Below are 114419 nucleotides of genomic sequence, written 5' to 3' on the forward strand. Positions count from 1 at the left end.
CTGGTTATCTTGTATCCACCCCAGGACTGGGAGCATGTTAAGCACTTCACACGTACCACAACTGTGGCCTCGGCTACAGCCTGGCCTCCTCAGGAGCCTCTACCCTCTTCCCCTGTCCCAGAACGGCCCGAGGCCACCTCCTCCGGGAAGCCTTCCCCGGTTCCTCTGGCCGCCTGCCCAAGCTGGCATCCCCCGGCCTCCGGCCGGATCGGACAGACATGTGGCTGTGCCCCAGGGTGACTCTTCCGTGTGCAGGGTGGGCTGCGGTCCAGCTCTGCATGAGCAAGGACCTGGCGCTCGGCATGGCGGGGGAGGGTTGGGGAGGGAACGGAGGCCGTCCACGTCTCCCCCCTCCCCCGACCCCCACCCAGCCCCTGGAACCAGAGTGGCCGGGCGCTCTGCTGAGTCCACGGGCGCCGGTGCCCGCTCCTGCCAGCCGATTTATTTATTATTTTGATTGCGTTCGAGCCCGGAGGTGACTCCTGCAGTTTTATCACAGCCAAATCTACCCGATGAAACCCACAGAGCAATAAAGTCCGGCAGCAGCCACAGAGTGCCAGGAGGGAAACGCCCACCTGTCCTCCACTTCCCGGGTCAACGGACCCTGGATAACGGGGGCTCGTGGATAATCCAAAATCTACCCAGGCCCGGAGACTCTCACCCTCCTCCTTTAACCTAATAATAATTGCGGTTGTTGTTAATCACCTACTATGGGCCAATCGGGGGGAAGCCGCATGATCATCAGGTAGAACAAGGTTCCTCTTCCATACAGACCTCACAGTCTAAAGGGAGGGAGGATAGGTATTGAATCACTATCTTACAGATGAGGAAACTGAGGCCCAGAGAAGGGATGTGGCTTGCCCAAGATTGCACAGCAGGCAAGCGGCAGAACCAGGATTAGATCCTAGGTCCATGCTCTTTCCGCTTAGGCCACGCTCCTTCTGCCTCTGGTCCCCAGAGCTGCTTCCAAGGAGCAGGAGAAAAGATGGCTAGGAACGTTTTCCCTTCCTACTTCCACTCAGGAAGCCCACTCTGGGTCCCCGATTGCCCAGGGGCTGGGAGGTGAAGCTGCCTTTAATAACTGTGGTATTGGTTAAGTGCTTACTGTGTTCCAGGCACTGTACTAAGCGCTAGTGTGGATACAGTCAAATGGGGTTAGACGGAGTCCCTGTCCCACCTGGGGCTCACAGTCTTAATCCCCATTTTACAGATGAGGTCACTGAGGCCCAGAGAAGTGAAGCAATTTGCCCAAGGTCACCCAGCAGACAAGTGGCAGAACGGGGATTAGAACCCACCACCTTCTGACTCCCGGACCCGTGTTCTATCCGCTCTGTCCTGCTTTAGAAACCAATCATCCTGCTCCAGGGAGGGGCCGTTCTCAGGGACCCTCGGGGCCATCTCCCAGAGGGAGGTGAAGAAACAGGGAGCCCAGGGCAGAAACACTTGGGATGGAATGAAGGGAGACAGAGAGACGGACATTGAGAGACAACAACAACAACAAAATAAACTGAGTAAAGCTGAGATTGAGAAAACGGTGAAAGAAGGATAGTGAGAGTCGCCGATCGGCAGAGAGAGAGAAAAAGAGACAGATAGATGAGAAAATCAAAGACACATTGGAGAGAGAGAGACGGACAGAAATTAGCAGCATGGCCGAGTGGAAAGAGCCCGAGTCTGGGCGTCTGAGGTCCTGGGTTCTAACCCTCTCTCTGAAATTTAGCGCTTGGGCACATCCCTTAGCTTTTCTGTGCCTCAGTTCCCTCATCTGCAAAATGGGGATTCCATAGTTGTTCCCCCTTCTACTCGGAACGTGAGCCCTTTGTAAGACCTGATTAGCTTGTGTCTACCCCAGCCTTAACACAGCGCTTGATGTGTATTAACCTTTAACTATTATTACTATTATTATTATTAAAAAGAGAGGCACAGAAAGGGAGACAGAGACAGAAACGGAGACAAGGAAGAGAGAGACAGAAAAGAAGCTGAGAGCAAGATAGGAGACACGAAGAGACGGAGAAAGGCACTGAAGGGGACCGGAGAAATAGAGATAAAGAAAGCAAGACAGGGGAGAGAGACGACAAGACAAGAGAGACAGGGACAGAGAGATGCCGAGAGAGAAAAAAGGCGGAGGGATTTCCCCGCGGGCGGTTTTCTCCTCCACCGCTCTTCCTTTTCTCGCCCCCCGCTTCCCCTCCGCCCCCCTCTCTCTTTGATTCGTTCATTCATTCAAGGGTATTTAATTAGAGAAGCAGCGTTGGCTTAGTGGAAAGAACCCGGACTTGGGAGTCAGAGGAGATGGGTTCTAATCCCGCCTCCGCCACTTGCCTGCTGTGTGATTTTGGGGAAGTCGCTTCACTTCTCTGGGTCTCGGTTCCCTCATCTGGAAAATGGGGATGAAGACTGTGTGCCCCGCGTGGGGCAACCTGATGACCTTGCGTCTCCCCCAGCGCTTAGAACAGTGCTTGGCACATAGTAAACGCTTAACAAATACCAACCTTATTATTATTATTGAGCGCTTACTATGTGCCGAGCACTGTACTAAGCGCTTGGAATGTACAACTGGGCAACAGATAGAGACCCTCCCCGCCCAACAACGGGCTCCCGGTCTAAACGGGTCTTCCCGCATCTTGGCTTTGTGGCAGGAGCCCGGGCTTGGGACTCAGAGGTCGTGGGTTCGAATCCCGGCTCCGCCTCTTATCAGCTGTGCGACTTTGGGGGAGTCACTTCACTTCTCTGGGCCTCAGTGACCTCATCTGTAAAATGGGGATGAAGAGTGGGAGCCCCACGTGGGACCACCTGATGCCCTTGGATCCTCTCCAGAGCTTAGAACGGTGCTTTGCACGTAGTAAGCGCTTAACAGACGCCATCGATATTCCTCTCTGGGCCTCAGTGACCTCATCTGTCGAATGGGGGTGGAGACTGGGAGCCCCTCGTGGGCCCACCCGATGACCTTAGATCCTCTCCCGCGCTTAGTACGGTGCTTTGCACGTAGTAAGCGCTTAACAGACGCCATCGATATTCTTCTCTGGGCCTCAGTGACCCCATCTGTCAAACGGGGGTGAAGACTGGGAGCTCCACGTGGGACCACCCGATCACCTTAGATCCTCTCCCGCGCTTAGAACGGTGGCTTGCACGTAGTAAGCGCTTAACAGATGCCATCCATAGCCATCAATATTCTCCTCTGGGCCTCAGTCCCCTCATCTGTCAAATGGGGGTGAAGACCGGGAGCCCCACGCGGGACCACCCGATGACCTTGGATCCTCTCCAGCGCTTCGAACGGTGCTTTGCACCTAGTCAGCGCTTAACGAATACCACAGCGGTTAGCCTCCCCTCCGCCTCCTTTCCCCCTCCGCCCGAGGTCTCCCCCGGCCCGCCGCAGGCTCCCGGGCGGGCCGGCGGCCGGGCCCGGTGGCGATTGGCGGCCGGGGCTGGGAGCGGATCCTGCCCCCCGGGGGGGGGGGGGGGGGGGGGTGGGGGGGGGGGGGCGGGGGGGGGGGGGGGGGCCCCGGCGGGGGAGGGAGGGGGGCGCGGCTTAAAGGGGCCGCAGCCCGGCCGGCCGGCCTCCGGGGCTCGTCCGCCTCGAGGGCCGCTCCCACCGCGCTCCCGCCCGCCTTGGGGGGTTTCCGTGCGTGCTGGAGGAGCCCCGGGTCGGGACGCGGAGAAAGAGAGACGGAGAGACGACCCCCTCCCCTCGCCCCCTCCCCGACCCCCCGGCCTGGAAATAGTTTATTTCCCAGGGCGGTCCCGGACCGCAGAAGGGACGCCCCCGGACCCCCGTCCGCCGGCATGGAGGGGGCTGGAAAGGGATTTTGGGTCTGCGCGCTCCTCTGCCTCGTCCCCCGGGTGAGTGTGCAAGATCCCCCCCCCCCCATCCTCGCGCCCCCTCCCCTCAAATCTGCCCCCCCCCCTCCCCCGCTTGTTCTTCCCCCGGGGGTCTGGAGCCGATGCGGGGGCGAGGGGACAGGCAGGCCGGGGGTGGGACTCGGGGGGACGTTAGGCTGCAAGAAACTTCATGGAGTCGGGAGCGCTGCCCGGGCGGGTGGGAGTCGGGGAGTCCCGGGGGGCGGCCCGGAGGAGGGGGCAGATGCGCGGGCCGTGGCTGGGTCGGGAGGGGGGCGAGGGGCCCCGCAGGCTCACCCCAATTCCCCTCGATTCCGCACGGTCGGAAGCCGAGGGGCGGCCGGTGGGCCGAACTGGGCAGAGGGGAGGACCCCGCCGCCGGGCCCCCCTAGATGTCACCCCACCCGTCCCCCTGGACCCCGCGCCACCCTCTGAAACAGGTGGGAGTCCGGGCTCCCCATAAAGACCCTCGCCCCCCATCGGGACCAAACCGCCACGCGATCTCAGGGAAGTTCTACCTTCGGTCTAACCCCATTCCCTCCTGTTGCACCGCGTAGTGCGGGGCCGCACTTCCTGTGCGACAGACAAGCCACTGGTCCGGGGAAACCTCCTCTGCCTCCCTCTTTCCTCCCTCCCTCCCTTGTTCAACGTGGGGCGCTTTGGGGAGGGGACGGGGAGGGGGGCGAGGATGAAGCTGAGCTGGGGAAGGGGTCGCATCTAGGACCCCTTTTGGTCTCCCCCTCCCCCTATCTGTCTCCCCCCCCCACCCTCGGCTGTAGGGAGAGTCCGAGCCCGAGAGCCGGGTTAGCTCTGCCACTCGTCAGCTGTGTGACTGTGGGCAAGTCGCTTCGCTTCTCTGTGCCTCAGTCACCTCATCTGTCAAACGGGGATTAACTGGAATTGTGAGCCTCAGACGACCCGATGACCCCGTATCTCCCCCAGCGCTTAGAACAGCGCTCTGCACGTAGTAAGCGCTTAACGAATGCCAACGTTGTTATTAAGGGGAGGGGGCGGATTGGGGGAATCGGGACGTGGGGCCTGGTGCCTTGGCGAGCCCTAGAGCGGAGTTACCCCTACCTCTTAACCAGCGTCATTCAATCGTATTGATCGAGCGCTTACTATGTGCAGAGCACTGTACTAGGCGTTTGGAATGTACAATTCTGCAACTGATGGAGACGATCCCTGCCCAACAACGGGCTCACCACCCCTCCCCCTAGGTCAGACGAGAACCCCAACCCCCTCCTCCAGCTCTTGAAAGGCCTTCAGAGGCTTCCCCCCCCCCCACCTCCCCCGGCCCCCGTCACCCCATCCCGTGTCTTCCACACTGAGGTCTGGAAGTTCTTCTTTGCATCCAACCGCATGATCTCATGCTGCAGTTTACCCCAAGGCGTCTAAGACACGGAACCTGCCATAGCGACCCTCGGGGTACCTAAACGTGGAGATTGGGAACTCCCCAATCAATCAATCAATCGATCGATGCCGATTGGAAACCCCCCAATCAGTTAATCAATCGATGCCATTTATCGTCTAGATTTTAAGCTTGTTGTGGGCAGGGAATGTGTCTGTTCTACTCCCCCATCCGAGTACAGTGCTCTGCACACAGTAAATGCTTACTCTGATTGATTGAGCACTTACTATGTGCAGAGCATTCTACTAAGCGCTTGGGAGAGGATAATCGTGGCTCAGGGGAAAGAGCCTGGGCTTCGGAGTCAGAGGTCACGGGTTCGACTCCCGGCTCTGCCCCTTGTCAGCTGTGTGACTGGGGCGAGTCACTTCACTTCTCTGTGCCTCAGTTAGCTCATCTATAAAATGGGAATTGAGACGGTGAGCCTCACGTGGGACGACCTGATGACCCTGTATCTCCCCCAGCGCTTAGAACAGTGCTCTGCACGTAGTAAGCGCTTAACAAATACCAACATTATTATTATTATTATTATAGATGCCTCTAGATGCCTCCTCCCCACCTCCAGCCATGAATTTGCAGACACCCTCCCCCACCCCCGGATGTTCACGTGGTGAGGCGAGACCCCCGAGAGGAAACCTGGCAGCTCAGAGACCCCCAACGTTTCATTCACCCAGCACCTGGCAACAGGCAGCGGGCACCAGCCAAATCTCGGCTCGGCTGGTGCCAGTTCGGAGGAGGAGGGCACGGCTTGGGCGCCTGGCACGCGGTGAGGGGGGGAGACGCGAAGCGACCGTTTGCATCGACAGAGAGCGTGCCAACTCCCAGTGACCCAATCCGTGGATTATCCGTGGAGAGAGTTGGCCGCGGGGATGTAATTCAGAGGTAGTCCGCGTGCCTTGCTGTTTGAGGTCCTGGGTTCGATCCCCGGCACCTCCAGCTTAGGTTTTCCGGTACTTTACACATAGTAAGCGCTTAACAAACGCCACCGCTATTCCCCGCTGTTGTTCGTGTCTGCCGTCTCTTGCTCCCGCCAGAGATGCGGAAGTGGGTGAAAACCCGAAGCCATCGGGGTTCCTGCTCGGAAAGCAGCCCGGGTGGGAGACTTGGTCTGGGAGAAAATGGAAACAATCGACTGAAACCCTTACTGTGGCTTATCTGTGCCTCTCCATTATCTGGGATTTTTCTTTCCCATTGGCACTGATAATTGAGAGTGGGTGGCGGTAGCAGGAGGATCCACTGGGGGCCCAGGGTGGGAGCCTAGGTGAGTTATTCCTGTCGTCCTCCGATCAATCAATTAATCACTGGTATTTATTGAGTACTTACCGTGTGCGGAGCGCCGTACGAAGTGCTCAGAAGAGTACAGTATAACAGAGTTCCTTGTCCACAGCGAGTGTATGGTCTAGAGGGGCCTCGGCGCTGCCCAGCCACCAGCTCGTTTACCATTTGCGTGTCCGCCAACCTCTTCCCCACTTCCCCCGGCCTGGGAACCTCCTTCCTTTCTGAAGGCACCAGAGAGCATTTTGAGTTGGAAGGGGTGCAGATGGGGAAGAAGAGAGGCTGAGCAGCCCCGGACCCCGCACCCTCCATCCTCGTGCTGATGAGCCCCCATTGCCTGCGCTCCCAGCAGGCGCTGGCTCAAGGGGCCTGTTACACCCAGGAGGACCCTTGACCCTCTGTCATCCCAACTGGGGGAGGGTCAGGGAAGGGAGACGGAAGCTGCCCGTTTGGGAGAACTGGCCCGGAGGCAGGGGAATGAATGAGTTGGCTTCTGGAGGGCGATGCCTGCAGCTCTGAGGGGCCAGCCCATTGGCGTGGGTGACGGTGCCCCATGCCGTGTGCCTTGTGCCATGTGCCAACTGCAGGGAGACCTCAGTTCTCCGTTCCTTTCCTCTCCCCGGAGGAGGGGGCTTTGCTCTTCTCTAATGTAAGGAATGCCGTGTGACCCTGTGCCTCTCCCTCACCCTCTCTGAGCCTTTTGGAGCCCCCTCTCCGCGGCTGAGGGTGGGCACGAGAATGACTGTGACTCCGGGGTACCTGCCCGGGGGGAAACATGTGACCCTGCGGGCAGGCAGACGGCTCGCAGGGCTTCAGTGGGGCTGAAGGCTCAGTGGGTGAGAATCATAATAATATTGGTATTTGTTAAGCGCTTACTATGTGCTGAGCACTGTTCTAAGCACTGGGGTAGATACAGGGTAATCGGGTCCCACGCGGGGCTCACAGTCTTTATCCCCATTTTCCAGATGAGGTAACCGAGGCACAGAGAAGTTAAGTGACTTGCCCAAAGTCACACAGCTGACAAGTGGCGGAGCCGGGATTAGAACCCATGACCTCAGACTCTTAAGCCCGTGCTCTTTCCACACTCTGTGGCAAGACTGTTGGCCTGGGAGTCAGGGGACCCGGGTTCTAATCCCGGCTCCAATCCCCGTCGGATGGGTGACCTTCAACTTCTTTGGGCCTCACCTTGTTCATCTGTAAAATGGGGACTCAACATCTCTTTCTTAGACTGTGATCCCCACGTGGGATGAGGATTGGGCCCAACCTGATGATCCTGTGTATCCCCCCGCTCTTAGTACAGTGCTTGGTGTAGAATGGGAAGCGGCGTGTCTTAGTGGCTAGAGCACGAGCCTGGGAGTTAGAAGGATCTGGGTTCTAATCCTGCCCCCGCCTCATGTCTGCTATGTGTCATTGGGTAAGTCGCTTAACTTCTCTGAGCCTCAGTTACCTCATTGGTAAAATGGGGATTGAGAATGTGAGTCCCATGTGGGACAGGGACTGGGTCTGACCTGATTAACTTGAATCCGCCCTACTGCTTAGAACAGTGCTTGGCACACAGGAAGCGCGTAAATAAAATAATAATAGTGATAATGATTATTATTACAGTAAGCCGCTAACCAATACCACAGTGATGATGATGTTGATATCCTGAGCTGGGAGGGCACGGGTGTTGGGGAGTGTGGCCGGGCCCGCAGTCAGGGTGAATCTCTTCAGGCATGCGTGGCCTCGTGCGCACAGGTGTGCGCGCACACTCTCACGTGGCCCCGTCCCCCCCGTCCCCGCGTCCCTCCAGCCCACGTCCCCGACACCTTGGAGCCGGGAGACGAGGTGGCCGGCAAGGTGGGGCCGCAACCTCCTGCCCTTGATATGGGGGACGGGGGAGGTCCCGGCCGAGGTGAGCTGGGCCAACCCTCCCCCCCGCCTCCACCACCATGGCCCACCACGTTCCAGAGCAGTCCCTCGTCCTGCCGGCGAACTGCTTCCTTCCAGTCTAGCCTGCTTCCCTCCTGCTGCGAGCCCTGCCCATCTCCAGCCCTTAGAGGATAGCAGATGGGATGGTGGCAGGGTGCCCCTCGGTTTGGGGGAGATGGGAGGGGCCTGAAGGGGACATACAGTCCATCCTCCTGCCTCCAGGAAGGACTGTCCCCGCCCCCGCCTTCTGCCCTACCCACGGTGGAGAATGAACTGGCTTTGGTTCAGAAGGAAGGGAGGTACGTGGAGGGTGTGTCCAAGTTGGACTTCGAGCCGTGTTTGCGTTGGGGAGATTCACATCAAGGCCCAGGGTGTTGGGTAGGGGGCGGGGGGTCAGAGGGGCAGGGGAGGGATGGGGGGGACTCTGCAGGGACAGTGGGGCAGAGACCCCCCAGGCTGGAGCCTTTCCAGCCTCTTGGATGCTCTTGGTTTGGCTGAAGACACTGGGGGAGGGGGGTCTGGGCTTCAACCCAGTTGAAGACCCCTCTGCTTGAGCCCGGGGGCATCGACCCCATCGCCCCCACAGCCGGAACTACTGCTGAAACTCCGGCGGTGGGGCCGAGGACGTTCCAATCCCATGGGTCTGGAGGTGCTGGTGCGTCAATAGAGGAAGGTTTTCCACGGTGACCAGAGGCCATCTCCTGGCCCGGACAACAGGCCGACGCTTCCTCCTCGGCACCCCTGCCCCTCCCTTCACCCTCTCCTGCCTGGCCCCGGACGTACGGCCCTTCGACCCCTGCTGGCTGGGCCTTTAAGGAGGAAACGCCTGGGCTGCCATACCTTCCTGGTCGTGCCCAACACTGGAGTGGGGGGCTGGGGGAGGCAGAGCTTGATGTGGGCCCTCCCTGTGCCCCCCCAGGGGGCTTGAGGCGCTCAGATGTTAGTGGATGTGGGCCCGGTACCTTGGGTTGGGGGGAAGGAACGAGAGCAGAACCGACCCTCTCCCACCAAGGACCCCCTTGGGTGTTGGGAGGCGGCTTGTTTCAGAGGCTGGAACATGGGCCCGGTAGTCTGGAGACCCAGTCTCCAACCCCAGTTCTGCCCCCCCACCACCGGCCTGCTGTGCGGCCCCAGGCAGGTCGCTCAATTTCTCTGGGCCTCATCTCCTCCGTGCCATGGGGAGAAAAGCCCTGAGCGGCCCCGCCTCCTGAGATGGGGGAAGAGCAGAAGGGATCGGGAATGGGCCAACACTTTGGGGAATTGCTCTGCCCCCCGCCCCGGCCGCAGCCGCCCACTGCCGTGTTCTCCGGTGGGGTGGGGGAGGCAGCTAGGGCTGGCGTAGCCTGTTGGGGCCATGATGGTGAAGACCCACCGCCCTTCTGTTCTTGGGAGAACAGGGAGGGGATGTGGAGTGCGAGGGAGGTGTCTCACGAGCAGCCTGCCCAAAGTTTCTTAAATCCCCCCTGGAGCACTTCTGGTCTCCGCCCTGCCCTGCCTCTCCCTTCTCTGGCTCTTCACATACCCAACCCTAAGGTGCCAGGCTTTGGACACGGGGCCGCCCCCCAGCCCAGCCCCGGCCCCTCGCGTGCCTAGGTCGGGAAGGGCTGGGGTCACGGGGAGTCCACGGTCCCCAGGAGGGTTAAGCAAATGAGGAAACTGTGATTGGGGGATTTGGGTCAGAAGAGAGAGAGAGAGAGAGAGAAAAAAAATGAGGGGAGGGGTTTCTGGGGCCAGATCCCGGGTGAGTCTTGGGTGCCGAGATGTTCTCTGGCTTTGTTGGATGACTTTGGGAAGGTTGCCTCAACGCCCTGAGCCTCGGCTCCTCCCCGCTCCTCTCTTGCACCAGCTGCCACCCAAAACATTGCGGTCTGATGGGGACCCGGTCACTAGGTGCCCGGGCCCCTGCTGAGCCACCCCCCACCACCCCCGGCCCCTGCCCCGAGCTGCCGTCAACGGGCCGGAAGAGCGGAGCTCACTCCGCATTGTTGACAAAACACTGGGCAAGCAGTTTCCAAGGCCGGTGCTCTCCGAGGCAGCGGCGGCGGGTGGGAGGGCACCTGAGGGAGGGCGGACCGACCTGATGGAGCGGGATGGGGAGGGAGGTGCCCAGGGGTCTGCTCTGCCCCCCGACCCAAACCAGCCCTTGAGGAGCAAGGCAGGGCCAGAGCCCTTCCTCCTCCCTCCCGGACCCCAGCCCGTCCCCAGCCTCCCACCATCCAACCAGTCACTGGCAGCAAGTGGGATTGAAGCCACGGACTGCAAGGGGTGGGGAAGTGAGGAGTTTAAACAAGAGAAAGGATTTCCTGACAGTTAGAGTATTTGAATCTGCAGGAAGCCCCAGGTTGTGGTGGGAAGGGTGCAGAAGTTTAGTTCTGGGTACTCTGCACGGGCAGGACGAGAGACCAGCCTGTCCCGAGTGGATGAGGCTTATCCTGGCCAGGAAGCAGGGGGTTTCACTCTATGACCCCTCAAGGTCCCTCCCATGGATGTCTGTGTCCTTTCACTCCCCCTGAGACTGGCAGCCCCCCGAGAGCAGGGAGCAGGATTGGGTGTCCTCCACCCGTGTCCCTCCCCCAGCTTTCAGCACAGCACAGACCCTTTACCCCACCCGTTCAGTCAGAGCTTTGATGCCCCAGTGAACATTCATTCATTAATTCATTCAATCATATTTACTGAGCACTTACCTTGTGCAAAGCACTGTACTAAGCGCATGGGAGAGGACAGTACAACGACAAAGAGACACATTCTCTGCCACAGCAAGTTCACAGTCTAGAGGTTGCAGACTCCCCTTCTCTAAGCTCGTAGTGGGCGGAAAATGTGTCTATTATGGTATCGTTATGATAATAAGGATAATAATTATGATGCTTGTTTAGCACTTACTGTGTGCCAAGCACTAGTGTAAGTGCTGGGGTAGATAATAGTAATAATAATCATAACAATTATGGCATTTGTTAAGTGCTCACTGAGTGCCAGGCACTGTTCTAAGCACTGGGGAAGATACGAGGAAATCGGGTTGGACACGGTCCCTGTCCCACATAGGGCTCTCAATCTTAATCCCTATTTAACAGATGAGGAAACTGAGGCCCAGAGAAGTTAAGTGATTTGCCTAAGGTCACACAGCAGACATTTGGCAGAGAGGATTAGAACTCAAGTCCCTCTGACTCCCAGGCCTGCGCTCTATCCACTAAGCCGTGCTCTGGACAAAGTGAGCACTCAGTAAATACAACTGACTGACTCTGCAGCCCCGGGCAGGGGAAGGCACCGGGCACCAGATACCTCGGAGCTCTCGGAGCGGGGAGAGACAGGAGGCAGGGAGTTCAGCGAGGAGGCCGATGCCGTAGTCGATAAGGCCTCCGGGGCAGGAAGGGGAGAGCGCTGACCGGGATGGGGACTTTCAGGGCCGGATTCGGCAACGGGAGCAGAGGCCGGCAGGACGGCCAGGGAGACACACTCAAAGTCGGGGAGTGAGAGACACGGAGGGGAAGGGCAGGAGACGGAGAGCGAGAGATGATGGAGAAGGACGGTGATCGTGAGGGGCCGGGATGTCAGTTGGCCCCCGGGCAGGGACTCCCCTCTAGTCTGTAAGTTCGTTGTGGACAGGGAGTGTGTCCGTTTATTGTTAAACGTGGTCTCTCCCAAGTGCTTAGTACAGTGCTCTGCTCACAGTAGGGGCTCGATAAATATGACGGAAGGAATGAATGACTGTTCCCGCATCTGTCGAGGATGGAGCGGGGCAGACCTGAGCATCCCGGAGAGCAGCCCCCATCCCTAGGTGGATCCCCTGGTGACAGTGGTCCCCAGGGGAAGCAGCGGGGAACAGCTCCTCCCTCCCCGGGTCGCGACCAGCACAGAGTAGGGCCTCCTGGGGGACTGTTGACATTTCCTGAGCGCCCGCCGGAAGCGCTCCTCCCGCTTCAAGCCCCGAGTCGAATGGAGGCCGGGGCCCTCGGTGACCAGTCGGGCACTCTGTGGTCCTCTGTGGCCATCGTGGCCATGGCCAGAGGGCCACCAGTGGACAGTGCATCTCAGGACAGCAGTGAGACTCACCTTTTCCTCTTGGTGACATCCCCGGTGGGTTGGTCTTGAAGAAGGGAAGGGTTTGGAGCCCCTGTAGGCCGGGGGGGGGGTCTCTTCCCCCTACCCACCTGGAACTGGCAGGTGTCTGCATTCCTGGGAGTAGAAATTGGGGGAAGGTGATCTTCTTAGAGCCACAACATTCATTCAATCGTATTTCATTCGATCGTATTTACTGAGCACTTACTGTGCGTGTGGAGCACTGAACTAAGCACTTACACCCTGGGAGTGGGGTGGTGGGAGGGGGAAGTGGGGATGGGGGCGAAGGAGAGTGACCTGGGAAAGGTGTAAAAGGTGGAAGTCAGTGTGGTATAATGGAAGAGCACTGGACTGGAAGCTGGAGGACATGGATTCAAGTCCGAGCTCGGCCGCCGCCCGCTGGGTGACCCCGGGCGAGTCGCTCAACCTTTCTGTACTTCAGTTTTCTCCTCTGCCTTTCTACCTACCTCACAGGGTTGTTGTGAGGGGAAAAACGAGATCAGTAATGGGAGAACGCTTTGGGAAAAAAGCGCTGTACTAAGCCAAGGATGAGTTGGAGTTGGCAGGAGCGGGAGGAGAGAGAGCCAGTGGCGGGGGTGGGCAGAGAACGCGTCTGTTTATTGTTATATTGTACTCTGTCTCGAGCGCTTAGTACAGCGCTCTGCACACAGTAAGTGCTCAATAAATGCAAATGAATGAATGAACGAGAGACCCCCAGACATTCTGGGAAGGTGGACGCAGGCCTTGCCGGGCCCCGTCTGAGCCCTTGATGGGATTTCGATCTTATCTCTGCCCCTGAGAGTTCCTGGGGATGGCATCAATTAATCAATCCGTCCATAGTATCTATTGAGCACTTAGTGTGTGCAGCACAATCTACTAAGCGCTTGGGAGAGTACAATGCAATAGAATTGGTAAACACAATCCCTGCCTACAAAGGGTTTACAGTCTATAGGGGGAGGCAGTTAGACTGTAAGCCCCATGTGGGACAGGGACTGTGTCCAATCTGATGATTTTGTGTCTATCCCAGTCCTTAGAACAGTGCTTGACCCAAAGTCAGCACTTAATCACTGCCGTTATTTTTACTGAGCGGCAACATGGCCTAGTGGAAAGAATCGCGGACCTGGGTTCGAATGCTGACTCCGCCACTTGCCTGCTGCGCGATGCTGGCCCCAGTTCCCTCATCTGCAAAATGGGGATTCCATTCCTGGGCTCCCTCCTACATAGACTGTGAGCCCCATGTAAGACCTGATTATCTTCTATCTATCCCAGTGTTTAGTACAGTGCTTGGCACATAATAAGCGCTGAGCAAATACCACAACTATTATTATGATCTTTGATAATATTGCAATAAATTACAAATAGGCAAAGTGGCAGAGTGTAAGGATAGGAACATAAGGGCTGTGGGACTGAGGATGGGGTGAATATCAAGTGGAGTCGGAGGTCGTGGGTTCTAATCCCGGCTCCGCTACTCGTCGGGCTTTGGGCAAGTCACTTAACTTCTCCAGGCCTCAGTTACGTCATCTGTAAAATGGGGATTAAGAGTGTGAGCCCCACGTGGGACAACCTGATTACCTTGTATCTTCCCCAGCGCTTAGAACAGTGCTTGGCACATAGTAAGTGCTTAACAAATACCGTCATTATTATCGCAGATCCAAATGCCTAGGTGATACGGAAGGGAGGGCGGTTAGAAGAAACCAGGATTTAATCTGGGAAAGACTTTTAGAGGCGATGTGACTTTAGGAGGACTTTGAAAGTCAGTCGTATTTATTGAGTGCTTACCGTGTGCCGAGCATTATACTGAGCACTTGGGAGAGGATGATACAACAGTATAACAGACACGTTCCCTGCCCGCGACGAGCTTCTAGACTAGAGGGCAGGAGAGTGGTGATGTGTCAGATACAAAGAGTTTCTTGCCAGAGGGAGGATGCGGGCCAGGCGTTGGCGGTGAGATAGATGGGATCGAGGTACGGCGAATAGGTTGGCGCTGAGGAGTGAAGTTTGCCGGTTGCGTTGTAGTAAATCAGTGAGGTAAAATAGGAGGGGGCGAGCTGAAGGAGTGAGTTAACGTCGATGGTGAGGAGTTTCTGTTTGATGTGGAGGTGGATGAGCAGCCCCTGGAGGTTCTTGGGGAGCGGGGAGATGTTTTTTAGAAAAACGAGCTGAGCAGCCGAGTGAAGCGAGGACTGGAACAGGAGGCAGGGAGCTCAGCGAGGAGGCCGATGCCGTAGTCGAGGTGGGATAAGTGCTTGGATCGGCGTAGCGGCGGCTTGGATGGAGAGGGAAGTGTGGATTCTAAAGATGTCGTGAAGGTAGAATCATCTCCGCCCCCACTCGTCCGTGTCGGCGCCTCCCTTCCTCCTTTCTTCCTCCCTCCCTCCTCCGGTCTCCTGCATTTAGGCAATTCGGTGGGTTAAGCTGGAAAAGAGGGCCCTCGCCCCCGGGGAAAGGGCAAAGGGCTCGATCGCCTCCTCCTCCTTGTAGTGAAATGGGGGTGAAAGGAGTCCGCCTAGTTCAGCTGAGCTGGAAATCGGGGTAGACCACCCCTTAGCCCCCCCGGCCTCCAAATCCCCTTCTGGATCAGCCACTGCCAGACTCCCAGAAATCAGGCCGCACGGGCGCCACGGTCACCGGGGAGGTCAGGTGCCCGGCGTGGGTTTTGAACTCGGCCCACCTGCGGGAGGCCAGCCCGACTCTCAGCCTCCGAGGTGGGGCCGTGTACACGTCCAGTCAACCACCCATCGATCGCTCCTCCCCCAGACTTGCATAGGGACGGGAGGCAAGACGGTGGCCGCCCGAGAAGAGCCCCTCCCTCCGCGCTGGCTGTGTAGGTGGGCGTCATTCAGTCGGTCAATTGTATTTATTGAGCTCTTACTGTGTGCAGAGCACTGTACCGAGCGGTTGGGAGAGGACAGTAGAACAATAAACAGACACGTTCCCTGCCCGCAAGGAGTTTACGGTCTAGAGGGGGTGGGGAGCCAGAGCAGCCCGTGAGTTGAGTACATCGATAACCTTTGGGCTGAGCCCTGGTCCAAGTGCGACTCTGTGTTTCTGCGCGTCTCTGCATGTCTAGCACACGGAGATGTCGTTGCTGCCCCTGGAAGAGTGCCGTGCCATGAAGATGATGGAGCTGGAGCGGGAGAAGTGCCTGGAGGACCCCGACAACCACACCGCAGGTAAGGCCGGCCAGGCGGGCACAGAACAGAAAGTTTATCCTGAATCCCGGAGCCTGGCAGCACGGACTGAGCCCTCCCTCAGGGCTGAGGGACTAGGCGCAGGATTTGGCAGATTGGGATTGGGGTGGGGCGGGAGGGGGGGCTGTTTTAAGCATCCTGCATCACCCCTGCCCCCCTCACCCTCCACACCCCCCCCCCCATTTGCCCAGCGGGAGGGGAGGGGGACGGGATCTTGGTGGAGTTGGGCTTGTGAAACGGGGATGTGAGGTGGGCAGAAAACACAGACACTCTCCCCCTCCCCCCTCCGCCAATTAGCTTGTGGTTGCTGACCTAACGGACAGAGTCCGGGCCTGGGAGTCCCAAGGACCCGGGTTCTAATCCCAGATCTGCCACCTGTCTGCTGTGTCACCACGGGCAAGTCACTTGACTTTTCTAGGCCTCACTTACCCCCTCTAGACTGTTAGCTCACTGTGGGCAGTGAATGCGTCTGTTACGTTGTTAGACTGTACTCTCCCAAGCGCTTAGAACAGTGCTCCGCACACAGTGAGCACTGAATAGATCTGACCGACCGACCGATCGACTAGGGGAAAGAGTAGGTGCCGGAAGGGAGGCGGAAAGGGAGCCGGTGAATGTCCACGCGTGTACGTGCGCGTGTGTGAGCGTCCATCTCCGCGGGCGTCAGCACCGCCCCGCCTCCCCCGCAACCATCGCTTCTTGCCGAGCCGGGGAATCTGTCCCCGCCATCGCTGTACTCGGGGTCGGGGGTGGTCCCCACTAGCTGGATCGGGGCTTGGGGAGAGGGGTGGTCCTGCTCCTCTGATCTAAGGGGATCCTGAGGAAGTGGTCTCTGGTTCCCCCCCCAGCTACCCCCCATCCCCCAGGGGCCGTTCTGGGGACAGAGCCGCTGTGGAGGAGAGGCCGGGGAGGGGTGACCTCCAGACACGAAACCCTGAGAAGGCAGAGCACGGCCAGAGGCCCCGAGGGAGTGATTCTCCGGCACGGGCCTCGTCGTCCCCGGAGCACGGAGGAGCGGGCAGTGGGGGATCGGAGAGGTTGAGGGGCTTTCCCGAGGACACAAAGCACTGCGGGGGCCAGGCTCTGTGGGGTCTGGGGACCAGCCCTGTGCTTTCCTGCCAGGAGCCTGGGCCGCCGGGGGGACGTCTGGGCGGACGCTGGGAGATCCTGGTACTGGGAGTGAACGGAGCTGAGCCTCCGCCCTCCCCTGTCCCTGTGCACCTTCCTCCTCCTGGTGGGATGGGGCAGAAGGAAGGAATTCTGGGAAATGCCCCAGAGGCGGCCGCCCCCAAATCCAGCCAAAGCTGGGGTCAAGAGGTAAAAGGTCATGGGCCCCCTCTGGCAGAGAAGCGGCGTGGCTCAGTGGAAAGAGCACGGGCTCGGGAGTCAGAGCTCATGGGTTCGAATCCCGGCTCTGCCGCCTGTCAGCTGTGTGACCGTGGGCAGGTGGCTTCACTTCTCTGTGCCTCAATTACCTCATCTGTAAAAGGGGGATTAAGACTGTGAGCCTCATGTGGGACAACCTGATTACCCCGTATCTACCCCAGTGCTGAGAACAGTGCTCTGTACCTAGTAAGCGCTTAACAAATACCAACATTATTATTATTATTATTATTATTAAGCTCATTGTGGGCAGGGAATGTGTCTGTTTACTGTTCTATTGTCCTCTTCCAAGCACTTAGTACAGTGCTTTGCACACAGTAAGTGCTCAATAAATATGATGGGCTGATTGACTGACAGGCGGTGGGGAGGGAAGGGGAATCCCGGTACCAGTTTGTCCAGCAGCCGTGGGGTTATCTGTGCCAGTCTCTCCCTCTCCAGGGGGCTGTGAGAGGATGTGGGACAACATTACCTGCTGGCCGGCGGCTGAGGTGGGCCAGGTGGTGGTCCTGCCCTGCCCGCTCATCCTGACCGTCTTCTCCAACCGGCACGGTGAGTGACGGCACCCTTCCTCCCCCGCCCCCCCGTCTCCCCTCTCCCCGCCCCCCCTCCTCCACCCGCTTCCCTCCCTCGACCGCTCTTCTCCAGTCCGACCCCAGCAGACCTCCGCTCGGCCTCTCAATCAATCAGTCACACGTATTGAGCACTTAGTGTGTGCAGAGCACTGTACCAAGAGCTTGGGTGAGTACCACGTGACAGAGCCGTGGCCATTTTCCATGCCCACAAGTAGCTTACCAGTCGAGAGGGGAATCTTACGGTCTACGGTCTCTCTCCACCTCCATCTCCAACCCTTCCCTCATGCCTCTCATCCTGCCTGGCGCTGGCCCGATGCTCCTATCTGCCAGACCCTCCCCCTGCCTCTCCTACCAAACCTCTTACAAAGTCCCCTCTTCCAGGGCTTTCCTGATAGACACACCACCCCCCAACATCCTACCCCGCTCCCTCCGACAGACAAACCAACAGTGAGCTCGTGTGCACACGTGCCCACACATACAAACACACGCATACACCCCGACCCCTTCCCCCCTCAGCACCATCGTAATCCTAAAGTGGTTGAGCCTCAAGTAGATAATGACTTCAGCCAGGGCAGACGGGCCTCAGTTCCTCCCTCATTCATTCAATTGTATTTACTGAGCGCTTACTGTGTGCGGAGCACTGTACTAAGCGCTAAGGTGGCCAGCCACATTGCCCAGTGGCTGGCTTTCATCCCTCCCCCACCAATGGTCAGGAAGCTTTTCCTGGTGTCTAACCACACGTCCTCTCGCTGCATCTCCTGTCTGTTAGAGGTGGGGCAAGCAAGGAAGACAGGGAAGGTTCCGCAGGGAGGGGATGTGCAAACAGGTGCTGGTGGGGCTCAGTACATCAGAGGATTCCAAAATGCTTTTCCCGTCCCTGAGGGCAGGGTCCTTTCCTCCCTCAGGACCCTCCACAGCCGCAGCCCAGGACCAACCCCCTCTCCCCCCGGCCCGACCTCGTCCTGCCCCCACCGGGGTGCATAGAAACATGGGGGCGGAGGGGAGGGGGCGGCCTTGTGAAAGGGACTCTGTGTCCTGTCCTGTCCCAGGACGGGCCGTGGAGGGTTTGTTAGTCCTGTTGCCCCGGTGACCGTCGGGGCCTTTGTGAGTGGCCACAGGAGTGTTTACCTACCATCCCATCGCCGGACAATGTGGGACCCCCCTCCCCATCCGCCCCCGGCCAGCTCACCCCACCCCCACGGCTCAGAGCCCCCAGCCCCCGGGACACAAGCTGGCTTTCATACTCCCTCCCCGGCCTGAAGGCCCACCCAGGGCTTCCCCCCCTCTCCAACAGGGTCCGCAGTCTCCCTGTCCTCACCCTCCTGGCTCAACCGGGAGCCTCTGGCCCAGCTTCCCCACGACAGGGGCCCCTGAGACCGACGGTCCGGGTCTGAGAGACCCCCATCTCTCTGGGGCAGCAGGAGGAGAAGAGAGGGAAGCGAGACTGAGGAAGAGCCCCAAGAAGGGCTGACCGGGAGCATATGGGAAGGCAGGAGAAGGGCTGCCTTCCATCACGGGAGCCTCTGCGGTCTGGCCCGGACCCAGGAAACGTAGCCGGGGCCAGAGCTGGTCGCCGTGATGGATTCAGAGCCGGGAATCAGAGCCGGGACCAGAGTCGGGACCCAAAGCCGGAACCCAGAGCTGAGGGGCTACAGCTCCTTTGGGCACCAAGGCACAAGTCAGGGGTGGATGGGACCCAATCTAACCAGTTAGTCTTCCTGGCTCCCTGTTCAACTGGCAGCTTGTGGAAGGCAGCCATCATTGCTATAACTTTGGTCAGCACCCAGTACAGCACTCCGCACACGGTGGACAACCAGTACGGTGCCCCGCACACAGCGGGCTCCCAGTACAGTGCCCTGGACATAATGGGCACAGAATACAATGCTCTGCACCCAGTAGGTGCCCAGTACAGGGTTCCACACACAGAAGGGCACCCACCCAATAGAGCACTCTGCACCCAAGAGGAAGGGCATTCCGGACTCGGGAGATTATCGCTAAGGAAAGCTGCTGCAGGGTTGCTCTCCCCACCTCCCAAACCTTACTGAAGGCACATCTCCTCCAAGAGGCCTTCCCCGATTACACCTTCATCTCCACTTCTCTCACTCCCTTCTGTATCGCCCCGATTTGCTCCTTTCATTCGCCCCTCCCTCAGTCCCACGGCACTTATGTCCATATCTGTAATTTATTTATTTACATTAACGTCTGTCTCCCCCTCTAGACTTGTAAGCACACTGTGGGCAGGGAATGTGTCTGTTGTATTGTCGTATTGTCCTCTCCCAAGCGCTTAACGCAGTGCTCTGCACCCAGTAAGCGCTCAGTAAATACAGTTGATTGAAGAGGCCCATCCAGAGCCAAAGTTGGACTACCAACTCACAGCGACTCCTGCTTCCCTCTCTTCCCCTGCCCCTTCATGTCTGGATGTTTAGTAACACTGGGAGCCGCAGAGGGTGGGAGCGCGATGGAGGAGAAGGGGATCGGTCCAGCCGGGGTAAACAGGGTTGGGAAAGGTTAAAGATCCCACGCAAGATGGCCGCCCGCCCAGGCCTCTCCCCGCCAGGCTGCGGCGGGGGGTGGGGGCGGGGTGCAGATGAGCGGCTGGTGGCCGAGGAGGCGGCGGCCGTCCGATCATCCATTTAATTCGATCGCGTCCGTCCCGTCGCCCGGTCTTCCCGCCGTCAGATCCCCAGCGAGCCCCGGCCAGTTAGAAATCCGCCAGATCGATCGGAGGCTAATCCACTTAGCCCCCCCGCCCCCAGGAAAGTGCCAGGTCGCTGGGATGGGGACAGGCTAGTGGCCAGCTCCTAGGATTCATGAGGCCGGATGGGACCCTTAGCGGCCAGGGCCCTGGAGGGGTGTCCCCGGAAGCCCCCTCCCCACGCTAAGGGCCGCCCTTAGCCCTCTGAACCCCGACCGCGGCTCGGTGACCATCTCTCCTGATGCCCCCTCTCTTCCAGCAGGCAGCAACGTGACCCGAAACTGCAGTAGCCACGGGTGGTCCGAGCTGACCCCGGCCCTGTACACCACCGCCTGCGGCTATGAGATCCTCCCCGTGGAGGAGGTTGGTAAAGTTTCCGGAGCCTGACTTTTCCCCTTGACGGCGGCGTCGGGGCTCTCCAGAGATCATCTGGTCCATCCCCCTGCCTCGGGGAAGAGCAGACTCCGGCCGACTCTCCTGGTCAGGTCTCCCGGGGAAGAGTGGGTCCTCCAGGACGGTGAGAGTTGGGAAAGGAAGGCCTCGGTCGTTCAATCAATCGATCGTGTTATATTGAGTGTTTACTGTGTGCAGAGCACCGTACGAAGCACTTGGGAGATGACGTTACGCCGGAGTTGGTAGACCCGTTCCCTGACCATAATGAGCTTACGGTTTAAAGGGAAGCCTACGGTCTAGAGGGGGCCCAGAGCTACACAGGAAAACCGTCAGGACAATTGAGGCCATGAAACTGATGGGGAGCATGCAGGTTAAGGGGACCCTTCTCCCCCAGGCAGCCAGATGGATGAGGCGGACATCATTGGAGGCCTAAGTGATCCAGACTGTCTGCCTCTCCGGCCCCTCCGGGGGACAGGGGATGGGACCCAGTGCCTCCTGTTGTCATTTCCCACCTCCCTCCCTCACAGCGGGCTGGGCTGGGGGACGGACTAAACTTCTATTCCTCTGCACTCCCTCTCTTTCTCTCTCCCTTCCTTCCTCTTTCCCTCTCTCTCCCCTCCTTCTTCCCTTCTGCCTCCTTTCCTCTCTCTCCAACCTTTCCTCACTCCCTCTCTCTCCCTCTCTTCTATCTTCCATCTCTCTCCCTCCCTTCCTCCTTCCTCTCTCCCCTTCCCTCTCTTTCCTTTCTCTCCCTCTACTTTCTTCTCTCTTCCGCCCCTCCTCCTTCCTTCTCTCTCCTTCTTCCCTCCCTTCCTTTCTTCCCCTCTCCCTCCCTTCCCCTTTCGGTTCCTCCTTCCTGTCCCTCCCTTTCCCCTTCCCTCTCTCTCTTTCCCTCCCTCCCCTCCTCCTTCCCTCCCTCCCTCCTTCTGTCCCTCTCTCTGGATCCGGGACGTCTGGATCGGACAGGTCACGTCCTCCTGGGTGGGGGTGACGGGAAGGGGTCAGGTGAAACCAGGGAGGCAGCCCCCTGCCCTCCAGGAGCACCCCCGACGACCCCCTGCTTGACCGGCCCTTTCTCCTGTGCTCCTCGATGCAGAAAGGATTCTACCTAGCGGTGAAGATGGGGTACACCATTGGCTACAGTTTGTCCCTCATCACCCTCACCGCTGCCACAACCATTCTCTGCCTGTTCAGGTAGGACTGTCTTTGGGGGAAGGATGGTGGAGAGGGTGGGGGGCTCCCTCGCCCAGGCACTGAGTGGCCCCAGCAGGGGGACACCCCCCCCCCCCAGTCTCCCTCCAGGACCCGCCAGTGCCCAGGATGGAGAGGGGAGCAAGAGGGTGTGGGACACTGATGGGGGAGCTGGGCTCAGGGCCCGGGAGGTCCTGTGGGCCTCCTCTGCTGGGGATGGGGGCGCTGGGAAGATTCCCGGGACGGTGAGGGGCGCTGGGATCTGGGGAGTGTCTCGGACCGCGCTGGGGAAAAGCGGGTACGGGGCAGCAGGGGAGGCTTCCAGGAGGAGGAGGAGGAGGCCTGGAGCTGGGCATTGCAGGACAAGAAAATTGCCCTGATTCCCCCCACTCCCCAAGTCCCCCTGGAATCACTAGGCTCCTGTCAGTTGGCATTAAGGGGTGATGGGATCCCTGCCCAGCCCACCAGGTCTTGACCGTTGCTCAGTAATCTCAGAGAGCTCACTCTGTGCTAAGCACCGTGCCAAGTGCAGGGGCGCATGCAGGAGAATACCATCTGACAGATCCTTGTCCCCCACAAGCCTCCCTTTCTGTGGAGAGTGGGGATTTTCTTCCCTTGGTACGGAAGGGGAGAAGCAGCCTGGCCTAGTGGATGTAGCCTGGGCCCAGGAGTCAGAGGGACCTGGGTTCTGATCCTGATTCCGCCAGTCTGCCGTGTGACTCTGGGCAAGTCACTTCTCTGGGCCTCAGTTCCCTCGTCTGTAAACTGTGAGCTCGATGTGGAACTCGGACCGTGTCCAACCTGATTAACGCGTATCTACCCGTCTCCGCAGGAAGCTGCGCTGTACGCGGAACTTCATCCACACGCACCTGTTCGCCTCCTTCATCATGCGCGCCATCGCGGTGTTCCTCAAGGACTTCGTGCTGTACGAGAACGAGGACGTGGATCCCTGCACCCCTGGCTCGGTGAGATGCGGGGGGCGCCGCCGTGGGCCGCCAAGGGATAGAAGAGAGATGGGGGTGGGTGGGTTGACCGTATTTACGGGCACAGCAGCCCCCGCTCCTCAGATGCCGGCAGCACACCCCACAGTCTCGATTTTCCCCCCGTTCGGGGTGCGGGAAGACCAGAGGTCCCTTGCCGAGAGTTACTCACCCCAGGGCCAGTAGAAATCATCAGGGACGGAGCCTGTGAGCTCACTGAGGACAGGGAATGTGTCTCTTTGTCGTTATATTGTACTCTCCCAAGCGCTTAGTTCAGTGCTTTGCACACAGTAAGTGCTCACTAAATACGATCGAATGAATTAATGAATTACCAGAGCCAGGCAGCCTTGCCTCCCTTAGGGGAGGAAGGGCGGGGGTGGCCGCGAGGGGCCTGGGGGGAGCAGAATGGTCATCGGAGTCCCGGCGGCCGCAGGGAAGAGACATGTGAACCTGCTGCTTCTTTCCTCCAGCCTCCTTTTCGTCTCGGCCTCTTCTCTGCTCTCTCGCTGTTTCTGCCTGCCTGTCTCTTAAGTTTCCCTCCATCTGTCTCTATCTACGTCTCTATCTCTCTGCTCCAGTGTCTCTATCTCTGTCATTCTGTCCATCTCCCTACCCAGCTATGTATCTGCCCCTGTAACTGTCTGTCTTTCTCTCGATCAATTAACTATATTTATTGAGCACTTATTGTGTGCACAGCACTGCTTGGGGGAGTACGACATAACAGAATTGGCGGACACGTTCCCTGCTCACGGTGAACTTACAGTCTACTTCTGTCTTGAGGTTTCAGAATCTCTCGGTGTGTCCAGCTCTGATCCCTCCTTCACTCTCTCTGTGCCCGTGCCTCCCTGTTTCTGGGTGAATTTCTGGTTCCCCTATCTCTCTGGATGTCTCTGTGCCTCTCTGCCTCCCCACCGCCCAGTTCCGGTTTCCTTTCTCCAAAAGCTCCAGTTGGACGGGGAGCCGGGGAGAAACGCCGAGTTGGGGCGGAGGGGGCGGAGGCCGGAGAGGGGGAAGAGTAGAGGGAGGGTCACACTCGGCCCTGCAGGACCTGGACTTGATTTCCAAGTGCCTCTCGTCTCAGCCGGCCCGGGACCAGCAGAGCTTCAGGAGGCTCGGCCGCTGCTGGGAGCCCCGGTTTGATTGCTGCTGCTAATCGGACACCTCCACCCCACTGCGACCCAGAGGTCACTCAGTCCATCCCCCTGCCTCCAGATGGGTAGGCGCCCCCAACCTCCTCGACAGCCCTGGAGTCGCAGGGCCCTGGTGCCGGATCGCTTGGCCCTGGGGGCCCCCGGGACAGCAAGGGGGGCCACGGGATCATCTCGTCCCTCGTCCTGCCTCTCCCGAAACCGTCCGGGTCCCATTTCGAAGGGCGAGGACCTCCTACCTCGGACCTGCGGGGACCCGAGGCTCGTCTCCGAGGGTCCACTCAGAGGGTCATCTCCGGGGTGCTCAGTCCCAGCCTTGTCCGTCGGAGAAGGATGGGGTCTCTTAGTCGGTGGCGGAAGAAGAATCAGCAGTTCCTCTGCGGGAACCCGGCCTCCATCCTGGAAAGACAAATCTCGGCGTAAACACGACAGCGTTGGGCTCGGTCCTGCTGCCGGACGCCGGCCCATCGTCCTCACCAGCCCGTCGGCCACGCCGGCTCTGTCCTCCCCGGAGCCAGTCGTGACCGGCACAGTGGGGACTGGGAAGGGGAGGCTGTTGTGCAAGATCCGTGACCCGGCCTCTCTGGAGCTCCTGAGCTGCCCACCAGGTGTCCCTCAATCAGTCAATCGATGGCGTCTATTGAGCACTTACTATGTGCAGAGCACTGTATTATGAGCTTGAGAGAGTACGCTGCAACAGAATCGGTTTACACATTCCCTGACGTCAAGGAACCTACCGTTACCGTTTCTATTGCTACTATTGTAATTCCGAGCCAGGGACTCTACTAAGCGCCGGGCACTGTACTAAGCGCCGGCACTGTACGATTACTACCTCTCTACTGCTATCGCTATTATCACAGTGTGCCTCAGTCAGCAGGATATGTCGGAGGTGTTCCTGGAAACTTGTCTCTCTCTGCCGGTGGGATCCGGGTCCCATTCCGGTGGTGTTCCCGGAACCACATCTTCCGCTTCTGGTGGGATCTGGAGCCTGGGCCGGTGGTGTTCCTGGATCCTCACCTCTCTCTCCCGGGGAAATCCAGGGCCCCGGTCATTGGTGTTTCTGGAATCTCGTCCCTCGTTCTCTGCCAGCAGGAGTCCTAGGGGACCCTCCCGGGGTGCCAGGGGCTGGGATCGAGTGGGACAAAGAACCCGGCCAGGCGCCCGCCTCTGGCAGGGGGTGAGGGAAAGAGAGGGTGGACCCTGCCGTCCCCTGCCCGGACCACAGACCTGTCGCCTGGGCCCGTGCACCTGTCCTGCTGGCCAGGAGGCTGCCCTGGGCCGGACACCGCCCCTCGACTGCCCCTCAAGGTCCGTTTCCTCTCCCTCAGGTGGGCTGCAAGGCTGTGATAGTCTTCTTCCAGTACTGTGTCATGGCCAACTACCTGTGGCTGCTGGTGGAGAGCCTGTACTTGCACATGCTGCTGGCCATCTCCTTCTTCTCCGAGAGGAAATACTTCTGGTGGTACATTATGATCGGCTGGGGTAAGCCGCGCTGGGACCTGGGCTGGCTCTACACGGAGGGCCGCACCAGGCCGCGACAGGTTGCGACAGGAAGAGGCGGGTCGCTGTCCCGCCGGTGACTGTAGGTGGCAAGGGGGCTGCCTCTCTGGTGCCCACTGACAAGTTTGCTCTGTCTCTGTGCCTCTCCCTGCCGGCCCCGGTCTCTGGATCTCCGCCTGCCGGCCTCTGCGTGTCTGTGTCTCCCCTGGGGCAGGTGTCCCCGGCGTGTTCATCTCGGTGTGGACGATCACCAAGACCTACTTTGATGATTTCGGGTAAGAAGGTCACACCCTGGCGGCCCAGGTCAGGTCTACCTGGGAGTGGGCAGGCCCAGCCTCTAGCACGATGGCCAGGGGCCTGTGGAGGCCTCAAGAAACTCCTCACCATTGGATTTAAAGCTCTCAATCAACTTGCCCCCTCCTCCTCACCTCTCTGCTCTCCTACTACAACCCAGCCCGCACACTTCGCTCCTTTAATGCCATCCTTCTCACTGTCCCACAGTCGCATCTATCTCACCGCCGACCTCTTGCCCGTGTTCTGCCTCTGTCCTGAAATGCCCTCCCTCCTCCTATCTGACAATTACTCTCTCTCACTTCAAAGCCTTATCTGAAGACCCCTCTCTTCCACGAGGCCTTCCCCGACTAATTCCTCCTTTCTTCCTCTCCCACTCCCTCCTGCGTCTCCTCGACTTGCTCACCTTATTCATCCCCCTTGCCAGCCTCAGGGCGCTTCTGTACATATCTGTCATTTATTCATTTATATTCATGTCTGTTTCCCTCTCTAGACCCAGCTCAGCGTGGGCAGGGAATGTGTGTTTTTACTGTTATACTGTACTCTCCTAAGCACTTAGTGTAGTGTTCTGCACACAGTAACTGCTCAATAAAAACGACTGATTGATTGACAAGAACCACCGCAGCGATAATAGTGGTGCCTCCAAGTGCTCACTCTGTGCCCAGCACTGTGCTGAATCCTGGGGTGGACCTATGAGAATCCAGGTAGACTCCTTCCCTGTCCCCCAAGGCCTCCGTCGTCTGAGATCCATCAATCGATCACTCACTTCTTGTGCAGAGCACTGTACTAAGCGCCTGGGAGAGTACATCACAACAGTATAACAAACACATTCCCTGCCCACAGTGAGCTTGCAGTCTAGAGGAGGAGATAGACATTACTATAAATAAATCACAGATATATACAGAAGCGCCGTGATGACGACGACGATGGTATTTGCTAAGCGCTTATTACGTGCCAAACACTGTTCTGCGGTGTTGCGGGGTGGGTGAATAAGGGGAGCGAGTCAGGGTGATGCAGAAGGGAGTGGGAGAAGGGGAAACGAGGGCTTAGTCAGGGAAGGCCTCTCGGAGGAGATGTGCTTTCGATAAAGCTTTGAAGGAGGGGAAGGAAATTGTTTGCGGGATATGAAAAAGGGAGGGCGTTCCGGATCGGGGGCAGGACGTGGGTGAGAGGTCGGCCGTGAGATAGATGAGATGGAGGTACAGTGATTAGGTTGACATTAAAGGAACAAAGTGTGAGGGTAGGGTGGTAGTAGGAAAGTAACGAAGTAGGAGGGGGCAAGGTGATTAAGTGCTTTAAAGCCGCTTGTAAGGAGTTTCTGTTTCATGCAGAGGTGGATGGGTGACTACCGGAGGTTTTTGAGGAGTGAGGAAAACACGGACTGAACGTTTTGGTAAAAAAAAATGATGCCGACAGCAGACCCAAGTTTGGATTGGGGTGGGGAGACGGGAGGGAGGGAGGTCAACGAGGAGGCTGATAAAGTAATCAAGGTGGGATAGGATAAATGCTTAGATTAATATGGCAGCAGATCGGACGGAGAGGAAAGGGCAGATTTTAGCGGTCGTGAAGGTGGAGCCGACAGGATTTAGCGACAGGTTATGTGGGTTGAATGAGAGACAGGAGTCCAGGATAACGCCAAGGAAATGGAGGGAGGAAGAGTGCCAGTTCATTCATTCATTTATTAAGAGAAGCAGCGTGGCTCAGTGGGAAGAGCACGGGCTTGGGAGTCAGAGGTTGTGGGTTCGAATCCCAGCTCTGCCACTTGTCAGCTGGGTGACTGTGGGCGAGTCACTTCACTTCTCTGTGCCTCAGTTACCTCCTCTGGAAAATGGGGATTAAGACTGTGAGCCTCACGTGGGACAACCTGATTACCCTGTATCTACCCCAGCGCTTAGAACAGTGCTCCGCACATAGTAGGCGCTTAACAGATACCAACGTTATCATTATTAATTCATTCATATTGACTGAGTGCTTACCGTGTGCAAAGCACTGTTCTTGACAGAGTTCAGTACAACTATAAAGGACACATTCCCTGCCCACGGTGAGTTCATAGTCTAGAGGGGGAGACAGACAATGTGACGAAATAAACAAATAAATTACAGCTGTGTACACTGGTGCTGTGGAGCTGGGTAATCTCATCCCCCTTTTACAGACGGGGAACCCAAGGCCCCGAGTTGGCTAAGTAGATGTCAAAAAGGGCAGACTCCTGTCTCCCAGGGCCCTGGGCGCTTTTGACTAGGCCACACTGTCCCGCTGGGCTGGGTGGCCCGAATTCCTCGCTGGGTCTCAGGCACAGAGCTGCAAAGACACGTGAGAAGGAGCATGGTCTACTGGACAGAACACCGACCTGGGAGTCAGAGGACCTGGGTAATAATATCAGCTCCGCCACTGGTCCGCTGTGTGATGTTGGGCAAATCACCCCTCTTCTTTGGGCCTCGGTTCCCTCATCTGTATAATAGGGATGAAAAGTGTGAGCCCTATGTGGGACAGAGACGGTGTCCGACCCGATTATCTACCCCAGTGCTTAGTACCATGACTGGCACAGAATAAGTGCTTAAAAAATGCCATTATTGTTATTATTATTATTGTTATTACGGACTCTCCCCGCCGCCCAACCCTGCTGCTGTACGGCTGCCCTCTGCCCCCACCCCCCACATCTCATTGCCCCCTTCCTCAACCCCCAAATCTGAGCCTAATCCAGCCCAACCCACAATCGTGGAGGAGGCAATGTGGTTCAGGGGAAAGAGGCCAGCATCACCCCTGCTCCCCAGTGCCCCAGTGGGGACCGGTGATGCGGTTGGGGACCTTGCCGTGTGTCACCCTAGAGGCATAATAACTCTTCCCCTCTTCAAAACCTCAGTGAAGGCCCATCTCCTCCAAGAGGTTCCCCCTGACTAAGCCCGCCTTTCTTCTTCCTTCACTCCCTTCTGCATCGGCCTGACCCGCTCCCTTTATTCGTCCCCCCCTTCCAGGCCCACAGCACTTACATCCATATCTGTAATTTATTGATTTCTATTAATGTCCATCTCTCCTTCTAGACCGTAAACTCATCGTGGACAGGGAATATGTCCATTTATTGTTATACCGTACCGTCCCTAGCACTTAGTGTAGCGCTCTGCACACGGTAAGCGCTTACTAAATACGATTGACTGACTGACCCCAGAAACAGATGGGTGGGGGGGTGCTTAGCCCAGCTGGGAGGAAAGCAACCCTATCCCTGAGCCCGGGGCCCTGGCCGAGAACGTTGAGGGGTTGACCGCCCCCCTCGTCGGACCGTTCCAGGTGCTGGGACGTGATCAGCTCGCAGTACTGGTGGATCATCAAAGTCCCCATTGTGACGTCCATCCTGGTGAGCCGTGCCCCTCCAGACCCCCAGCAGGTCTCCCCACCAGCCAGGGGCCTCCAGAGTGTGATTCAATCGTATTTATTGAGCGCTTACATTGTGCAGAGCACTGTACTGAGCGCTTGGAAAGTCATGCCGGGGCTATGTGGGTGCTGGGTCCCATCCAGCTTCGGCTGGGTCAGGACAGCTGCTAGCCGGTCCAGGAGGCGGCCCATGTTGGCCGTGGGAAGCCTGGGTGGGAGGGAGGGGAGAGGAACCGGCGGGCTGGGGGAGGCTGGACCCTGAGCACACACGGGAGCTGAATGTCCGTTTCTTGTCATCCGCCCCCTCCCTGCCAGGTGAGCTTCACCCTCTTCATCTGCATCATCCGCATCCTCGTCCAGAAGTTGCATCCGCCGGACGTCGGGCGCAGCGAAACCAACCAGTATACGTGAGTCCCAGGGCCTCCCCGCCCCCAGACTCGGCTCTTCCCCCACACCCCTGCCCTGCACTCGGCCCTGCCCCCGGGCCCTGGTCCCGCCCCTCCATATCCTGCCCCCGGACATGGCTGCACACCCCATCCCCGGACACGGCCCTACCCCTGGCCCTGCGCCCACCTCCCGGCCGCAACCACGGTGCTGGCCCCAGTCCTCGTCCCGCCCCAAGCCTCTTGGTGGCCACCTGGATGCCCGGTACCCCCCCTTTTGACACTCTTCTGCCCCATGACCAACCATCCCCTTGCCCCGTCCCGCCGGGCAGGCGCCTGGCCAAGTCGACGCTCCTCCTCATCCCGCTGTTCGGAGCCCACTACATCACCTTCGCCTTCTTCCCCGACAATTTCAAAATGGAGGTGAAGGTCATCTTCGAGCTGCTCCTGGGCTCCTTCCAGGTAAGCCCCTCCCCCTGCCCGATCCTGCTCCCTGGCTAGCTGGGTGCCCTGTCCTCTCCCTGAAGTGCTCCCAGCCTGTTTGTCCTGCAGGGTGGGGGGAGTAGCGGGTCATTCGGAGAGGTCGAGCTCTGTGTTCCTGCAGCCCCTCACTGGGGGTTCTCAGCTGGTCCCCCCACTCCTGGTCCTGTGATCAGTGGGGCTGGGGCTAACAGGAAGCAGCTCTGGGGGGGCGATGGAGTTGGTCAGCCCAGGCTCAGGGAAGAAGCCGGGGATTTCCCAAGAGGGTCGGGAGACGGGGAAAGACCGGGCCCGGGGTTGTTCAGTATCGATTTCCTGTCTCCCAGGGCTTCGTGGTGGCCATTCTCTACTGCTTCCTTAACGGAGAGGTAAGAAACCCTGTCTCCTCCTATTTCCGGGTGAACAGGCCCACCTGCCCATTGCCCTCCCCGTTACCCACACTCAATTAGTCAATCGTATTTACTGAATGCTTACCGTATGCAGAGCACTGTACTAAGCACTTGGGAGAGTACAATATAGCAACATAGCAGACACATTCCCTGCCCACAACAAGCTTACGCTCAGGGAGAGGAGAGGTTCATTCATTCATTTGTTCGGTAAGCGTATTTATTGAGCGCTTACTGTGTGCAGGGCACCGTACTAAGTGCTTGGGAGAGTACGCTACAAGAATTAACAGACACATTCCCTGCCCACAGTGATCTTACAGTCCACAGACATTAATGCCCAGCTCATTCAGAATAGCAGATGATGCAACCTGGAATGACGGCTTTGGACCCTCTAGACCTCCAAGAAAGGGACCGCAATTTAAGAGGAGTAGCATGGCACACCGGATAGAGCACAGGAGTCAGAGGTCATGGGTTCTAATCCTGGCTCTGCCGCTTGTCTGCTATGTGGCCTTGGGCAAGTCACTTCACTTCTCTGCGCCTCAGTTACCTCATCGGTGAAATGGAGATTGAGACGGTGAGCCCCACGTGGGACAGGGACTCGACCCGACCTGATTTGCTTGTATCCACCCCATTGTTTGATACAGGGCCTGGCACTTAACAGACACCCCAACTATTATTAATTATTATTACCTTGAGCCGGGGGATCCTCAGAGAGGTTGGGGTGGATTGTGGGGGCCACAGTCTAGGGGAGAGAAAAAGCACATTGCAGATAATCCATAGAGTGGAAAATCCAGCGTTAATTAATTGTAGCATTTATTAAGCCTTTACCAATGCGCCGAGCTCCTGTGCTCAGCCCTGGGGGAAATACAAGATGATCAGATCAGACACAGTCCCCATCCTGGTCGATACAGGAACAGACAGATACAGACAATGGATAATCCATTCTGCGGGTGAGCAGGAGGGAATCGCCACCTGGGTACTGAGTCCTCATGCATCCCGCCCCCACCCCCGCCCCGTCCCCCAGGTCCAGGCCGAGCTCAAGCGGAAGTGGCGTCGATGGCGACTGGAGCATTTCTTGGGCTCGGATCCCAAGTACCACCAGCCGTCGCTGGCCAGCAACGGCACCAACTACAGCACGCAGATCTCCATGCTCGCCAAGTCCAGCCCCCACGCCCAGCGCTCCGCCAGCTTCCAGGCTGAGCTCTCGCTCGTCTGACGGGCAGCGCGGGGACCTCGGGACCGCCACGCCACCCCCGGTCCTCCCCTACCGGGCAGGCCCCCGTTCCGTCTTAATCCTGGATCAACAGCCCCAGCCCTGCCCCTGTTAGACAGTGGAAGATGTTCTTGACCGGAGCGGGGTTGCGGCCTAAGCCAAGGGGCAGCGTTGGGGAGACTCGGCTGCGCCCCCGGATAAAACACGCACGGATGATCCGTGGCACGGATAATACAGGAACAACCACAATCTGGACAATGCACGATGCAGGTAATCCACAGTGCAGCTCAGCCACAGTGCGGATAATCCAAAGTGCAGATCATTCACAGCACGCAACACCCGCAGCGAGGATAATTCACAGTGCAGACCAGCTAGAGTATGGATAGTCCAACAGGCGAAAGTCCAAGACACAGATAATCCACAGTGCAGATCAGCCAGAGTATGGAAAATCTACCACGCGGATCAGCCACACCGTGAACAGTATACCGGGCAGATAATACAATGTGTAGATAATCGACAGCATAGATCAGCTGCAGCACGGATAATCCGTAGCACAGATCAACCACAGTGCGGATAATACAGAGTGCTGATCAGCCAAACCGTGGTGACGGAAAAATCCACAGTGGGGGTAATCCCCGGCACAGATCGGCCACAGCGCAGTTAATTCACGGGTCAACCAGCAGAAGCTGACCGGGATGTCCGGGGGACCGGGCCTGAGAAACGGGCTCTGGAGAAATCTGTAGGGCAGTGGGGGAAGGGGATTCCTCCAGTGGCCAGGACCATGGAGACCCAGGGTCAGGAGACGGGCCGGGAAGGCAGGACAGGGCGGTGGTCAACAGAAGGGACGCGCCGTCTCCTGGCCCACAGAGATAGTGGGATCTGTCAGTCCTTTCCCGGATGCTGGGAGAAGAGAGCAGCAAACTTGCGGTCTATGTAGGTAGCGAGCAAGAGGTTTAATTTATTTATTGTGCGGCGATATTTATTATCGTGTAGGGAGAAGGCATGGGGGAGAGCTCAGAGGAGGGGGAGAGGAAGCCGGGAGGGAGGCGCAGGTCTGATCCAGATGCAAGGAGAACAAGGGGAGCCCCCCCAGCAGGGGTAGAAAGAGACCCCCAGCCCACGGAGGTCTGTGGGGGCCACGGCTGCTGGCTGCTGCTTGCTGACCCTTCCCATCCTCCCCGCCAAGACTTCCTCCGAAGACCCCCCATCACCACCCCAGAGATGCACAGGAGGAGAAATGGGGTGACTGGAGTTCGTTTCTTGGCAAGAGGGGGATTTGGGGTGGTTTTGGGGGGGGGGGGGCGGGATCCTCTCCAATCTGATGGGGTCCTGCTTTAACCCTGGTTTCTCTAGTGGGAAGGGGAGGTGAGGGGAAGGGAGGCGGGAATCCTTCCTCCTCTGGTCTCTCCGTCTGGGCTTGTAAGAGTCGGTCTCTCCCAGGTTGGCGGGGATGGGGATCCCCCTGACCGCGGTCTGTCTGGGCTGGGGGACTGTTCTGCCCCAGACGGAGGGAGTCCTCTCGTGTGGGACCTCAGCTCCTGCAGGGTGAAGAGTTGGTGGGGCAGAGGGAATCGTGCCGCAACAGAATCACACTCATATCTGCCCCGCGTGGGGAGATAGAACTGTCTTGGCCCACACCCCAAACCAGAAGCCCTTCTTCTTGTACCCCAGCCCCCATTCACGTATATAAACGCACAGGGGAGCGCTCCCCTGTTGAGGAGGAGGCTCTGTTTCTGCCCAGCTGAGGAGAGGTTACGGCCGACCCCAAGATGGACCTCCTCCCCCTTCTTAGAAGCCTCGAGGTCCAGGGGATGCGGGGGGCATCCTGGACACCGCGGCTGCGAGAGACGGATGTATATAGCCTCTGTATGCAGAGATTAAAAGCCGAGCAAATGTATGGCTTTGGCGTGTCCACCGGGGACTGGGCTGGGCGCCGGTACTGACCTCTCGCTGCCCTTGAGGAGCTTCCAGTTCAAGTCGCACGGGCAGATCCGGACACAAAGGCATAAATAAGAAGGTGCGCAGAGCCTGTGCTGACCCCTGAGGGAGAGACAGAGGGACAGTGCAGGAGGCACCCCCTTCTAGGCTGTGAACTCGCTGTGGGCAGGGAGTGTCACTTTATTGTTGCATTGTACTTTCCCCAGGTGCTTAGTACAGCGCTCTGCACACAGTAAGTGCTTAATGAATACGACTGAATGAATGAATGACATTCATGGACCGCCACTCGGAAGGGGAGGCAGGGCGAGCGCTCATTCACTCATTCAGTCGTATTTATTGAGCGCTTACTGTGTGCAGAGCACTGTACTAAGTGCTGGGCAGAGGACAATATAACAATAAACAGACACATTCCCTGACCACATGGAGCTAACAGTCTAGAGGGGGAGACAGACGAGAATATAAATGTGACCGATATAATAAATAAATGACAGATAAACACACAGACTCTGCTGGATACTGGGACGGGAGGAGGAGGAGACGTGGTCCCCGCCTTTGGGGGGCTGTCGCTGTGATGTGGAGACAGGACACACACAAACACACAAGCTGGAGTGCCTGGAGTCTAGTGGGAAAAATCTGGGCAGCTACCTGGATGTGGAGATGGGGACTGTGCGGTCAAGAAATCGTGGTGGAGGGTGGGGGTCTCACAAAACAGTAGTCAGCCAGGAACTCACCTCTCTAAACTCTGAATCTCTGGGGTCCCCAAGCCTGGCTGGGGGGAGGTGAGGTGGGGGGAGAGGTGGGGACAGGAGCCGCCCGCCCTAGGCTCCTGTGGGACCTCTGGAAAGTGGCTCAACCTCTCTGGGCCCAGGAATCCAGGCCCCCCCCCCAACGTCCACCTTCCACCTCCGCTCCCTGCTCTGCTCCTTTCGGGATCCAAAGATCCAGAATCCTAAAAGATCCCAATCCCGAGAGGGCCAGGAGGCCTCCCAAGGGTTAAACCGGGCTGGTCCTCTCTCCCCGCCAGACCACCCCTGCTGCTGTCCCCACTCTTGCTCAAAGGCAGAGACCACTTAGTTTCCCTCTTGAGGAGCAAATGCCTTCCCACTTCTCTGACCTAGTTCTCAAAGCCCCGGAGAAGTGGCCATGAGGAGGGCAGGGGAGAGGAGGGAAGGGCAAGGGAAAACGGGGAGGGGGAAGAGAGGAGGGGAGAAGGGTGAAGGGACGGGAGAAAAAAGTCGAGGGAGAAAAGGGAGGGGAGGGAAGGGGCAAGACCCACCGAGATGGCTGAAGATGAGTGGGGGCGGGCTGGGCCCTGCGTCTTCAGGAAAATTATTTCTAGTCCCATCCCTTCTCCCCTCCACTTCTCCTCCTCCTGGAAGTCATCCTAGATTCACTCTTGCCTTCCCAGCTCCGGGATCTAGGCTCACCCCATTAGGCACAGGATTTGGGCACCTCTTCTCTCAGAGAGATGTTGGTCTCTGGGCGGTAGTGGTGGGAAGAGAGACACCAACATGGACGCAGAGAGACCCCACGTTAGAGGACAGAGGGAGATAGATAGAGCTCCGAGACGGAGTTCGTGAAACGCTGAGGCGATGCGGAGGGTGCCGGTGGGGCGCGGATAGAGCTGGGCCGGGTTGGGGGGGGGGGGCTCTGAACCCCAGCAGTGGGTGCCCCCCAACCCCCAGGGCCAGGGCAGCAGAGCGGCAGGTCAGCAGGGAGGGGTCTTTGGGTCAATCGTTCTCGAGAACCGATTTCGAATGGCACGGGGGCGATGGCTTTCCCGCCCCAGGCGCTGGCTCAATTCCCCCTTCTTCCGACCCCGGCCCCTCACACCTTCCGCTTTGTCTCTATCTGTTGCCGACTTGTTCATCCCAAGCGCTTAGTACAGTGCTCTGCACATAGTAAGCGCTCAATAAATACTATTGAATGAATGAATGAATGAATTCACCCACCTCCACTGTCCATCGTAATTGTGGTGTTTGTTAAGCGTTTACTATGTGTCAGGCACTGTATTAAGTGCTGGAGGGCAGAAATACAAGCAAGTCAGGTTGGACGCAGTCCCTGTCCCACATGGGGCGCATAGGGAAGCAGCGTGGCTCAGTGGAAAGAGCCTGGGCTTTGGAGTCAGAGCTCATGAGTTCGAATCCCAGCTCTGCCACCTGTCAGCTGTGTGACCGTGGGCAAGTCACTTCACTTCTCTGTGCCTCAGTTACCTCATCTGTAAAATGAGGATGAAGACTGTGAGCCCCACGTGGGACCACCTGATTCCCCTGTGTCTACCCCAGCGCTTAGAACAGTGCTCTGCACATAGTAAGCGCTTTACAAATACCAACATTATTAGTCCTAATCCCCATTTTACTGAGGAACAGAGAGATCAAGTGGCTTACCCAAGGTCACACGGCAGACAGGTGGCGGGGTGAGGATTAGAACTCAGGATCTTCTGAGTCCCAAACCTATGCTCAATCCTCTAGGCCATGCTGTTTTTCCACCTTCCCTCCTTCTCCCTCCTCTTCTTAATTCCACCCCTTCTATCCCTTTGCCTCCCCCATGCCTCACCCCTCTTCCAACCTTTCTCCTCCTGCGACTCCGTGACCGCCCCCCGACTCCCTCTTCACCCTTCCACCGTTTCCCCGCGTCCACCTGCTCGATGCCCTCTCACGGCTTCTCCCTCGACTTCCCACCTCTGTCGGATGGCCCATCTCGGCTCCCGCCTGCAATGACTCCGGGAGTGAACGGATGGAAGAGAACTCCCGCACCGGGCCTAATGAAACAACATCCTGTGCACCCGCTTTCGGTCCCCCCGGGTAGGGGTCGGAAGGGCGGGGGTCGTGGGGGGTGTCTCCGAACCACTCCCCAGCCAGGACAGGAAACGGCTCTTCCCCCGAACACCCCTAGCTCCCCTTCCAGCTCCGCCCCACCCTTTCCTCATTATTCTCACCTCCGTTGGGGACAGGGGCCTGGGTGGGGATGGGGAGGAGGCCGGGAACCGGCCTGGAGCCTGACAGGTGCCAGGGGAAGGTGCCCGGGGTTCCCCGGGAGAGCTGTGGAAGCGGGGTCCCGACAGATAAACGGGCCACCCGGATCCCGCCCCCATGCCTCTTTCCCCAGGCCCCACCTTTGACGGTCGTGACACAGGGCCCACGGGGTCAGGGGAGCGAGAATGAAAGGTGAACCCCGGCTTCTGGTCCCCGCTCTGTGTCACTCGGCCTCACCCTCTCTGGGTATCCATTTCTTCTTCTGTACCATCGGGGGGAAAAGAGCACCGCCTTCCCTCCCTCTTAAACAGAGGGCAGGGTCTGTGCCTGATCTGATTCTCCTGCCCCAGCGCTCAGCACAGGGCTGGTCACGGAGCCCCCAGGGGACGGTGGTTGATGCCAGGGCGACGGTCTACCGTTCCCCCATGCGGGGGTCCACACTCTGACCTCCTTCCCTAGGGGCCAGGGGCTTGGGGTGGAAGGTTGGGGGTGCGGCTGGGGGAGGGGGCTTGGGCGGGGAGTATGAAGAGCAGGAAAAAGGCAGGAGAGACCCAGACCTCGAAGCTGCGACTGGTCAGACCTGGGGGCCCGTCCGGCTAGAGAGCGGGCATACCCGGCCCTCGGCCCTCAGCCTACAGACCGGACGTTCCAGTGAAGAGCGCTAATTGCGCCTCTGGATAATTAATTAGAGAAAGATTCTCTGGAGCGCAGGGCCTGGTGGGGGCAGCTCGGTCACACAGGGAAACACAGCTGCTGCCTCGCCGGCCGGCCAGCTGGGTGACCTCGGGGACGGTCCCGGGCTCCATGGAGTCAACTCATCCGGTCTTCCGCCTCCGGGAGGAGGACAGAGGGAGAACGTCCCCCTTGGCCCCCGGGAACCCTACGGTCTCACCCCTTTCGCCCGTCCTGGCCGAAATCGAGACAGAAGTGAACTGGCGGCAGTGACGCGCCTTCCTGGATTTGGCGCAGGGGGTGGCCGATCGCCAACTCCCTCCCGTGCCCCTCAGGAGACTCCCCGGCCTCCCAACTCCCCCAACCATTTCTCAATCCTTTCTCCTCCAAGGAGCCCTCCCAGACCAGCTCCTCCTGACTCCAAGCCCTACCGGGACTCCAGCGGCCAACGGGCCCGGGTTCCCAAGGGGCTTCTTCGGTCTTTATGAGTTTTCCCTGTCACTTGTATTTAATCCTCTCTGTGTGTGTTGCCTCGCAGCGACCCCCTGACCCGGGGCAGCCCCTCCTCCAGTGCCCACCACAGAGTGGCTTGAGGGCTAGCAGTGTGTCTCCTCACTCCCAATCCCCAGTGCCCAACTCAGACGGGGGATGGACCATCCGACTTCCCCATCCCGTGTTTCTGTGTGACCTCACTGGACCCAATGCTATTGGCTACTTCCCACCAAGGGCCCACACAAGCCCCTCCTCAGAGTATATCCTGGGCCATCCCTAAGAGTCCAGCACCCCCTCCCCAGCCTCTAGCCCGGGCCACCCCCCACAAGGACCCACCATCCCCTCCCCAGCCTCCAGCCTGGGCTACCTGCCACCAAAGACTCACTACCCTTCCCCAGCCTCTGGCTCGGGCCAGAGGCCTCATCAATCGCCGGCCAAGCCTGGCCCAGCCTGGACTTTGGACTGCGGAATTAAAAATAGTCCCACTGACGACTGGTGGCTGGGAACCACAGCTGCAAACAGTGCATCCCCTGTCCCTATCCAGTCCTCCTCCTCCGGCTCTGCCTCCTGCTCCGCCCAGCTCCGCCCCACAGGGAGCCCGGCACCAGGCCTGGGGCCCGGACACCGAGTCTGGGCTCCCTTGGCTACCTCTGGAGCAAATGAGTAGCCAGTGTGGGCAACGGCCTTCCCCCCACCCGCCCGAGCCGGGCCCCTGTGGTTTCTGGAATTACGGAGGGCGGGGCGGGGCGGGGCAGGGCACGGGGGAGGAGAGCGTCTTCGCCCTTCGATCCTTGCTAGGTCACTAGAAAAGAGTTGGGAAGGAGAGGGGAGAACCAGAGCGGTCAGATTGTCTGGGCTCCACTGCAGGAAAGTCAGGGACGGAGAGGACCCTGAGAGTCGGGGATGGTGGATGGTCCGCGCTTGGTCACCGGGGGAGAGTCGGGGATGGAAAAGGGAGGGTCAAGGGTGTTGGATGGATCGTTCCTAACCACGAAGACAGGTCCGGGACAGAAATCGGCACACAGTTCCTCCCAGAGTCCTGGTGTCGTCGGCTAGAGGTAAGGAGAGGGACAGCATTGGTGTCAAGGTGGGTCCGAGGGGAAGGATGAGGGGCCCTGGGTAGGTCCGGGAGGGAAGCAGGCCTAGGTTTGGCGCCCCGGATCACTGACTTCCCGTTGGGGGTTTGGCAGCCCCAGTCTTGGGACGTGCCCTGCCCGCCCTCCCCGCCCCCCTTGGCCTGTTCCCCTTCCGCCCGTCCTCGGGTCCCGGGTCTCCCGTGGCCCCCTTGGCCTCTAGTGACCCCGGAGCCTGGATCGCATTAGGCCGCTTCCGCCCGGCCCGGCCCGGCCCGCTGCGGCCGGGGCCTGGAGTACAGCCACCCCTACTGGGCCTTCTAGGTCGGAAAACCCCCAGAACAGGCCCGTCGGTCACGCTGGAATCAGCTATTCGGACACGTCAGAAGCAGCCACTTGGATGCCCCAGAACCGGCCACCCGGGCAGCTCAGGACCAGCCACTCGCTACCCCAGGACCGGTCGCCGAGCTGGCGCCGGCCATGGGAGGACTGGCCGGGCCCCTGCCGATCTCCAGAGGCCGCTCGGGAAACAGAAAATCTCTGGAGCCTCGGAAGGGCAGGGAAGAGGGCTCGGCCCCGTGTCATCGCTGCACCCCTGGCCCCCGAACCCCGGCTTGAGGATCGAGGCCCAGCGGGACCCAGAGACAGAGCGGGGCTGGGACCCGGGCCGCCGGTTTTTGATAAATGCGTGGCTCAGTGGAGGGAGCCCGGGCTTAGGAGTCAGAGATCACGGGTTCGAATCCCGACTCTGCCACTTGCCAGCTGTGTGACTGTGGGCGAGTCACTTCCCTTCTCTGTGCCTCAGTTACCTCCTCTGTAAAATGGGGATTAAGACTGTGAGCCCCACGTGGGACAACCTGATTCCCCTGGGTCTCCCCCAGCGCTTAGAACGGTGCTCTGCACATAGTAAGCGCTTAACAAATACCAACATTATTATTATTATAGTCCCGGGTCGACACGGGCAAGTCACTGACCCTCTCCGAGCCTCAGTTTCCTCCTCTGTTCAATGGAGACGGGATCCCGGACCTCCTTTCCTCTTAGCCCGTGAGCCCGGTGGGGGATGTGGACTGCGTCCTACCTGATTCTCCTATCCTGGATGCCGCCCTCAGCGCAGTGCTTAGCACAGAGTAGATGCTGCATTTTTGGTCTGCCTCTTCCAGCCTCTATTAGCGTGGCTCAGTGGAACGAGCACGGGCTTGGGAGTCAGAGGTCACGGGTTCGAATCCCCGCTCTGCCCCTTGGCAGCTGTGTGCCTGTGGGCGAGTCACTTCACTTCTCCGGGCCTCAGTTCCCTCATCTGTCAAATGGGGATGAAGCCTGTGAGCCTCACGGGGGACAACTTGTTTACCCTGTATCTCCCCCAGCGCTTAGAACAGCGCTCTGCACATAATAAGCGCTTAACAAATACCAACATTATTATTATTGTGGTATCTATCGATAAATGGTATGAAGTGTTTAATGATGTTGGTATTTGTTAAGCGCTTACTATGTGCAGGGCACTGTTCTAAGCACTGGGGGAGATACATCAGGTTGTCCCACGTGAGGCTCACGGTTAAGTGCTTACTATGTGCAGAACATTATACTACTTGGGAGAGTACAATATAATCGATACAGTATAATATAATCTCCCCCAATTAGACTGTAAAAAATGGTGGCATTTGTTAAGCGCTTACTATGTGCAAAGCACTGTTCTAAGCGCTGGTGGATACAAGGAGATCAGGTTGTCCCACGTGGGGCTCACACTTTTAATCCCCATTTTCCAGATGAGGGAACTGAGGCACAGAGAAGTGAAGTGACTCGCCCAAAGTCACACAGCCGGCAAGCGGCAGAGCGGGGATGGGAACCCATGAACTCTGACTCCCAAGCCCGGGCTCTTTCCACTGTGCCACGCTGTGCGCCCGTCAAAGGGCAGGGACCGTCTCCATCTGTTACCGATTTGTCCATTCCAAGCGCTTAGTCCAGTGCTCTGCACATAGTAAGCGCTCAACAAATACTATTGAATGAATGAACGAATATAACGGAATTAGCCGACACGTTCCTTACCCTTAACGTGGGCTAGTGGCCAGAACCCGAGCCCGGGAGTCACGGGGACCTGGGTTCTTTTCATTCATTCAATAGTATTTATTGAGCGCTTACTATGTGCGGAGCGCTGTACTAAGCGCTCGGGTTCTCCGCCACTTGTCTGCTGTGCGACCTTGGGCAAGTCGCTTCCCTTCTTGCTTCAGTTCCCCCTACTCCCTCCCTCTCCTCCTCCCCTTTCCCCTCCCCACAGCACTTGTGCGTATTTGTATATATTATTTCTCTATTTATTTTGTTAATGATGTGTATATATCTATGATTCTATTTATCTTGATGGTATTGACGCCTGACTACTTGTTTTGTTTTGCCGTCTGTCTCCCCCGTTTAGGCCGTGAGCCCGCCGTTGAGCAGGGACTGTCTCTGTCTGTCGCCAAATTGTCCATTCCAAGCGCTCGGTACAGTGCTCCGCACATAGTAAGCGCTCAATAAATACGATTGAATGAAATGAATTTCTCTGTGCCTCGGTTCCCTCATCTGTAATATAATAATAATGATAATGGTATCTGTTTAGTGCTTACTATGTGCAAAGCACTGTTCTTAGTGCTGGGGGGGGGGGATACAAGGTGATCAGGTGGTCCCACGTGGGACTCACAGTCTTAATGCCCATTTTCCAGACGAGGGAACTGAGGCACAGAGAAGTGAAGTGACCTGTCCAAAGTCACACAGCTGACAAGCGGCGGAGCCGGGATTGGAACCCATGACCTCTGACTTCCAAGCCCGGGTTCTTTCCACTGAGCCACGAATACGGAGATCAAGACTGCGATCCCCATGTGGGACATGGACTGTGTCCAACCTGATTACCTTGTATCTACCCCAGGGCTTAGTACAGTGTCTGGCACATAGAGAGAAGCAGCGTAGCTCAGTGGAAAGAGCCCGGGCATGGGAATCAGAGGTCATGGGTTCGAATTCCGCATCTGCCACTTGTCAGCTGGGTGACTGTGGGCGAGTCACTTCACTTCTCTGTGCCTCAGTTACCTCATCTGTAAAATGGGGATTAAGACTGTGAGCCTCACGTGGGACAACCTGATGACCCTGTATCTACCCCAGCGCTTAGAACAGTGCTCTGCACATAGTAAGCGCTTAACAGATACCAACATTATTGCATAGTAAGCCCTTAACAAATGACTGTGAGCAAAGTCACTTCACTTCTCTGTGCCTCAGTTACCTCATCGTAAAATGGGGATTAAGACTGTGAGCCTCACGTGGGACAACCTGATGACCCTGGATCTCCCCCAGCGCTTAGAACAGTGCTCTGCACATAATAAGCGCTTAACACATACCAACATTATTAACAAATACCATTAAAAAGCCAAAGAAACTAATTTGTAGTCAATCACTGACAAAGTAACGTACAGATCACCCCTTAACAAATAGCATTATTAATTATTAGACATTGAGCCTTCTGGGGGACAGGGACCGAGTCCAACCTAATCCCGGCTCTGCCGCTTGTCAGCTGTATGACTGTGGGCGAGTCACTTCACTTCTCTGGGCCTCAGTGACCTCATCTGCCAAATGGGGATGAAGACTGGGAGCCTCACGTGGGACGACCTGATGACCCATATCTCCCTCAGAGCTTAGAACAGTGCTCTGCACATAGGAAGCGCTTAACCAATACCAACATCATTATTATTGAATTAAGTTGAATTTACCCCAGCAGTTGGTTCCATTTCAGTCGGAATGGGGGGGACGCTGGCGCCGCCCCGTGGACACCTGGGGGAACAACGGCCGGAGACAGAGAGGCCTCCTCGCTCATGATAATAATAATAATAACAGTGTTGGTATCTGTTAAGCGCTTACTACGTGCAGAGCACTGTTCTAAGCGCTGGGGGAGATACAGGGGAATGAGGTCGTCCCACGTGAGGCTCACAGTCTTCATCCCCATCTGGCAGATGAGGTCACTGAGGCCCCGAGAAGTGAAGCGACTTGCTCCAAGTGGCTGACAGGTGGCGGAGCCGGGATTAGAACCCGTGACCTCTGACTCCTAAGGCCGGGCTCTTTCCACTGAGCCACGCTGCTTCTCTCCCAGCCCCCGGCCCCCCCCCCCCACGTCCGCCCGGGACCCCTCCCGGGACCCTCGGGCCGGCGGCCACCGGGAGAGGAGGGGATGTGAGGCAGTGTGGCCCAGTGACCCCCCTGCGCTCTTCCCCACCGAACCCCTTCCTCCCATCCCCTTCCCTCTTCCCTGCTCACGTCCCATCCCAGTTCTCCTGTCCCATCGCCACCCCTCATCCCCCCCACTCCCCGCCCAGGAGCCACCTCAGGCAAGTCACTCACCCTCTCTGGTCTTGGTCCTTCTCCTCTGTGAAATAGAGTAAGCTCCCTGGGTGGGACAGGGACTCTGTCCAATAAGATAATAATGTTGGTATTGGTTTAGCGCTTACTCTGTGCCGAGCACCGTTCTAAGCGCCGGGGGGAGATACAGGGTCATCAGGTTGTCCCATGTGAGGCTCCCGGCCTTCATCCCCATTTGACAGATGAGGGAACTGAGGCCCAGAGAAGTGACTCGCCCACAGTCACACAGCTGACAAGTGGCAGAGCGGGGATTCGAACTCACGGCCTCTGACTCCCAGGCCCGGGCTCTTTCCACTGAGCCTGTGTGCACCTCAATAATACAAGTTCTGATTGTGGTGTAATGTGCTGCCAGCTGTTTTGCTGTCTGTCTCCCCCTTTTAATTATTCATTCAGTGGTATTTATTGAGCGCTTACTATGTACAGAGCACCGTTCTAGGTGCTTGGAACGGACAATGCGGGATCAGAGACCATCCTTGCCCGACAACGGGCTCACGGTCTAAACGGGGGAGAAGGCAAAACGAATAGTCCTCGATTGTGAGCCTGCTCCTGGGCAGGGATTGTCTCTGTTGCCGAATTGGACATTCCAAGCGCTTAGTACAGTGCTCTGCACAAAGTAAGCGCTCAATACGATTGAATGAATACTATGTGCGAAGCACTCGGTGGTACAGGTTGTACAGACTCCCTGTCCCACGCGGGGATCGGAGAAGCGGCATGGCTCAGCGGAAAGAGCACGGGCTTTGGAGTCAGAGGTCATGGGTTCGAATCCCCGCTCTGCCCCTCGTCAGCTGGGTGACTGTGGGCGAGTCGCTTCGCTTCTCTGGGCCTCGGTTCCCTCCTCTATAAAATGGGGGTGAAGACTGTGAGCCCCACGTGGGGCAACCTGATCCCCGTGTCTACCCCAGCGCCTAGAACAGTGCTCTGCACATAGTAAGCGCTTAACAAATACCAACATTTTTATTAAACTAGGTAGGGGAACAGGAATTTCATTTCCATTTTACAAATGTTTAAACTGAGGCCTAGAGAAATAAAGCGACTTGCTCAAGGTGATTCAGGAAAGTGGCCCGATGAAAAAAGCACGGGCCTGGGAGTCAGAGGACCTGGGTGCTAATCCTGCCTCTGCCAAATGCTTGATGCGGGGCTTTGGGCAAATCACTTCTCCACGCCTCAGTTCTCCTCTTCTCCCTAATTACAGGGAAGCAGCGTGGCTTAATGGATAGAGCACCGGCCTGGGAGTCGGGAGGTTATGGATTCTAATCCCAGCTCCGCCACTTGTCTGCTGTGGGACCTTGGGCAAGCCACTTCACTTCTCTAGGCCTCGGTTACCTCGTCCGTAAAATGGGGATTGAGACCGCGGGCCCCACGTGGGACGGGGACCGCGACCGTCCTGATTTTATTTCCCCCCCCCCCCCCCGGCACGTGTCATCATTATTATTATAAGACGGTGAGCTCGCGGTGGGACAGGGACTGTGTCCAACCTAATTAACTTCTATCTACCCCAGCACTTAGAAGTGTTGGCCACCGAATAAATGCTTAAGAAATACCGTTAAAAAAAAAAGAGGCGAAGCCCCCGATTATCCGGCCGACGTTACGGGCGGAGGGAAGCCAGAGGGCATCTCCAGGGTCGGGAGGGGCCGCCCTCGGCGAGATCCTGGAGCATCGTAGACCCCCTGGCCCTGAAGTATTGCTCCCTGCGCCATAAACCTGCTGGCCTGCAACAAGGGGGAAGGATGAGGTACATGAGGAATACCCAACTAGCTACTGAGAGAACAGTTTTCTTTGGAATTGAGCACCTACAGTGTGTAGGGCGGTGTACTCACCACCCACTACCCGTGGGGTCCTCCACTAGGCACCTACTGGGTACAGAGCACTGTACCGGTGGAGTGTTGGGCATCTGCTCTGGGCAGAACCCTGTATGCAGAGCCCTGTCTTGCTCACCCGCCGCGTACAGAGTGCTGTCCCGAGTGCCCACCGTAAGCACAGCGCCGTCCTGGGCGCGCGCGGCGTGCAGCACGCTGTCCCGAGCGCCCACGTTGTGCAGAGTGCGGTCCTGAGAGCCCACCGTGTGCAGAGTGCCGTCCTGAGGGTGGCTGGGGAAAAGGAAACCACACGTGGTGGCGAGGGGCTGGAGTGCAGTCCTGCGACCGCCCGCTCTGACCCGCCACCGCTGCTGCCCCTGGCCCCCGGCCCCCGGCCCAGCTGACCCCCCCACTAACGGGCGAGACACGGCAGGCGTTTATGATTTATTCTCTCCTGGTCCGGACGGCCAGGCAGGCCTTCGGCCGGGTCCGGGAGAGGCTTTCTCGACCGCGGCGTGGGCTCCCGTGACAGCGGAAAGCGTACCCCTCGGGTCCACCGCCTCTCCGCCAGCGGGAACACCGGGACGGAACCGCTCAGGCCCCATCAGTGCCCCTGGGCGGGGCCCGACGGGATCGGGCCCGAGGGTTTTGGCTGGGATCAAATTGCTCCCGTCTTCCTCTTGAAATACAGACGATGGCTTCTTTCCCACAATCGCCCATCCTGAAGGAGCACCCCGAGACGTCCGGGATATCGGGGGGGTGGGACGACTGCCTCCAGTGACTAGCTTGGAGGGGGGCAAGCCACTCGTCTCCCCGGTGGCCGGCTCGGCGGCGGGGGCAGGCTACCTGCCTCCAATGTCTAGCTTGGCAGGGGATGGGCCACCTGCCTTGAGCGGCTAGCTTGGAGAGGGTTGGACCACCTGCCTCCAGCGGCCAGCTTGGCAGGAAGCAGTTCTGGTCTCACCCGGCAGCACCGCAGAAAGCCTGCAGCGGTTTGGCCTCGTGCACCCTCATCGGGCGCCCCAGCCCACCCCGACGTGCCCGGGCCGGACCACGGGACCCAGGGTCGCTTTCCCTGGCAATGGGCTCTGGCACCGCAGCTCCAGCTGGCTATTTCCACTGTGACCCGCTCGGCCCCATTCACCCACACCGACTCTCTCGGTGGGGCCCCCGGGGCCTTCGTTCAAGGAGGGCCGGGACAAACCGCCGAAGTGAGCGGGGGGGGGGGGAGAGAAACGCCAACGGCCGGTGGGGACCGGAGTCCCCCCGGCCCACAGGAGGGTCCAGGCTCACGGCAGTACCCCGCTCGGAGGAGGAGGACCATGGCGGGGGGGACCCCGCGTGGGCCCCCGGGCTTCCTGGACACCCCGACCCAGCCGGTCCCCACCGGCTCTTCGCTGGTTCTCCTGGGCCGAAGCTCTCACCGCTTAACCCCACCGCCGAGGGACCGTGCCGCGCCAGGCGGTCCTCTAATTTAGAAAATCCAGAGGGCGGGGTCGACCGGATCCGGCCGGCCCCCCTGCCCTCTCCCCGCGACGGGGGCCGGGGGGGAGGCACCAGGTCTGCCCGACTGCCGGGCCCCCCACCCCCTCTTGGCCACCCGGGTTTTTGCCGGCCCAGCCGGGTCCGCCCTGCGGCGGGCCGGGCGACCGGGAGTCGCCTCACTGCCACCTAACTGGGAGGCGGCGGGGCAGGCACCTGAGCCTGGGGGAGGGCCCGGGGGACCCCAAGTCCCGGCGGTTACACAAGGGGACTCTCGTCGGGATTTCTGAACCCAAAGTGAAACGGGGCATCCCTCCCTCCACGCAGGCCCCCGGGGTCAGAGGTCTCCCGGACAGAACACGCCACGAACACGCAAGGCACCACGTCCACGCGCACGCACGGGGATCGATTCCAAGTGCATCCTGCAGCACCGCCAACACCGGCCACCTTCCCCTTCCCTCCCGCGCTCCCCGGCTGGTCCCCCGGTGGCCCGTCGGCCCAATCCGCCGGCCGAGGGTCCCGGGCGGGCCACGGGGAGCCGGACGAGGCCCCCCTCTGATCGCCGGCGCACGCGAGCCTCCTTGTGACTGTGGCTGAGCAGTTAGGAGTGCTAACGCGGACGGGCCTCACTCCCAAACGACCTCCCTTCGCCCCTTCCTCTTCCTCCTCCTCCTCTTCCGGGCCACCGCAAGGACCGGTCTCGACGGGGAAGCGAGAGCTTCGCCACTTGAGAACATTTGGGTCAGGCGAAGAGGAGAAGGATCGAGAGGGGAGGGGACGCAGAGGAAGGGAAGGGAGAGGAAGGTAGAAGAAGAAGAATCAGGAGGGGTTGCGGCCTGCTGGAAAGAGCACGGGACTGGGAGCCGGGGGACTGGGTTCTAATCCCGCCTCCGCCGCCTAACCGCTGCGTGGCCGTGGACCCTGCGCCTCAATTTCCTCATCTGAAAAGCGGGGGTAAAATATGCACACTCCGCTTAGAATGCGAGCCCCGTGTAGGGCGGGGGCTGTGTTCGAGCTGATTGTCTTGAATCTACCCCAGTGCCCAGCAAAATGCTTGGCACCTAGTGAGCACTTAATAAATACCATCGTTATGAATATCATTCAGAGGGAGAGGGGACAGGAGGAACGGGAGGGCAGGGGAAGGAGGCACTGTTTAACTGATCCTTTCAAAATAAAAACAGCTCAGGATTTAGTCCGCTGAAACTGAGAAAACGGGATCTCCCGCATCGAAACTCAGCTCGGAGGCCCAATCTGAATGTCGGCAGCTGAAACATCGCCCTTGGGGGAGAGTAAGTTTGGGGGTGTTTATGTAGGGCAAGTGTGCACGTATTTTTAAATGGCCACCCGCCTACCGTTCTCTTTTTTACCGTGGCTCTATCGGCCACTGCCCTGAATCACCACAAAGTGGCATAAATTCCATCTTCTGGAAAGATGAGACGCGGCGAGGAAGTGTTTCCGATCCCCAATTCCTCCCTGCGAGAGTGCTGATGTGGGGGTGCCGACCCTTCAATTCCTGAAAAATCATCATAATAAGCATGATGATACCCTGCATTTGCCAGACTGCTTTTAACTTCCCAAGCTCTTTCCTGGCACTGTGCCCTCGTGACATCCCCGGGAGAGGGAGAGCACAGATTATTCTCCCAATCTGGCAGAGGGGGAAGCGGGGGCCCAGAGAGGTGGCGTGACTCGGCCACGATCGCGCAGCAGGCTGGGGGCGGGGCTGGGATTAGAACGCGGGACCTCTGCCTCTCACTGCACCCTCTGTCCTTCTTAACCACCGGGCCGACCGACCATCCGCGGGTGGCGGGTGCGGGGGGAGACGTGGCGAGAGCCGGGAGGGCTCTCGTCACACCGCTCCTGCCAGAGCCTCCCGGCGGATGACCCGGGGGGGGGGGGGGGGCCTCACCGGTCTCTCCCCGCGGGGAGACGGGGAGGGAGACGGGACGGCCGGTTCCAGGGGCGGGCCGCGCCGCGTCAGACCCCGCAGTCCGGCTGCCTGTCCCGCTGCTGCCGCCGGGCCAGGGTCTGGTACGAGGAGAGGAAGGCCACGCCGCTGTGGAAGAGGATCTGCCACCCGTTGCGGCGCCCGTACAGGGAGACGTTGCACAGGCAGACGCAGGCCAGCGCCAGCGCTGCCTTGGGCATCCGGGCTGGACTGTAGAATAGGTACAGGTGACACTGCGGCGGCACCAGCACAGAGACAGAGAGAGAGAAAGAGTCCGGCGGCGGCTCCTGGGGTCCGCCCCGCCTCAGGGCCGCCTGGGACACCCCCCAACCTGAGGCCCGATCCCTCCCCGGCTGCGGCCCCCTTCCCCCCCCGCCCCCAGCCAAAGTGGGGCACGGGTTTCGGCTGGACTCCCGGCCCCCGGGGCCCCGCTCTTCCAGCCTCCGGGGTTTCCATCTCTACCTGGGCTATGCAGGCTCCAAAGGAGATGAGAAATGCCAGAGCGTTTCCAATCCCCTCGCAATCCTCCTGGTCGGGAAAGCACGGGGTGGGGCGGGAAGGAAAGAGAGAGAACGCAAAGTTCAGTCAGAGGGGCCGCGCCTCTCGGCCCATCCCTGACTTAAATACCACGGGTGGTATAGCGTGGGTCTGGGAGTCGAAAGGACCCGGGTTCTAATCTCGGCTCCTCCGTGTCTCTGCTCTGTGACCTGGGGCGAGTCACGTCGCTCCTCTGGGCTTCAGTTACCTCTTCTGTAAAGTGGGGATTACGACCGTGAGCCCCCCACATGGGACAAGGACTGTTGTCCAACTCGATTACCCGTATCTACTCCGGTGCTTAGTACGGTGCCTGGCACATAGTAAGCGCTTAACAACTACTACTAGTATTATTTTTGGTGGTTTTCCTGCTCTGGGAACTGCTGCCCTCTCTTCCTCTTTGCTGCTCTTAGTTCTCCCTTCTCTCACTCTTCCCCCCACTCCCTAGGCTAATCCTCTCTTTCTTACAGCGAAGAGCCTCTGGAGCACCTGGAGACACCCACCCATCTGACTCCTCCGTCAGCAGGCGAGATGCCCGTTCCGGGGGGGCGTCTCGCAAAGCAGTGGGGCGCACAGCGATCGGTGACCCGTCTCAACCGTGGAGGCGCAGCGGTCACTCGGGCCTGACAGGCCGACAGGCGGGAGACCCCACTCCCCGGAGAGAGCGGCTCCAACAAGGGGACCCCCGACCCGGACCTTCCGCCGGCCCCCTGCCCGTCCGGCCCGAGGGAGGAGGGGGGGTTGGTTACCTGGAGGGAATTCTCCGCCAGGTGGACCCCGCGAATGAGATTCAGAGCTGCACACATGATGTTGAGGACTAGAGACAGGATCCCCAGGGCCGACACGGGCTTCATCCGGATACTGGCCGCTGCGAGAGAAAACACCCGACTTCGGGGGCACCGGTCCTCCTCCCCGAGATGCCCCCAGGGCCTTGAGGCGCGGGAAGGGCGCCACCCACCCGGGCCCCGGGGGACGAGGCCTGTGCTGAGCAAAGAGCAGGTGGGCCCACGTGCCCACGGGACAAACGGTAACAAATCCCCGGCAGCCAGCGCCCGGTTTGACGGAACCGCCCTTCGGAAGGGCCAGGCACCACCTCCCCCACTGGGCCCCAAGTGCCCCGAGGGGGCAGTGACCCCGGCGCCGGCCTCTGCTGCGTTTAGAGAAGCAGCGTGGTTCAGCAGAAAGAGCGCGGGCTTAGGAGTCAGAGGTCACGGGTTCTAATCCCGGCTCGGCCACCTGGCAGCTGGGTGACTTTGGGCAAGTCATTTCTCGGCGCCTCAGTTACTTCATCTGTAAAATGGGGATCAAGACCGTGAGCCTCATGTGGGACAACCCGATTACCCTGTATCTATCCCAGTGCTTACAACGGCGCTCGGCACATAGTAAGAGCGTAACAAATACCGACATTATCATTATTCTCCCAAGGGCTTGCCACTGCACTCTGCCTATGGGAAGCACTCACTAAATACCACCGATCGACAGTCGGTAAGACGACGACGTCCCTTTCTCCCTGCCCTCTCTGGAGGCGATCACAATCCGGAAGCAAGCGAGACCCTTGAGCGATTCCGAGATTTCCCCATTTACCCGCTTTTAGCCCGGAGGCAGGGGGCTGGCCAGCTCGCCTGAGCCGCAGGACCAGGAAAAGCCTCGAGAGGTTGAAACCTCCTGCGTAGGGCGGATCTGTATTTTAAAGGGGGACGTTTGGAAGGACGGGCTTCTCCCAGGTTGGATACAATAATAGTAATAACTGTGATACTTGTAAAGCGCTTACTATGTGCCAAGTACTGTGCTAAGCACCGGGGTAGATACAAGGTCATCAGGTTGGCCAGAGTCCTTGTCCCTCATGGGACTCTCAATCTTGATTCCCATTTTACAGATGAGGAGAGTGAGGCACAGAGAAGTGAAGTGACTTCCCCGAAGTCACAAGCAGACACGTGGCAGTGCCAGAATTAGAACTCACGACCTCTGCCTCCCAGGCCCGGGCTCCTTCACCAGGCCACGCTGCACGACGGGAACCGATCCCCGCAGCCCATTCCATCCCCGCCACAGACGTTCCCTCAGAAACCCGGGGAGACTCCGAGCTGCCTGGGACGGGCCCTGAAGTCGGGGGCCGGGTTCTAAGAGGAGACTTGTTCGATCAGAAGCAGCAAGTGCTGTGAAATGGGTCAGCGGCGTAACCCAAGCCGCTGGGGGGCCCTGGGAGCTCCCGCCAGAAGGGGAGGGATGGAGACGGGGCTAACTTCGGGCACGTTAAATTACGGGTTAGGTCCAGATCAGAGACGGCGCCCGGGTGTCTTCTTCTTGTTGTTTTAGTTCTCGGCACAGGCGACCACGGATTTGGTCTTGGGGATTTCTGTCCAGGGAATACAGATTTGCGGGTCTCTTTTCTGGAGGGAGGGGAACCTGGGGGGGCTCCCACCTACTCTGAGGGAAACACGCCGCAGCTCCCCGAAGCCGCAGGGGTGCTGGCTCAACACCCAAGCCACTGCGGTCCCCTGTGCCTCCTGGGGGTGCCATGAAGCCAGGCGCTGGAGGCCGTTCATTCCCTTCGGGGAGAACTTTGGGGTGCACTAGCCAGAGTTGTTTGGGAGGGGCTGGTACAGAAGGCATCAAGGGCCCCCCGTCTCTGAGACGCGAGGCTCCGGAAGGTTCCCAGGTCGGGCCGGGACGGGGGGCACAACTGTGGAATCGCGGGGCCTCGGCCCCCCGGCGGGACCCCGATTGAGCCCCAAGGGGTTGTGAGCCTCTCGGTCCCAACTGCTCCTCAGCGGAGGTTTGGTGGGTGGGTGATCTGGACTGCAAGTCCCACGTGAGACAGGCACTGGATCTGACCTGATTATCTTATAGCTACAGTGATTAGTGATCTTAGTACAGTGCTTGGCACACAGTAAGTGCTTAATAACTACCGCTACCAGAACGATCGCTTATGGAGGTGGGGCGTTCTGGGAGAGAGGTGTCCATGGCGTCGCCGCGCGTCGGAGACAACTCGGTGGCATAAGATCCAATAACTACCATTATGGAGTCAGACTGCGGGGCCTGGGAGTCAGAAGGGCCTGGGTTCTAATCCTGGCTCTGCCACTTGTCTCCTGTGTGACCTTGGGCAAGTCGATTCACTTCTCTGTGCCTCGGTTACCTCATCTGTAAAATGGGGGATTAAGGCCGTGAGCCCCACATGGCTCAGGGACCGTGTCCAACTGATTAGCCTGCATCCACCCCAGCGCTTAGAACGGTGGCGGGGACAGAGTAAGCGCTTAACAAATACCAAAGGAAAAGAAAAGACCGGAGGCCGAGTCCCGTATTCGGAACAGAGAAGCAGCGTGGCTCAATGGAAAGAGTCCAGGGTTGGGAGTCAGAGTTCATGGGTTCGAATCCCAGCTCTGCCACTTGTCAGCTGGGTGACTGCGGGCGAGTCACTTCACTTCTCTGTGCCTCAGTGACCTCATCCGTAAAATGGCGATTAAGACTGTGAGCCTCACGTGGGACGACCCGATTACCCTGTATCTACCCCAGCGCCTAGAACAGTGCTCTGCACATAGGAAGCGCTTAACAAATACCAACATAACATAATAGATCGTAAACCCTTTGAGGACAGGGATCGTGTCTATCCGCTCCATTGCACTGCGCTCTCCCAGGCGCTTAGTACTGGACCCTGCACACAGTAAGCCCTCGGTAAATACTATTTCGAAGTCTCGAGGCGTGCAGCTCCTTGACAGGCCCCACGGGTCGAAAACGTTCGTCCCGGGGCATCGGCTCGCAAATGCCCCTTGGCGGCTCAGCCGCTCAGGAGGGCCGGCCCGGCTCGGCCCTTCCCTCGGCTTTGACGAGCGGGAACTTGGCCATAATCCCTTTCACGCTGCTCGGGCAACTGTTTGCCAGAAAACAACGCCATCGCTAGACTGCAAGCTCCCCTTCTAAACTGTGAGCTCCTTGTGGGCAGGGAACGTGTCTACCGACGCTGCCGTACTGTACTCTCCCAAGTGCTCTGCACACGGAAAGAGCTCAATAAATACCACTGATTGATTCACTGATTGCAGGCTCCTTGGGGGCGGGGGGTTTGTCTTCCAACTCTACGGTACTCTCCCAAGTGCTCCGAACAGTGCTCTGCACCCAGTGGGCACTCAGTACATCCCGCTGATGGCCCAGTCGACGGACGGAACCGTGGTGGAGCCTTTGTGAAATCGCTGACGGCCTCTGGTCGGACCCTTGGAAATGCCGACGGCCCCTCGTTCTCCGGAAAGCCCCTCGGGAAAAAGGGAGTTCGGTGTGGGTTTTGGCCACGTACCAGGCTCCTCCGGCCGCCGGCAGTGACCACTCGCGGCTCCATTCATCATCTCCGGGCCATCCAGGGCCAGGACCACTGGCGGCTTGAGGTCCAGTTCTTCCTGAATTTTCTCCAAGGTGTCCGTCAGGTGAGAAGAGGGCGCGCAGTTAAACCGCCACTTCACTTTCTGGATCACGCCGTCTGCAACGCACAGATCGGTTGTGAGGCACGCGGAGCACGTAACTGCACCTCTAGAGCCGGCCTGGGACGAGCACCGACATTTCCCTTTTCCCCCGCTGCACAATCCTGCCCTGTCAAGGGCTCCAGATTCACTAGGCTCTAGCGCTCCTCGATTCTATTCTAGTATTTACTGAGCACTTACTAGGTGCAGAGCACTGTACTAAGCGCTTGGAATGTACAAATCGGTAACAGATGGAGACGGTCCCTGCCCTTTGACGGGCGCACAGTCTAATCGGGGGAGACGGACAGACAAGAACAATAGCAAAAGGCCCCAGAACCGCCGGTTCAAGCAGCGTGAGAGAACCAGCGTGGCCTACTGGATTGAACCCGGGCCTGGGCGTCAGAAGGACCTGGGTTCTAATCCCGGCTCCCCCACTCGTCTGCCGTGTGACCTTGGGCAAGCCGCTTCACGTCTCTGAGCCTCAGTTCCCTCATCTGTAAATAGGGATCAAGACCGCGAGTCCTATGTGGGACAGGGACCGTGTCCAACCCGATTATCTTGGATCTGTCCCAGGGCTTAGAACAGTGCCTGACGCATAGTAAGCGCTTAATAAATACTACAGTTATCAGAGAAGCAGCGTGGCTCAGTGGAAAGAGCACGGGCTTGGGAGTCAGAGGTCAGGGGTTCGAATCCCGGCTCTGCCACTTGTCAGCTGTGTGACTGTGGGCAAGTCACTTCGCTTCTCTGTGCCTCAGTTTCCTCATCTGTAAAATGGGGGTTAAGACTGTGAGCCTCACGTGCGGTAACCTGGTGACCCTGTATCTACCCCAGCGCTCAGAACAGTGCTGTGCTCATAGTAAGCGCTTCACAAATACCAACATTATTATTCAATTCATTCATTCATTCAATAGTATTTATTGAGGGCTTACTATGTGCAGAGCACTGTACTAAGCGCTTGGAATGGACAAATCGGCAACAGATACAGACAATCCCCAATGATGGGCTTACAGTCTAATTACTACTAGGTCCCAAGACTGTTAGGCTCCAGAGCCAGCGGGCTCAATATCCACTAGGTCCCAGGCCAACAGTCACCAAATTCAATATCAAGCGCTTAGTACGGTGCTCTGCACATAGTAAGCACTCAGTAAAACTATTGAATGAATATCCACAAGGTCCTGGGACTGTTGGGCTCCAGGTCTACTAAGCTCTATTTCCACTAGGTGCATTCGATAGTATTTATTGAATAGTATTAGTATTAGTGATAGTATTCATTAGGTCTCAGGGATGCTGGGCCCCAGATCGTCTAGATTCCCACGGTGCTAGGCCCTGGAACCTCTAGGGTCCAGAGCTGCTGGGCTCCAGGCACACACTCACATCCAGAAGGAACGGTTTTCACACGAATAACAAAAATAGGAGCCGATAAGAACTAATAATCTGACAGGCGCTCATAATCATCCTCGTGGCACTGATCAAGTGCTTACTATGTGCTAGATGCCGGGGCGGATTCACGGTTATGAGACTGGGCACAGTCTTTATCCCTCACTGGGCCTCCCAGGCTGTCTTATCCTGGACTGGGGAGGAAAGAGAGGCCCAGAGAGGTTGAACGACTTGCCCAGGGTCACCCAGCAGGCTCGTGGCTGAGCCAGAGAGGTTCCCCAGCAGATGCCAACTCCGGTTTCCTAGCGATTCCGACATTGGACGTGTTGGGGAGGCAGCAGTGCATTCTAGGACCCCTCCAGAATGCAGATGGGTGGTAACAGTTATAAGTTTGGGCCCTGCTGTTTCCTACATCCTGCAGGGTGAGGGTGACGAACAGGGAGCAATAGGACTATCTGTGATAGAAACGGTCTCAAAGAGTGGCTTCTAGTCTTCCCCCAAAACAACCAAGCCCACCTACTTTCTGTGCCTCGTTCTCGTCCCTCCTCCCTGCCTGGAACTCGCTCTGCTGTCCTCTCCCATGCACTAGGTGCGGCGCTCGGCACACGGGAAGCACTCAGGCGTGGAGGCTGTCAGATCCCCCGGGTACCGAGCCCAAAGCCCGCTGGCTCTGGTTACTCCTCCGCCCACTCCCGGCACCCCCTGCCAGCGAGTGGCGGGCAGCCTGGCCGTCCCACGGGGGAGCAGGGACACGCACCGAACTCCCGGAAGGCGTACGGTCGAGAGGCCAAGCCGATGCTGACGGTGTCGTACGCGGCTGTGAACTCCCAGCGCAGTTCCTCCAGGAAGCAGAAGGCCATCGCCGCCGGGTACTGGCTGGAGCAGATCCCCAGGCAGGCCACGTCCCCACAGGAGTGAAAACTGGGAAAGAGAGATAGAGATAGAGAGAGAGAGATTGTGTGTTTGTGTTTTAAGGGTCAGGCTCTAGACCGAAGTGCCTTGTGGGCAGGGAATGTGTCTGTTACTTTGCTATATTGGACATATTGCTATATTGGACTCTCACAAGTACTTAGTACGGTGCTCTGTAGACAGTAAGTGCTCAATAAATACACCTGACTGACTGACTGGAGACATTCACTTCAACAGTTCAACAGGAACACGTGTTTGATCTCGGCAAGATTCTTCTCCACGGTGTCTAATCCATTTTATTTTGGAGGTTTGGAGGGTCTGTTTTCTTGAGGCAAATCCTGATGATGATGATGATGATGATAATGATGATGATGCTATTAATTAAGCTCTTACTGGGTGCCAAGCCCCACGCTGGGCACTGGGGAGAATCCAGGAGAGCCTGCCCGCATCCCGTCCCTATCCTCCACGGGGCTCCCAACTGAAGAGAAGCATCAAGGTCTAGCGGAAAGAGCTTGGGCCTGAGATTCTAATGGTTCTAATCTTGACTCTGCCACTTGCCTGCTGTGTAAACTTGGGCTACTCACTGAACTTCTCTGGGCCTCAGTTTCCTGATCTGTAAAACGTGGATTCCAATACTTGTTCTCCCTCCCCCTTAGACAGTGAGCATCATGTGGGACACTGACCGTGTCTGACCGGATTCTCCTGTATTTATCCCAGTGCTCAGTATGGTGCCTGGCACACAGTAAATGTCTACTAAATTCTAATAAAAATAATAATAATGATAATAATAATAGGTTTAACTATCTCGGGGGAAGCCAGAGTTACTGTCTTCTGACTGATGGCTCGCCTTATACACAGCTCTAGGGAAGAAACTGTTAGACTCCACTTTCACCACTAAACTCGATCATTTTCTATTTCCCTCCTTTTCCAATTAGTTACAAACATATCCTGTTCTCTCTCTGCTGTATTACACTCTCCCAAACACTTACTGCACTGCTCAGCACACGGTAGGTGCTCAATAAATACGACTGAAGTAATCTCCCCTTCAAGACTCTAAGGTCTCGAGGGCAGGGAGCACGTCTACCAACTCTGTTGTACTGTACTCTCCCAAGCACTTGGTACACTGGTCTCACTCAGAAGTGCTCAATAAATACCACTGATCGATTCTAATTCTATTGGACTCTCCCAAGTGCTCAATACAGCACTCTGCACCCACAGGGTGTAGACACAGACTACTGATGGGCTGATTTCTAAGAAGGCACCATGGAAGCTGGTCTGGAGATCTGTTAATGACCGGGGCCACCGGTCCCTCACGAGCTATTAAATGTAGACAAGAAGGACAGGAGTGGGCCCGGGCGTGGGGGTAGGGTAACCCACTACTCCATCCCTGGGTGCGGGTGGGAGGAAGCCCCAGGGACAGCTGGGTTGACCACACAAATAATAATATTAATAACAGCGGTAAGGAGCACCACTGAGAAGTAGTGTGATTTAGTGGAAAGAACACAGGTCTGTAAATCGGAGGACCTGGATTCTAATCCCAGCTCTGCCAACTGCTTGCCGTATGACCTTGGGCAAATCACTTAACTTTGCTGTGCCTCAGTATCCTCAACTATATATATATCTATATATCCCTGTTCTTCATCCTATTTAGACCGTGAACCGGACAATGACCGACCTAATAAACTTGTACCTACCCCAGCACTTAGAAAAGTGTTTAACAGGCAAACATCTAACAAATATCATTTAAAAAACAGTGATATTTGTTAAGTGCTTATTATGTGCCAGGTACTGTACTAAGTACTGGATACAGCTTACAGGGATTGGTGGGACTCTGAAGTATGAGGCCAGGGAGAGCCCCCCGCACCGACCTCCCCAGCCCCCAACCCCCTGCCAGATCACAGGGGACACAAACCCGGATCTCCAAGGAGGTGCAGGAGGAGCACAGAGGGAGACGTGAGCTTACTGAACGCTGAAGTCCCGTCCCCGGGCGGAGCCTCGGGCCGGGCCCCACGCCAACATCGCCGACAGTGCCCACAGCCTCCGCCGGCATTCCTCAAAGCCCCGGTCGTGGTGGAAGTCCGTGGAGGCTGACAGCGGGAGCCCATCCCTCACCCGCACCACGCAGGCGAAGAGGATCAGGGCCATCGTCCGGAGCGGGAGGGGGATTCATGAGGCCGCCCGGCCTGAGGAGGAATCCGGCTGCCGTGCTAAGCGCGTCTGCCCAGGGAGCTTCTGCCTCTGCAAAAGGGAAAGAAATGAGGCTTTCAGCCCCAAAGCCCTGACCAGAGGTCCACACCTGGACCCTCCCAGCAGAAGCAAAAACTCCTCACTACTGACTTCAAAGCTCTCCATCCCATTACCCTCTCCTAACTCACCTCCCTTCTCTCCTTCTGCAGCTCAGCCCGCACACTCCGCTCCTCTGGTGCCGCTAACCTTCTCCCTGGGCCTCCATCTCGCCTGGCTCACGGCCGACCCCTGGCCCACCTCTTACCTTTGGCTTGGAACGCCCTCCCTCCTCAAATCCATCAAACAATCACACTTCAAAGCCCTACTGAAGGCTCACAGCCTTCCCAGACTAAGCCCCCTTTTCCTCAGTTCCCCCTCCCCATTGCCCCATCTCGCTCCCTTTGCTCCACCCCCCTGCTCCCCAGCACTTGTGTATATATGTACATATCTATAATTCTATTTATTTATATTAATGCCTATTTACTTTTGATGTGTACATAGCTATAATTCTATTTATTTATATTGATGCCATTGACGCCTGTTTACTTGTTTTGATGTCTGTCTCCCCCCCTTCCTTACTTTAAGCCCGTTGTGGGCAGGGATCGTCTCTATCGCTGAATTATAATTTCCAAGCGCTCAGTACAGTGCTCTACACACAGTAAAGCGCTCAGTAAATATGACTGAATGAATAAGCTTGTCCTCTAGACTGCCAGCTCACTGTGGACAAGGAATGTGCCTACCAACTCTGCTATACTATTCTCTCCCGAGCACTCAGTACAATGCTCTGCACACAGTAAGCGCTCAATAAATACCATTGATTGATTGACCCCACTGCGGGCCCGGTGGAGAGCCCTCGGGCCTGGGAGCCAGGAGACCCCGATCCCCACTCTGCCCCCCCATCTGCTGTGTGACCTCAAGCAGGCCGCTGGACTTTTCTGAACTTCAAGTACAACTTCTCACTCTAGGCTTCAAGGCTGTCCATCACCTCGCCCCCTCCTACCTCTCCTCCCTTCTCTCTTTCCACCGCCCACCCCGCACGCTCCGCTCCTCTGCCGCCCACCTCCTCATCGTCCCCCGTTCTCGCCTGTCCCGCCGTCGACCCCTGGGCCACGTCCTCCCGCGGTCCCGGAATGCCCTCCCTCCTCACCTCCGCCAAACTCATTCTCTTCCCCCTCTTCAAAACCCTACTTAGAGCTCATCTCCTCTGAGAGGCCTTCCCAGACTGAGCTCCCCCTGCTCCCCCTCTACCCCCCCTTCACTTCCCCTCAGCTAAGCCCTCTTTCCCCCCCTTCCCCCCTGCTCCTCCCCCCTCCGTTCCCCTCCCCTCGGCACTGTACTCGTCTCCTCGTCCGCTCAACTGTAGATATTTTCATTACCCTATTTATTTGGTTAATGAGATGTACATCACCTTGATTCTATTTATTTGCTACTGTTTTAATGAGATGTTCATCCCCTTGATTCTATTTATTGCCATTGTTTTTGTCTGTCCGACTCCCCCGATTAGACTGTAAGCCCGTCAAAGGGCAGAGATTGTCTCTATCTGTTACCGATTTGTACATTCCAAGCAATTAGTACAGTGCTCTGCACATAGTAAGCTCTCAATAAATACTATTGAATGAATGAATGAATGAAAGTGGATGAGATTCCTGCTCTCCCTGTGAACTCCATGCGAACAGCGCTGTCTGATCCACTTGTCTTCTATCTTTCCCAATGCTGAGCACAGTGCTTTGGTACCCATGAGGCGCTTCATAGGTATCAGCATTCAATTACACCGAAGGAGAAAAACATTTAGCAATGCAGCGTGGACTAGAGAAAAGAGCACGGGCTCGGGAGTCGGAGGTCATGGGTTCCGATCCCGGCTCCCCCACCTACCTGTCAGCTGTGTGACTTTGGGTAAGTCACTTGACTTCTCGGTGCCTCAGTTACCTCATCTGTAAAATGGGGATTAAGACCGTGGGACAACCTGATTATCTTGTATCTCCCCCAGTGATCATAAGAGTGCTTGGCACACAGTAAGCGCTTAAGAAACACCACCGTTATATTTATTGTTACTATTATTTAGAATTCCATTCATAAAGCCTCCTTTAGGATAGAGAGGGCCCCATTGGCCGAAGGAACTCGGTGGATTTTGGCAGAAACTCTTCTCTGAAGCACACGAAGGGCTCGGGTCCCTCGCCCCGTTCTGGCCCGGGTTCAGGATGCCGGAAGGAGCACTTAGGAGAGTAAAATAGAGCAGCAGCCAAGAATTCTGCCTTGGAGGGGCTTGTGGTCTAGGGGAGGAGACAGACACTATAATGCACTTCAGACAGGAGGGAGGAGGAGGAGAGCGTACGCTTAAGTAGCCGGGTGTATATAAAGACGTACTACAGATGATAGTTGGGGTGGGGAGAGATCAGATGGGAGTTGGGAAGAGGCAGAGACACGCGCAGAAATTGGCCTACACAATCCCACACCCAAAGTGCTTAACAATAGCTCTTGGGAAGCACTTAATAAAAACCACCGTTATTATTATTTTACTTTTCATCATTCACAAAAACAAAGAGCCAGTCTCCAAGGGCCCTGAAAGCAATCAGGTAGAAATAAACAAAGCAAAGAGGCCTAGACCTGGACCATCTTTGCCTCCATCCTCTAGGTTGTAAGCTGGTCTGGGGCAGGGACGGGTCTGCTAATTCTGTAGTAGGGTACTCTCCCAAGCTCTCTGCACGGTTAACACTCGATAAATACCACCGATCGACTGATTGAGCTCCGAAGGTCTCCCTGTGGGGAAAAAAAAGATCTTGCTTATGAGGCAATCTGCTCTCGCTACTGAAAAGAGATCTGTTATCCTACTCATGGGGGGATACGTATCTTCCTCTCCAGTGGGCCTCCCCCAGGTCACTTATGTTCTTCCCCGATTATAAACCGCCAACGGCAGCCTCAGAACCTCGGCCGTTTCGTGTACCCAGGATAACCTGCAACACTTCAGTACATATTGACTTGCCCTATTACTTAAGCACCAGCTCATACACATATCCACTTTCCCTTCCGACCGTCGGAATGTTATTTCCGCGTCCGTCTCCCCTGCAAGACCGTAAGCTCCTTGAAGGCAGCGACGGCAACGACCAACTCCATTTTACTCCCCCGATCCCTCAGTTCAGTGCTCTCCATTGTAAGCTCCTTGAGAGCAGGGATAGCGTCTAACCCCACCGTACTCTTCCAAGCGCTCTGGACACGGTAGGCGCTCGGTAACCTCTACTGATGGATCGATTGATTTCAAACGGCTGCAGGCCGGACCGATGTGGATTGGTCCTTGGCGATGCCCCCCCGGTTTGAGACTTTGCTCCGTGGCATCCACCCAACAGCCCGGCCTGGCTCGGCATCCAACCGGCCCCGAGAGGGGTCACGGTCCCCCCTCCTGTGGGGATCCCGGATGCTGTGGCCTGTAATAATGTTAATGTTGGTATTTGTTAAGCGCTTACTATGTGCAGAGCACTGTTCTAAGCGCTGGGGTAGATACAGGGTCATCAGGTTGTCCCACGTGAGGCTCACAGTTAATCCCCATTTTACAGATGAGGGAACTGGGGCACAGAGAAGTTAAGTGACCTACCCACAGTCACACAGCGGACAAGTGGCAGAGCCGGGAGTCGATCCCATGACCTCTGACTCCGAAGCCCAGGCTCTTTCCACTGAGCCACGCTGCTTCAGATGCTGTAGGCATCTGGTGCTTAGGGAGAAGCAGCATGGCATAGTGGAAAGCGCCCGGGCCTGGGAGTCAAAAGGCCATGGGTTCTAATCTCCTCTGTGACCTTGGGCAAGTCACTTCACTTCTCTGGGGCTCGGTTCCCTCATCTGTAAAATAACAAGGATGATGGTATTTCAGTGCTTAGTATGTGCAAAGCACTGTTCTAAGCGCTGGGGGGATACAAGGTAAGCAGGTTGTAATAATAATAATGTTGGTATTTAAGCTTACTATGTGCAAAGCTTTGTAGTAAGCGCTGGGGGGTATACAAGGTAAGCAGGTTGTAATGATAATAATGTTGGTATTTGTTAAGCGCTTACTAGAGAAGCAGCGTGGCTCAGTGGAAAGAGCCCGGGCGTGGGAGTCAGAGGTCATGGGTTCGAATCCCGGCTCTGCTCCTTGTCAGCTGTGTGACTGTGGGCAAGTCACTTCACTTCTCAGTGCCTCAGTCCCCTCATCGGTAAAATGGGGATGAAGACTGTGAGCCTCACCAGAGAAGCAGCGTAGCTCAGTGGCAAGAGCCCCGGCTTGGGAGTCAGAGGTCATGCGTTCGAAAACCAGCTCCGCCACCTGCCAGCTGGGTGACCGTGGGCAAGCCATTCACTTCTCGGTGCCTCAGTGACCTCATCTGTAAAAGGGGAATGAAGACCGCGAGTCCCACGTGGGACAATCCGATGACCTTGTATCTCCCCCAGTGCTTAGAACAGTGCTCGGCACATAGTGAGCGCTTAAATACCAACATTCTATTCTTGATTCTATTTAGTTGCCATTGTTTTTACGAGATGTTCTTCCCCTCGACTCTATTTATTGCCATTGTTCTCGTCTGTCCGTCTCCCCCGATTAGACCGTAAGCCCGTCAAACGGCAGGGACTGTCTCTATCTGTTGCCGACTTGTTCATTCCAAGCGCTTCGTACAGTGCTCTGCACATAGTAAGCTCTCAATAGATACTATTGAATGAATGAATGAACATTATTATTATGATGACGGAACAGCGCTCGACCAGCACCCCGATTACGAATTACGATTATCCCTGGGGCCCGCAGGGCAGGGCCCGGGGCCCCACGCACCCGGGGTTCGGCCATGTGGCGGCTCCCCCGGTCCGAGCTAACCCCGGGGGGCATTCAGGGATGGAGAGGGGGAATTTGCCCTGATGGACCGAGGGGGCCTGGTCAGCCTGGGGCGCCAAGCCCTGCAGCCCCGTGGCCTCCCTCCTCCTGCCCGGCCTTGCCCCTTGACCCTCCGAGGGGAAGGATGGAGGAAGGACCCGGATGGAGGGCAACTGTCTGGCTGATTGACAGGTCCCTGGCTGACTGACGGGTCCCTGACTGACAGGCGAGGGAGGAAGGAGGAGAGGAGGCCTCGACCCTCCCCATCTCCTCCCCTCATTGTCCTCGCCTCCGGGGGGGCCTCCATGCCCCCCTCGGTGCCCCCTCCCCCCGCCCCCCTTAGGCCCGTCACCTGCCGCCTCAGGCCGTCGACACGGGGGGGGGGGGGGGCGGGGCTCCCCTCGGCCTCCGCGCGCATGCGCGCAGCCGGCTAACGGTTCGGACCCCCCCCCCGCCATAGTGACGCGGAGGCTAGAGCGCCCTCCCCATTGACCCCGCCGAGCCCGGGGGCCGACGGGATCGAGGAGGTCCCGAGCGTGGTCCGCCGGCCTGCTTTCTTCCCCCCCCACGCCGCCTCTTGTCTGCTGTGTGACCTTGGACAGTCACTTAATAATCCTAATCATGGTGGTATTTGTTAAGCGCTCACTGGGTGCCGAGCACTGTTCTAAGCGCTGGGGGGAGATACAAGATAATCAGGTTGTCCCACGTAGGACTCCCAGTCTTCATCCCCATTTTACAGATGGGGGAACTGAGGCCCAGAGAAGTGAGGTGACTTGCCTCATAGTAATGATGTTGGCAGCGGTTAAGTTAGAGGAGCAGCGTGGCTCAGTGGACAGGGCCCGGGCTGGGGAGTCAGAGGTCGTGGGTTTGAATCCCGGCTCTGCTTCTTGTCAGCTGTATGACCTTGGGCGAGTCACTTCACTCCTCTGGGCCTCAGTTCCCTCATTTGTAAAAAGGGGATGAAGACTGTGAGGCTCACGTGGGACAATCTCATGACCCTGTATCTACCCCAGCGCTTAGGACAGTGCCAACAGCGCTTAACAAATACCAACATTATTATTATTAATATAACAGTGCTCTGCACATAGTAAGCGCTTAACAAATGCCAACTTTTTTTTAAGTGCTTACTATGTGCCAAGCACTGTTCTAAGCGCTGGGGGAGATACAAGGTGATCAGGTGGAGCTCACCGTCTTCCTCCCCATTTTACAGAGGTCACCGAGGCCCCGAGAAGTGCCGTGACTTGCCCAAGGTCACATAGCTGACAGGTGGCAGAGCCGGGATTAGAACCCACGACCTTTTGACTCCCAGGCCCGGGTTCTATCCACTTCGCCGGGCTGCTCGTCTCTGTGCCTCAGTTACCTCGTCTGTAAAATGGGGATTAAAAGTGTGAGCCTTACGTGGGGCAACCTGATTACCCTGTACCGACCCCAGCGCTTAGAACAGTGCTTGGCACATAGCAAGCGCTTCACAAATATTGTCATTGTTATTATTATTATTGCACCATGATGGAGAAGTAGTGTGGCTTCCTAGACAGAACACGGACCTGGGAGTCAAAAGGACCTGGGTTCTAATTCCCATTCCACCCTATTTGTGCTGTGTGACCTTGGATAAGACACTTAACTTCTCTGGGCCTCAGTTCCCTCATCTGTAAAATGTGGATTAGGACTGTGAGCCCCATGTGGGACAGGGACTGTGTCCAACCTGATTAACATGTATCTGCCCCAGCACTTAAGAATAGTGCCTGGCACATAGTAAGCACTTCATCAGTACCATTATTATCTTTAAGTGTTCACTACGTGCCAAGCACTGTACTAAACACTGAAGCTCATTCTGGGCAGGAAATGTCACTTAATTGTTGTATTGTACTTTCCCAAGTGCTTAGTACAGTGCTCTGCAAACAGTAAGCACTCAATAAATAATAAGAATAATAATGGTGGTATTTGTTAAGCGCTTACTATGTGCAAAGCACTGTTCTAAGCGCTGGGGGGCTACAGGGTGATTAGGTTGTCCCATGTGGGGCTCACAGTTTTAATCCCCATTTTACAGATGAGGTAACTGAGGCCCAGAGAAGTTAAGTGACTTGCCCAAAGTCACACAGCTGGCAAGTGGCAGAGCAGGGATTAGAACCCACGACCTCTGACTCCCAAGCCCGGGCTCTTTCCACTGAGCCACGCTGCTTGAATGAATGAATTGAAGTTCATCACACTGGACACACTCCCTGTCCAATGTGGGATTCCCAGTCTACCTAGGTGGGAGAACAAGTACTGAGTCCTCATTTTACGTTTGAGAAATCTGATGCACAGAGAAGTTAAGTGACTTGCCCAAGGTCACACAGCATTCAAGAGGAGGAGGCGGTTTTGGAATCCAGGTCCGGGCTCTTTTCACTAGGCTGCTTCCCTTGTCTGTCTCCCCCCATTTGACTGTGAGATGATTTCGGGGGAGACAGTAAGTAAGCATTCAATAAATACCACTGATTGATTGTTTTGGGCTTGGCCACGTTTCTTTGAGGACCCCGTGGACACAGGCTAGTTTTTAGGGGTAGGGCAAAGGGTTCCCTGGTGTCCTCTTCCTCCCTGACCGCCCACTTGTTAGGTGACCATATTTGCAAAATCTAAATGTAGAAAGAGGAGGAGCCAGGAGGGGAAGACAGACTGACAGAGGAGGTCAAAGCTGCAGGAAATAGGAATCAGCAGCAGCATTTGACGTTTTGGGTACTCAACATGTGCAGAGCACTGTACTGGGTATCCACTGTATGCAGAACGCTGTACTGGGCACTCACTGTAAGAAGCTGATTTTTTTTTTCTTTTCCACATCACTCCACTGGTCTGACTAGTTGATCTCTGGGCTTCAGTTCCTTCCTTTGTGGAATTCATTCATTCAATCATATTTACGGAGTGCTTACTGCGTGCAGAACACTGTACTAAACGCTTGGGAAAGCACAATGCAACAATAATCAGTGATAATTCCCTGCCCACAACGAAATGAGAATGATCCATGCCTCTCCGTATGAATCGAACAATAGCGTTGACTGAACTTCTACCGTGTGTAAAGCCCTGCTCAAAGCACCCGGGAGTATTCAATAGTTAGTAGGCGTGTTTCCTGCCCTGGAGGAGCTTACGGTCTAGCAGGTGAGGCAGAACCTGAAATAAAGTACAGGCAGGAGGACCTCGTGGAATATAAAGACGACATATAAAGATAGGCTACGGAGGTGGAAGGGTGAGTACCTAAGAGATTAGGTGATGCGGAACCAATCGATCTATTAATGGTATTTATCGGGCGCTTAGTATGTGCAGAGCACTGTACTAAGCACTTAGGAGAGTACAATACAGCAGAATTAGCAGTCAAGTTCCCTGGTCATAATAAGTGCTAAGATAGCAGTTGGGGGCAGATAATTGGGATGAGGAAGCATTACAGATTCATCTGATGACTCCCACTCGCCAATTCTCCTTGGTACCGTGGAGGAAGAATGTTTAGAGCAGACCCATCACTCAGGCCTGGCAGTGGAGTCTTGAAACATGAGTCACACGACTGTGAAGTTACGATTCCCCCGACAATCATAAATGATTCTTCCTATAAATATGGAAAGGGCTAGGTTGACGGCATGGCTTCTCAGCCCAGGCTTCAGAGTGCTCTGCAAACCCTCCTCTTCAGCGGCCAGTGGCTCAGGCGTTCTCATTCCTGGGCTACAGAGGGCCAGTACTTAGGTGATTGGGAGGGAGCAAGCAGTGGGGTAGACGGGGGAGAATTAGATGGGACACAGTCCCCCATCCCCTCAGGGCTAAACGCTTAGGACAGTGCCTTGCACACAGTACACGCTCAATAAGTACGACTGAGTGAATGAATAAAAGAGAGGAAGTGCGGCGATCCTACCCAAGCCACGGTCCGCCGCCTGCACTCTGGTCCTTACCACTTATTTTCTGGAATAATAATAATAATAATAATAATAATGTTGGTATTTGTTAAACGCTTACTATGTGCAGAGCACCGTTCTAAGCGCTGGGGTAGATACTTGCCCACAGTCACCCAGCTGACAACTGGCAGAGCCGGGATTCGATCCCATGACTTCTAACTCCCAAGCCCGTGCTCTTTCCACTGATCCACGTAATGACAGTAATTATGAAGCACTCTCTCGGTGCTAAACACTGTGCTCGGCATTGGGGGGATACAAGAGAATCAGATCAGACAAGATAAGTGGGAGGGCGAGCAGGGATTTTAATACCAGTTTTATGTGGGAGAGGGATGGTGTCTGGTCTGATTATCTTGATTCCAGCCCAGTGCTTGGCCCATAGTTAGGGTTTAATAAATATTATTATTAGCGGTAGTTATAATAGTATTAGACTCAGAGAGGTGAAGTGGCTTGCCCCAGGTCACACAGCAGGCCAGGGGCAGGGCTGCAATTAGTACCTAGGATTTCCAGCTCCTGGCCCGCTGCACTTTCCTCAAGACCACGCTGTCTATCATTTCTGTTGTCGGGGGACGGCAGGGTAGTGAGAGCAAAACAGAGGATCCGGGAAAAAGACTAGGCTCATCTGGCAAAACCACGTCCCCCCGCCGGACCTGCCCGAGTTTCCAGTTCTCCTCTTGGTCGATGGTTTTAGGGGTTAATGTCCTTTAAGAGCACTGCAGCCACTACAGGGTTAAAATCACTCTCCGAAGCAATCTTACTTTGGGATGAAGCCCCAGAAATCCCATCTTTTAAATTTTCGGTGATGGCTTTCTGACTTCAAGCCAACTGGAATCGTTCATAACCACGGCCCCGCTCTGCGGCAGGAAGGTTCGGGCCTCCATTACGACGGTTTCCCAATAATTCCAGTGAATCTCTACTAGAGCGAAGGAGTAAACCGGAGCAAGCATTTCTGTTGACCCTCGCTAACTTCAAAGCCCCCTGAAATGGCACCTCCTGTGAGGGACCTTCCCTGATCACCCTCCACTCATTCTCGGATAAATCCCCCCTCGACTGACACGTCTGCTCTTCAGCGTCACCTCAGCACTCGAACACCAACCTCTCACAGGTTAGATAACTTCCGTGCCCCACTAATTAAGCACTAACTCAGGTACATCTCCTTTTAAAAAGCGTGTTCGATATTTCATAGTATTATTCTAATTTATTAATATGTAATATAATCACCCCCCTTTGACACTTAATTATTATAATCTATTAACGTATTGTATTGTTTATTATAAATTTAATATTAAATTCTGTGGCATTTGTTAAGCGCTTACTGTTCTAAGCGCCGGAGCAGATACAAACTAATCAATTTGGGGACAGTCCCTGTCCCACATAAGGTTCCCAGTCTGAATCCCCATTTTGCCAATGAGGTGATTGGGGGTCCAAGAAGTGAAGTGACTGGCCCGAGGTCACACAGCAGATAAGTGGAGGAGCTGGGATTAGAACCCAGGTCCTTCTGACTCCCAGCCCGCGCTCTATCCACTAGGTCACGCTACTTCCCAGCATCCAGTCTGCAAATAACTTTAGTGTCGCTCTCCCTCACTAGACTGGAAGCTCCTTGAGGGCAAGAGCCACGCCTACTAACTCTAGTTTACTCTCTCAAGTCCTCAGCACAGTGCTCTGCACATAGCAGATCCTCAAGACGTACTATTGATTGATAGCTGCTGCCGATATTGAACCCTTAAACCCTCCCTGTTAAGACTGTGAGCTCCTGGGGATCATCAGGGGCAGTGTCCGATTTGATTACCCCGTATCTGCCGCAGTGCTCGGCGCAGTGCTTGACCCACGCTAAGTGCTTAATGAATCCAATCATGGTAATGATAATAAAAAGTGCCAATTTTGGCCCAGAGAACTCGCACCGCAAGGAAAACACCTGGCCGCTAATTTGCATCTTCACATTTTGAAGTTATTTTTAAACCCCCGCTTAACACCAGACAAAATGTTCCCACTTAGAGACATAAACAAGGCTTCTTGGAAGATTGGGCAGACAGCTTTATGAGCTTTTCTGCTTACGAGAATCCGTTAGCATAAAAATGAGCGCGTTTGAGCCACCCGGGCTTGATCGATCACCATTCTGCTGCGACGCGAGGACGTGCCCATCACCGTAAAGACCGAGTCGATCCGAAAAGCTTCTCAGAGAAGTGGCCCAGGTCGCCCAGTGGTGGCTAGTAGTCTCTTCCCCAGCTCCCTCTAGATTGTAACCTCGTCGCGGGCGGCGAACGTATCCCCCAACTCTGTTATAATGTCCTTCTCGAAGCACTTAGTTCAGTGCTCTGCACACAGGAAGCGCTCAATAAATATCATAGATGACCGGCGTCTTCACCAGCCCGGTCTTCTCTCTCTCTCTCTCGAGGGGCACCGGGAGAGGGGGACCCCGGACCGGCCCCCTCGGGAAGCCCGGGCACCTCAGCCGGGGCCGGCCTCGTCGTAGGATAAGCCAGACCGGCGCCTTCCCTACCCTGCACTTTTGACCCTCTGAGTTCCGGGTTCAAGTGCCGCCCGGGATATTTTTAATTACAGGGAGTGCTATTGCCCTGCCTGACCCAGCTGGATGGTTCCCCGCCTGCGGGCTTTTCTCGCTGAGCGCATCACGAGCTGTTTGCTCAGCAGCCAAATCCTTCCTGATTCAAGAATTCCGCATCCTCCACCCGGCTGCAGAAACCTCCTGCAGAGGAAGGTTATTCCGTGGCCCAGGGGATGGGGCTGAGAGCCGGGAGGCCTGGGTTCTACTCCCAGCCGTGCCCCTGGCTGGCCTCGTGACCTCGCCTCAGTCGGTCCAATTTATTAGCGCTTACTGTGCGCAGGGCACTTTACTAAGCGCTTGGGAGAATATCTTTGAACCTCAGAGTCCTCATCTGTTCAATGGGGGTAAAACCCCTTCCCGCCCTCCCTCTTTGACTGAACATCCCGGATGGGTCCAAGACTGTATCTATACTTCCAGTCCCATCCTCGTACCTGCCCTGGCTCTTTGGCACATAGTGAAAATGCAATAAATGCCGTGATTTTTTAAATGGTATCTATTAAGTGCTTACTATGGCCCAGACTCTGTGCTGAAAGCTGGAGTGGATACAAGGTGATCAGGTTGGACACAGTCCTTGTCTCACGTGAGGCTCACGGTCTTAATCCCCATTTGATAGATGAGGTAGCGGAGGCCCAGAGAAGTGAAGTGACTTGCCCAAGGTCACCAGCCGCCAGGTGGTGGAGCTGGTATTAGAACCCAGGTCCTTCTGACTCCCAGGCCTTTGCTCTACCCACTAGACCATGCTGCCTCTCGCCGTCATTAATGCCACAGTGGGGTACGGAATGGAGTGGAGGCCGTGTTACCCAATCTAATTATCCTGGATCCGCCTCCGCACTTCATATGGTTTATGTGCTCAGTAAGTGCCACACGTCTGCTATGGTGACCTTGGGCACGTCATTTCACTTTTCTAGGCCTCAGTTACCTCATCTGTAAAATGGGGATGACGATTGCGAGCCCCAAGTGGGACGCAGAATGTGTCCAATTTCACAAGCTTGTCTCTACCCCAGTGCTTAATACAGTGACTGGCACCTAGTAAGCACTTAACAAATTCCATAGGAAAAAAAAACCAAACACAAACCTCCCCATCCAGGTGGCAGAGAACAAAGATTTCATTTGTGCTCTGCAAAGCTTTTTCTTTCTGCTCCTTTCCCTCAGTTGTTCAGCTTCCTGGACTTTATCTGATGATCTTACCGCACCCTCTCCTGCCCTTTTTCTTTACCTTGGCCCCCAGCCACCTGGGAGGCTTCTTATAGCACCAGATGGAGTCATCTGTGGTCGTCTTCAAGTGCCTACTAAGTGCACAGTACTGTACTAAGCCCTGGGGTAGATAGACGATCATCAGGACAGATCCGGTCCCTTTCCCACTTGGGGCTCACCAGCCTCAGAGGGATGGTGAACGGGCATCGAATCCCCATTTTACAGATGAGGAAACTGAGGCACAGAGAACTGAAGAGAAATGCCCGAGGTCACCCAGCAGGCAAGTGGCAGAGCTGGGATTGGAACCCGGGTCCTCTGACTCCCAGGACCGGGCTTTTTGTGCTACGCTAGTAAACGTTTAGTATAGTGTTCTGCAGACAGAAGCCGCCCAACAAATATAATTTATTGACTGATTAAGCTCCTTCTCTAAGCATAAGGTGCCCAAGCTGTCTTCTCTTTTTTTTTTAATGGGATTTCTTCAGTGTTTACTATGTGCCACGCACTATACTAAAGCGCTGGGGCAGATACAAGCTAATCAGCTTGGACAGTAGACAGTCTTAATCTCCATTTTACAGGTGCGGTAACTGAGGCACTGAGAAGTTAAATGACTTACCCAAGGTCGAACAGCTGACAGGTGGTGGATCTGGGATTAGAACCCATGTCCTCTGATACTCAGGAAGACGCTCTTTCCGCTAGGCAATGCGGCTTCTTCTGTGAACCGCTCCTTTCCCACCTCCTTTGGACATCTGGGCTCTGGTGGCACCACAAGATCATTTTCATCAAACCTGTGGGAGGAGAAGTCCTATTTGACTGTAAACTCCTTGCGGACGGAGATCGTACGTGCTAACTCTCCCAGTGCTCTACTCCAGCACTTAGTACAGTGCTTGGCACATAGTAAGCGCTTAACAAATGCCATTAAAAATGCCACAGTTATTCTTATTATTATTACCGAAGGCAGTGAGCGTTGACTAGTTTTTCCAACCCAGACTACCGCATGGGGGGGGAGCCAGCTTCCCCAGAGAAAATTTAAATCTGTGGCATCGGCTGTCCTCTCCCAAGCGCTTAATACAGTGTCTAGCACTTGGCAGTCACTTAATAAATATCACTGTTGGCCTGTCTGTTTGATTGGAAAGGGCTTTAAAGCCCTCTTGCCTCTTCCTGTCTCAACTCCATACTCTCCTACTCCAACCCAGCCCGCACACTTTGCTCCTCTAAAGCCAACCTGCGCACCGTACTTTGCTCTCGTCTATCTCGCCACCGGCCTTCTCACCCACATCCTGCCTCTTGCCTGGAACATCCTCCCTCCTCATATCCGACAATTCCTCTCCCCGCCTTCAAAGCCTTAACGAAAGCCCATCTCCTCCAAGAGGCCTTCCCCGACTAAGCCCTCTTCCCTTTTCTTCCACTCCCATCTTCATTACACTGACTTGCTCCCTGTTCATCCCCCCCACGTCAGGCCCCAAGGCACTTATGTACAAATCTGCAATTGATGTATTTATTTATATTCATGCACACTGTGGGTGGGGAATGTGTCTGTTATACCGTTATATTGTACTCTCCCAAACGCTTAGTACAGTGAGCTGCACACAGTAAGCGCTCAATAAACATGAAAGCCTGAATTGCTCATAAGGGTTAGGTCAACTAAGTGACCAGATGCCCAATCCGGCAAATCAGACTGGAGATGACCACGATTTCAGCCTTCTGTCTAAAAAAGGAATCTGAGAAAAAGAGATGAGCTATAGGTAATTCTTCGCTCACTCTTGGCTGAATCAATTTGTTACTCTGAATTAACTTTCTACTTGGCTTGCCTTTCTTCTGAATTATTTTAAGAGCATTACGAATCAGAGGAAAGGAACTACCTGGCAAAAACCTCCTCTCTGATTCAAACAAAGTAATCACTGTAGCCCGTAGCATTTGATTAATATGGAAAATAATTATTTGCAACAAGAACACAGAGCTCACAATGTTACCTTAAAACCACATTAGGTACGCTCAGAAACCTATTTTCTTGCGACTTTCTTCTCTCTCCCGTGTGGAATAACTGTCACGGGCGCTTCCGGGGGCAATCATTTAAAGCTCAAAACTCATATCCCTGTGACTTCTCATTCCGCTTTGGATTCAACTGAGCCTTGAAATGAAAAGGATATTAAACATTTCTGCTTCCTTTTGAAAAGTTAGACCACTTCCCAATCCCACGTTCTTCTGGTTTTAGAAAGGTACCGGGAAAAGTAATCAATAAATCACATTGAACGTCGACCTTGTACTCAGACCTACATGCTTGGGATTGGACTGGAGTTAATACTATGTGCAGAGCGCTGTTCTAAGCGCTGGGGAGGATACAGGGTCATCAGGTTGTCCCACGAGAGGCTCCCAGTCTTCATCCTCATTTGACAGATGAGGTCACTGAGGTGCAGAGAAGTGACTTAATAATAATAATGTTGGTATTTGTTAAGCGCTTACTATGTGCCGAGCACTGTCCTAAGCACTGGGGTGGATACAAGGTCATCAGGTTGTCCCACGTGAGGCACCCAGTCTTCATCCCCATTTTCCAGATGAGGTCACTGAGGCCCAGAGAAGTGACTGGCCCAAGGCCACCCAGCTGCCAAGGGGCGGAGCCGGGATTAGAACCCACGCCCTCTGCCTCCCCAGCCCGGCCTCTTTAATAATGTTGGTATTTGTTAAGCGCTTACTATGTGCAGAGCACTGTTCTAAGCGCTGGGGGAGATCCAGGGTCATCGGGTGGTCCCACGTGAGGCTCCCAGTTAATCCCCATTTGACAGATGAGGTCACTGAGGCCCAGAGAAGGGAAGTGACTTAATAATGTTGGTATTTGTTAAGCGCTTACTATGTGCAGAGCACTGTTCTAAGCGCTGGGGGAGATCCAGGGTCATCAGGTGGTCCCACGTGAGGCTCCCAGTTAATCCCCATTTGACAGATGAGGTCACTGAGGCCCAGAGAAGGGAAGTGACTTAATAATGTTGGTATTTGTTAAGCGCTTACTCTGTGCAGAGCACTGTTCTAAGCGCTGGGGGGGAATCCAGGGTCATCAGGTGGTCCCACGGGAGGCTCCTAGTCTTCATCCCCATTTGACAGATGAGGGAACTGAGGCCCAGAGGAAGGGAAGTGCCTCGCCCACAGTCACCCGGCTGCCAAGGGGCAGAGCCGGGAGTCGAACCCATGACCTCTGACTCCGGAGCCCAGGCTCTTTTCCACTGAGCCACGCTGCTTCCCCACTGCTGCTTCAGCGCTCCTACTAAGCGCTCGGAAAATACGACGGAACGAAGGACGAGGAGGCGGCGGCCCCTCAACGGCCAAAATGGCCGACGCCTTCCCGCCTTCTTCCCGCCGCGGGGGCCGGACAACTCTCGCGAGATTTCCCCCCTCCCCCCCCCGAGGGGGACAGAGACGTGGCCGAGTGCGCAGGCGCGTGGGCGGGCCGCCGGCCGGAGGGCCGGATCTCGCGAGATTTTGGCGGGCGGGAGGGGAAGGGCCGGCGGCCGTTCGGCTGTCGGTGGCCGGCGGGGAGGGCGGAGCCGCCAGGTGAGAAGCCCCGCCCTGCACCGGGGGAGGCGGGGGGATTGGCTCCTCGTCGTCCCCCCTCTCATCCCTGCTTCTGTCTCTCTCCTTCCTCCTCCTCCTCCTCCTCCTCCTCCCGGGCCCAGCCGTGCGGCGATGGGGGCGCAGGACCGGCCGCAGTGTCACTTCGACATCGAGATCAACCGCGAGCCCGGTGAGCCGGGGTGGACGGAGCCCTGCGGTTTGGCGGGGGCAGGGAGGTGCACCGTTTGGGGGTGGGGACGGGGAGGCTTGCAGATCTGGAGGGGGGGGAGGGAGGAAGGTGCACCGTTTTGGGGGGAGGAAGGGGATGCACCACTTGCGGGTGGGAGGGAGGTGCACCGAATTGGGGTTGGAGGGAAGGAGCTGCACGGTTTTGGGGTGGGGGGAAAAGGAGCTAAACTGTTTTGGAGAGGGAGGTGCACCGTTTTGAGGTGGGGAGAGGGAGGCCTACGGTTTTCGGGGGAGGGAGGTGCACCGTTTTGGGGTGGGGGGGGAAAGAGGTGCACCGTTTTGGGGTAGGGGGAGAGAGGTGCATACTTTTGGAGTGGAAGGGAGGTGCGCCGTTTTGGGGTGGGGGAAAAGAGGTGCACTGTTTTGGGGTGGGGGAGAGGGTGCATACTTTTGGGGTAGGAGGGAGGGAGGTGCACCGTTTTGGGGTGGGAGAAGGGAGGTGCACCGTTTTGGGGTGAGGGGAAAGAGGTGCATACTTTGGGGTGGGAGGGAGGGAGGTGCACCGTTTTGGGGTGGGCCAGGAGGTAGCGAGGTGCACCGTTTTGGGGTGGGGGGAAAAGAGGTGCATATTTTTGGGATGGGAGGGAGGGAGATGCAGCGTTTTGGGGTGGGCGGGAAAAGAGGTGCACCGTTTTGGGGGTGGAGGAGAGAGGTGCATACTTTTGAGAAGGGAGAGAGGTGCACCGTTTTGAGGTGGGGAGAGGGAGGCCTACGGTTTTCGCGGGAGGGAGGTGCATCGTTTTTGGGGTGGGGGAGGTAGAGAGGTGCACCGTTTTGGGGTAGAGGGGGAAGAGGTGCACTGTTTTGGGGTGTGGGGAGAGAAGTGCATATTTTTGAGGTGGGAGGGAGGTACACCGTTTTGGGGTGGGGGGAAGGAGGTGCACTGTTTGGGGGTGGGGGGGAAAGGAGGTGCACTGTTTGGGGGTGGGGAAAGAGAGGTGCGTAGTTTTGGGGTGGGGAGAGGGAGGCCTACAGTTTTGGGGTGAGGGAAGTTGGTGCCCAGTTTTGGGTGTGAGGAAGGGAGGTGCCCCATTTTGGGGTTAGGGGGAAAGGAGGTGCACTGTTTTGAGGGGAGGGAGGGAGGTGCACCGTATTAGGGTGGGGGGAAAGGAGGTGCACTGTTTTGGGGTCGGAGGAGAGAGGAGCTTAATTTTGGGGTGGGGGAAGGGAGGGAAGTGCACCGTTTTGAGTCTGGGGAGAGGGTTGCTCCATTCTGGGGTCGGGGAGGAGGAGGAAGGTAGACCTTTGTGGATGGGGGTTAAGGGAGCTGCACCGTTCTAAAGCCTAGGTGGGGGGAGCACCGTTTGGGGTTAGGGGAGAAGTGGGCATACCATTTGGGGGAAGGGGCTGCACTGTTCTGGGTTGGGAGGAGGAAGGAGGGTGCACCATCTGGGGTGTGGGAAGGGGAGAGGGGACAAGGCCAAAGCAGGGGATGAAGGAAGGGATTTTTTCTGCTGACATGCCTGGAATTCCTCCCCCTCCCCTAATAATCCCCCGAAAAACACATGGCACACAGGTGACCCATTTGTCAGCCACTCTTTTCTCAGCCTGGCCCCAGAGGGCTCCACCACACCTGGACTTTTTTCTACTTTTCCTTTCCCCCTCCCATCCCTTCCCCCGTCTCTGCACCCCCCCCCCCGGGGTCCGGACCCCGGGAACTGCCGCCTGCGGTTTGCCTCGGAAGCCCTTGGCCCGAAGCCCAGCGCCCGCCGGACCGCCAGGCCTCCACCCCCGCATTTCCCGTCAGAGGGAGAAGCCATCCACAGCCCCCCAGCTTGAGCCCTCTAAACCCGGAGTCCATCTGGCCGGGGCAGCAGGTCACCCCAGGGATCCCCGTGGACGCCAGGCCCCCAAACACCCGACTTCCTTCCGGCCCCGGGATTTGGTCCGCGGTGTTGGAACGCTGTGCCGCGGCTGCCTTCAGCAAGATCCTCTACGCTGTGAGCTCGTTATGGGTGGGGAACACGTCTGCCAATTCGTCGTACTCTCTCAAGCGCTCTGAGATAGTAAGCACTCAATAAATACATGTGATTGATCCAACTGGATTAGGCCAGAGCTCACAGGCGGTGGCTTCATTTCAAGCGCTTAGTACAGTGCTTTGCACACAGCAAGTGCTCGATAAATACAGTTGAGTGAATGATGCTTGGACCAGTACACCCCAAAGTCCAGGTATCTGCCTTTTGCCGCACTCTGCACCATCCCAGGGAATGTTTAGCCTAGTTTGAGGGTCAGGTGTAGGGAGGAAAATCTGTCCAAGTGAGAGCTCCTTCATTCCAAGTTGAGTACTTTCAAAATCAGTCCATCACTAGTATTTTTTGAGGACCCGCCGTGGGAAGAGCACCTTACCAAGTACTTGGGGCGGTCGGGTTTACGATCACTAACCTCAGGGAACTTACTCTCTAGTGGAGAGAGTCAGGGGATTTTCAGATATCGGAGGGGGAAACGGATATGGAAATGAGTTAGAACTTTAATAACAGGGTACGTGAAGTGCTACAGGTAAAACAAAGTAGTACACGGTGAGTACACAGCGTACAGTTGGTACCGAAGTGGCAGTTGGAGGGATCTAACCCAAGGGGAAGAGAAACAATCAGTGGGTCAGGGATGTCATTTCAGTTTGCACACGGTAAGGGCTCAAATACAACTGAGAGATAAGTGTGGCGTGGAAGATGGGGAGAGCTGTAGTCTTTTGGGAAAGAAAGAAAGAACGAAACCAGGCCCAGTGAGTAGGTCGGATTGAGAGGAACAGAGAGAGCGATCTGGGGTATTGTGGGAGAAGAGAGTAGAGAGAAGTAGGAGGAAGAGAGCGGGGTTTTACCCAAGAGATGTGTTTTACGAAGACTGCAACACTAAGCAAGGGCCTGGGTGTCAGGGGACCTGGGTTCTAATCCCAACTCTGTCACCTGCTCTGTGAACTTGGCCAAGTCACTTCACGTCTCTGAGCCTCAGTTACCTTATCTGTAAAATGGAAGTTAAGACTGTGAGCCCCAAGCGGTACGTGGACTGTGCCCAAACCGGTTAACTTGTATTTACCTCCATGCTAAGTACAGTGCCTGGTACATAGTAAGTGCTTAATAGCATTTCAAAAGAAAGGATTGTAAGCAAGGAAGTGGACAAAAAGGAGCGTACTCTCCACGCCGTAACGCTGCTGGGTGCTACAGCTTCAAAACCATTTGGACGGCACCCGGAGGTGCCGGACTTACCCACGTGAAGGGTTCTGCTTTTGGTTTAGTGACACTGGTCTCCGGTTTCAGTTCAAGACAACCCCACCTGTCTGTCTGAATGGTGGGCTTCCTTAAAATGAATAATAAATCATCACAATTGTGGTTTCTGATAACAATTACGGTATTGAGTGCTTGCTGCGTGTCAGGCGTTATACCAGGCGCTGGGGTGAATACGTACAAATCAGGTCGGACACAGTCCCTGTCCCATGTGGGTCTCGCGGTCTCAATCCCCATTTTACAGATGAGGTAACTGAGGCCAAGAGAAGTGAAGGGACTTGCCGAAGGTCACACAGCAGACAAGTAGCGAAGCTGGGATTAGAACCCAGCTCCTTCTGACTCGCAGGCCCGTGCTCTTTAGATGCTTGCTACGTGCTAAGCACTGTACTAAGAACACAGTCACCTGGCCCACCCGGGGCTTTCAGTCCCGAGGAATGGTCCCTGACCAGTTGTGCCAGAGGATGAGGAGTAGCAGTAGAAACTTAGGTTTCCTTCTGCTCTAGATGTGCCCTGTTCAGTGATCACTTACTGAAGGGGTGTTAGATCTTGTGTAGCAATGCCGTTAATGTGTAATCCAGCTTTGGCAACCTGCGAGTCATAAAAGGAAAGGGAGGCCCTGGAAGCAGAGGCACTTACCGGTGTGCCTCGATGTCCCCGACTGGAGAGGTCGCGATGAAAACGGATTTTCTTCTAGCGTGGTCTGAGAGAGAGTGGGGAGTGGCGGGAGGGCGCTATCTGGGTCTTGGCCAAGGTCTTTTTAGTCCATCGGTAGGACGCCCCGTTCTCTGGGCGCCGGGGCCGTGTCCTTGCAGAAGCTCACACTGGAACGGGTCTTCCGGCCCCCGCGCATGTGCCCCGGTGGTTCCTCCAGTTCCCACGGCCTGTTGAGCCCCTCCACCAGGCACTAGTCCCGGTAATCCTTGGGAGCCCAGCACCTCGGGACTCCTCACCAGGCAGCCCCTGGATTGCTCGGGCCCCAGCTTACAGCCGCTCCGCGTAGAGTTCGGGCCTTGCGGAATCGAAAGCGGGACAGAGGCAAGTGGGCGCTTCCTTGCCCTCCGGAGGCCAAAGGCCCCGAGGCGGGTCAAGTGGGGTGAGGTAGGAGGGAGTCTGGATGCCCACTTTGAGGAGTTTTTGTGAGATGCGGGAGAACGGAGTCAGCGGAAGGTTTGGTGGAGGGCAGAGGTGTGAGCTGAGGGATGCTTCGGCAAGATGATCTTGGGGGCTCAGTTTGGGCGGGTGAGACAGGCCATCAGTGTTCTACCCATCAGCTTTGGCAGAGTCCCCCCTACCCCAGCAGAAGTGAAGACACAATCCCCTTTCTGTGCTGGTGATGGCAATCCTCCAGTGGATTTTGGCATCAGGACTGAGAGCACATCTGGCTTTCCAAGCCCGTTTAGGAGCACCCTGGGATTCTGAAGTGTCGCTGTCACCGCTCTGGTCCCCAAACATCCCCTATTCTCCCAGCGTTCTGGGGCTCTGTTCTTCCAAGACCCCGAGAGGCGCGGCACGGCAGGTCCACGTAAAAGCTTGGGTCTGCTGCTCAGCTTAGTGTACCTGTGCAGTGCGAGAATTCTCCTTCACAGCCGACTTTTCTCAGGATCTCAAACCTGAAAATGAGCGGGGCAAATGGGGCGGAGGAGTCCCGTATCAGGCGATTCCCGACAGTGAAATTTTCTTGGGAATTTGACACTATCCCAGACCCCCAAGAAGACGGCCTGACAGCCCGGTGTCCGTGTAATGTTGAGCAACTGGGTGCACTTGCATTCATTCGAATTTATTAAATTCTGACAGAGTTTAGAGCGTTGTACTAAGCGCTTGGGAGAGTACCATATAACCGCCATTAGACACATTCTATGCCCCCACGGAGCTTACGGTGTAGAGGGGGAAACACGTGAAAATAAATTACAGATGTGGACCTAAGTGCTGAGGGGTTGAGGGTGAGGTGAATAAAGGGGGCAAATCTGAGTTCATGAGCGAGTTGGGGAAATGAGGGCTTAGTCGGGGAAGACCCCTAGGAGAAGATTTGATTTTAATAAGTCATCGAAGATGGGGAGAGCAGTTGTCTGTCGGATGTGAAGAGGGGAGGGACTTCCAAGCCAGAGACAAGTGAGGGTTCGGCGATGTGATAGATGAGATGGAGGTACGGGGAGTAGGTTGCCGTTAGAAGAGCGGAGTGAGCGGGCTGGGTTGTAGTAGGAAATGAAGGAGGTAGGAGGGGGAAGGTGACTGTGTGCCGTAAAGCCAACGATGAGGCATTTTTGTTGGATGTGGAGGGGATGGGCAACCACTTGAGGTTCTTGACTGAAGCTAGCTGCTCTTGGGGTGTCTTTGGCCCAGTCATTTAACAATTGGGCAGAGAATCATCTGGGTGGCCCCCTGCATCTTGGCTCCGCAGGCCTGTGGCATGCCTCCTGGGAAGACAGGAAGTTAGTTGTGGTCCTAGAACTCTGCCAGGACAATGCAAATCTCATTTCATCCTTTGATTATGCTGCCAGGACAATGCCAAACTCATTTCATCCTTTGATTATGCTCACTTGCTTATGACAGGCCCCATGTGCCACCTGTCTGTGATGGTGGGTTTTCTTTTTTGGAACCAAAGCAGAAAATCCATTGCATTAGTGTTCTTAGGTTTCTTGGGGTGCCCGAGGGTGCCGTGACTCTTGTAGCGGTGTGTGGGTAAAGGGCAGGCAGCTGCCGCACACAGAAGGGGATCTTTTGGGAGCCATAAGAGGAGCGGGCTCAGTCACGTGACTGCCTCCGGAGCCAGGAACTCTTGTCCTGAATTTCCGATGGAGTGACAGGCTTGCCACGTGGTCAGCAGGGAGGTGGTGGGGATGTATTTGGCTCAGGGGCATCTAATAAGGGATTGCTTTCCTGGAGTCTCCTTGGACCCAAGGGGAATTTTTCCTGCCCGTCACCTGGATTCTGGAACAGGGTGGGGCTGTTTGATCCTTGCAAGAGTCAAAAACCCCATCCTCTCGTGAATGCTTGCGTTACCAGAAACTTACACCGCTGGACTCGCCGTGTCCACCCCGGCAGGCAGGATGTGCTATTCATTGTGCGTTTATTAAACGCTAAACGCCAGGGTAGAGAACAAGGTTATGGGGTGGGACTCATTCCCTGTCCTTCATGGGAGTCATATAACCTCTCTTTTATAGATGAACTGAGACCCAGAGAGAGAAATTGACTGACCCAAGGTCAGCAAATAGGCCAATGGACAGTGGTGGGGCTAGAAACTGGGTCCCCAGACTCCCAATCCACTGGGCTACACTGCCTCCTAATCTTTAGTCAAGGATTTTTTCCCATTAGGGTGGATTACCTTTCTTCATTCTGTCCCAACTTGTTTTACTCTGAAGTGAAAACTGGCCACTTTCTTGACACCTTTTTCTCCGTGTGTTTCCTTTCAGTTGGTCGCATTATGTTTCAGCTCTTCTCGGACATATGTCCAAAGACATGCAAAAACTTCCTCAGCTTATGCTCAGGTGAGTGGAGCCATGGCCTTATTTCACTAGAGCCCTTTTGGGAATGGTGGGCGGGAGGTCTGCCATCTGGCAATTTTTGGTGAGCTTTGGTGGGCCCGGTGAGGGCCTTGTGGTTATATGGGAAGGGATGCCATTTGGCCTGGGACGATGGACCAGAATTAACTCTGGAAAACAGGAGAAGCAGAGTTGCAGACATTATACGGAGCGTAGGTCTTCCCTGCTCTTGCTGTTCCTACCCCAGGTTTCAAAACTAGGGTTGTGGTTGTACCTGGAGAAACGAAATATAGAGCAGGTGGCATGGCCTAACGGAAATAGAACGGGCTTGGGAGGCAGAAGATGTGGCCTCTAATTCCAGCTCTGCCGCTCGTCTGCTGTGTGACCTTGAGCAAGCCACTTCTGTTCCTTGGGCCTCGGTTCCCTCGGCTGCGAAATGGGGATTAAGACTGTGAACCCTGTGTGGGTCAGGGACTGTGTCCGACCCGATGCTCTTGTATCTACCCGACACTTCGTACAGTGCTTGGTATATAGTATTAAAAAAAAAAGTCAGAAATGAGTGTAGAATTCACACCGGAAATAGTCAATCCGTAGAATGCAGTAATATTGATTGGGCACTTAGTAAAGGCAGAGCATTATGGCACGTGCCGTGCTGGGCTCTGTGTGGGGACCAGTTGTGGTTTTAAGCCCTTGGGTAAATACAGTGACAGTAGAAGAGCTGAACCCTGCCCTCAAGAAGCTTCTAATTGGACATCTCCCAAAAGTCTTCTCTAGTTCTGTGACCTGTTCCCTGCAGCGCCTAACGCAGTGCCGGCCTTCCGGTGCCCACTTAGGCCTGGTGGCATCCAGCAAGGACCCACCAACCTTGGTGGAGACCAAACTGCCCGGAGTAGTCACCAGCACCAGGGCCGTATGTAATTAGCCCTTCCTTAGTCAAGGAAACGGAGTTGTCAGTGGGAGCACGCTTTTCCCCATCCCTGAGGGTCCGGAGCTAGTGAGCCCCAGCAGCACCTGTCGTGGCCCCGATGGGTGCCAGGGGCAATCCTTGAGGGAGGGGTTGTCGGGGACAGTCAGGGCTTGCAACTGGCCGGCCCAGGTAAGCACTGATCATTTTGAACACAGGGATACCTTGCGCCCACTCATTCATTCATTCAATCAAATTTATTGAGCGCTTATTGTATACAAAGAATTGTACTAAGCGCTTGGGAGAGGTCAGTATAACACCAGACATCTTCCCTGCCCACAATGAGCTCACAGTCTAGAGAGGGACACGGACATAAATAGATAAATTAATAAATTACACTCAGCCAAGCCACTTGGTTTTCTAGTGTCTGCAATCGATCAATCAATTAAGGGTATTTATTGAGTACTTATGTGCAGAGCACTCTACTAAGTGCTTGGGAGAGTACGTTATAACAGATTTGGTGGGCACATTCCCCGCCCACAAGGAGCTTACAAGTCTGCAGGGGGGGAGAGACGTTAAAATAAATTATGGGTATGGACATAGATGCTGTGGGGCTGAGGGTGGGATGAATAAAGGGTGCAAATCCAAGTTCAGGGGGAAAACACGGTTGGGAAAGATGGTGGCTTGCAGTGGAGATCCTTGCCTGGCAGTGAATAATAATAATAATGATGGAATTTGTTAAGCGCTTACCCTGTGTCAAGCACTGTTCTACGTTCTGGGGTAGATAAAAGGTAATCGGGTTGTCCCACATGGGTTTCACAGTCTTTAATCCCCATTTTACAGATGAGGGAACTGAGGCACAGAGAAGTTAAGGGACTTGCCCAAAGTCACAGAGCAGACAAATGGAGCCGGGATTAGAACCTACATCCTCTGACTTCCAAGCCCGTGCTCTTTCCTCCGAGCCGTGTTGCTTCTCATGAAAAGGGGGGAGGGCTCCTTCTCCATCTCTCTCTCGAGGGTCTCTGGTCTCCCCAGTGGCCAGGGCGACCGTTTTATAGTCGCTGAGCAGAGTGGGTGACATTTCCTGCCTCTGGGAACTGGACGGGGCGGTCCCGGCCACGTTCACTCGCAGCGGTTTTCTTGCTTATCGTGGCTGGGAAGTCACCGGCTTTCCAGTTGCCTATCTTAGGGCCCGTCGCCAACTTGCTTCCCTGGCGGGCACTGCCAGTTCTAGGTCAGTCCGGGAGGCGGCCGGTGGAGCGGGTCAGAGCCGCCACCGGCGGGAGGGTGGTAATGCCCTCCCGCGGCATCTGGCCTTGAAGAGGTCTGTTACTCCCCTCTCCCCTTGACTGTAGCGGACTCAAACAACGCCCCAGCTCTGGCACACCCAGGAGAGCGGTGTGTTCAGAGGGTGTCAGAGAGTGAGGGGCACACACTCCGTTCTCCCTCCCCAGGCTGCCTGGAGACCCTGCTCCCGACCCCGGCTGAGCGCCTTGTCCTACATCGGGGCCCGAAGGGGAGGGTGCCCACATTTTTGAGCATTTCAGAAGCACGGAAGTTGTTAAGCTGCCCCCATTCAAATATCTGTGCAATTCAGCCAATATCTCACAGCACTTCTGGGTCTACAGCCTCTACTCTCAGAGGGCTTTGTCTGTGGAAAGAGCCGAGCCCCAGCTGCTAGCAGTTCCTTGTCCTCTAGGACTCTCCCTTTTAAACCCAGTGGGGAGGGTGGCAGAGAATGCTCTGGCCAGAAGAAGCTGCCCCGACTGGGTCTGACGTGGCTCGCGAAGCCCACTCGTGCTCTGACGTGTCCAGTGGCTCAGGCCAGGTGGTGTGAGCCCAGCCGTCCACGCTGAGCGACGGTGTCCGCTTGCAGGGGACGCTTCAACAGAGACCTTTGGTTAACCGGTGACTCGGAAAGCCCACTTGTGCCCACCCGGGGATTATCAGCCCTCCATTTTTCCGCAGTAGAGTCATAGGTTCTTCTCTGCGGCGAGCCTCCCCTTCACACGATCACGTCAGTCATCGCTCAGTCAGTCAGTCTTATCTATTGAGTGCTTACTGTTTGCAGAGCACTGTACTAAGCCCTTGTGCTTGAGAGAGGACAATATAACAATTAAGAGACACATTCCCTGCCCATAAAGTGGCATTTGGACCCCTTCTTCCCCTCCAGATGTACGGTGCCGTGGGCTGGTTGGAGCCAGTCTTCAGGAGTTTCCTGGCAAGGGGAGAGGGGAGGAACCCCTGAAGCTTAGCAGCTTTCTAAAATGAGTGAACTCTGAGTGGGAAATGCTGTGAAGAAATGCCCAAATTGGAAGTCAAGTCGGGGGCCCGGCAGATAATAGGCCAAAATTTGACTACTGGGAGCGTGTCTGTCACCTGTGGGAAGGCTGAGGAGATTTTTGCGCCCCGTGACTCAGGAGTTCTACCAGTGGGAGAAGTGTGGCCTCGTTGCTGTGTCAACATTACCCGGGCACCACTGGACAGCCCCCCACTGGGCCGCCCCAAGCCAGGACCCCCCCCCACGGCCGGCGCTTCAGCCGTTTCCTTTTTTTCAGGTGAAAGAGGCCTGGGGAAAACAACTGGCAAGAAGCTATGTTACAAAGGCTCCACCTTCCACCGTGTGGTGAAAAACTTTATGATTCAGGGTGGGGACTTCAGCGAAGGTAAAGGGGAAGGTTCTACCCCAGACTCTCCCCGGGATTCGGGCGGGGGCCCTTCCTTTTCCCCGGCCGTGCCTCGGCTCTGGGACGGAGGCTTCGGGAGCGTGCCCTTCCTTTTCCCCGGCCGTGCCTCGGCTCTGGGATGGAGGCTTCCCGGGGCTCTGCCGCCGCCAGAGGAGTGGCACCACTGGCTGTGGAGGGGGGCGAATCATACCCGGGGGTCTTTGCCCCTCCCTGGGGCGGGCCCAGAGGTCCCCACTCCTGTCTGGACTTCGGGAGTCTGCGTCCTCTGGCACCAGCTGGGCCGTGCTCAGGGGAACGAGGGGAGGATGGCAAGATCTCCCAGCTGAGCGCACGCTGTGGGATCTAACACGCTCCCCACCGGCCTGTGGGGACCCACACGGGTTCAGTACCGCATTGAGGGCCCACCTCGCTATCCCTGACCACCCCCATCAGTCCAGACTCCACCGTCCTCCCCTTCTGGAAGCCCCCGCCGGCAGGCCAGGCACCGGTCTCAGGCAATTCCACTGACTCGGCTTCTTGTGGCTTCAACAGGGAACGGGAAAGGAGGCGAGTCAATATACGGTGGCTATTTTAAAGGTAAGGCTGGATATTTTCTGCTTCCCTGCTTCAATTCTGCCCTAAAGTCAGTCTGATTCCTAGACCTTAAATGAAAGGATGTGTACTTCGAATTCATCTTTTGCATGACACTAACGCTGCATGAGGAGTCTTTATATGCATGGATGTGGGGTAAATACGTGGTGTTTTTTTTTTTTAACTTTTTTTAAATGTCAAGATTAATTAAGGCTAACTGTGTCAGTTAAAACGTGACTTTCAGCATGGAGGTTAGGCAACTTTATTCATGAAAACTCCTATCTTCCTGCCTAAAACTGTCAACATATTCTTTTGTTTATAGAGAATGTGGTCTTTTGCAAAATGAACAGGTAAGAGAGCCAAGCTCAGTAACACCGATTCCCACTCTGTCCCCTTTCACCTTCCCTAGTGAATTTGTGGACCCGTGAGGTCCCCCTGTGGCTTGGGTTGGGTTTTGCTTGAAGACTCGGAGATTTCGGGGTGGTATCATAGACATATTTTTGTGGGTTTTTTTTTCTTTAATGTGGGTTCTCCGTTTTTGTTTTTGTTTTGTTTTGTTTTTTTAAAAAAAAGACGCTAAGGATTTGTTTCAATGCCAAATGAGAATTGTTTAAAAACTGGGCCGTTGATATCTTTCTCCCCCTATGGTTTGTCTCTGTTGAGGTAGGAGAAGGTAAATGATTAAGTAGCCGTTGCTTGAGCACCACTAGTTCCCTTATCTCACTGCAAAAATAGATTAACTGAACGTTTTCCCAGAGCCCTAGGCGAGACTGTTTGCAAGGATCAAAAGCGTCTCTGGGATTTGGGGAGCTCCTAAGCGGGACAGGTCCCGCGCACTTTTGGGGGCAGGAGGTCCGAGTTGTGTTGTCTGCGGCGTGTACGTGAGGAGAGGATTTGTGCAGGTGTGCTGCACTCGGGGTGGCCGCGCCTGACATGCAGGTGGTCCCCTCGGGGCTAGTGGGAGTGGGAGGAGGAATATGGAGGCGGAGGTCAGAACCAGAACCGTCCTCAGGTGAAGTTCTTAGGCTCAAACCTTCTCATTGGTTCTTTCAGATGGTAATAGGTAAGTGCCGCTCCTCTGGTTCCGTCTCCCATCCGAAGTGTTACTGTGCTACCTGCGGGTTCCCTGCCTGCCCAGGGAACACGCGAGACCACCCGGCCCGCAGACTGGCACCCGGGGAGGTTTTCCACTTTCTGGGGCAGGGCCATCCCGTGGTTTTGCTTCTCGACCTCTTCGCTGTCCCACTCGGGGAGAGGCCCCTAAGCTCGCCTTCTCTTTCTCTCTGTCCCACGCTCTCCGTCCTTTTTCTCTCCGTCCTTTCTCTCTCTGTCCTTTCTCTCTCCGTCCTTTCTCTGTCCTGCTCTCCGTCCCTCCCCCTCTCTCTGCCCCCTTCCCCCTCTTCCTCTTTCCCCCTCCCTCCCTCTCCCCTTCTCTCCCCTTTCTTCTCTCTCCTTTTCTCTCTCCCCTTTTCTCTCTCTCCTGCTCTCTCCCCGTCCCCCTCCTCACCCCCAAACTGTGACACCAGCATGCCCGGGCAGCTCTGTCATTTCACGATGTTAGTTTGAATTCCATCTCTTGATGCTCCGCCTCTCTCGGGGGTCTGATCCTGGGGAACCTCGGGCCCAAGCTGCTTGCTGGGTCTTCCCCCTAGGGTAAAGAGCAAAATCATCTCCTTGTGGCGAGGCATCGGGCGTTTCTGAAGGGTCGATCCGTTCTCTGCCTCAAGTCTGTGACTTGTGCATTGTGGAGTGTTGTGCTATGATTAGATTTGACTTTTCTTTTTTTTTTGAAGTGTTCAGTCGGGTAGCTCACTCACCAGAAGAGGAAGTCCATCATTTTACGTTCCATAAGTTACTCAATTTTGTTTCGGAGCTGGTGTGCGATGGAAGACTGACAAACCTGTTTTTTCTTCAAACAGATGAAAACTTTGTTCTCAAACATGACAGAGCGTTCCTTTTGTCAATGGCAAACCGGGGGAAACATACCAATGGTTCCCAGTTCTTCATGTGAGTAGGCCCGATTCCCCCCTCCCCCGAACAGGGTAGTGCCGCCGGTTGGCAAGGTGGGGTTGCTGGGCTCGTGTCGGTTGGGTTGATCTTGTGCGTTGTTGGGTCATCTCTTCACTGGGACGACGGGGTTGTCGGGGCCAGAAAGAGTAATAATAATAATTATGGTATTTGTTAAGCCCACGCGATGTTTCAAGCAAGATCTACGGTAGATGCTAGTTAATCGGGTCGGACGCAGACCCGGTCCCAGAGGGGCCTCATAGTCTAAGTGGGAGAGCGAACAGGTATCGACTCCCCATTTTCCAGATGAGGAAAGTGAGGCCCTGCAAAGTGAAATGACTTTCCCAAATCACCCAGCAGACCAGCAGTATAGCCAGGATTAAAGCCCAGGGCCTCTCACTCCCAGACCTGGGATCTTGGTCCTTCTGGGGACCTCCCAGGCCACGGGACTGGACCCTAGAGATGGACGGTTGCTGGCAGATGAGTTCAAGGTGGTCCAGGTCCCCTTTGGGGATATCAGTTGGGCTGGACTCTTAGGTTCTGTAGTGACTAAGTAGAACGTCGGGGGCTGCAGGAGCATTCCCATTGATCCCCCCGCCTTCCCCCTTCACGCCTGTCCGTCTTGGCTGTGGTTGACATTTTCCCCTTTTGACTCTTGAGCACATTCTCTGAGTTTGATAAGAGCCTTCATGGCCATGGGCTCCGTAGCCAGCCGTGCCTCTGCCGGGCCGATCCCCTCCAGCCTCCCTACCCCATGGAGTGTGGGGGCTGATGGACGTGAGGTGGACTGGCCCCAGGGCTCCCCGGCTGAGCTCACCTCCCCTTCTCCTTCCCCTCAGGGAAGCCCCCCTTCTGGAAAGAAACAACTCATAGGTGTTTCATCAGAGGCTTAGCAGGCTTCCGAGCATCTCCGGCCTCCTGGCCAAAATGGTGTTCCTACCTAAGAGAAACCCTCAGACCCCCTAAGTGGATCAGAATCAGTTGCCCTTGGGTCCAAGGCCTTCTCTCTCTTCCCGCTCTCTCTCTCTCTCTCTTTCTCTGTCTCTGTCTCTCTGTGTAAGTCTGTCTTTCTCACCCTTGGAGCCCTCCCCTTCCCTGGCCCGCCCCCCTCCCTCCCCAGGCCATCTTACTGAACAGGTGGGGGTGTCTGGCCCATCCCTGTCTTGGGAGCTGGTTTGGAAACAACTTTGTCTTCCCTGTACCTTCCTTCAGAAGAGAGCTTCCTCATTCCAGATGAGTCAGTTTTAGGAGACTCCTCAGAAAAGTTCCTAAAATTGGAGAGCAGAGATGTCTCCGGCCGGGTTGTTGTTGTGGTGGTGCACCGTGGCTCCCTCTCAGACAAGACCTAGCCCCCGGCCCGCTTCTGGCTTCTGACATCCCCTTGATCCCGGTTACCCCCCTCTGGCTCATCTGAGGATCTCTCAATTGGTTCCGTTTAGGACTATCTATGGAAATGGAGAGAACTGGGAAGCCTCCCCGAGGGCGGGGATCAGGTCTCCCAGGTGCCGGGTAGAGCACCCCGCCCACCATCGGTTGATCCAAAGTCCCGCGGGGAGAAGCGCATCAAGGGATGCCTGATCTGCGCCAATCGTGGACAGGGAAAGGGACTTAATTTTTGGCCAAGGCCACGAGTTTCCGTTTTTAAGTAGATGTTCACCGAGAACGCGGAAAGAGATGATTGATTTGTGACCGAGTTCCCGAGCGAGGGCGCTGAAGTTTATTTTAGCCTTGCCCTCTCGTGGGCCGATGAGGAATTTTCAAGCAGGACCACAAACTGGCAGGCGGCCCATCCGGTACGCAGCTCCCGCTTTCTCCCGCTGTGGCCTCGGCCTGTCACCGCAGGGAAGCCCAGGCTGTGGATTTCCCTTTACGAAAGCAGAGTTGGGCCTCCGAAAGCAAGGTTCGGGTCCAGTGAGAATGTGGATACCGTGTTATTTATCCCCCATAAGAAGGCAGAGAAGCTTCGAGGTCCAGCTGGGTGGTCATCCCCCTCCCCCGCCAGCTTGTCGATCAGGGAGCCCAGAGCGAGCCGGCTGCCTCTGACCTCCCTCTGTCCCCATCCCGAGGGGTCAGGAGTCCCGGGGCGATCCCTCTTCCCACCCACCTGTGCCGGTGGGCCTCGGCCTCCTCAGGAAAGATCAGGGCATCACTGTTGTGTCCGTGTACCCTCTTATCAGGAGTCAGATGGCTGCACTCCAGCAGTGGCGGTACACACCCCTACCTGGTGGACAGGTCCGGCTCCCTACCCCTGGCAGCCCCCCAGCCCTCTTAAACATCACTCCAGAGACCAGGCTGCTTTTTCAGTTTCCGGCCACCCACCTCGCCCTTGGAAAATGAAAAACACTCCAGGTCTACTTTGAAAACCCATCCTCTTGGAAGCAGCACACGTGGTGAAGGGGCACAGCCCCTTTTGTCGGTCAAGACCCCAGAATCCATCGGTCAATCAGTGGTATTTATTGAACACTTCCTGTGTGCAGAGCATTGTGCCAGATGCATGGGAGAGTAGAATGCAACGGAGTGGCAGGAATGATCCCTGCCCCATCAAGAGCTTACAGTCTAGAGGGGGAGACAGACAGGAAAATAAATTATGCATGGAGAAAATGGATAGAATATAAGGTTAGAGACAGAAGTGCTTTGGGCTGAGAGGGGTGAATATCAAAATACTTAGGGGGCATGGACTCAAGGGCCTAAGCAATGCAGAAAAGAGGAAAGATAAGATGGAGAGATGAGAGCTTAATCAAGGAAGGCTTCTTGGAGGGGATGTGATTTTAGCAGGGCTTTGAAGATGTGGCGGGTGATGGTCTGTCGGATATTAAGCTGGAAGCAGAAGGAGGACCAGAACCAAATAGCAGAGCCCTGGCCTCCAGGGAGGAGTGTGGGTTTGGCCCACTGGCTGCTCTTAGCTACTTCGAGGCATTCATCCATTGTCGTATTTATCGAGCGCTTACTTTGTTCAGATCACTGTACTAAGTGCTTGGGAGAGTACAACACAGTAAACAGTAAACAGACACATTCCCTGCCCACACCAGCTTGCACCTTTGGATATTCAGCACTGAGGTGCTTGGAGACCCACCCCCGGGTGACGGGGGGGTGGAGGGGCTCATGTTGCCCCTTTTGGGAGGCGGACCACTCCTGGGCCATCCCAGCTAGAGGGGCCGAGGGTTGTGCCCAGCAACCTTTGAGGAGCCTCCAGGGTTGAGCTCGTGGCGTGCCAGTCCAGCTGCCGTTCAGGGAACCGGGATGGAGACGGTTGGGCCTGCCACTCCTAACGGCATGGACGTGGGACGTTCTTCTTGGCTCCGGGCCCGGTGGACACAACTGCCAACGGGAGGGAGACCAAGCGTGAAATGAACAGCTTGGAGAGCAGCCTCGGGGAGGGCCCAAGCCCACAGACCCATTATCCGTTGGCTGTGCCCTGGAATTGATTTTGGTGAGATGGAAGGAGTCCGGAGTGCCGGCAGGGGAAGAGGCGCTGGGGACCCACACGAGTTACCCTGCCTTTGCTTCCTGATAGTGCCGGTCTTCGAGGCATCCCGAACTCCACCTCTGCCACCTTAAAAGGGCCCCTCGTGCAGCAAGGAAAGGGAATAGAGGAAGGGTGGAGAGGGGCTCCGAGAGGAGGAAGTACAGTGGAGGTTACTTGCTGCTCAACCCTCCGGGAGCAGCATGACCTGGCAGGAGAACACTTGTTGCAGCTCTGCCGCCTGCCACTGTTCTGGATCACGCTTCAATTTCCCTGCACTGTTGCCGCCCTCTCCTGAGGGATGGCAGTCCATCTGTCCAAGGCCCTAGCATTGCTGGCCTCACCCGCCTCTCTAGGATCATGGCAACTTTCTGCCCTCTGTATCACACCGAACTTCTTGAGGGAGCAACAGTCGGTGACTCCTTTGGAGGCATAAAGAACAGAAATGTCCAGCGGTTGGGGGGGGGTACCCAAGGTGCTGCGGGGTCTCGTGTCTGGCAGTCAGGGGCATCACTCTTCCTCCCAGGGACTCCCCTTGAGTGGTCGGGTTTAGGAAAGGCAAATTCAGCTCCTTCCCCCCAAAACTGAGGCTGGAGATTTTCCCAGATTTCCCCCAGGAGGGAATCGCCGAGCCAGGCCTTGCCCAGGGCAGCGGTGCCTGGGGCATCGCCACAGCAGTTGGGCTACCCCGGGGGGGGAGAGAAGGAGCGAGAGATGCAGGTGGCAAGGTGCACCCCACTCTGCTCGAGATCCTTTCGTGCCTCACACCGGCCAGCCGCCATGTGCCCCTCTCCCGGAGGGATGATTTGTCAGGCAGGAGGTTCAAACTCTGTCTTGAGGGTAGGATGGCCAGTTGCCAGTAGAACACCTTTTCTGCTCCCAGGGCCGGGGGCATCACTAGAAGAGGAAGTCGGGCAAAGGTGGAAAGCCTTTGTCGATGGGGCAGGAGAGCTTGAAGCTTCAAGAGGCAATATTTCTCTCTCTTTCTCTCTTTCTCTCTCTCTGCTCCGTGGATTCCTGAATAACTCCTGTTAAATGTAAAAGTTGGTCTGAAGCGGTGGCGTGGGGAAGTGAGGGTGAGGGGCATCCAGGCCCTCAGGGCAGTGGGTTGGCGTCCAGTGGGATATCGGAGGCTGGCTCAGCGTTCCGCGCGCAAAAGCGGCTGGCGTGTCCAGTCCCCCTTGGCCACGGGCAGGCGACATCGTCCTGGGCCAGCGCGGGGGCCCGCTGCTGCAGGAGCCCAAGGGATATGCGGCGGCTCAACAGGTAAGTCCCAAGAGGGCTGTGGTCGTTACCGGCCACTGCGCCCCACCCCTCGGGGGCGGGAAGCCTGGTGGACTGGCAGCGGGCCCAGCCCACTGCTCACCATGCGCAGGCCCTGGAGAGATCCACTCCGTTAGCCGACACCAATTCAGAAATGAGTGCCTTGGCCGGTACGTGGGGATCAACTTACTGTCGAGGATTTAAAGATGGGAGGTATTCCACAGTTTCAGCTTTGGACGTCTTGCCTTCTGCCCATCGCTTGGGGGGGGTGCAGCGTGTCCGAGTGAGCGGCTCCGACCAGAGCCCCCAAACTCGTATGGCCACCCCTTCCGTTTGCGTCTCTGCCCCGCCCAGCCTTGGGCGAGAAAGAGAGTTGAGAGCCGAGCCCTCCGGTCTCCTCATTCTGCCTATACTGGGAAACCATTGCCAATGGAGAACAATATTGAAATGCGCTAATTCAGTGTTGTTAAAGTGTATTGCGATTTATTTCTTGCCATTTTTGTGTAAAATTTACAGAAACAGTGTTACATCGTGCCCTCCAAAGGTAATGTCTCATTCCTCTAAGGCTGTCTCCTTTTTTCTGCCTGTCTGTCTGTCTGTCTCTCTCACTCTCTGTCCTTCCCTCCCCTAGCTTTCTGATCATATTGTTTTGTGCATTGAATCTTGTGTTGGGGTCGTGAGTACAGTCCCGGGATAGGAACCTCCTCCCTCGACCACCCTGGCTCGGCCGGAGGGCGGCTCGGCAGCGGGGAGGAGCGGGAGGCCTGGCCCCCTTGCCTAAGGGCGGCGGGCCGGATTGCCAAGTCTCTGTTGTAAAGGCTGCGTGCTATGGGATAGTTCTCCCCCTAGACCGATGTGTTCATCTCAGGGTAGAGGAAGTCCCCAGGCCAGCCCTGTGTTGGCTCTCCGGGGGTGGGCACGGGGCAGGGCGTCTGACTGTCTCCTCAGGTAACCTGTGTGTGGTGGGTGGGGAGGTGTGTGGGCGGGCCGGAGCCTTCAGCCTTTCGTTTCCAAGGACTCCACAGTTCAGGACTGGAACTAAGGCTCTCTGATCTCTGGGGCAACGGGTGTGTCTGTATTTGCCGCCTCTCCGTGTCTTTCGTTCATTTGGGGGCTGTCAACCAGGTGGCCGGGGGTGTGGGCAGGCCTGACCACTCCAGCCCTAATCCTCCCAGACAGACCTGTCGTTGGGAAACGTGGAGCCGGACGGGGCCAGGGAAGACCGGGGCGCGGGTCTCTCCTGTGAGGGCAGATGAGTTTTCAGTGAGGGGAGGAAAGGGCCGAGTGTGACCGTGGGCCCCGCCACTACTAGCCTTTGGACTGCTAGAGACCGATGGCCCTGAGCTGCCGGCCCTGGGGATTGGCCCACTTTGTCCAGTCTCCCATCCTTCCCGAACACCGAGGCCCAAAGGGTAAGAGCTCCTTAAGCTTCAGCAGCCAATTGCTCCTTGGATTCTGGGCGATGGACTCCAGTTCAATTTCTCCATCCCTTATAGGATGAAGTAACTCAGTCTGGACACTGAGGGGCAACCCCAGCCCCGTTGAATAAGAGGAGGCAAATTGAGGGGTGTCCTATGGACCGAAATGAAGTCCATTCCCTTAAAACTGTCTGAAAGGTGGAGCCCCGTTTGGGGGCCGGCCTCTGAGTCCACTCGTGACCCACCCGTGATGAGATCTGCAGCTGTGGGGCGTGGCCCTGGGGCTCTCCCCTTCTAGAGGGGTGACGGGTGGTGACCCGGGCAGCAGCCGCAGGCCCTGTGGCCCGGAGTTCAGACTGACAGGGTGGGGAAGTAGGGACGGTGAGATATGTCCCTCCCCCTTGCTCATTACTACAACCAGGGATGCCCATCTTCCCTGTTTCCCACCTCCCCAACAGACACATACACACACACGCGTGCCCACATACCCCAGCCAGACTGTGAAGGATCTAGGACTCTGTACTGCCCAGGCAGCTGCTGAAATCTGTGCTTACCTCACACGGATTATGGCCCAGGAGAGCGCTGGGGCAGTGGGCTCCCTAAATTCCCGGACTCCCGAGGGCCATTTCAGCCAGGTCTCTCGTTGTCGTCTTCTGCTCCCGTCCCCAAATGCCTTGCAGCGGTTGTGTCTCCGTCCTCTGGATAAATCGCACAGTTGAAGTCGATCGGCTGTCGGGAGGACTGTTACAAGAGGAACTTTGCCACTCCTCTTCCAGCTCTCCCCCTGCCCCCAGCAGAGGAGGGAAGTAAAGCAAATCTGGTTGACAGTGCTTTGGGGTTAAAATTGGTTTGATGTTCCTTTTTCCCAAGTCCCCTGAGGTTCCCAGCGAGCAGCAGGGTGACCCGACTACCCACTCTGACCTGGCCCAGCTCCCGCGCTGAGGGTTGTGGGGCAAGACCTGACCGAAAATGGTTTTTTAATCCCTGTGGCTAAGAACGCTGTTGCCCTTGCAGAGGGTCCAGAGCCAGGCTGCCCTGACTCCTTCCTGGCCGTGGCATCTTCAGAGACCCCGCTTGGGGAGGGAGGCCTCTTTGGACCATACTGATATGCGGGGGCCGTCGGGCTTGGGCCTACCCCTCAGGTTCCCAGTAGGATGGGGGCTACGGCTCACAACATCCAGCCCGCTTCAGGGATGAGAGCCGATGAGTTCATCTGGAAGTGCAGGAAGGAGAGCCTCAGCTCGGGAATGGCACCGTTTCAGGGTCGCATCCTCAAGAGGCAGGGATTTGGGGAGCTGGCTCTCCTGGTGGTCCTCGGGCACACCCCAAATCTGGCTTCCCCTCTGGCCTTGTCCCATTGCTAGAGACCAAAAGTCGCAAGTTTCCAACCCCGTGGACTGGCCCGTTTTCTTCAGCCTCCCCGCCCACGTGTTTATGGCTCTGAGTAAAGGCGACTAGAAGGTCCTGCCTTTTCATGGGGGTGAGGGGGTTGCAGGGCGAAGTGGAGGGAGGAGGGCCTGTCTTGGGTGAGATGGGATCATTCCCGTGGAGAAGTAAAGCCATCCATTATCCATTCCGGAATCTCTCAAACATGGTCGTGCTAGCTGCTGAGGTTTCTTTAAAATGTTTTCAAGCCATTTTTAATTTTGGGTATGTTTGGTTTTTTTTTTGTCTTTCCCTTTACCTCTACCCTCTTCCCATTCCACTTCTCACTGCTCATCTCTTCCTGCAAATGCCGTGCCGCCGCTGACAGAACCACCAAGCCCGCTCCTCACCTTGACGGGTAAGCGCTGCCCCGTGAAGAATGGTGGGAGTGTTGGGCACAGCATGGGGGTGGGGAGCAGAGCACGCGGGCCTGGATTCCACAGTGGCGGTGGAGGAGGGAAGGGGGTGTTTGGGCCAACTCCTGGGGGAGAGGTCCAGAGGGGGCCGTTGGAGAGGACAGGAGAGCCTCCGGGGACATCCCTGACCCGGCCAGCCACCCCCCCCAACGACGCCCTTATTTCCCCGGCGCCCGGGCAGGGTCCACGTGGTCTTTGGCCTGGTGATCTCTGGCTTCGAAGTGATAGAACAAATCGAAAACCTGAAGACAGATTCCGCGAGCCGGCCCTACGCGGACGTGCGAGTTATCGACTGTGGGGTGTTGATCGCCAAGTCGGCCAGAGATGGTGAGCCCTCCTGGGTGCTGTGGGTACAGCGGGCACTGAGGGCAAACTGGGAATCGGCAACCGGGGCCAACCCTGGGTACTGGCTGCTCTCCGAGAGCGGGGGGTGGTGTTTCTCAGCTCAGATTCCGAGTCAGAAGCAGGACACGGGCAGAGCCACCGGCTCCCTAATCCCTCACCTCATCTTTGACTGCAGCGGTGAGGCCTGACTGTGGCCAGAGCCATTCCGAGCCCCGCTTGTGGGGAGGAATTGGTTAGGACTGGGCATCGCCCTCAGTGGGTGCTCTAGAAATACACAGCGTGGAGGGCCCAGCTAGGGAAGTGCCCCAGCGGGCGAGGGCAGCTGAAGCGTGAGGGCTGACTCCTGAGATTAAAATCACCCAGGAGGGACTCCCGCTTCTTAAACTTGCTCCGGGCAGGGCCATTCCATCCATCTCCTGGGCCCTAGAATGGTTTCCTGCTGCCGACAAGCCTTGTTCCAACAAGCCTTGGGAGGTGGGTTTCCGTGTGTGCTCAGCGGTCAGCAGGGTCACACCTTCCTTGAGACACTGAGAGTGTTCATCTATGCCTCGTGTCCCGCCCCTCTTGGCATCGTTGGGAGCTTCTGGGCTCGGCGGGATCCCAGGCCGGCCACCACTTAGGGGCCAGCTGCGTCTCCCTCACCTGCAAGTAGATTCTCTTGGCCAAGACCCGGCATGGCCCAAGAGGGTTCTGTCCATCTCGATGCTCCCCTGGGAGCCGGCTTATTCCCAGTTGTCTTGGCCAGAGAGTGGCCAGCGGTTTCTGTCGGTGTTCTCGTAGGATCAGAGAAGAAAAGGAAGGCGGCTGCTCCCGCGGAAGACTCGGCGTCCTCCTCCTCTGACTCCTCCGGCTCTCCCGAGTCCTCTTCCGACAGCGAGGTGGAAAACGAGAGGAACCGGAAAAGAAAGCGCAAGAAGAGGGCCAAGGTTAAACGCTCCAAGAGGAGGAGAGAAGAAAAGAGAAAAGAGGAGGCCAGGAGCAAGCTGGCGTCCAGCCAGAGGGGGTGAGTGGCGACAGAGGTCGTGGTCCTGTCTCACTGTGGGACCCCTCCAAACAGCATCCGTGTCCTTGGCCACCCACCTCCTGCCATACTTCGATCAGGTTTTGGGCTGACCAAGCACACCCTTGTGTATGTTCACCTCATCCCAGCACTGTGTGGTTAAGACTGTGCCAGTGTCTGGATCCCACAAGTTGGGTTTACTTGCTTGACAGTGGCCCAGTTTTGCAGCAGTTGTATGCAGAGGGAGAGGGAGAGAGAGAGAGAGAAAGAAAAGAGAAAAAAAGAACAAATATATGAAAATGAGAATGTCTTTGCTGTACAAGTGTGTGTGGTTCCAGTGGAATGTTATGGACCAAAGATCATTTTGTATCCCATTTCTTTGCATTGTTCTCCAGTTTTTCCATTTTCCCAAGACGTAATTCAATTGGCAAGATGGCTTCGAGGAAGAGATGTCACATGACTGCTGTGAAATCACTTTCTGAGGCAATAGGTCATACTGTCCCATTCCCCATTCCCACCTTCCCTGCTGGCTCACCGACCCCTCTGGGTCATGGGCGACTGCTGTGGCCACCACAGCCGAGCTGGTTTGCAGGCTTCCGTTTCCTCGTGGTGGGCGTTTGAGCGGGGCGCTCTCGGTCTCCTTACTTTTCCAGCAGTCCCTCGGACCACAGCGAAGCCCACGGGAAGGGGGCCGTGGCCGACCCAAGTGCCAAGAGGGAGAAGCCGCTGGTGCGTCCTGAAGAGATCCCTCCCGTCCCGGAGAATCGATTTTTGCTCCGAAGGGACATGCCGGCGGCCGGCACGGAGCCCGAGCTGTAAGCTTCCATCTCCCACCCTCTGGCTCTTGACCAGCACGGCTGAATGACCGGTCAGAGAGTCCTCTGTTGCTCCTCTGCAGGATCTCCCTTCTCCCCCACCTACTGCTCGGTTTTCCTTCCCAGTCAAGGAACCTATGGGCGTTTCAGGGAGGTATTTGGTCTGACCTCGTGCACCAAGCTCCATGGGTGACCGCCGCAGGGATTGCGTTGACAGAGCTTCCTCGGTGGCAGCCGGGCGAGCACCTCCGGAGGAGGGGAGGGAACTCCCGGACCGGCCCGGGCTGTCCTCCAGAAAAGGTCCTCCTGGTGGTTCCCGGGCCTGCCCTCGTCTGGGCACGCCATCTCCATGTGCCCTGCGCTCCAGGGGCAGAGCCTCCCCTCTCTCTGAGAGGCTCCCCCGTTCACTTGGGGCACCCTCCTGTCGTTTCAGAAAGCTTCCCGCCGTCACCCCCACAGTCAACGATCAGAAGCCATCCGTCTCCAAGTCAGGAAGGAAGATTAAAGGCCGGGGCACAATAGTACGTGCATCTAGGTGGCTTTCCTTCTGTGGGGTCACCCTGACTGCCGCTGCCGGCTTGGTTTCGCTTCCCCCGGACTGCAGCATGACCGTATAAGCCACGCGGGGCTGTGGGAGTTAGGTACCCGTGGCCCGATTCCGGACGCATTTCTTCCCGAGGGAGGACAGGTTGGCCCTCAGTGCTGGGCACCTTTAATGTCTGTCACCTCGGGAGTAACTGGTGAGACTTGCTGATTTGGGTGAGGAGTCGGGAAGTGTGAATGGGAAACGGGAAAGCGAGCGTCAACCCGAGACTGGGGGAATTTGACCGAAGCTCTTCGGAGATGGGTCGGGTAGCAGCCAGTGCTTCAAAATTCTCATCGCGTGATTGGTCCAAGGTCAGATTTCATTTTGCATCTCTTGGGCATTAATCCTCCTCTCTGCACGCTCCCAAAGCGCTATCACACGCCACCGCGATCACGTTCCTGCTCCGAGTCGGATGACGACAACGAGAGCAGCGAGACGCCTCCTCACTGGAAGGAGGAGATGCAGAGGCTTCGCGCGTACCGGCCGCCCAGTGGAGAGAAGTGGAGCAAAGGAGACAAGTAAGAGTCTGGGGTCCTGCTGGGAGCCCAGATCTCAGAGTGCAACGGGACCGGGGCGGGGATTCCTGAGTATCAGTGATTTCTCAGTGATTCCTGGCTATCACTGCCCCACTCGCTTGCCAGTCATCAGAGACATCGCGTGTCGTGAGTTCCAGAGCCCTGGGTGCGGTCCTCGCGGACCACCGTTCTCCGCTCCGGGCCAGGAGTCGGGCAGGAGGGGGAATGGCTGATGGGTCATTCAGCGGGACTTTTGCAGCAATTTGGACAGGCCCAGCGTGAGGACGCTTTGAGGGAAGGGAGTGGGGAGAGAGGTCACAGATGGGAGATGGTGCCGGTGACAAGGTGAGTCAAAGTCGTCAGGCGGAGAAGCTCCATTGAGTCCCCCGAGAGATGTTTCGGGTTTGTTCGGGGCCTGCCGTTCCCCGGGGGGGTCGGGCGGTCGACTCTTCCTCCTGGGATCCCAAGCCTTAGTATGGGAGAGGCCAGGATGGAGAAGGGTCCGTGGAAGATCAAGATGAGTGCTCACCATGGGACCCTGGAGTGAGCCCGTTCTGCCCAGGACCTCCTGAGGAGGAGGAGGGGGAGAGCGAGCCGTCTGGGTCTGGGGGTGAAGCCGGGCGGGGCCACTCGTGACTGTTTCCCACCGTGCAGGTTGAGCGACCCGTGTTCCAGTCGCTGGGATGAAGGGAGCCGATCGCAGCGGTCGAGGTCTTGGTCGTACAATGGCAGCTACCCTGAGCTCAGCACGCCGAAACCCTCCGGGGGCCGCCACCAGAAACACCGTAAAGACAAGAGGGCAAAGCACAAAAAGAAATCGAAAAAGCAGAAACACCCCAAGCGGCAGAAACAGGCCAAGAGGAGGAGAGCCTCTCCGTCGCCGGAGGTGGAGTCCCCCCGCTCCCCGACCCGGCGGGCCAGGTCCTCCTGTGATCGGGCCAAGAGATCGCCTTCCTCGTCGCTGTGGTCCTCGCGCCGCTCCTCCCAGCGGGGCCGGTCCCGCTCGGACAGGGACGCGCGGAGCTCCTCGGCTCCGTCCAGCCGGGGGGTGCCGTCTCGCTCCCCGTCCAAGTCGACATCCCAGTCTTCCTCCAGGGCCAGCTCGAGGTCCAGGAGTACGTCCAGGTCTTCGGCCCGTTCCCGGCACAGGTCCGGTTCCGACTCGAGCTGTGCCTCCGGACCCCCGGAGGCTGTCCCCTTGTCGCCTCGGGATGCGGCCTCCCGCCCGGGCGAGAGGAAAGCCTCCAGGGCCGAAACTGCGCGGCCAGCGGGGCCCCCGGGCGAGCAGCCGGTCGTCCAGCCCATGGTGACCAAGAGCCTGCCCGTGATCCCACTGAGCGACAGCCCGCCACCCTCGCGCTGGAAGCCCGGACAGAAGCCTTGGAAGCCCTCCTATGAGCGCATCCAGGAGATGAAAGCCAAGTCGTCAGGCCCGCTGCTTGCCCAGACCGCCCCGGCCGGAGCCGGGTCCCGGGACCCCACGCTGTCTTCGTCCACACACCGGAAGAGGGAGAAGAGGCCGCGTGGCGAGCGGAGTGCCTCTTCCCGCTACCACAGCGATACCAGGTCAGGGAGCTCCAGGTCTCCGAGCGGCTCTTGGAGAAGCCGCTCCTCCTCGAGGTCCTGCTCCAGGTCCGGGAGTCCGATGAGCTCACGTTCACGCTCCGCTCCCAGGTCCCGAGCACGCGGCAAGTACAGCGGCCGCTCGCGTGACAGCCAGTCGCCCTCTTCATCCTCCTCCTCCTCCTCTTCCTCCTCCTCTTCCTCCTCCTCCTCCTCTTCGTCCTTGTACCATTCCGGGAGCGGCGATAGCAAGAGGAAGAAGGTCACCCCTCGGGGACGGAGGTGTAACGGTGTCGAGACTAGGAGGGCAGGCAGCTCGGAGCTCAAGGGCCAGAACAAACCCGCCCGGGGTGGCGGCAGGTCTTCCCGGAGGAGGAGAGACAGTGCGAGCCCGTCCCCTCCGGGCTCCTCCCCGGACAGTGAGCTGTCACGGGCCAGAGTGGACCAGCCCTCCCGACGAGGGGAGGGACGCAGCCCGCCGCCTGGCCCTTCCGACCAAAAACAGGACGCGGTCCATCTTGTGTCTCTTGGGGACAGGGAGGAGAAACTCAAGAAGGGACGGGGTCACGAGCCTCCGAAAACAGGTGGCGGGAAAGAGGGCATCCTCGATCCCCCGCCATCGGGTGGGGCCCAGAAAAAAACCTGCATCGGGAGCAAATGGGACTCGGAGTCTACATCTGAGCGGGAGGCGAGGCTGAGGCACCGGGACCGTGCCAGGCCCGCCTCTGACAAGGAGGAGGGGGAGGCCTCGTCTGAGTCTGGGCCCGAGGTGGGCGGGGAAGACAGCCGGGACCCACCCGAGCGCAAACCGTGGAGCGGCCGCCGGCCGGCGGACCCAGCCGGGGCCCGGAAGGGCAGAAGGCGACGGTCACCGTCTTCCACCGAGGAGAGCTCTTCCTCGAGCGTGGCCAGCGGCCGGGGAGCGTCGGGCATGCGCCGTCGCAGGCCCGAGGCCCCCCGAGAGGCAGTGGTGCCATCCAGGAACACCCGTGACAAGTCAGGAGGGAGGAAGGAGAGACCGTCCAAGGTGCCCAGGCGACAGGAGGCGTTTCACTGGCAACCCCCGCTGGAGTTCGGAGAAGAGGAGGAGGAGGAGGAGGGCGGGAGCGAAAAGCCCATAAGTGGAGAGGGGAGCGGGAGGGCCCTCGCGGCTGAGCCCAGGGAAAGCCCGACGGGCGGGACGGGGAGAGCCAGGAAGGCCCGCGCCGCCGACGGCCCCTCGAGCACCCTGGGCGCGGCAGCTGGCCCAGCCCCCGACTCCGGGCCCCTCCCAGACGGCGGCAGCGGAGCCAGCACGCCCTCGGCCACGGACCATCGGGAGGCGACCTCAGAGCCGCGCCCGGACGGCGGGGAGAATGCCTGGCCGTCAGGAGAGAGCCCCCGTGGCAGCGGCGCCGAGGACGCAGTGCAGTCGGACGACAACATGGATATCTGCACTCCTGACCGCCTTTCCCCCGAGAAGGGGCCCGGGGAGACTCCCTCGCCGAAGCAACCGGGATCCGGCACCCTGGAGGAGGGGCCGGCCCTGGCGAGCCGAGAGTCACCGCAGGAGGGCCCCGGGGCAGGCGCGGCCGGGCCGGACGACCGTGAGGGGGCAGCCGGTCAGTCGTCTGGGAAGGGAGCAGCCGGGCCTGAGAGTGGCCCAGCCCCCTCTGCCCCTGGGGTGGGAAGCCCCGGCCAAGTGCGGACACCGGAGCCGACGCCGGGCGGCGATAACAAGTGGAAGCCCCTGCCCGGGGTGGGCAATCTCCCAGCGCCCACGCCTAGCAACGCCACAGAGGCCAGGTGCCTGCCCGCGGCGTCCCAGGCAAAGCCACCGGGCCTGAGAATCGAGATTAAAAGCAAAAGCAGAGTCCGGCCCGGGTCCCTCTTCGACGAGGTGAGGAAGACCGCTCGGCTGAACCGGAGGCCAAGGAACCGCGACAGCTCGAGCGACGAGCCGTCTCCCGGCCAGGACGACGCCAGCCCGTCCTCGAGCGGCAGCCGGTCCCGCAGCAAGTCTCCACCCAAGTCGAGGCACCGGACGAGGTCCCCGTCATCCAGCCGCTCGCGGAGCCGGTCGAGGACGTCCTCCTACTCCTCCCGGTGAGCCCAGGCCCGAGGTCCCCATTTCCCTGAGACGGGGCCGTCCTGGGGGGTGGGGCCGGACAGCTCTGCGTGGATCCGTCCCTGTTCCCCACGTGGGCGTCTTTAGGCCGGGGGGACTGAGGGGAGCCTGCCCGACGGGCACTCGGTTAGGTTCCTCAGCAGCCACCGAGCCGTGGGTCTTCCCGGGGGGCCGGTATTCCTCGGCCACCGTGGGCTCCGTTGGCGTTGGCAGCAGGTTGTGGGGGACGAGCGTCCCGGGGCCCTCACGCTCTCGCTTCCCCACCGCAGGTCGAGGAGCTCCTCGAGAAGTCGGAGCCGAGGATGGTACAGTAGAGATCGATCGCGAAGCCGGAGCAGCTCTTACCCCAGTTCCAAGAGTCACAGGTAACGCTTGTCTCCGCGTGGACATGGTGTGGTCGGATGGTGGGCCGGGCCTCCCTTGGGACCTTCTGCCGTCTGCCCGGCACCACCGTCCCAGCCCTCCCCATCTCACGCTTCAACTCCTTACCCCCCTGGAGCCATGCCTCAGTTTGCGCTCTCTACCCCTCTGACCCCTCGCTCAGGCCACCCGTCCACCAGCCAGGATTCCCGCCCCGCCCGAATCCTCCGACCCCAGATCCTCCCACATCTTCAGAGGCTCCGGAAAACCCTCACCCTCCAGGAAGACTCCCCAGTGAACTCCCAACATCCGGAGTTGCGTTAACGCGATGGCTTCCTTGTGCATTTTCCATTCTGGATTTGGACTTTTATTCCCAAAGTACTGGTGCTGCTCCCTGCTATGAACTTGTTGCTCCTGCCATTAGTGAGGATTGTTTGCCTGTCTGTGTCAGTCCGCCTGCCTCTCCCATTAGGGCGTAAACCCCCTGAAAGCAGGTCTTCGACCCTAGTGATTCTCCCTCTCCTCCGGGCCGGGTGCAGAGCTGTGTGCGCACAGCGAGAGCCTCAATCAGTTCTGGCGTCGGAGATGTCGATGGACCAATGCGTTGGACCTGGGGCAGGGACACCGGAGTGGTAGCTGGCCGTGGCTCTTCTTGAGAGATGGAGAGCAGACCGATGGGGTTATTTCTGGGGAGTTGGCCGTGGCGTCCCCACCACCCCCGGGCCCGGTGCCCCTCGGACACCGCTCGGTACCCTCGGGCTCCAAGCGCCGTATGGTGTTTTCCTTCTGAAAGCCAGTCAGTGGAGAGTATCGTCACGTAGCCAGCCGGGGCGGTGAATGGGATTGGGGGCCGGCCTGTCGCCTGCGGGGCTCGGCCCGGAACTGGGCACCACCGGGTTTCTCCCTCCTGTGTTGGCAGCAGCCGGTCGTACAGCCGGAGTCGGTCCAGGAGCAGCTCGTATGGCCGACACAGCCGATCCAGGTGAGAACCTTGTGCTTCCGCCCCTGGGAAAGGCCGGAGGGGTTGGGGGGCTTGGGGCCCAGCACAGTCGATCCAGGTGAGAACCCTGCACTTCCGCCCCGGGGAGGGCCGGGGGACTCGGGGGCCGGCATAGCCGATCCAGGTGGAACTGTGCGTTTTTGCTTCTGGGGCGGGCCAAGTCGGGGGTCCCCTTGATGGACACTGCTTTGCCCCCCCCGCCTCCCGTCATCTGAAATGGAACCCCATCTTTCTGACAGTCCTGGTTCATGGTCCTTTGTGCACTTTAAAACATTTTTTATGGTACTTGTTAAGCCCTTGCTCTGTGCCAGGCACTGGGCTAAGCACCAGGGTAGATACAAGGCAATTGGTTCCAATCCCACATAAGGCTCACGGTCTTAATCCCCGTTTTAAAGATGAGGTAACAGACCCGGGGAAGTGAAGTGTCTTGCCCAAGATCACAGAGCCTATGAGGGATGGAGCTAGGATAAGAACCCAGCCCTTCTGACTCCTGGGCCCACGCTCCTTCTACTAGGCTACACTGTTTCCTGTCAGATGGTAGTGAGGAGAGCCTGGAGCCCGGGGACCGAAGCCCCCAGACCTAGCAGGTGTTTTCTTTGGGCCTCAGCATCGAAACTAGATGGACTTTTTTCCTGGCCTGCCCTGTGACCATTAGAGAAGCAGCGTGGCTCAGTGAAACGAGCACGGGCTTCGGAGTCCGAGGTCACAGGTTCGAATTCCCGGCTCTGCCACCCGTCAGCTGTGTGACTGTGGGCAAGCCGCTTCTCTGGGCCTCAGTTCCCTCATCTGTAAAATGGGGATTAAGATTGTGAGCCTCACATGGGACAACCTGATTACCCTGTTTCTGCCCCAGCGCTTAGAACAGTGCTCTGCACGTAGTAAGCGCTTAACAAATACCAACATTATCATTATTATTTGGGCATGTTGGGGGCTCTGGGGCGGCAAACCCTGGGTTCATTTACCAGGACGCTTCCCCCCGGAGCCTCCCCAGACCTCCCGTCTCTTGCCGTTGGATGCAGGTCCTACACCTACGACAGTTACTACAGTCGCAGCCGGAGCCGCAGCCGCGGCAAGAGGAGCAGAGGGTACCACCGGTCTCGCAGTTACAACAGGCGGTCCAGGTGAGTGGCGTTGGCCGGCTGGCCGGGCAGACAACCTCTTCTGGGCCTAGGAGCCCCGGCCTCGCTGTCTCCCAGAGGCCCGGCGGTTCGCCAGTCGGCTGGCAAAGCTCAGGATGCAGGTGTGAACTTGCACCGGGCCTGGGCTTAGGGCCCCAGGGGATTGTCATCAATTAGTCCATCATTTGTATTCACTAAGTGTTTACTTATGCAGAGCACTGTACCAAGAACTTGAGAGAATACATTATAACAGAGATGATAGACATATTCTCTGCCACAAGCAGCTTATAGTCTAGTGGGCAGGGCTCAAGACCCAAGGCCTGATATGTCCTCAGAGGCCCAGGGCAGGAGCCAGCAATTCCCGTGTGATAACGGCAGAAGGGGCGGTGATCTGTGAAACCGGAGAGACGGATATTTTTTTTTTTGTTTTTTAAACCAACAAATATCCTTGCTCTCATGATATTCTGTAGACAGAGAAGGGAAGCCCTAAAGGTGGTAGGCTAGTTAGAAACTAGGCAGTCTCTCGTACCTGGCGTGTTTTTAGTTACTGTGAATTTTCACAAGGCCCCATTGATTACCAACAAGATTCAAGCTTATTGCTTCGACTCAGAATCCTGTTACGATTCAAGGGTGGTTTATTGACTCGGTTTGCTGCCCAGGAGAGCTCAGATGACGGTGAACTGAGGGAGAAAGACCCAAAACTCCAAGAGGGGATGGTTTTGCCTGCAACGCCCAGCCCGTCCATGGACGAATGGGTGGGTGAGGGGGTTGGGGGCGGAGTCCCTACCACCCCACTCTAGTAAGTGGCGATCTGGCAGGACAGCCTGCTCCCAGCTCTCCATGGCACCTTGGTGCTCCTGTTGGAGGGGGGAGCTGGCCGGGCTGTGGGCCCCTCTAAGGGACGGCGGTAGTGGTGGGCCTCTTTCCCTGGCTGACTGGTTGTCCAGTTGGCGGTACAGTCCCCGGCCCTGGATACTTTTTTCAGCTTCCGCCTCCCTTCCCCCCGGCCCCAGTAAAGAGCCCTCCCCCGGGTCCCTTCTGGATCCATAAAACGACTCCTCGGAGCCGGGGTTGGCTGCGTCTCTGTCATTTCTGGCCTGGTCTGCCCGTTTCTTTGAGCAGACACCTCTCCCAAAGGCCCCAAACACCTCTTGGACCCAAGGGCCTCAGTCCCCCGCCTCGACAGTAAGCTGCCCTCCCGCACCTTCCCGAGCAAGCCGGCGGCGGCTCTGCCGCCTCACAGCCCCAGCAAGGGCACCAAACCTTCCAAGGTTTCACAACTGCCAGTTCAGCCGAGGGGGGTCCGTGCGCGTGTGGGCGCGGGCACAAGCCTGTCTTCTTTTCCAGGAGTTGTCGCTCCTACGGCTCTAGGAGCGACAGTGACCGCAGCTACTCGAACCGCCGGAGCCCCAGTGAGAGCAGCAGGCACAGCTGAGGCGCCTCCCCGGCCGCCCCGCCAGCCCCCACGTGCCGCAGGTGCCCCGACTTGGCCGGGAACGAGGGCGGGCCGGTGGCCCGCGGCTCCGGCCCCATCTCCCCCGGTGGAGGGGGTTGGCCTCCACCGAGGGCTTTGCCGCGAGCTCCCGGCCGTCGGCCCCGGGCCCGTTGCTGCAGTGACGTCGCCCTCGTGCCGATTCCCCCGCCTTGGGCCCACGAGCTGCTGATCGCTTTCCCTCCAAGTTCCTTCCCGTCGGGTTTTCCCGGTCTTCTCTCCGTCCTGGAACTCCAACTGTTCTACTGCCACCGGTGAAGACCATGCTGACTGGCTCCTGGGTGTCGTCTTCTTGGGGGCTCCGGGCCCTACCCGGAGGCCCGGTCCTGCAAGCACGGGCTGGTGGGAGTGACCCTGGGACCGCTGGACGTCCCACTCGTTGCCACCTCCCAGTTTCCCTCAAATGATGGGCTCCAGTGGTGCCAACGCATCAGTTAAGTTTGTTGCGGCCATGCGAACGTACCTACGTGTTCTAGTCAGGGAAGCCCCCGGGACCGAACCCTAGATGTCACACAGGGCTCCCGGTGCCCTTTGCCAGTTGTGCCTCCACTCCTCCGTCCCCTGCAGCCTCCACAGTCGGAGGGAAAGGGCGGCCGGGAATCCGAAGCCAGGCCGCGGCACCACGCTATAGGGGTGGGGCCATAGCGGGCCCTTCCGAACCGCCGCCGCCATCAGCTCCGGAACGAGAAACTCTTGCTCCCGCACATCCGTCCTGGTGCCCGGAGCTCCGGCCCCATCCTCCACGACACGGGAGGGAGGAACGGTGTCGTGTTTCCGATTCGGCCTCGTCCCCGGGGGGACTCGGTTCGGATCAGGTCCCGAGCCAGCGTCGGCCTTCTTCCTAGTCAGGCGCGGAATGCCACGCCCTCCCCAAGCTGGAGGTGCCGGAGGATCCGCCGGAAGGTGCTTGGGCCTGGCCCTCGCCCGCCGCAGGGTCTATTGGCACGGAGCAGGTCTCTGGGCACTCTGTCCCAGGCCAGGCCCCACCGGACAATACCATCAGAAGGCTGAAGGGCTGGGGAAGCAGCAGTTGAGCCCACAGTCGCACTGCCAACCCGCCAACTAGCTTGGCATTTCGCTCCTCCCCAGTCCTGGATCTCCAGGTGGATCAGGGAAGTACAATCACCCCAAGGTACATCGTGGACGTAGAGAGTCCGCTCCCTGCTGCAGCTCAGACTGCTTGGGAGCCTAATTCCCTTCCAGGCCCTTTGGAAACTCTGTGTCGGGAGGCTGGGAGGGGCGACGAAGGGAAGTCGTACCTGCAGGCTAGCGGCCCCGGGCCTTCCAACGGGTCCCCCGAATGGAGGTTCATAGAATTTCTGCGCCATGGTGGTGGCCTGGTTCTGGCTGTGCCCCATAGAACGGTCGGGGCCGCTCGGTGCCCAGCCCGGCCGGCTGGCCTATGATCAGGGCCTGCCGCCATCCTCCCAGCCCACAGGTCTGTGCACCCCAAAGGCCCTGCCGAAGCCCCTTTGGAGCGGGAAAGGGGTGGTTTCCTCTCCGCAATCCGAAGCTCAGAAGAAACCTGGGCAAGATCTCCCGGAAGAATGGCACCACGACGGATCTCTTCCCGGTGGCAGAGTCGAGCCCCAAACTCCCAGCGCCCGGGGTTCGAGCAGATCAACCATCAAGAGAGCTTTATTTCTCAAGGGAATGGCCTACATTTTGGTACTCTTTCTATTTTCCGCCGGAACCGAGAGCTGGCGACTCCCGTCGGGCCGGTTCTGTGCCGGCCGTTTCCGGCCAAAGAATGAATCGGAGCCGGTAGACTTCAGCTACGTCAGAGTTTTGTGAGAACCCGGCAGCCGCAGCAGCAACTCCCACTTGTATGAAGTTGGTTCAGATTCCCTTGTCTGGGGAGGGGCCTCGTAGGCATTAAAGTGTGCTTAGTCTGAGGTCTCCGCTGTGCAGGTACGTTTCTGGGTCTGAGGCCCCGGGAGCGGTCTCCGCCTTCTCATGCCCACTGACCCTCTCCCTAACTCCGTGGTGTCTCTGAAGCTGGCCAAGGCCCCCCCGCCCTGTCCCGATGGAGAGGTTGGACAGACAGTGGCCTCAACAGATGCTGCCCTTTAGAGAAAAGTCTCGCCCTAGTTCTTTTAACTGGCATCCACCCCTCCTCTGCTAGCTGGCAAGCCTCACCACCTCTCCATCCTGTTCCTACTGCTTCCCCCCGAGACCCCACACCCTCCCCCTTCCCTCATCCTGAGGCACAAACTAGTCAAGAGTCTTTGCCAGGTCTAGAGGCAGGCACGCCCAACCAGCCCCAGCTCTACACACCGGAGTCACGACGGGGGTCCCTCGGAGGCTTTGGAAGGGGCGGTTCCCAGCCCCCACCTCTCCACAGCTGCCAGCCGGGCACAACGTGCAGCGGGATCGGAGCCCCGGACCCGCGGCTGTCCAACCCGAAGAGGGGAAGCCAACAGTAGCAGGGACCAGGGCAAAGCAGGCCGGGCTGCCCAGAATCCGCCTAGCTGGCCAGGTTGTCAATCGTATTTGAGCACTTACTGTGTGCTTAGCACTGCACTAAGCACTTGGGAGAGTAAGGCCTAATGGCAGGAGTGCGGACTTGGGAGTCAGAAGGCCCTGGTTTCTGCCACTTGTTTCCTGTGTGACTGTAGGGAAGTCACTTCTCAGTGCCTCAGTTACCTCATCTGTAAAATGGGGATTAAGACTGAGCCTCAACCTACCCCAGTAGGTATCTTGTATCTACCCCAGTACTTAGAAGAGTGCCTGACACACAGTAATAATAATAATGGCGGTATTTAAGCGCTTACTATGTGCAAAGCACTGTTCTAAGCGCTGGGGGGGATACAAGGTCATCAGGTTGTCCCACGTGGGGCTCACAGTTTGAATCCCCATTTTACAGATGAGGTCACTGAGGCACAGAGAAGTTGTGACTTGCCCAAAGTCGCAGAGCCGGGATTCGAACCCATGACCTCGGACTCCCGAGCCCAGTAGTAAGCACTTTACAAATACCGTAATTGTTATAACAATGTAACAGTCATATTCTGTGCCCACAGTGAGTTTACGTTCTAAAGGATATTGCAAGAGGTAAAGCTGAGTGAGACTCTTGTGGGGGCGGAGGGACTACAGCTAGCAGGGGTCCTCATGGGACTTGAGATTGTAGTCTGCTCTAGTGATGACTTTGGTGACTCTGTTCCTTGAAGCGGAGCTTCTCTGAATCCTCTCTGGCATTCAGCCGTCTTCCCCGTCACTCCCCAAACTGCCGCGTGGCCTCGGGCAAGTCGCTTCACTTCTCTGTGCCTCATTTACCTCATCTGTAAAATGGGGATTGAGACTGCGAACCCCACATGAGATAGGGAGTGTCCAATGCGATGTGCTTGTATCCACCCCAGCGTGTAGTACAGCGCCTGGCACGAAGTAAGCACTCAAGAAAGCGCGTAAGAGAAGCAGCGTGGCTCAGTCGAAAGAGCACGGGTTTGGGAGTCGGAGGTCGTGGGTTCAAATCCCGGCTCCGCCCTCGTCGGCTCTGTGACTTGGGGCAAGTCACAACTTCTCTGTGTCTCAGTTACCCCATCTGTAAAATGGGGATGAAGACTGTGAGCCCCACGTGGGACAACCTCATCACCTTTTATCCTCCCCAGCGCTTAGAACGGTGCTTTGCACACAGTAAGTGCTTAACAAATGCCTTTTTCTTTTAAGAAATACCATGATTATTAGTAGTAGAGAGGCCCAAGGAGTCGACCCAGGGACAGAGACCACCGGACAGGCTGAGGACGACCCCAACTCCTGCGGGGAAGGGAAGAGCTCAGGTCACGTCTCCGGATGGTCCTTGTCTCTCCTGGTTCCTGCGGCCGGGCAGGTTTTCATGAAGCCCGCCTCGTCTCCCCTGAGTAAACCGCCCCTGTCTCTCTCCCCTGTGGGTGTGTCTCTGTCTATCTCCGCGGGTCTCTGCCACTTCCAGCTGGGACCACATGCCGTTGGAGAATCCCACGGGAGTCCTGGCCGTGTTTGGGGGGATCCCCCCGTGGGTTCCCCCTCCCCTCCGCCCGGCCCCCAGGCCCTAGCCGTGCCCCACGGGCCTGGGAGTCAGAAGATCATGGGTTCTAATGCTGACTTTACACACACAAGGTCTTCTGTGTGACCTTGGACAAGTCACTTCACTTCCTTGTGCCTCAGTGACCTCATCTGCAAAATGGGGATGGAGACTGTGAGCCCTACGTGAGACGGGGGTCTGCGTGGTTTTTCTCATCTCTCAAAGAGGTAAGAAGGCCCTAGGCCTCACCACTCCAACTCTCCGAGGGGGGTCTGCGCGTTAGCCTGGCTCTTCCCCCGCCCCCCGCCTCGGCTCCAGGCGGAGGACCGAGTCGGGGTGGGGTTTGGGGAGGGGGTCCTGTGGTCCTGTGGACCCCCTGTGGGGGTCCAGGGGCGCGGTCTTGCGGGGGAGGGAGATGCCCTCGAGTTGTCATTTCCCGGTCACCCGACCGGTCCCCATCTCCGTCCCCCAGCTGTGACCCTTTGGGGGGCGGGGGGCGGCTGGGGCAGGTGTGGAGAGGGTGGGGGCCGCCAAGGGGGGGGGCGATCCGAGAGCTCCCGGGCCAACGTTCCTCCTTGGGGCCTCCCCAGCTCCGACTGAGAATTTTCACTCCGGTCTGGTCAGAGCAGTCAGGAGGGCGTTCATCTTGGAAGGCTTCCGGGAGGAGGTTTTTTCTTTGCATTTTCTCCAGGCACCTTTATTAATAATAATAATGGTATTTGTTAAGCACTTACTTTGTGCAAGGCTCTCTACTAAGCACTGGGGTGGATACCAGCAAATCGGGGTGGACAGAGTCCCTGTCCCGCGGGGGGCTCACACTCAACCCCCATTTTCCAGATGAGGTACAGAGAAGTCAAGTGACTTGCCCAGCTCACACAGCAGACAAGTGGCGGAGGCGGGATTTGAACCCATGACCTGCTGACTCCCAGGCCCGTGGTCAATCCTTGATGCCTTGCTTCTTCCCTTCAGGAGGGGAGGGGCGCGGTGGGCGAGGCAGAGGGGGGAGTCTCCCCCAGGTCTCCCAGGCGACCCTCGGGGACTTCCCGTCGGAAAGGCGAGGGTCGGGTAGGAGGGAGGGAGTCCTGCCTCCCCGGATCCTTGCTCCCGAGACGACTGACCCTCTCCTCCGCCACCTATTCCTGCTCAATCTATCAATCAGCGGTATCTATTGAGCGCTTCCCTGCTCCTTCCCCGCCCTCCAGCCCGCGGAATGCCTTCTCCCGGGGCGGAGGGATAACTCACACACTGTCACCCGCGGGGATGGAGGTCGACAGGGTCCGCAGCTCAATTTTCCCCTGCTCCATTTAGGGACTTAATAATAATGGTACTTGTTAAGCGCTTACTATGTGCCAAGCACTGTTCTAAGCGTTGGAGTCGATAGGTCGGACACAGTCCCTGTCCCCCATAGGGCTCACAGTCTCAATCCTCGTTTTACAGATGAGGCAACTGAGGTCCTGAGAAGTAAAGGCCGAGCCCGTCCTCGGGTAGGGATTGTCTCTGTTGCCGAATTGTACTTTCCAAGTGCTTGGTACAGTGCTCTGCACACAGTAAGCGCTCAATAAATACGATTGAATGAAAAAATAAAGGTCACCCGGCAGACATGTGGCAGAGCCGACTTTAGAACCCATGACCTTCTAACTCCCAGGACCGGGCTCTAACCACTAAGCCATGCTGCTTCTCTTGACTCGGCATTGGAGCCTGCAGCTGGAAGGGATTTTCGCCCACGGCGGGGTTTGCTCGGGATCCGGGACTTGGACCCGCCGGGGCAGGGGAATGGAGGGCAGCAGGTGGGGAGGGACAGGGTGGCACAGTCTGGTGGTGGAGACAAACACACACATGGTTGCTGAATTGTACATTCTAAGCGCTTAGTACGGTGCTCTGCACGTAGTAAGCGCTCAATAAATACGATTGAATAAATGAATGAACACACACACACGTCCTCTAGACTGTGAGCTCACTGTGGACAGGGATTGTCACTGTTGTTGTACTTTCCCGAATGCTGTGCACACAGTAAGCGCTTATTAAATACAGTTGAATAAATGAACACACACACACGAAACAGTGCTGGCAGAGGGACAGAGACAGTGTGACACGAAAAGCCCTGCCCTTCTGATGGGGACACGTATTCATTAATTCAGTCATTTATTGAGTGCTTACTGTGTACACAGCACTGTACTAAATACAACAATAAACATTGACATTCCCTGCCCACGATGAGCTTACAGTCCAGAGACTGTCTACACACTGTGCTGGGTCCTGGGGGTGGGGGTGGGCATGGGAACCTGGTCTCTGCCTCGCAAAAACCTTCAGGCCACGTTACCGCATTAATCCTGGCTCCTGTCATTTGTCTTCTGTGACCTTGGGGAAGTCACGGAAGCGGCACGGCTCGGTGGACAGAGCTTGGGCCTGGGGGTCGGAAGGACCTGGGTTCTAATCCCGGCTCTGCCACGTGTCAGCTCTCTGACCTGGTCAAGTCACTTAACTTCTCTGGGTCTCAGTTAACTCATCTGTAAAATGGGAATTGTAGAGTGTGAGCTCCGTGTGGGACAGGGACCGTGTCCAACCTGATTAGCTTGTATCTACCCCAGCACTCAGCCCAGCGCTTGACATATAGCAAGCACTTAATAAATACCACCATCATCGTCAACATCGTGGTCGCCACCGGTCACAATGAAATCTCTCCTCTCTGCAGGGCTGCCCTTTCTTGAACCCGTGCCTCCATATCTGTTCCTCTGTCCTCATGCCGGCCTAATAATAATAATAATTCTGGTATTTGTTAAGTGCTTCCTATGTGCCAGGCACTTTACTAAGCACCGGGGTGGATACAAGCGAATCGGGTTGGACACAGTCCCTGTCCCACGTCACAGTCTCAATCCCCATTTGACCAATGAGGTAACTGAGGTACAGAGAAGTAAAGTGAGTTGCCCGAAGTCACACAGCAGATGAGTGGCGGAGCCGGGATCAGAACCCATGACCTTCTGATTCCTAGGCCCGTGCTCTATCCACTGAGCCATGCTGCTACTAGACCCTACAGCCATTCGCCCCAGTTACGCAGAAGATCAGCCAGGCTCAGTTGGTCAGTCAGTCGTATTTATCGAGCACTTACTGATGCAGAGGACTGTACTGAGCACTTGGGAGAGTGCAATATAACAATAAACAAGGCTCCCCGATGATGACGGTATCTGTCAAGTGCTTACTCTGTACCGAGCACCGTTCTCAGCGCCGGGGTGGCTACGGGCTAATCGGGTTGTCCCGCTTGGGGCTCGCGATCTTTCATCCTCATTTTCCAGATGAGGGAACCGAGGCCCAGAGAAGAGAAGCCACTTGCCCTGCAGACAAGTGGTGGAGCCGGGATTAGAACCCATGACATTCTGACTCCCGGGCCCGGTCTCTAGCCGCTAGGCCGTGCCGCTTGGGGCCAGGCTCGGTTGCCCGAGGTAGAGGGCGGGACAGAGAGGGGATGGCGGAGGGGGCAGGAGAGGGTGGGAGGGGGTCGCCCCAGCCCACCGAAAGAAAGCCGGAGACTGGGCCCGGCCGAGGCCGGCGACCTCTCCCCGGCTGTGGGGAGCGGCCGTTCTATCCCTTCCTCGAAGCCCGAAAGGAGATCCGTCCGTCAGTCCTATGTACTGAGCGCTTACCGTGTGCGAGGCACTGTACTAGGCGTTTGGGAGAGCCCGATACGACACGGTCGGCGGACACGTTCCCAGTGGCTTGGGGAGGGAACGGTGCGACGGAGGCGGTAGACGTGTTCCAGGCTGAAATTACAGCATGAGGGAGTTAGGTCGGAGAAGAACCAAAAAATTAGGGCCCGTCCCTGGGGCGCGGGGGAGATGTCGAGGATGATGGCTCCCGGCCCCCGTCACGCAATTCAGCGTGGGGGTCTCCGCCTCCTCGCCGGAGAGAAGACCTCCTCCTCCCTTTCATAATAATAATTAATAATAACGGTATCCGTTAAGCGCTCACTATGTGTCAAGCCCCGTTCTAAGCGCCGGGGTGGATGGCTGCGGGGAGAGGGGACGGGTACGTTCAGGTTAAGCCCCCCCCCCCCCCCCGCCCCATTCCCTGTCGCAGCGGCTCTAGAAGCAGCGCGGCTCCGTGGAAAGAGTCCGCGGTCGTGGGTTCTGATCCCCGCTCCGCCACTTCTCATCTGTGTGACCTTGGGCAAGTCACGTCACTCCCCCGGGCCTCGGGTACCCCATCCGCGAGATGAGGACGGAGCCCGGGAGCCCCACGTGGGACAGCCCTTCCATCCACCCCTGCGCTTAGGACAGTGCTTGGAACAGAGTGAGCGCCTAAAGAATAGGATGATGACGATCGTCCTCGTCCTCCCAACTGTCCCCGTCCCCCTTCCCCGGGCGGGGGGGGCGGGAGGGGGCGGCTGTCCCTTTAACGGCGCAGACCCGGCCGGCTCCGACACCTCCAATCCGCAGCCCGGGAGGCAGACGGCGGCAGGAGGAGGAGGAAGAGGAGGAGGAGGAGGAGGAGGAGGAGGGAAAGGACGAGGACGAGG

The 114419-nt window shown here is 57.1% G+C and overlaps 3 protein-coding genes and 1 long non-coding RNA gene across 13 annotated transcripts; 2 read left to right on the top strand and 2 right to left on the bottom strand.

Annotated features, from left to right (window-relative positions):
* The first annotated feature begins 3565 nt into the window (after positions 1 to 3565).
* VIPR1 (vasoactive intestinal peptide receptor 1) lies at positions 3566 to 32608 on the top strand. Of its 2 annotated transcripts, none has more exons than XM_029077713.2 (13): positions 3566 to 3837; positions 15549 to 15651; positions 17473 to 17598; positions 20579 to 20679; positions 21806 to 21903; positions 22733 to 22865; positions 25357 to 25510; positions 25743 to 25803; positions 29102 to 29168; positions 29501 to 29592; positions 29901 to 30030; positions 30375 to 30416; positions 31459 to 32608. In XM_029077713.2, the coding sequence occupies exons 1-13, from the start codon at positions 3781 to 3783 to the stop codon at positions 31648 to 31650; spliced, it is 1356 nt and encodes a 451-aa protein (XP_028933546.1). In that variant the 5' UTR covers positions 3566 to 3780; the 3' UTR covers positions 31651 to 32608. The 2 variants fall into 2 exon arrangements, with proteins under 2 accessions (XP_028933546.1, XP_028933548.1); XM_029077715.2 differs by having other exon boundaries at positions 17488 to 17598.
* A 5862-nt stretch (positions 32609 to 38470) lies between these two features.
* LOC114816069 lies at positions 38471 to 45247 on the bottom strand. The gene is made up of 3 exons (XR_003763843.2): positions 45138 to 45247; positions 43151 to 43214; positions 38471 to 38776 (listed from the first exon to the last, which is right to left on the bottom strand). It is a non-coding gene; the product is annotated as an uncharacterized LOC114816069 (long non-coding RNA).
* A 148-nt stretch (positions 45248 to 45395) lies between these two features.
* Positions 45396 to 73408, bottom strand: SEC22C (SEC22 homolog C, vesicle trafficking protein). Of its 3 annotated transcripts, XM_029077717.2 has the most exons (9): positions 73373 to 73408; positions 72343 to 72500; positions 70986 to 71157; positions 57617 to 57891; positions 55502 to 55665; positions 53208 to 53387; positions 49675 to 49793; positions 48854 to 48919; positions 45396 to 48624 (listed from the first exon to the last, which is right to left on the bottom strand). In XM_029077717.2, exons 4-9 carry the CDS (start codon positions 57796 to 57798, stop codon positions 48421 to 48423), a joined length of 915 nt encoding a protein of 304 aa, XP_028933550.1. In that variant the 5' UTR covers positions 57799 to 57891; positions 70986 to 71157; positions 72343 to 72500; positions 73373 to 73408; the 3' UTR covers positions 45396 to 48420. The 3 variants fall into 3 exon arrangements, with proteins under 3 accessions (XP_028933550.1, XP_028933549.1, XP_028933553.1); XM_029077716.1 differs by lacking the exons at positions 70986 to 71157; positions 72343 to 72500; positions 73373 to 73408 and adding an exon at positions 60484 to 60580; XM_029077720.2 differs by lacking the exons at positions 70986 to 71157; positions 72343 to 72500; positions 73373 to 73408 and adding an exon at positions 59752 to 59791.
* A 454-nt stretch (positions 73409 to 73862) lies between these two features.
* Positions 73863 to 107808, top strand: NKTR (natural killer cell triggering receptor). 7 transcript variants are annotated; one of them, XM_029077256.2, is made up of 16 exons: positions 73991 to 74102; positions 80790 to 80864; positions 84321 to 84428; positions 84981 to 85025; positions 86939 to 87026; positions 94924 to 94953; positions 95193 to 95338; positions 96137 to 96359; positions 97010 to 97171; positions 97605 to 97692; positions 98127 to 98275; positions 98927 to 101920; positions 102212 to 102307; positions 103222 to 103284; positions 104322 to 104423; positions 105768 to 107808. In XM_029077256.2, the coding sequence occupies exons 1-16, from the start codon at positions 74045 to 74047 to the stop codon at positions 105853 to 105855; spliced, it is 4515 nt and encodes a 1504-aa protein (XP_028933089.1). In that variant the 5' UTR covers positions 73991 to 74044; the 3' UTR covers positions 105856 to 107808. The 7 variants fall into 7 exon arrangements, with proteins under 7 accessions (XP_028933087.1, XP_028933088.1, XP_028933089.1 ...); XM_029077257.2 differs by having other exon boundaries at positions 103225 to 103284; XM_029077254.1 differs by lacking the exons at positions 103222 to 103284; positions 104322 to 104423; positions 105768 to 107808 and adding exons at positions 73863 to 73912; positions 102487 to 103215 and having other exon boundaries at positions 74035 to 74102.
* The last annotated feature ends 6611 nt before the right edge of the window (positions 107809 to 114419 follow it).

This window comes from Ornithorhynchus anatinus, chromosome 13 (assembly GCF_004115215.2).
Source record: "Ornithorhynchus anatinus isolate Pmale09 chromosome 13, mOrnAna1.pri.v4, whole genome shotgun sequence".
NCBI lineage: Eukaryota > Metazoa > Chordata > Mammalia > Monotremata > Ornithorhynchidae > Ornithorhynchus > Ornithorhynchus anatinus.

What these genes read in the sequence shown, in the direction of transcription:
- NKTR (XM_029077254.1), top strand. Translation starts at nt 74,045, where the DNA reads ATGGGGGCGCAGGACCGGCCGCAGTGTCACTTCGACATCGAGATCAAC. An exon ending in GGGTGGGGACTTCAGCGAAG is followed by an intron (nt 84,429 to 84,980) that starts GTAAAGGGGAAG and finishes TGGCTTCAACAG; the next exon opens with GGAACGGGAAAGGAGGCGAG. An exon ending in AATGGTTCCCAGTTCTTCAT is followed by an intron (nt 87,027 to 94,923) that starts GTGAGTAGGCCC and finishes CGCCGCTGACAG; the next exon opens with AACCACCAAGCCCGCTCCTC.
- VIPR1 (XM_029077713.2), top strand. Translation starts at nt 3,781, where the DNA reads ATGGAGGGGGCTGGAAAGGGATTTTGGGTCTGCGCGCTCCTCTGCCTC. An exon ending in CGTCTTCTCCAACCGGCACG is followed by an intron (nt 17,599 to 20,578) that starts GTGAGTGACGGC and finishes CTCTTCCAGCAG; the next exon opens with GCAGCAACGTGACCCGAAAC. An exon ending in GTACATTATGATCGGCTGGG is followed by an intron (nt 25,511 to 25,742) that starts GTAAGCCGCGCT and finishes CCCCTGGGGCAG; the next exon opens with GTGTCCCCGGCGTGTTCATC.
- SEC22C (XM_029077717.2), bottom strand. Translation starts at nt 57,798, where the DNA reads ATGGCCCTGATCCTCTTCGCCTGCGTGGTGCGGGTGAGGGATGGGCTC. An exon ending in TGGCGGAGAATTCCCTCCAG is followed by an intron (nt 48,920 to 49,674) that starts GTAACCAACCCC and finishes TTTCCCGACCAG; the next exon opens with GAGGATTGCGAGGGGATTGG. An exon ending in TTGGAGCCTGCATAGCCCAG is followed by an intron (nt 48,625 to 48,853) that starts GTAGAGATGGAA and finishes GTGCCGCCGCAG; the next exon opens with TGTCACCTGTACCTATTCTA.